Here is a 142,754-nt window from a genome sequence, read left to right on the forward strand (position 1 = left end):
TGCATTTTGGCTGCTGTCTGTAGATTCCCTCATGCACAACTCGTATTCTTTCGGATGTTTTAACAGTGGCTATTGTTTAGGGTCCTTGCCACCACGAGACAAATCGGCATTGCAAATTGAACATGTTGCTCGACTTGAATCGCCTTCTTTTGGCTGAAAGTACTGCCAAACAACACATTTTCTGCTCACGAGTTCCATTTTCACTTTCTCACAGCCTACTGCATTCAAATGTTCCACCTAGTAAACACCTTCACGTACTCAACGGCGGCGTCATTGCGTTCGACCAGCGGAGCGCAAGCCTAGGGTTCGGTTCGGTGGAAAAAAATTCTAAGGTTCGGCAGAAACCGAACCCCGTCAAAAAGCCCAGTATACGGTCGAATCCGAACCCGAATCCTGGATTCAGTGCATCCCTAATAATTATATGATCAATAAGTTATGACAAGATGTTTTTACATTGCTTTAACTCATCAAAATAAGTTATACAAGATTCAACTCATTTTATTAAGTCAGTTTGATGTAATTTAAGTTGAAATCACTTAAATGACATTAAACTTTAACATCCACTTTGATTGTACTTAATTTAAGGCAGCGAGTTTTTATTTTTATTTTTACAGTTTATGTCAAATTAAAGTGATACAGTTCCTGTATTTTTTGGTTATTTTGTTTGTTTGTTTGTTTTTTTATATTTAATTCTAAACCTTTAGATTAAGGTCCAATTCTCACTTACCAAATTATTAAAAATGACTTTTGCTTAAAAAAAATCCTAATTACTGCTTATTAATATTTAGTATGGTAGTTTTTAAGTTAAGGTATGGATTAAGGGATGTCGAATATTGTCCTGCAGAATAAGGCATTAATATGTGCTTTATAAGTACTAATAAACAGCCAATATCCTAGTAATATGCATGCTAATAAGCAACTAGTTAATAGTAAGAATTGGACCCTAAACTAAAGTGTTACCTTATATTTTATGTTTTATATTTATGTTAATGTAGATCATTTTTTATCTTGCATGTTGGTTGCACCACATGAGACAAACATTTTTCAAATATTAATAATCAATGAAACCAGTTTTGAGATAGTGATAGATTGAGATAGAAAGATACTACTTGACTACAAACTACTTCAAAAAGAATTTTTTTTAGTGAGGTCGAATAGGATGTAAGGACACTTTAATCACCCTGGTAATGTAAATTGTAAATGTATATAAATGTATTTTTATTACATGTTTAGTTTTCTAAGGGAAAATAGAACTGACACCTGTAGTGTATCAAGATAAAAGTCAAATCTTTTTTCCGTTCTGTGAAATTCTCAAGGTCCATTCTGTGAGCTGAGGTACTGCAAGTTAATACATTAGATTTCAACAAAAAAATTGTATCACTCTTTATGACATTTTGAGGTGTTGAGTGTGAAATGCATGTAATATGCATTTATGCAAATACATGAACATGGAAATTATTCCTTGAATTCATTTAAAGGCCAACATTTGCATACAGAGTCATAATTAACTATTTACAACTTTGGTCCCAATGAGCATAGTGAATGTGAATATTTCTCGCAATGCCCCCCCCTTCCTCTTTCCAATTAAGTATGCTGCATGAAATCTCTTCCACCGCAACAGAGCCTCGGACTCTCCGTGTTTGTTTGAAATGATCCAGAGAGTGCAAAGTTTGGAGGCGAGGCACGAGAATCGACTCTCAGCACCTAACCTTTCTGACAATTTCCCCTGTGTGCATGCGAGAACGGGAAAAAGTTGCCCTGATTAGTTTACAGTTTGCTCAAAAATCAGCATAATAAAGCATTTGAATAGGATGAAGAGATCTAACATCCTCGGCTTGTTTACGATTGCTCGGCGGAGATGCCACGTCGACTCCTCTCTGACCCTGAGGCACGGAGTCACTTAATGCTCTGCCTTTCCATTCTGCGCTCCCGTTTCGGAGGCAACCAGCAGCGAGGGAGTTCCCGATGGAGGCCGGATAGAGCGCAGCCCCTCCAGGCAGTCCTGGGGTGCAGTTACCCCCGGCATGTGTCTCTGCATTGTAATGAAGACGAGATGCACCACCATGAAGTAGACGGAGGAGCAAGGCTACTCACCAAGGACTGACCCGTGGTTCAGAGGACAGGAGACTGGCGCAGTGGGAGAGCCCCTTCGCCACAATGATCAGAGGAACTGCGACGCTGAAGGCAGTGCTGAAAAAAAACCCAACTGATTAGATGTTGCTGTCGCCCATGCAGCTCGCTGGAAAGCCTTTTTCTTATTCTGGGGCTTGTTTGTTTCTTGCCCCCTCTAAGCCTTTTGTCATCCTCAGACAGCGACGGATGCAAGTTCTCTGTGGTGTGGGGCTTTGCTCGTAATTAGCTGAAAGTTCTCAGAGACTTGACAGGAAGAAAGTGTGGCAGAAGCTCAGAATGTTCGCTTGTTTATTGTTTCTCTCTTTTTTTTTTCGCCCCAAAATCTTTGAATACATCAAAAACTCTTTCGCTCCCAGACTTTAAGACTGATTTTGAACTCTTTATTTCATCAGGAGCGCAGAGTTTTATGGTAAGTTACAGTATCAAAAGTCTGTAAACTGAACAAGTCCTTTTTCGATCCAGAAAACACAAACTTTCCTCACAAGAAGTTATGGTGCACAACTCCACATGTATTTCCTGCACTTTGCTGGATCGCATTTCACATGGTTTACACTCGTTTGATAGTATCGCATAGGGGCTATCGTTTAGGGCGCGTGTCCATCAAAGTATTTTTTTTTTCACATGGCTAGCGTATTTTTCCAATTGATTTCAATGGGAGCACCACGTTTTTATATGCCAGGAGCGTAAGGAGGCGCTGAGTGCTCTGTGTTTTTTCCAGTCGCAGAGAGTTGAAGACCTTCAACCTTGTTCAACCTTGGATAAAACCAAGCGGCAACCTCCCGCAGTCTCTCTTGAAGCCAATATGGAAGTGTCTGAAACTGCAATTCATCGACTGGCCGCTAGAGACAGGCTCCAAAAGGGAGCAGAATCTTATTGAGCCCCATGTTAAAATGCCCAACTTTACAGCAAAAAAAAAACTTTTTTACAGCCTGGTACAAAAACTGTTTTTGGTCTATACAGCTAATTTTGCCCTTCATGACAATTTTTGAAATGAATGAGGTGATTTTTTTTTTTATAACTCATGTTTAAATTATATTAAGCCTTAAAGTTCTGCATAATTAAGGGCATGGCCACTTGAGTGACAGGTGGATTGCCACTATGGTCGAGCTAGGCGGGCATGGTTTCAGCAACCAGGCACCTCAGCTCCACCCATGCATTTTTATATAGAAACAATACAGAAACAAACTATCTGTGAAATGAGATACTAACACTTCCGCATATATTCCTTATCATTGCAAGCAAAGCGTCTCAACTGAATATATACGCTGCACTGCCAAAACACTATCAAATTTTCAGCCGGCTAAAAATGCTTTGTTGGACACACCGCCTCATATATTCTGAAGTGCCTACATCTCTTTTTATCTGCAGCTTCGGTTATACAAAGGTCCTGAGCTGTCAGATGTGTTCATCTTATATCAAGCTTGTTCTGAATTCACGGGTAAAATGAACTGACCTTCTTTCTTTCTGTCTTTTTTTTTTGCCTTTCTCTTTGGATGCTTACTGATGCAATATGCTGGTCTTCATGAGTTTATGCTAAATCCCCAGTGAGGGATAAACTTATCTTCCTTGAATCCAGATTTTCAACACTAAAAAAATGGTTCTTAAAAGGTTCTTTACACATAGTGACAGTTCTATTTAGAACTATAGTGGTCTTGAAGAACCCTTTATATGCTGAAATGGTTCTTTGTGTTAGAGTATAGGGGTCTTTTTTCCCGCCCTTTTCTTTTTCAAATCTGTAACTGTCAAAGCCACCTCATTACTGATTTTCTGGAGCTCAGCTATACAACTACACAGACTGTCAACACTCTCAACAGGTAAATTATTTCTTTCTTAAAATATCTATGCATTTTAACTTTCAAATTGTGACTGGTTTCTCTTTTTAGTTTAACAGAACATGAGCAGCTCTGCTCAATTAAGGATCTTATATCCACTAAGTAACAGAGATATTGAAATTATGCTCCATATTGTGAGATTCTTTTTTTTATTACTTTATGCATAAACATACTCAGTCATAAAAAACATTAAAGCTATCCCATGACTTTATCACTTTATCCTTTTTAACATTGTAAAGTGCTTACATACTGTCAATTTTTGCTAATTTTGGCCATCGTAAACATAAATGTTTTTACATGAACAAATGAAAGAGGCAGACTGTAACTCTAAACTCAATTGTGTATTTCAGATGCCGTCTCATCTCATAAACTCATCACCTGAAGAGAGAAACTGCCACTCAAAATACACACATGATGGACGTAAACACATCATAGAGGATTGTGAAGATATTTTACTGGAACTTGGTGTTTATTACGTATATCATGTTCAATGTCAATTGTTATTTGTGTAGGCCTATTCAGCTAACAACTGTGGTTAGAGCACTGTCATTTTTTCTATAATTTGCCATGTCAATAAAAAATAGAAGTACCTAATTGACACACGTAATGTAAAACCCAGAGGCCACAAGATATTATAAGACTTGGCAGATAGGGGGCAGGGGGAGTAAAGGTTATTTATAACACCATTAAGGTCCTATATAGCACATTCAAAACCTTATAAAAGGGTTCTATTTAGCACCAAAAGGGTTCTGCTATTGTTACATGCCAAGGAACCCTAATTTGGTAATGTTTATAACCATTTTTCTTTAGAGTGAAGGGTAAGTTTTAACTCTTTTAAGGCGACCCTAAGCAGCTTTGTCAAAATGACAACATTCATCCATTCAGCCAAATAATGCAAGGGAATGTCAACATGCGCTACTTGTACAAGAATTCTGACACTTTCAAAACTGAGGGCTCTTATGCTTCTTAAATAGGCACTGGTGTTAAACTTTTGGTGTTACAGAATGGACTACCCAGGGTCTAGAAGGTGCTCCAGGCATGTACATCAAGAGAAGAAGGGGCATGCCTCACTGTGAATGTGTGATATTATGGCCAGGCTCGGCCACCGATAGAGGCCAGTCCGTACCCCGACAGTGCAACCTCCCGGCACAAAGGATGGTCCTGCCGAAGCTTTCCGGCCCCATTAGCACCCGAGCGTCAAGGCAAAGCTCCAGAACCTCATTCATTATTCATCGCCGCGCAGGCAGAGGCCCTGATAAATTCTCACTTTAAGTGACAATGAGTGACAGAGCCTGGGGTTTTTTATGGCCATCCCCTCCCTGCCGCCAGTGGCGTGCTGGCCAAAGGTCCAGCCTGATCCTCCGCTAATGACCGGCATGATGTATGTGCAGCGAAGCAGAGGCTGACACCGGTGCTCTACCGTCCCGCTCCCCCAGTCCCACACCGGGGGTAAGCTCCATCCCATCCCGGGAGCTCAGCAGGCCACGGAAACTCCTCATTAGCTGGGACACACAGAGTTAACCTGGAGGGAAGGTGGTAAAGGTAAGAGAATGGAGGGTGAAAGGGAGGGGGGCGGGGGGTTTGGTCATGGTGGTGGGACAGTCATCTTATTTATACACCTTCTTGGCCTGGAATTGCAATGCAACACCTTCACATGGACCACCTACCCTTACTTTTTGCTGAACATTAAGCCCCACAAAATGTTTAAAATACCATTTATTGTTTAGAAATGAGTGACTTTGTACAAGCAGACAGTAATTAACACCTCAATGTGAATATTTAGGTAGAACGGTCATTGTTTTTCTGTGGATTTCTGTAGACATTTTCTGGGTATCTGTAACAATACGGTGAGTATTGACTTGCTCAGGGTTTGGTATTGAAACTTCAAAGGCATTTCAACATTTTATTCTATTTTAACTTTCACAGGTGAAGGGAGGGGTCCTTAGCCTCTGTTTGTATCTGTTCGTCTCCAGTGATATCGATTGAATTGGATTTTAACCCCTCTTCTTTGCGCTGCACTGAAGACAAATGCTTTCAGTGGAACAAAGGCTGCATACTGTGTGTGGCTAGCTTTTGAGAGCCAAGTCTCTAGGGTGCAGCCAATGTATCTTTCCAAAAAAAGATATTTCTCGGGGGAATGCTTTGCCATTCCAAGTTTCTGATGTAGTCCTTGCTCCTTATTATTGTCTTTATTGTAATGATGTTGTTAAATAGGTGTTTTAATATGTGAACGTATTTCCTAGGGTATCTAATTGGGATATAATAATTGGGAAATACACAAGGCCAATAAAAACTACATACGGTGATTTTTCTACTTCCTATCTTGAGATTTTCAAGTCAATGTAATGCATTTGACCTTTTCTCAGTAAAACATAAGAATTCAGAAGGTTTCACATGCTAATCAAGTTGATACCATAAGCGGAACGTTTATTAGCTTATGCCATGACAAAGAACAAACATTAGTTTACACTAGTCTTTAGCAGTACCTCATTAGATCGGTGTCCCTGTTTCATCTATGATTGGTCATCCACCAGGAGCTTTTTATTACCAATTCCTTTGTGCAGCCAGGGAATGGTCTCCCAGTGCCTCACTTATTTTGTTGGCACTGATGTCTTATTCTACTGATTAGTAAGCTAAAAACATTTTTATAACAAGCATCTACTATTAACTTGGAAAAGCTTGGGTTGGAAAGATGTTGCTGCCAAGTGTTTTTGAAGTATCTTCATCTATAGCCCTATTTACACCTGGTATTAAGATGCGTTTTGTTAGATCGGTTTACAAGTTGACGAGGGAGACGCATTCCCGTTTCCACCTGGTGTTAGTGTTGTGAAAAGTTCCAAGTCGGTACTGAAATTTGATGATACCAGCATTTCCCTCTAGCATTTTGAACGCTGTGGAACGGATTCTTAAAGACCTCTGATTGGCCATCGTGTTGACAAGCTCAACATATACGTCTCTATCATTGTAGCCAATCAGACATATATAGCCGTGTTTCCACCGCAGGAACTTTCCCCAGGAACTAGGGACTTTGGGGTGGTACTCGGTGTGTTTCGACCGCAGGAACCAGGGTCTAAATGAAGTTCCGGGTAAATATTTCCCCCTCCAAACGGCCCTGCTCGCAAGGTAGTACTTTTTCAAAGTTCAGGGTGGGACTTGGGCGCTGAACATGCTGATTGGTTGAGCTTGCGCAGCATTTTATTTCAACCGGCATTTTTAAAAGTCTTGTGTGGTTCGTTCTGCGTTCAGTAAATATCAGTCTTGCTTTTTCTGTCCGATGGTGTATATTGTCTCCGCAATCGCACTGTCAATGTCCGTAATAGCTAATAATAGCATACGTTGTCTTCTTTTAAATCTAGCTTTACGAGCTTTCAGAATACACAGAATACACTTTTCAGAATACACAGTATCAGTGCTCATCTCTTTTCCGCCGTTTTGTTAATTACCTCTTTTGTAAACCAATACATAACTAGCAAAAGCAGTGCTGCTTGAATCTCCTCCATACTTGTTATTGTTGCAGACAGTGTCGCACAAAAATGATTAGGCTACTGTCTGTCGCTGACTGGGAGGAACAGTTGCGCGCAGTCCTACGTCACCGGACTAATTTGCCTAATCTTCACGGTACTTTAGACCGCAGTGGAAACACGGACAGTAGCACGTCTGGTGGGAAAAAATCCTGTAAAAAAAGTTCTTGGTACAAATTGTTCCGGGTCATTTCGGTGGAAACGGGGCTTATGTTGAGCACGTGAACACAATGGCCAATCAGAGACATATGTTGAGCGCATGAACACAATGGCCAATCACAGACATATATGTTGAGCGTGTGAATGCAATGGCCCATCAGAGACGTATATGTTGAGAACGTGAACACAATGGCCAATCACAGACTTATATGTTGAGCGTGTGAACGCAATGGCCAATCAAGAGACATATATGTTGAGCGTGTGAACACAATGGCCAATCACAGACTTATATGTTGAGCGTGTGAACGCAATGGCCAATCAGAGACATATATGTTGAGCGTATGAACGCAATGGCCAATCGAGAGACATATATGTTGAGCGTGTGAACACAATGGCCAATCGAGAGACATATATGTTGAGCGTGTGAACGCAATGGCCAATCGAGAGACATATATGTTGAGCGTGTGAACACAATGGCCAATCACAGACTTATATGTTGAGCGTGTGAACGCAATGGCCAATCAGAGACATATATGTTGAGCGTATGAACGCAATGGCCAATCGAGAGACATATATGTTGAGCGTGTGAACACAATGGCCAATCACAGACTTATATGTTGAGCGTGTGAACGCAATGGCCAATCAGAGACATATATGTTGAGCGTATGAACGCAATGGCCAATCGAGAGACATATATGTTGAGAACGTGAACACAATGGCCAATCAGAGACATATATATGTTGAGAACGTGAACACAATGGCCAATCAGAGACATATATATGTTGAGAACGTGAACACAATGGCCAATCAGAGACATAGATATGTTGAGAACGTGAACACAATGGCCAATCACAGACTTATATGTTGAGCGCGTGAACGCAATGGCCAATCAAAGACATAGATATGTTGAGAACGTGAACACAATGGCCAATCACAGACTTATATGTTGAGCGCGTGAACGCAATGGCCAATCAGAAACATATATGTTGAGAACGTGAACACAATGGCCAAGCAGAGTCTTATATGTTGAGCGTGGGAACTCAATGGCCAACAGCACTCAAAATGCTAGAGGGAAATGCTGGTATCACATTTAAAAAATGTCAGTACCAAAGTCGGTACTTTTTTGACAGCACTACCTGGCGTCTCTTTTGTCCACTTTCAACCACTTCTGTCCTGATTTCTTCGAGGGGAGGGTCTGTGGGTGAGGAAATGTATGGACTTTTTCAGATCTTTCAATCTAATGGATGAAATAAGCTTGCACAGTTAACATATGAACATGAAAGGAGACGATGGAAAACATACGGAGAGCAGGATCTTTCATTTCTGCTCTTATAGCCACAAGACAGAACGCTGAGTTTAAATCCCATCTGGCTAGTGTGCTTCCCATAATGTTTAGAGATTAGGTCAGTAAGGTGGTCTTTTGTGTGGCTGTTCGAATGCATTGATTTGACCATATGAGCGTTTGCACTACGAAAGCAATCCAGTTAAAAATGCGTTTTTGACTACCTCTGGAAGTGGTCGAAAGTGGACAAGCTAACAGAGCCTGTAGTATTGCAGTTATTTTGTCTAAAAGTAAATGCATTAAATACACATTATTAGCAGGAATACGCTATGATTGAATTCTTGATTCTGAATTGTTGATTAATGGTTCATGACAAATTTTTCTTAATTTTACCCATATCAATATTCGCATCCATATCTGACACATGGAGTTTCGAAGCAACCGAATGCTTGCTTTTGACAGACAGATTCCACCTTTACTAGAGAGAGAATGGGGAAGAACTGAATGAGTAGAGCTGCCTTTTCAGAAGATATAGAAGATGAATACCTCTGGAGAGTCCGCTAGCCTACCTGCTGTTTGGTCAGGAAAATTATAGTGCGGCCCAGGAGAGCGCAATAGTATGTATATATTTAAAAATAGATGTATACATCAAAGTGCATTCAAGATGTTTGGAATCCCTTGTGGTGTATTCTTTGCCTCTCATTCTTTCTTTCACATTCAATTGCTCTTTTTCCATTTCTTTGGTCCTAGAAGATCTAGATGTTTGAATGCTTTGTTGGATTGCGCATCTTGATTAGCGCCACACATGAATAAGGTTTGTCGTTGTGCAGGGAACGATGGAGTTGACATGAATGTATCCTTTGATCTGGAATTTTAATGACTGAGTTTTTGTTGAATGGTTTTCAGAGGTATGCCGACAATGAGGTACTCTTGGTTTCCTTGTCTGACTGGTCAGCTATGTTCGTCCTGTTTATCTGTGGTGCCTGTTGCTCGTCTCAATTCACTACAGCTGTGTTAATGCTGTACCAAGGAACTCTCCAGCTGATTGGACATTTCTTGGCCCTCGAAACTGTGCCTTGGCTACCTCCTTTGAAAATTCAACTCATTTTAGAGATACACAAGCCACGACCGTCTGTGCTGATGAGATTCCAATTGCCTTGGGAACCAATATGTACACAACATGAGTGTGTTAAGCGCATTACTGTAATTTTTATTTTAATGTGTGGTAACTGGCATATGTGACAAATGCTGTTGATAAAGCTTAGGTTATTGTAACATTTCTTTAAAGGTCCCGTTTTTCGTGTTTTTTTGAAGCTTTGATTGTGTTTACAGTGTGCAATATAACATGTGTTCATGTTTCATGTGTAAAAAAACACAGTATTTTTCACACAATTTACTTATCTGTATACCGCTGTTTTCACTGTCCTCAAAACGGCCTGAGAATTTCCTCGTTCTATGAAGTCCCTCCTTCAGAAATACGTAGCGAGTTCTGATTGTGCCAGCGGTTCCCGTGCATACCTGTCAAGTATCCCGTTTTGGCCGGGAAAGTCACGTATTTTACCCTTCTTTCCCGCCGTCCTCCCGTATTAGTATTTTCCTGTAAATCTCCCGTATTTTAACCTGCGTTATTAAAAAACAATAATACCGGAGTAAAAAAACAAAAACCAATCTGTGCTCTGTAACTAGCCTCGCGATAACTGGCATCTGCAGTAGCCTACAGTATAGGTGTCAGTTGTCGCGAGGCTAGTGTGTGAGGTCAGATGACGAGTGACAACGCGGGAAAAAAACAAAACAGAGACGGATGATGATGGACGTAACGATAGAGACGGATTAAGGCACTCCTGCCAAAACAAAACAAAAAAAAACCTCGTGTAAATACCGTGATCAATGGGACAGCGAATTTAATTATAAAATGTAAGTGACTTAATGTTAATTAATTGTTTATGGAACTGGCGTATGAAATCAGTGTCATTTCCAGTCGTGATGGTATTCTGGAAAACAACACTCTTGTTAGTGTAATGTTGCTTAACTGTATCATATGTTATAAATATAATAACTACACCATTTTAACCGTGTATGTTAACTGAGTTTCTGTGTGTGAGCGGCGCTCATTTGTTTTCGATTTTCTCTTCGAGAGGCTGCGCGAGCCTCAACCACTCAACATTGTTGTCAGTTCGTTTGATATTATTATCCACTATCGATCGCCACTTACACTAACTGAATGCAGAATCATTATTGCACTTTGGTGATTCCCTAGTTATTTTTTTGTTTTGACATTTTACTCAGGATACTTGTCTGTTGGTCAAGTAAAATTATTTTTCACTTGCCCCTTCAAAAAATGGACAAGGACAAGCCTACAAGCGTTCATGTCGAGCCCTGCCCATAGCAATGCAAGTTCAGAAAGAGTATTTATGGTACGAAAGATTGTTACAGAGAATAGGATGACATTAGACAACAGAACTGTTTGTGCTCTACTCTCATGTAAAATGAACCACTCTGGCCCAGCCCACAAATACACTCCTTCCAAAACAGTCTTAAAGAATGCAAAGTCTGCAACAAATGTGTACAATAACTCACTAAAAGAGTAAAGAAAAGTTGTGTGAAATGAAAATAAAAGAAAAACTGTAAAAGAAAAGCAATATGAAATGAAAAGAATGTGTGGAATGAAAATAAAATCTAAAGACAAGCAATTTTAAATGAACAGAAAATATGCAAATAAGCCTTTAAATAAATGCTCATTATATATACCCTTTTGTGTTTTCATTTGGGCTATAACACCTGTCTTAAAATGTAAGGGATACTGGAGCTTGGTTGGGGTGGTGGGACTGCTTGCGGTGGGCGCCGAAAAATTTCCCTTATTTTCAAATCCAAAACTTGACAGGTATGTTCCCGTGTTGTGATTCGACAGCAGCTTACACACGTTGCCTGAGAAGGTCACGCCTCTTACCATAACGGGGAGATGAACACGCTCAAACTACAGCCCCTGAAGGCCAAACAAAGGTGATTTGACTCCGGGATGAAAATAACAGCGTCTGATGGCGACAAATCGAACCGAACCGAACGCAACACTTCCTCTTCTCCACGAGGGAGCAACAAGACCACGCCCCCTTTTTCGTGTATTCTTGTGGGCGGAGGTTAGTCGACAAACTGTTCTACTGACGTCATTAAAGCAGGATGTACCAGGATGTAGTCCAAACTGGCCGTTCGCTGTAGGCTTTGAAAGGGAACTTCTGTTAAATAAAATATCTCGCTTGGCATTGAACTTTGAGCTTTATAATTTTACAGGTATTATTTATGCTCTAACAGCAACATTACACACCAACTAAAGTTTGAAAAATGGGATCACGAAGAACAGGACCTTTAACATTCTGTAACATTTTCCCACCAGTGGGACACCTAGGTTTACTTCACTATTACAATTAAATTCTAATATAATCATGACAAGCTATATATCTTTGGAAAGGTCTGAGACTCCTACATATATATTTTACCACTGTTTTTGTTACAAATGTAGGAACAGGAATAGATTAATTTCTGACAAGAGTGCACCTAAAAAAATCTATCATAACAGGAGTTCCGACGTATAATAAGTGCACACACTTAATCATTGAACTTTGGTTTTCACGCTAAAGGTAAAATGAAATAAAACGCATATTCTAGTATTTGTCCATAAACATTTATAAAATGTTATCCTCTAAAACTTATAATATATATATATATATATATATATATATATATATATATATATATATTATATATATATATATATATATATATATATATATATATATATATATATATATATATATATATATATATATTATATATATATCCTTTTTATATAGCATATATTTTAGTAATTATCATAAATTAGATATCATTCGAAAGCTTACAAACTCAAAATTCATCCTGTGAAAACCGTTTTGAAATTGGATGTTGTATTACCTTAGAAACGGTATTCAAATTTCTTTTAGCAGACTCCTCCTCTATTGGGCGTCATCATGTTTCATAATTTATAATCAAAACCAAAATCTAATCTTGATAAAACACATATCGTCTAAAAGGTCTAAGTGCAAATGTTTGTGATAGAAGTGATATTTGGCAGAAATTCCTGTAATTTGTTACAGGAATGCATCAAAAAAAAAAATTCAGTGGAATGATGGGATATTTTTGGTAGTACGCCTAAGCAAAATCTCATGGGAATTTAAATTTTTGTGATATCAACTTCAAATTTGGAACACAACTTGGTTAGACATATGGCTTTGATTTTAAAGTAATTTTAGGGGGGAAATATGTTGTAAAATATACATTTTATATAAAATAACAAATATTTAGTACAGTACATTTGATTTACAGTACATTTTAACTTCTTTAAAACAAGACCAAACTTACGTCTTAGGTCCAAAGCATTCTTGAATTGCAACCATTTAGGTTTGGATTGGCTGTTAAGGGGTTAAGGTTTTTTTTTTTTTTTCTTATATGAGACTTATTTTCTCTATTTGATCATTAAATATAACTTTTGATGCATATTATGTAGAATAGCATCTATGCAATACACAATATTTCCCCATCTTGTCATCAGTCAACATTTTCCTTCTGTTGGTATTTAACACCTGCTTATTTGTGTATACGAAGTGTAATTTACCCATGTTAAAATGTGCAAGCAGGTCTAAATACATTATGACACTTTGACAGGTCTGTACACCCCCCCCACCCCCCCCCCCCCCCCCCTTGTCTGTTTCATAGCATGTAGCCGTTCAGAGGACAGAGGAAGGTGTTTTAATGGCTCTTTATCATCATATCCACCCTGGTGAGAAACAGTGAAAGTTCGTATATGTAATGTTACATTTATACCTCTCTTACGGTGTGTGCAGGTGGAACATGATAAAGACAAACACATCACACACAGCCCTCTGCCCTCTGGTGCATCATGGGAGAGGAGAGGGGCTTCAGGGCATAACTCCGTCGCTTTAGGCTGTCCTTGTTAGGAAGCTGTCAATCAAAAAGAAGACCTAGCGAACTTGCCTCACCATGTTGTAACCTTTGGGAAGAGAGAGAGAGAGAGAGATTGAGGAACGAATATAATACCTATTTCCTGAGGAAGCCGATTAAGCCCAGTCCTACTTAATAAGCACAGGCCTCAAGAAGAGAAAACGTGACTGATGACCCTTTAAAGGGCGAATGGCGGGGTTCATGCCGGCATGTACTGTAAAAACCACAAGCCACCTTTTTCTTCTCAGTGGCAAACAGGCAAAATTAGTCAAGGTAAGTGAATAGACACAGTCGTGGATGCACACTGCCATCCAGTGGTGGAGGATAGAACTTCACCCCATCATTTAGGCCTTTTTAGATCTGGTATCAAGATTTCAAGTGAAGGGTGTAATATTTTGTTTTATTGTAGTTTATAAAAGGCAAATAGTACTGAAGACGTTTTGTAAATGTATGAACTTTTTCAATTTTCTGTTGGACTATCCATGAAATCAAAATGGAAGTTTTTTGGCTTTTAGTATTAATATGTTATGCTTACTGTTATCTATGAGCTAGTGTGCTGCTAACCAATGACAAAACTCGGATGTAGAAGATGTAAGCATTCAAAACATGTCTCTCACTTCTGCCGATATGGATCAATGATTTTGATGACATCATTCTGCCGTTCAAGGGTTAGTTCACCCAAAAATGAAAATTAGCCCATGATTTACTCACCCTCAACTCATCCTCTGTGTATATGACATTCTTCTTTCAGATGAATAAAATCAGAGTTATATTAAAAATGTCCTGGCTCTTCCAAGCATTATAATGGCAGTGAATGGTTAAGTCCATAAAAGTGCATCTATCCATCATATAACTGCTCCACACGGCTCCGGGGGGTTAATAAAGGCCTTGTGATGCGTTTGTGTAAGAAAAATAGAAACTAATATAAAAATAGACTAATATAACTAACTTCCCACGGTCAGCGCTAAAAGAGAAACCCCAGACGCTACGTTTTGTTTTGTTCTATCCTCTGCACTTCTACGTTTGTCAGTACGCATGCGTCAAGGGTCAAGTAGTTATTTTAGTCTATAAAATTTTAAATATGGATATTTTTCTTGCGCCACTTCGCTTCAGAAGGCCTTTATTAACCCCCCGGAGCCGTGTGGAGCAGTTATATGATGGATGCACTTTTAAGGACTTCAAAAATGACATATCCATTCACTGCCATTATAAAGCTTTGAAGAGCCAGGACATTTTTTTATTTAACTCCGATCGTATTCGTCTGAAAGTAGAAAGTCATATACAACTAGGATGACTTGAGGGTGAGTAAATCATGGGCTAATTTTCATTTTTGGGTGAACTACCCCTTTCAGCTTCTCATCAGATTTTCTGTCCAATCAAATGCTCTCTAGAATCGAAAGCGTCCCGCCCCCTACATTTATAAATAGGCTAAAATTGGGCACTCTACATGGTTACTGGCAGGGGCGGAGCGGGGGGGTGGCTAATTGGGCTTAAGCCCCGAATGTTTTGTCAAAAGCCCCGAATCTTTTAGTTTAAAAAAAATAATAATAATACTTAAACGTTGTTTCATTTCCTCCCAGTCTTTCAGACTGGAGCGGCAAAAAATGAAACAAAAGCTCTATTACCGTGTGTGGTGGCGGTCGGCAATGCATCGCACAGCACTCAGCTTTTTTGCCAATCAATGCCAAATGCCAATAAAAACCAACGAAGATGAATATACATCTTCTTCTTCGTCGTTGTCCTCAGGGATTGGCGGGCTTTTGTATTTCACCGGCGTCGTAGTTAACCGGCTAACATGGACATAACGAAATTTTTTAAAAGGAACACTAAACCTCACCGGCCAGAGAGAGATTTAGCGTCAGACGAAACGCGGACAAGTGTTACAGGTTTGTGAATCCGCTGTTGTAACACTTGAATTACATGACTGTATTGCTGGCCAGCTAGCGAGTTAACATTAGGTGTTGCTTATTAAGGCGAGACACGACAGGTGAAAACAGTCAATTTTGAGAATTGGGCCAGTTTGCTCCCTAAACATTTAAGCTTTCATGTCAAAATAAAAGAAATGTCAACATTACACATTAAGGTGGTTATTTCATTATATTTTGTCACCGTGCGCCTTTAGATTTCTACCTGAAATCATCCAAAGTTATTCTAACGCGAGCTCTCGTGCCGTCTCCATTCACAGAAACATGTCATACCTGGTATCATTATAAAGCTCTCAGTCTCAGTAGTAATCAAGTAGCAAGAGCTAATAAAAATAAAAGTAAACAACAACAGATTAGACGACGAAACAGAATTAGATTCAAATAGTTATAGATGGACATATACAAGTTACAACAGTTCGTTGTTCGGGCAGTTCGTCTGCAGTGTGTGTGACTGGTGTTATGTGTGTTTGTTAAGGTAGTTCTCTTAAGGTAGTTCTCTAATAGCTATTGCTATTAATAATTTATTCATTTATCAATTTCCACGTGTTTTAAATATTATACACTACTGATATTAATTAACTGAATATATATATTTTGTTTGTAGGTTGGGGGTTTTATAGAAATGCAGTTATACAGTATAAAACTTTAAAGGCCGTTTTCTCAAAATTAGTTTTTTCCTCACACTCAAGAGTCAGATATATCCACTTCAGTAGCACCTACAAGCACCATCTTTTGCAGACTTTTACTGAACTATCTATCTATCTATCTATCTATCTATCTATCTATCTATCTATCTATCTATCTATCTATCTATCTATCTATCTATCTATCTATCTATCTATCTATCTATCTATCTATCTATCTATCTATCTATCTATCTACTGAACTATCTATCTCAAACAGCCTGAAAAATAGTGCATTTAGCTGATGTAAATGGGAAAAAAATCTCCCCGGGTGAATGTGCCCCCGGACCCCCCTAGGTTTGGGCTAAGCCCCGAATGTTTACATCGTCTGGCTCCGCCCCTGGTTACTGGCACATAGTTGGTAAGTGGTCTCTTGTTTTTTTACAGAGCTGTATGCTTTCCAGTGGGGCGAATGAATTGTGGTTTAATGTTAGTGTCATGCGAACCACCGCAGCGCACACACAGTCTGCTCCTGTCCAGAGACACAAGAGCACAGGGTGGGTCATATGCGCGAGTCGGCGCAGGCCAGAAAACGTATCAGACCCATTTGAATTCTCTAGTCCTTTAAAGCAATATGGAGGAGAAATTGTTAGAGATTAGGAAGAAACTGGCTTTACCGAGCTCAACAACTCTGGCCAAGCTTTGATATAAACTAAACGTTATTGGCTATTTTTAAAAATGGGAGGAGCTGTTTGATAAGTCCCTCCCCTGTTTTCCTGTTTCAGTGGAAATTAAGTCAACACATTGAATAATGCTGTGCTTTTCAAGACACTTCAGTGGGCCTTTAAAGATGCAAGCAAGTCAATGGTTGGTTGATTGACAAGTGAGTAGGCCGTCATTTGATGTTGTATGGGACTGATCAGGACAAATTAAGGTCTACATTAATCCGATGTAGTCACCTTCATTTTTGAAAGCATCATAGGCCTATATATTGTTAATATTTCATAAAATTAGAGCCTATATATATTTCACCAATGGCTGATTATTTTGAGGGCACCGAAATGGATATTTTCTATATTCTTTGATATATGGGATAGTTGATGTTTTTGTGTATTTTTAACCCTTTTTTCTTCTATCAAAAGTAAATGATAACCGCAAGGTACTGTCATCTGCTAATTAGCGCTGTCACATGCAATTGCCCGGATTAAATGGACAGCTGCATTATGGGATTTACCTACATGCCGGGATTGAAAAAAATATATTTTTTAAAAATCTGAAAATTGGTATTTTTAGAAACAGATGTCCACATGCAGGAACTTTTGTTCCTATCAAACATTTTATTGCATGAGGAAGTGAAACAACTCCTGTCCTCACGTCGCCGTCTGTGTTCTTGTAAATGAACGAAACCTAAAAAAAAAAACTCTGAATGCAAATTGGCGTCCAGACATTTTTAACAAAGATAATGTGGTAGGCCTACAAAACTAATGAAAGTTAACACATACTATATCTCACACTATCACATCCATTTCCTCATTTCTTTCTACTTACGTTCTTCTTGACAAGGCCAACTTATTCGTTTCACTTAAAATGTTAAATAACACATAATCTACCACATCAAGAGAAACATTTACATTTAGTCATTTAGCAGAAGCTTTTATCCAAAGCGACTTACAAATGAGGGCAATAGAAGCAGCTAGAGCAGTCCAAGGGCATCAATATCAACAATATGCAAGTGCTGTAACAAGTCTCAGTTAATCTAGCACAGAACAGAATTTTTTTTTTTTTTTTTTTTTTTATAAATAAATTAGACAGACAGACAATGAATAGAATGATAAGTGCTATTCTCGATCGGTCAGGTGTTGCTGGAAAAGATGTGTCTTTAGACGTTTTTTGAAAATGGCTACAGACTCGGCCGCACGAATTGAGATAGGCAGGTCATTCCACCAGGTGGGAACGGTCCAGGAAAAGGTCCGTGACTGCGATTTCATGCCTCTCTGGTATGGCACCACAAGGCGTCGTTCACTGGCAGAACGCAAGTTCCTGGAGGGTGTGTAAGTCTGAACGAGCGAGTTTAGGTATATTGGTGCAGAGCAAGTGGATGTTTTGAAGGCGAGCACCAGTGCCTTGAATTTAATGCGAGCGGCTATTGGTAGCCAGTGCAGACTGATGAGGAGAGGCGTGACGTGTGCTCTCTTCGGCTCACTAAAGACCAACCTCGCCGCTGCATTCTGGATCATTTGCAAGGGTTTGATAGTGCATGCCGGAAGGCCCGCTAGAAGAGCATTGCAGTAGTCCAGTCTGGAGAGAACAAGAGCTTGTACCAGTAGTTGTGTGGCATGATCTGATAGGAAGGGTCTAATCTTCCTAATGTTGAATAGTGCAAATCTGGAGTATGGAGAAACTAATTATTTTCACACTTAGCAGTTTATTATATTTTTACAGTAAATTTATGCTTAGGATTAATCTGTATTGTGTTTTGAATATGGATATATTTTGTTGCCATTACACAATGGTCCATATATATATAGCTTTTAACCGTGTTTGCTAACACTTTGCATCACTACTGTTGCTCATATTTAGGGAAAGGGGTCTTCTGTTGTTTTTATTATTGTTTGTAAAATTACTATACGCATAAAAACAAAACTGCAACATTAAATTCTCCTCAACGGCTCAACCAATGCTAATTTAGGAAGCTAAAACTCAGCTACTTGCTAAATGTTTCATTGATCAGCGCAAGTTACGTAATCAGATTACTTTTTTCAAGTAACTAAAGTAATGCATTACTTTTTCAAACAAGTAACGCAAGTTACTTGGATTTCATATTTGGTGTGAAAGGGCCTTTACATTTGCCAAAAATATAACTTTTTTTTATTAAAATGTTACCTGTTATTAAAAAAACTAAAAAGCTAGCCCAGCCCAGGTGAGAAAAAGTAGTGCAAAAGTAACGTAACTCATTACTCTCCAAGAAAAGTAACTAACACAGTTACTTTTTTAGGGAGTAACGCTTTTAGTAACTTTCCCCAACACTCACTGACTTTCTCCTACATTGAAATGTGTTATTAAAAGCAAGTCAATGTGAAATACATGACTACATTTATGAATATTTTATGGCTTTTCAATAATATAATGAAGTATATTAATACAGTACATGAATACATGCATGTCTTTTTCTCTATTTGTTTTAATATGATACAGGACTTTATATTTGATTAATAAAAATGCTTTATAGTCCATGAGATTGCCATATTACTTCTTTTCACAGAAGTCATCTGCATTGTTATTTGCTGTTATGACTTTATGGCGCTCAGGTTTTGTGGGTGTCCCAGCTTGCGTTTCACCCCTCGTCATGACCTCCATTCTCCACCTGACCTCATAATGATGATGCCAGCTGCATTGTCAGGAACCTCCAGATGTCTTTTGTAGGTGAGAAATGAAGTATAAAAGTAAAGCCCTCCCCCCAAAAATCTGATAACATAAAGATGTAATTGTGGGATCAAATAGCTGTTTTAGACAACTAAACATTTTCACTTTCTACAGTGGAAATCCAGAGATTTCACCATGGAGAAGCAGAGCAAAGAGGAAGAGCGCATGGTTTGCGTAATTTTGTGGTGTGGTGTTTCTCAGGCCTGCCCCTCCTGCTCATACTGCAGCTGCAGCACATCAGGTCACGCCCCTTCATTTTCTCATACTTAAATGCTTCGTAGTTTAAAAATAGCTAATTTCCTCAGCTGTCAACACATCAGTGATCACTGATCAGGAATCTCTGTGGTTCTTTAAATAACAATAACTGAGCTGGTGTAGTTCATCAGCCGACCATACAATGGGGAAGTAGCTATATATTAAAATGGTGTTAATATTACTGATGATTAATTTCATATATCTACATCACACATTAAGAACTGGTTTCACAGACAATTCATTTAGGGCATTTTAGTAGCTTTTAAAAATGTACCTAAGGAAAAAACATTGCATCTTGAGACAAAACAATGGCATTGACATATTTTAAGATGTATCAGTGCAAGTTGCTTTCAGTTAAAACAGCTCAAACATTCATTTTAGCCTGGGACTAGACTTAAGGCTTGTCTGTGAAACCAGGGGTAAAAGTGTTTACTTTGCCATTTAAGGGAAGTTACAGTGTGTTCTTTGAGTGAATAGTAAAATATACTAGTATATGTATATATTATACACTGTAATCCCGAATAAGTTGGCAAAACAAAACAAAAAATTAAAGCAATCAAATTTTTAAAGAAATCTTAAGTTTAAGTAAGGAGAACTTGTACTCATACATTTTAAGTGCTCTTAACTTCAAATATTTGAGTAAGCTAATTCATAAATTTAACTTAAAATTATCAACTTAAATATTTTTAGTAGTGGAAACTTGTCTAGTTTTAACTTGCGAATTCAATAAATGCGTCCTTGCTAATTGGTGAAACAATACTTTGATAGCATTAGCATAGCATAACCCTTGCTGAATCACCATGATGGTAGCCCCTCAAAAACTTCTAAACTAGCATAGCAAAACAATAAACCCTACTAAATATCATATTAACATTAATCTTGCACAGAAAAACATGATAAAACACTTAATATTAGCATTTACTCTTCCTTTTTTTAGTTTCAGGGCAAAGCATGCTGGGAAATGGAAATCCCAGTCCAGTTTCAGTTAAATTTTAAGTTTGTCTAAATTAAAAGAAACAAGTTCATAAAACTCAAAACAATGAAACTATTCAGATAACTTAAAATGTGTCAGTTTTGTGAACTCAAAAGAAAAAGAAAGTCTATTTTTTAGTCTAAAATGTGTTTTGAGTGTTTGGGTTTACAGTGTATTCAGCAGCATTTCAATAGAATAATGTGTAATTCTGAAATCGCGTATAAAGATGTACTTAAATCCCGAGTCACACTCATTAATATAACTTTTAACTAAAATACATTTTCATTTAATTGCAATTAACATGCATTTAAATGGCTGAAAAATTACATTCAGTTCGCACTTAACTATGTATATTCTTTCAAAGTCTATTATTTTAACTTTAATACTTTTAAAATATTATGATGTATGTTAAAGTGTACTTATTTTAGCACACTATTTTCTGCATGCTAGGATTTGCGTCGTATTAACCTTAATCTTGCATGCCATATAGCAGAGCATTGGGATGCTTAGCACACAACGCCATGCCCCTGAGATGTTTATGCGAGCAGGCGGTACACCATTGTGTGGACCAGTGCCAGACAGCAATGAAACATGATAAATATGGTTGCAAGTGCAACAAAGATTTCTTTCAGGTCAGAGGGCTGGTTTTGTCCTGAAGCAGTCCCTCGAAAGGTTGCAAGGTTGAAAAAACAGGGAATGGTAACCAGCAGAATTAATTGGTACATGTGTAGTTATTTTCTGTCCACACACAGGTTAGGCCGAAAATTTTGATCAAATGACACTTAGCTTAGCATAATTTAAGTGTGTTAAAAGTAGCCTAGAATTTCAGTGTCCTTCCCATGCATTTAAAAGCTGAATATTAAGATTTCTGTCAGCAAGGCACTCACACTAAAGACTAAACGATCTAAAGAATAAAATATAGTTTATGTTGTAGCCTACAAAAAAAATGGTTATACTAAAATGTGTATTAGCAGTGTTTGCTAATGCTAGCATTACTATTTCTGTTGCAACTTGAGGTTATAAAGACTTGAGTTAAACTAACATCCTACTTTGTTTGAGCAACAGACATAATAATAACAATAATTTTTATTTAGTGTGTTTCCAACACCCAAGGTCGCTTTACAAAGATAGGTTTAAGGAACAGAACCAAATAAACATCAATAGCAAAGCACAATACAATGATATTTGTATTGCGGAAAGGCCACAAAAAAGTGAATATAATCGATGATGTATATCTGTTTTAGCATCCTGCTGACTAAGAGAGGATCGAATACAATAGATATTACATAGGTGGAAAAAAGCTGTCTTTACCACTTTACCGATGTGATCATTAAATGAAAGGGTGGAATCAAGAAGGCGAGCAGTCATAGAGGGCATTATCAAGTCACTGTCCAAATCTATCAATTGGCCAGATAGTTTAGACACAACAGATTTTGAACCAATCCGCATTATCTCCGTTTGACCAGAGTTATATTTAAGGTGGTTTGCCTCCAGCCAACGCTTGAGATCCTTGATGCAATTTGTTAATGTAGGCGGAAGGAAACACTGAGTAGGGAGGTGTGCTAAAATAAATCTGTGTGTCATCAGCATAACAGTAGAAGTTAAACCGATAGCGTATGATTATTTGTCCGATTGGTAACATATAAAGAGTGAAAAGAAGAGGGCCCAAGACAGAACCTTGAGGTACTCCAGAACTGATGGATTTGGAGGATGATTTGTGGTTCTGATAAACAACAAATTGTTGCCTCCTTGTCAAATAGGAGAAAAACCAGTCAAAGGCTGTACCAGTTATTCCAATTGCTGAAAGCCGAGACAGGGGTATCTCATGAATAACAGTGTCACAAGCTGAGCTGAGGTCTAACAGAAGGAGAGTGCTAAAAGTGCCAGAATCAGAAGCTGGGAGGAGATCATTAAGAACCTTGACCAGGGCTGTTTCAGTACTGTGTAATGGATGAAAGCCAGACTGGAAAGGCTCATATAGGTTATGTGCTGTTAAATAGGCTTGTAAATGGGAGGCAACAACTTTTTCTAATATCTTAGAGAGAAAAGAGAGGTTTGAAATAGGCCTGCAGCTACAGTACTTAGAGATGAAGAATCAAGACCATGCTTTTTAAGAACAGGGCTGACAATATGAATGATACCTCAAATCACAAGGCTTGTAGAGTAGAAATGCTAATACTTATCTTAGCAAATAATAAAATGGCCGAAAAATACCATAGACTTGTACTTTATTCATTATCTGATTTAAAATCCCTCAAAAATGTCTTACAGTACACTGCAAACCCTAATGCTCAAAATAATTAATTGGTTTGAGTAGAGTCAACTCAAATTAGTTCAATCAAATTAACTTTGATTAGTATTTATAACTTTATTTTTCTTTCGAGTTCTCAAAACTGACACATTTTAAGTAATCTGAATTGTTTCATTATTTTGAGTTTTATGAACTTGTTTCTTTTAATTTAGACAAACTTAAATTTGACTGAAACTGGGCTGGGATTTCCATTTTCCAGCATGCTTTGCCATGATACTCAAAAGGGAAAGTAAATGTTCAAATTAAGTGTTACATTATGTTGTTGTTGTTTTTTGTGCAAGATTAATGTTACTGTGGAGATTTAGTAGTGTTTAATGTTCTGTTATGCTAGAAGAGTTTCTGATATATTGGGTTTTTTTGTAGGGTTGCCATCATGGGGATGACTGAGAATGCTATGCTATGCTAATGCTATCAAAGCATTGTGTAACCATTAGCAAGGTAGCATTTATTTAATTAGCTAATTAAAGCTAGTCAAGTTTTCAGTACTAAAAAATACTTTCCATTTCTTAACTTGGAAATTTTGATGTAACCGATTGCCTCAATTTTTTTAGTTTTGCCAACTTTCTCGGGTTGTACCTTGTTGTACTAGCTTAGCATACTGCTAGTTGATTAGCCTGCTAGTTTAACCTTTACCCCACCCAAATAACCTATTTTGAATTTATAAATTAATTCTTGTAATGATGTTGAGTATTGTATTTATTCATATTAACTCTTAACTCCTCGCTAACTCCAGGATGCTAGCGAAATTTGCTACTCCACCATTACTTCAAAAATGTAAAAATATACTTTCGTTTTATCGGTAAACACACAATCACAACCACAGTCACAAAGTGTTGGCATTCCAGGTTGTAGAATATGTTACTGTAATGTGCCACTCTTACATTGTTTTTAGCAAGTACACTAGTTGGTCGATAGGTAAAGTTTTCTTGCTTCACCACAGTACTAGAATTAATCATTGGCTATAGGAGTATAAATGTTGGTGGAGTTTCTGATTGTGTAGCCTATTTGCTTGTGCAAAATTGCAAATGAGCTTTAACTTCAGGAAGTGGTTGATCACCATTCGAGGCAGCCAACTACCCACCACCTACTGTTGATTGTGTTTGAGGTTATATTCCTTGTTTTACGCTTTCATAACATTTTACATTTTCTTCAGTTTCATGAAACTGTTTTAAAAACTGTCCCTCATCACAGCAGATATATTTAGCCTATGAACATTCACACTATACTTGGAATCAGTGACACAACTTTTAGCAGGAAGTTGTTTTTATAGTCTCTGGCACGCATCTTCTGAGCATTAAGTGATGTGAGGGACAAAAAAAGTGGAAGAAATGATTCATTTTGTCTACAGTTTCTCTTAAAGTACTAAAGAGAAGTAAATAAAAGAGGAATTTACACACCACTGTAATTTTCACAGTACTTTTGTTGCGTTGAATTAGATTTAGTCTTGAATTCTCATCTTGAATAATCAATGTCTTTGAATTCTCTTTATTGGCAATCGATTCCACAGATATTTGAAGTTCATTACTATCTTACTCTGGTATCTGTTCATTCAGTAGGTTGTCACTTTAAGGTTTCATCTTTGCACGCCTCTTTGTCTCTGTGCTACTTCCTCAAAAGGCGGGAAACCAAAAAAAGAGAGGAGAGAAAAAAAGAACAGGCAAGGAAGTGGTATCTTGCAGCGCTGCCTACATGCAGAGGGCTTGGAAAGTGAGAAATAGTCAAGAAGCAACTCTGCTCAAGTTTTGTAAGCTGCATGAGAGAAGAAAATGTTTAAGTTTGATGCTACCATTGAGCCATTTATGGATATTTAGGAAAAAATATCAATATCACAATTTTTTAGTGAAACTTTTGAGGCATTTTTCTTTTCACAAAACATTCAGTTTGGTATTTTAAGCATGCAAAAAGATCTTAAAATGCAATATATGGATTGCATTTATGCTATCATACTTCAGTTAAAGGCTACAAACAGCTAAAAGAGCCACAGCCATGACTGTATTCACAAAATGTCTTCCAGTACCGTATCGTTTTTTTATAGTTGCAGTTTAATAAAACCATTAAAGACACAAAGTGACAGCAAAATGTTATTTAAAAAAACAATGGTAAAATCTACAATACTTGGTACTACAAAGGAGCAGGTGAAGTCACATCACTGGGTTTGGAGTTTATTAATAGTCACCTTTTCGGACCATGAGACAAATTCTCAGTATATATCAGTATAATCCGCAGGCATCATAAAGGTCGCAGACACAGAGGTGCGACTTAATTTAAAAGAGTGGTTGCCAACACCCGCCTCGCTCACAGATCATTAGTTTGTAACTCCATCTAATTTCGATCGACCCGTTCAGGGTTGCGTTTCTCAAAAGCATCGTAAGCCTAAGTTGATCGTAGAACAATTGCCAACAATTTCCCAAAAGGCTTGCGATGCTATTTGTGGACCTGTTAGATCATATGTGAATTTTTGCTTGTATTTCATCTCCCTCACATTCACACTTTAGGATCTCATTATAGATTCAATAAGAAAATTTGTTAAACACTTTCGTCTCATATTTTGTAATATTTCTTGGTGTAATTTGTCTTCTGGGTTGATAATATTCTCATCCAAAAGACATGTTGACATGGCACCGCCCCCAGGGAAAACCCAGAGAACATTTTTGGGTTCAGTATTTCCAGACGTCGCTAGGCCAACCGGCATAACACTGGTTTCCTCAAGAAAAACCCCATAGGATTTTTCCATTGGCGTTTGGATAATTGCAAAAACAAGCAAAAAGTTTATGATACACATTTTGTCCATCAACATACTTATGAATTTTGAAGCCTAAATGCAGTTGCTAGAAGTCAAAAGCTAAAGGTAGGCTATAAATGAACTACCCCATGGTCCCACAAATTCAACATCACCATCACAAATTTTCCGACAACTAATTTATCTAAACAACAGTTTTTATCTAAAAACATTTTACCAGAAAGTTTGTGTTAGACAAGTTTATAAGAGCATAATTATAAACATAATGAGGCTGTAAAAGCAGACTGAGTTTACCTGTTCATCCTGATGACGTTAATGTCCCCAACAGTCTCTGTAGTCCATTAGCCACTTGTTAGCAACCGCCTTTTTCAAGACATCTTACAGATTCAAAAAATCACGAGTGGGGTAATACTGATGTATTTTATGTCATAGAATAAAACATGAAAGTGTCTTGAGCTTGTGTTCACCACAGACCTTATTTCAGCCATTTAACCAAAATGCCATTAAAACAAAAACTTCGATTTCAGGACAATGGATCCAGAGCGCTAAAATGCTAACTCATTTCTGTGTTTTGGTCTACAAAGTGATGTCATACCTGCACCACTCTATATACAGTGGCATGAAAAAAGTGTGTGAACCGCTTGCAGAATCTGTGAAAATGGGAATAATTTTAACTAAATAAGAGGGATCATACAAAATGCATGTTATTTTTTATTTAGTACTGTCCTGAATAAGATATTTTACATAAAATGTTTACATATAGTCCACAAGACAAAAAAAAAGCTGAATTTATTAAAATAACCCTGATAAAAAGTTTTGCTGTGTGAAAACCTATTGAATTTGAAAATCAAGGTAAATTGTACTTAATTTGTCTTCCTGGAAACATGCAAGTATCTTCTGTTGCTTCTGAAGGGCAGTACTAAATTAAAAATATATATATTTAAACAAAATAAGAATAATTTGGACATCTTCATCCTGTTTAAAAGTTTTCACCCCCCGGCTCTTAATGCATTGTGTTTCCTTCTGGAGCATCAGTGAATGTTTGAACCTTTTTTAGTAGTTTGAGTCACTCAATTGTCCTCAGTGTGAAAAGATGGATCTTAAAATCATATAGTCATTGCTGGAGAGGGTTCAAATATGAAAAAGAGGCTGGAAAACTGAAGAATGTGCAGGACCTGGAGGATTTTTCTGAAGAACATTGGGAAGTTTAACTGCTCAGGACAAACAAGGGACTCGTGAACAACCATCACAAAACAAAAAAACAGCCGCAGATCCTTCAGGGAACGACACAGCACTGAGAATCAATGGTTCATAAACTTTTTATCAGGGTTTTTTTAATAAATTCAGCTATTTTTTTGTCTTCTGGACTATATGTAAACATTTTTTATGTAAAATATTTTATTCAGGACAGTACTAAATAAAAAATAACATGCAGTTTGTATGATCCCTCTTATTTAGTTAAAATTATTCCCATTTTCACAGATTCTGCAAGCGGTTCACATACTTTTTTCATGCCACTGTATATAGAGTGGTGCAGGTATGACATCACTTTGTAGACCAAAACACAGAAATGAGTTAGCATTTTAGCGCTTAAAATTTAAAATTACTCCCATTCTGCAATCGGTTCACATACTTTTTCATGCCACTGTACCTAAGGGACTTTTACATAACAGTGATGTACTAAAAATGTTTTTCCTTTGTGTTTTTAAAAAGTTTTGCGTACAGAAAACAATGTTGAAAATGATCCCCGTTCACACGGATCCGTTAAAACGATTGAAAACGCTTTATTACACTGCCAGGCCAGTAGATGGCGATGTCACTTGGTAAAAAAAAAAAAAACACTACGCCTATAGACTGAACATGTAATACGCATGTGCATCACCTCACCATTTTCACATATTTGTGTTTTTCGAGTTTACATGGAGACGATAATGGTATCGTTTTCAAAAACTTGCACTTTGAAACCCGTTTTCAAAAGTTTACTTTTTCAGGCCCCCAAAAGACTGTTGTCGTGTAAAAGAATGGCCAAAGGCATAAAAAATAATACCACCAAATATATATTGTTGTGTATTGTATATTTTGGTGTGTAATTCTTGTGCATATATATATACACACTGATCAGGCATAGCATTATGACCTCTGACAGGTGAAGTGAATAACACTGATTATCTCTTCATCACGGCACCTGTTAGTGGGTTGGATATATTAGGCAGCAAGTGAACATTTTGTCCTCAATGATTATGTGTTAGAAGCAGGAAAAATGGGCAAGCGTAAGGATTTGAGCGCGTATGACAAGGGCCAAATTGTGATGGTTTGACGACTGGGTCAGAGCATCTCCAAAACTGCTGCTCTTGTGGGGTGTTCCCGGTCTGCAGTGGTCAGTATCTATCAAAAGTGGTCCAAAGAAGGAACAGTGGTGAACCAGCGACAGGGTCATGGGCGGCCAAGGCTCACGTGGGGAGCAAAGGCTGATTAAACAGACAAGCTACTGTAGCTTAAATTGCTCAAGATGTTAGTGCTGGTTCTGATAGAAAGGTGTCAGAATACACAGTGGATCACAGTTTGTTGCGTATGGGGCTGCATAGCCGCAGACCATATATATATATATATATATACATACATGCGAGGTCATGGGACAGAAACATTGCTGAAATGTTGCTGATTTTTCTTTACTAGTATTTATTACGCTTTAATTATTATCTTTTTTCTACAACCCCAAATCAGAAAAAGTTGGGACAGTATGGAAAACGCAAAAAAGAAGTGATTTCTAAATTTACTTTGACTTGTAACTTATGCGTTTGACTTATGCAACCTTTCCTGTCATTCAGACCTGCAACACATTTCAAAAAAAGTTGGGACAGGAGCAATTTAGGGCTAGTAATGAGGTAAAATGGTTAAATAATGATGTGATTTGAAACGGGTGATGTCAACAGGTGATTGTAATTATGATTTGGTACAAAAGCAGCATCCAAGAAAGGTCTAATCCTTTAGGAGCAAAGATGGGCCGAGGATCGCCAGTTTGCCAACAAATACGTGAGAAAATTATTGAAATGTTTAAAAACAATGTTCAATTAAATTCAATTCAAATTTATTTGTATAGCGCTTTTCACAATACACATTGTTTCAAAGCAGCTTCACAGAAAGTGCATTTCATAAATGTACATTGAAAAATGTTAGAAAGAGAATGTTAAAGAAAAATGTTAGGATAAGTTAATCAATCATGTATTATTTTAGGCCATAACAACGCTGGCGTAGAGTCGTCTCTTCACAGGCGTCGAGTCGTCTCATCACAGGTGTTGGGGCATCTGAAGTCTCCATGATCTCCATGAGAGGCTGGATACAAACTGGAGCTGACGAACTAGTTACCTTGGGACTAGTGTCCCGAGATAACAACAGAAAAGCAGATGGGAAATAATTAGCATAGCTGCTGTTCAGAATATTAATGCTGTTGGTGCGATTTAACTGTAGTATAAAACGTATTTATAATGTAAATGCTTGGCTAAAGAGATGCGTCTTTAATCTAGTTTTAAACTGGGACAGCGAGTCTGAACCTCGAACAATATCGGGAAGACTATTCCAGAGTTTAGGAGCTAAATGTGTAAATGCCCTCCCTCCTTTAGTGGACTTAGATATCCTAGGAATGACCAGAAGCCTCGAGTTTAGTGATCTTAAAGAGCGCGATGGATTGTAGAGCGATAAAAGATCCGTTAAATACACTGGAGCTAAACCATTTAGGGCTTTATAGGTCAGTAGCAATACTTTGTAATTGATACGGAACTTAATAGGTAACCAGTGTAGAGATGATAAAATTGGTGTTATATGATCATATTTTCTTGACCTAGTAAGAACTCTAGCAGCTGCGTTTTGGACTAACTGTAGCTTGTTTATTGATGATGCAGGACAACCAGCTAATAAAGCATTACAGTAATCTAGTCTCGAGGTCATGAATCCATGAACTAACTTTTCTGCATCAGAGATAGATAAAGAAATGTTCCTCAAAGAAAGATAGGAAGAGATTTGGATATTTCACATTCAACTGTGCATAACATAATTAAAAGATTCAAGGAATCTGGAGGAATGCCTAAGCTGAACAACCAGTGATCTCCGATCCCTCAGGCGGCACTGCATCAAGAATCGTCATTCATCTATAAGCGATATCACCACATGGGCTCAGGACTACTTTGGCAAACCTTTGTCAAGTACCACAATATGTAGTTACATCCACAAATGCCAGTTAAAACTGTACTGTGCCAAAAGGAAGCCCTATGTTAACAGTGTCCAGAAGCGCTGTCGACTTCCCTGGGCTTGAAGGCATCTGGGATGGACTATCACACAGTGGAAACGTGTACTGTGGTCAGATGAATCAGTATTTCAGGTATTTTTTGGGAGGAATGGACGTTGTGTGCTCCGGACCAAAGAAGAAAAGGATCATCCAGACTGTTACCAGCAACAAGTCCAAAAGCCAGGGTCTGTCATGGCATAGGGTTATGTCAGTGCCTTTGGCAAAGGTAACTTGCACCTCTGTGAAGGCACCATTAATGCTGAAAAGTACATAGAGATTTTGGAGCATAATATGCTGCCTTCAAGAAGACATCTTTTCCAGGGACGTCCATGCATATTTCAACAAGACAATGCAAAACCACATTCTGCACACATTACAAAGTCCTGGCTGCGGAGGAAGAGGGTACGGGTACTTGACTGGCCTGCCTGCAGTCCCGACCTGTCTCCAATAGAGAATGTGTGGCGCATTTTGAAGCGCAAAATTTTGCTTCATTTTGAAGCGCAAAATGCGACAACGAAGACCCCGTACTGTTGCCCACCTTAAGACTTGTTTGCAGGAAGAATGGGACAAAATTACACCTGAAACACTTCATCATGTGGTGTCTTCAGTCCCTAAACGTCTTTTAAGTGTTGTGAAAAGGAATGGCAACATTACAAAGTGGTAAATGCTTTACTGTCCCAACTTTTTTTGAAATGTGTTGCAGGTCTGAATGACAGGAAAGGATGCATATTTACAAATGACATTGACCAGATAAAACATGAAATATTTGTGTTCATATTGTCTGCAATGAAATACAAGTCAAAGTAAATTTAGAAATCACTTCTTTTTTTTTTCTTTTTTTTTTTCTTTTTTTTTTGCGTTTTCCATACTGTCCCAACTTTTTCTGATTTGGGGTTGTACATGTATACGTATAAATAGAGTAAAATAAAGTATTTATTAAAAAATATATATTTTAACTGCTAATTACAGTCCTTGAATTTGACTAGACTTCTGAAATTACTGATATTTATTGCACTAATATTGTGTGGCTAATTTAAATACTTAGTATCTTCACTGAACGAAAACATGTTTATCTTTCAAGACTGTGTTAAAGAAGAATATTTAGGTTTTGGTGATGCTTTGATCAGTGAAGTTATGTAACATTTCTCGCTTCATTTATGACATTTGACGCGAAAGTGATTTTAATTCAAAATCCACATCTTCTGCTCTCACTATTGATGCAGGTCGTAAAAAAAAAGAAAAAGAAAAAATGTGATCATTCTCTTTCATTTCCCATTTGAAGGACATGACACAGTGCAAGGCGAGAGATGTGTGGCGTAGATGAAAATGCAACTTCCTGTTAAGAAAGGGCCTTAACGCAAAGTTGAAGGGGAGAGTGTCTCTGGCACTGCTCCGCTGTCTCTAGACACAAAAAACAGCTTAAGCGATTTTTTTCGAAGGTGAACACTCACCGGCAACAGGACCGACTGATTAGACGCATAAGAACACGTAAGATTATATGAAAACGGATAAAGAGAGACCAGAAAGCCATTACACATTCTGATGGTTAACCCAGATCTGTGTCTGTTTCAAATAGGACATATGGTGTCTTAGACGAGGCTTTTGAACCCTTGGATATGGCGAGATTTTTTGAGCTAGGGCCCTTGGTTTTGGCCCTATGCTTGGTCCTATGTAAGTATTTGGTTGTTTTTATTTATTTATTTATTACTGGTGAATTTGTGGCTATATGATGTGTGTGTGTGTGTGTGTGTGTGTGTGTGTGTGTATATATATATAATTTTTAGTGATATATATTTTAATTATTTTTACAACTGTATTCAGATTATGCGGCATTTTGTGACTAATTTTGTGAATTAATGCTGTAGATTCATTCATAGTTTGGTCCATTTTCTGTGTTGTGTAATATTACATCTCTCTGAATAGTAAATATAGTTTATTGAAACTCATTTACCATCACTAGTCATTAGTTTAAGTATTGAATTTAAAATTAATTGGTGAACTAGTGTCCTCGAATCTTGACATTAAATCTTAGTGTGTACATGCAGGACAAACAATTTTGCTACCGGAGCCCTCAATGTATTTGAAGTATTTTTATGTGTAATTATTAGCAGTATTATTATTTTGCTGAGAATTGGTGTCATCATTGACCAAGAAGAAGGGGAATTCTCTTTAGACTGCAAAAATGAGAAGTTGTTGCTTTGAAGTGAAGGTGAAATATTGCAAAAGAGTTCTTTGCAAAACGTTTAGCGAGAGTTTTCAAAAGGTTCTGTGGCGGGACACTTGCGAAGTGTGTTGGGTTCGAGTTTGTGTTACCTGGTAAAGGAGCTGTCAAAGATCAGGTTTCTTTGGGTGTGTCCCCCTCAAGCTAGCTTGAGACCGGTGCAGAGGCCGAGCTGTCAGTCAATCATCCCTGTTTTCATCTGACACATTTTGATCGATGTTGTTGATTTGTTTTTTTATAGAGTTCTGTTCTGCTGTCTTCTGTTAAAAGTAAAGGCTCTTGGGTTGTTCTTGTGAAGAACCATTTTTGACGTTCTTGAGTTGAGATCATTGGAATTTTTTTGTAGGAAAATTGCATCAGCCTGTAAAACCCTTTTTGGTTGCAACTGAAACTTGTATTTTGCACATTTAGTAATATAATGTAATAATATAATATAATGCAATACAATATATGTACATTTTATCATTTTAAATAATACATTTTAATAATATATTTTCATTCATGTAGTGTACTACGCAAATTCATATTCCTATAACTATCCTTAATATAATAACATACAAAATGATACGTTTTTTTCGTATATATATATATATATATATATATATATATATATATATATATATATATATATATATATATATATATATATATATATATATATATATATATATATATATATATATATATATATATATATATATATATATATTTAATAATAAAGTACATTATAATATAAGGTTTTCTTTGTAAATTTTTAGTTCTTAGTAGTACATTTTGGCATTCTGTATAATATATTTATTTATAATATTTTCATAAATAATTAAATTCACCAAGCAAATTCATATTCTTATGCGGTTCCTAGCCTTATAATATAATATAATATAAATCTAGATTATAATGAAATAAATAAATGTATAAATTAAATTTTATAAAAAATATTATACTATTATATTTTTCATCAGACTTTCTTTTGGGTGTCGCATTGTGTGATGCTCTTGAACACGATGCCTTGCTGCACAGGCCCCTGACCACTTCCTTGTTCCATTTTGAGCCGGTTTCTATGCCTCGTAAATCTGCCGGCTAAAATGGTGCTCGCGAGAGTTACTGAAGACGTGCCGTGGTCTGTGAGCTGTGCTGTATCTAAATATCTTTTGACTAAATATAAAAGTGCTGTGGGTTGAGACCGGATGAGAATCCTTGTGACTGCACTGTACATGCAAATCATATAGAAAAGGAAGCCAGAGTTTGAAAGATGGGCCTATGTGTGAGACTAAGAGTCAATGCTCAGGGGAATATTCATGTATATGATGTTGCTTTTCAGGCTTGTACTTTTATTTAAAGGGTTAGCTCGTCTGAAAATGAAAATTCTGTCATTATTTACTCACCTTCATGTCGTTCCAAACATGTATGACTTTCTTTTTTCTGTGGAACATAAAAGAAGATATTCAGCGGTATGTTCATGCTGCACCTTTCCATATAGTGAAAGTGAATGGTGACCAAAGGCTGTTAAGCTTCAAAATGGCTAAATGCATCATAAAAGTAGTTCATATTGCTATATTCCAAGTAGTCATGCAAAGTAGAGGAAAAGTTTCTTAAAATAATGAAATCTGCATACAAATCTGTCATGACTTGAAATATACTATGTGTGTCACTGACTATGTTAACTCTTTCCCCGCCATTGATGGAAATTTCCGTAATTTGAGAGAAAACATTTCCCCGCCATTGATGGAATTTTCCGGCTTTCCTATTTTCACCGTTATAAGCTATGACACATTTTCTGAGAGAGTACAGAATCTCCTGATCAAAACACATGCGAAGAAGAAGCAGAAACATGCGATAGCATATGTAATCATATGCATGTGTAAAATGTGATCATCAAGAATAAACAGCATAAATATCAAAACGGCCTAATGTTACTGAATGAAATGTCGACCCAGGAAGAGCTATGTTTTTGATCATCGTTTTGAATCAGCTTTTTGCTCAAAATGTTGCTTTTTTATGTAACTTATCCACATTCAAGTGTTCATAAAAAAGAAAGAAAGCATTAGGCCATAATAAAACGAATATCAGTATGAATATCAGATATTCATACAACAAAATATTCTGGGGGCCATGACATTTTTGTGAAAATGATCAAAAACGCTGGCAGTGGCTGGCAAATTAAAAAAAAAAAAAAAAAAAAAACTCGGGGCGGGGAAAGAGTTAAATGGACTATTGTCCATAATACTGTATTGTGCTTTTTTGTCATTTTTGGAGCTTGACAGTTCATGGTGACCAGTATCATAAACATCCAACATATAATTTTGAGGTCTGCAAACAAACAAAATAACAATACTGATTTAGAATGAAATGCAGGTGAGTAAATTATGACAGAATTAACTTTTTTTTTGTGAAATGTCATTAATCAGTAGTAATATGAATGACATTGAAGGATGATATGATATGAATATGAAAATGCAAAACTGATGTATGGAAATTTGTGATGTTTTAATGTTGGACGTTACTGTATACCGTCCATTTTTTTGATGTGGTAACATCAAATTGAATTGGTCTAATTTATTCAGAAATAACATTTAATATGACCAAATCAAACTGACTCCATTCACTGTAAAAAAGTAAAAAAAATATTTTAGGCAATTTTCAACTTTTATACAAAACTCAACTTATACAAGTTATACAAGATTCAATCATTTTTTTTCAGTCACTTTAACACAATTTAAGTTGAAATGACTTAAACATCCAAGTTGATTGTACTTAAAAATGTAAGGCAGCAACTTTTTTTTACAGTTTACAGGGTCAAATCAGGTAAAATTATCTCCTTGAGGTATCAACTGCACATTGTGTGTGAAACCACGGAGGTAACAATTAAATAATTGTTTTAGCATTGATCCTTCTCAGCGTCTTGCATCAGAATTACTCGTATAGCTTGTTAACATGTCCAATTTCTACAGCTTTCATGCCTGTTTACATTTTATCGTCAACCTGATTTTCTAACATTTGTAAAAAAATTTGTAACAAACTGATCAGAGTTTTGTTGTTCATTCACACATTGAATATTATAATCAAGAGGTGTCATTGGATGAGTGTTAACTTCATATCTGCATCTCATAAATGAGCCCGTTAAAGGCTTCCGTTTAAAGCCATATAGACTGTGTATTGAACTCTGCGGTATAGGCATTTGTCACATTGCATCGACCAAATGCACCACCTGCATTTTTTTTGGTTGTGGGCGACTGGTTGGCTTTATTTGTCAGAAGATTAAAAAGAATAGCAGTTGTTTTTTTTTGTTGTTTTTTTTGTTAAACAATTATTCAGAAAACATTCAGTTGAATTTAAGTTTAAATGAATTATCATAGGTGAAAACATGTCTATATACAAAATACATGACGCAACTTTGGTGTTAAACCTAAAACAGTGATTTTAACTAGCATAAAACTTAAGTTTGATATGTCTGGAGAAAACTAGTAAGGACTTTCATGGTATGTCATGCAGCTTAATGGCCTTTAAATAGTTTTCACCAATTCTACCGAAAAAATCAACACAAAACATGAAAAACTTAACTATAATAAATAATAATACACTTAACATTTTAGCTGCGTTAGTGTTAAATACACACTTGAAATTACATTATTTACTGTAACAAGCCAAAACGATGATACATATCACTGAAAAACATATTTTACAAAGTTGCTGAAAGGAATTATTTGAATGTTTATAGTCTAAATGTGAGGATTATTGAGCCTTTAATAATTGTTTATGTGATATTCGCCATCATTACTGAATTTACTTTATATACATTGTTTTAAAAGTCAATTTTTGTGGATATTTAGGTAATTTAGGTTTATGCAAACTTCACTACGATCACTGTGATCTGTTTTTACAAGGCAGTCGAATTAAAATAGAATGTTTATAAAAGGATTCCTCTGAAAACTAGATAATAGCGCATTTAAAGTCATTGTTCTCATGCTGTCATGTTCCATGTAATGGGTGGACCTTCTAAAACAGGCATACTCAAAATGCTCGCACCTCGCAAGTTGTGAACCAAGTCGAGCAAAACCACATCCGGCAAAGAAATTAAATGAAAAAGTACTGCTGCTCTGCCGCTTAGTGGAGTTAAAATGCCAGTTTTAACAAGTTAAAAGTTAAGGAAAGTATTAGGAAGTCTTTCAGAATGCTAAAAATGATATATCTTGGTTATCATAGGTTTGCAAATAACCAAGTATACCTTGATATTATATTAGGTGGATGCATTTATAATTGATTAATTTGCACTAACTATTCAGTAGACTTGCATTATGATGTAATCAAAGCTCTTGTGTAAAAGATATCGAGTTGCATGGACATACTTCGTATAGATATCTTATTGATATCTTATAGATATCTTATCATCTACCCTCCTCCCCCACCCACACAAGTACATTTGACCCCTCCTCCTTCCTCACACGTACTGTATGTGAGTGACACGACGTGCATTGGTGAAAAGAATGAAAAAGAAAGCAACTTACCCGAGCCTTGAGAATGGGGGAAGGGTTTTGTCAAGCTACAGGAAGCTGTGGTTGAGAAACTGAAATAGTTTGTTTGTGCCCTACGTCTCTATGGCAGCCAGGTCACGCCACATACAGACCACTGCTAGTAACTCCCTTCCTTTTTCTGACCAATGCTGATGATTTTACAAGGAGCCCATCTTTCACTCAGGTTTCAAAGAATTGAACTGCTGAATATATACTGTGTGAGTGTTTCGGTGTGCGATGGTTGACTTGTTTCTAAATTAAACAGCCTTTCAGTTGTCAAAACCTTTTTTTTATTTCTTTGTTTGGTTTCACTTCTTTTCAATGGTCCCCTTTAACATTCTGTTGACTATAAGTAACGTTCCACCTACATGTCAACTCACTCTCATTAGAGTATTAGTTGAGTAGTAGTAGACTTTTAGGGGTAAGGTTCGGGTTAGTAGAATATGTTGACATTTACTTGCACACATGGGCGTGGTAGTGGGGGGAAAAGTGGACCTGACTACCCAGGGCCCCGTCTAGGGAGAGGGCCCTTTGAAAAGTCTGGAATATATTTTAACATGGAACATGGGGGCCCATCAGGACTGCCTATGCATAGGGCCCAGGATTTTGTGCTACACCCCTGCTTGCATACAGTCAGTACAACGTCTGTTGGGAGCATCAAAATAAGAAGTTTTGCAAAAGTATTTGTACTAAGCTGTCAAATACAGTCTGCATTGGTAGATATAAACTCTAACGCTCAAAATAATGAATTAAACAAATTGGTTGAGTATTTAGAACTTTCGTTTTCTTTAGAGTTCTCAAAACTGACACATTTTAAGTCATCTGAATTGTTTCATTGTTTTGAGTTTTATGAACTTGTTTCTTTTCATTTAAACAAACTTAAATTGAATTGAAACCGGGCTTGGATTTCTATTTCCCAGTATGCTTTGCCATGACGCTCAAAAGGGACAGTAAATGCCAAAATTAAGTGTTATATTATATTTGTTTGGCTTTTTTTTTTTTTGCAAGATAATGTTAAGTGAGAGATTTAGTAGTGTTTACTGTTTTGTTATGCTAAGTTTCAGTAAGTTGTTTTTTGGTTACCATCAAGGTCACGAGCATGAGCTTAGCATGAGCATTTGCTGTCCTCAATCGGCAAGTGCTATGCTAATGCTATCAAAGCATTAGCTGTGTCCCAAATGACGCACTATACACTATGCACTTATACACTATGTACTTATGCACTATGTACTCAACCGTGTAGTGTATGAACTTTACATGGTTATTTTTGTCATTCAACATTAACATTTTTGGAATTTTCAGTGTGAACACACTACTTACACTAAAAAACCTTATAGAATAGTGCATAAGTATGCAAATTGGGACACACCTATAGTGTTAACAATAAGCAAGGTAGCCGTTATTGAATTAGCTAGTTAAATCTAGTCAAGTTTCCATTACAAAAAAATTGTCATTACTCAATAATTTTAAGTTAAATGTATGAATTAACTTACTAAATTATTTTAAGTTCAGAGAAATTCAAATGTATAATTACAAAATAAAAATCTGCAAGGTCTGCTTACTTAAACTTAAAATTCCTTAAGTTGCCTACATTTTTTTGTGTTTTGCCAACTATTCGGTTTATAGTGTAGTTATACCGTCTAGTTTTAGGGGACACATATCTACAGATTCCCTATCATCCAGGAATTATTATTAAAAAGTTTTAAAAGTGTATGTTTCAAATATAGTCAGTGTTGGGGAAAGTTACTTTTAAAAGTAATGCATTACAATATTGCGTTACTCCCTTAAAAAAGTAACTAATTGAGTTACTTTTTATGGAAAGTAATGTTATACGTTACTTTTGCGTTACCTTTTCTCACCTGGGCTGGGCTTGCTTTGTTGTTGTTTTAATAACAACAAAAAAGTTATATTTTTGGCTAATGTAAAGGCCATTTTACAACCAAAGTGAAATGAATAAGTCTCAGGCTGAAGGAAATGCAAATTCACACCTGTACAGTTGAGGACGCAGTTTAAAAAAAAGGTTCAGCTGTTCTGTCATTCTGAATTGAAGAAGAATAGGACGCAGGAGAAGAAATGTAATGTTTATTTAAAGTCATTTTTGCTTATTAGTATGGTTGAATTGAATCATCGAAGGTCAGCAGGAAAACATTAATTAATAAAGTGAGATTAAATCCATAAAGTAACAATTTAATGTATTTAATTATTGCAGGTTTGCCTAATATTCTGAGTTTGCATTTCACTGTTTTTATTAATTGTGAGTAATACTGAATCTGTTGGGGTTTTTTTGCAAGTGAGATGAGTAAAGGTCTGCTCAGATTTACTCTAGAACTACAATAACCATTATGTTCACACAACGCCTCTGTACTTGCTCCTGATTTCACTCAACATGGGGACAGGAGAGCTGTCAGTCAAGAAATGGGAAAACAAAGTAACTTCTGTTACTTATTTGAAAAAGTTACTCTTTGTTGTAAATTCAAAAGTAATGTGTTACTTTATTAGTTACTTGAAAAAAGTAATCTGATTGCATAACTCGCGTTACTTGTAATGTGTTACCCCCAACACTGAATATAGTGCTGTATATACTGTACTTCTACCTTTTAAGATATTCATCAATAGAGGACTAATTTCAAAGTGTACAGCTTGCTAGAGAAAGTTCTACTTTGGTCTTTTGTATTCTTTTTGTATTTTATTTATATCATGCAGTGGACTACATCTAAAATGAACTTGCTTTTTCCTTTAGCTTCCACTCCCTTAATCGCAGACAGTACTGTTGATGGTAATGATTATCCTCTTTTGACATTATGTGATGTCCCATGTCTTTTATGTTGACTTTGAGGGTTGTGCACCAAATTAAACTTTATGAGATTGTGGTGCAAATTATTAAAAATGGCTAATGCTAAAGCGATTACAAAAGTTAATCCATTTAAATTTTTCAATTTAATATTGGCTTCTATACTTATACCTTTTATCATGCAAGATATTTATCAATAGACGGCTTATTAGAAGCTTCTTTGACCTTTTGTGTAAGTTTGTAGTTTTAGAGTGTTGTAGTTCTTTCCTGTAGTGGACTATCTAAAATTACCTTGCTTTTCCCTTTAGCTAAAAGCCCCTTACCCACACTCACAGCAACTCAAGGAACCCCCAAACCATCTGGAAAGGGTAATGATTACTACTTTTGACATGCTCTCTTGCAGCAGTAGATGACAAGTAAGGATGTCCGAGATGATGAAAAAGAGAAATCCTTTTTTAAATCTACTTTAAACCTTGTGGCAAGTTCTTAGATTTAGACATTTGTAAGATATTTATCAATAGATATTTAATTTGAATGTGTACCGCTTGCTAGAAGCTTCTTTGACCTTTTGTGTAAGTTTGTAGTTTTAGAGTGTTTGTAGTTCTTTCCTGTAGTGGACTATCTAAAATTGCCATGCTTTTCCCTTTAGCTAAAAGCCCCTTACCCACACTCACAGCAACTCAAGGAACCCCTAAATCAACTGGAGACGGTAATGCTTACTACTTTTGACATGCTCTCTTGCAGCAGTAGATGACAAGTAAGGATGTCCGAGATGATGAAAAAGAGAAATCCTTTTTTAAATCTACTTTAAACCTTGTGGCAAGTTCTTAGATTTAGACATTTGTAAGATATTTATCAATAGAGATTTAATTTGAAAGTGTACGGCTTGCTACAAGTTTCTTTGACCTTTTGTGTAAGTTTGTAGTTTTAGAGTGTTGTAGTTCTTTCCTGTAGTGGACTATCTAAAATTACCTTGCTTTTCCCTTTAGCTAAAAGCCCCTTACCCACACTCACAGCAACTCAAGGAACCCCCAAACCATCTGGAAAGGGTAATGATTACTACTTTTGACATGCTCTCTTGCAGCAGTAGGTGACAAGTAAGGTTGTCCGAGATGATGAAAAAGAGAAATCCTTTTTTTAAATCTACTTTAAAGCATGTGGCAAGTTCTTAGATTTAGACATTTGTAAGATATTTATCAATAGAGATTTAATTTGAAAGTGTACGGCTTGCTACAAGTTTCTTTGACCTTTTGTGTAAGTTTGTAGTTTTAGAGTGTTTGTAGTTCTTTCCTGTAGTGGACTATCTAAAATTACCTTGCTTTTCCCTTTAGCTACAAGCCCCTTACCCACACTCACAGCAACTCAAGGAACCCCAAAACCATCTGGAAAGGGTAATGATTACTACTTTTGACATGCTCTCTTGCAGCAGTAGATGACAAGTAAGGTTGTCCGAGATAATGAAAAAGAGAAATCCTTTTTTAAATCTACTTTAAACCTTGTGGCAAGTTCTTAGATTTAGACATTTGTAAGATATTTATCAATAGAGATTTAATTTGAAAGTGTACGGCTTGCTACAAGTTTCTTTGACCTTTTGTGTAAGTTTGTAGTTTTAGAGTGTTTGTAGTTCTTTCCTGTAGTGAACTATCTAAAATTACCTTGCTTTTCCCTTTAGCTAAAAGCCCCTTACCCACACTCACAGCAACTCAAGGAACCCCAAAACCATCTGGAAAGGGTAATGATTACTTCTGTTGACACTTAAAAATTTATTTTATATATTTAATAAATAATATATTTTTATTATGATATATACTATATTTTAAACATTTTGAAGATTAATTTGTTTTAAATAGCCATATGTAAATATATATATTTTTTTAATGAATACCAAACCATTTTTCCACTTTTGCTTTCCATGTCTTTTATTCTTGACATTGAAGGCCAATCAAACATTGCGTTTTGGTGCAGATTAATCTTCAGCTAAATCTATTAATAATAGATTATTTAAAGACCCCCTGTGGTGAAAATTAAGTGTTTAATGTTGTTTATATGTCTACGTGGTGCTTTTAAAAAGCTTTAAGACAAACCATGTGCAAACTCATGTCAACACCATTGCTGAGTATTTTCTCCTTCAAACTACAGTGAAGCAAACAGTCTCAAAAACGCGGTTTGAAATTCCCGTGGTTTCTTATATCACAAACTGCCTTATAACCAGTCACGTCAATGTGCGGGCGGGCTTTAGCATATTATTAACTGTGACCGCTCTGAGAAGCCAGGTAATCCCAATATATTTGTCTGTTGATATGAAAAATCAGGTACATTCATCAATATAGCCTAGCGGGTGAATTATGTATATGTTGATATTACGATGTTATGATGAACTATATGCCTTTCTCCACTGACGTCTAAGTTGTTTAAAGCTTCTCTAAGGATACTGATTTTTAGAAGGCAGACTGAGATGGTGAACGGGAACATGTTTGTGTAACATTAGCAACACATTATTAGCTGTTTGATAACGTCAAGCAAAAGGCTAATCATATTAATCACCGCTATGTGTCAGACGTTGTAAAGAGCGATACCATTGTGCAGCATTTACTACAGGAAAGTTAAGTAAAGTTTAGCGAGTTTAGCTGGTGTGAGTGAATGGCAGCGGGCCTAGTTTGCAAATTCATGGGTGTAGAGTTACATTAAAACTATTTTTATAAAATTAAATTAAATATGAGTTTTAAGGGATACAATTGACTAGAGAAACTAATTTATATGTCAGCAAAAGTCCACCGGATGATGCAAAACAATCACTTTTTACAACTTTTTACGCCACTGACTACAACACGCTGGATCCTTCACTGGAAACTGGAAAATAACTCCCACTAAACCGTCACATTTTTAATTGATGCACCCGAGGAACAATACAAGTCGACACCATTGTGACTAAAAGTTTGCTAAGGAGTATTTCCTACTAAAGCTAGGTGATATTTGACTCTGATTAAGCATATCTACAGTATAATCGACTGGTGGGAATGGCTTTGGACGGCAACTTGCCCATTGCAAAAGGGAAGACAACAGCCTTTTTGATGTAATTTTTTTTCACCTTTTGTGCATTGGCAGCCAAGTTTTATTGACAGTACATTTTGTCAGCGGTGAAGTACCTGTTTAATAAATATACACAATCATTCAACAGTTTGGGACCTGAATGTGGTTTATAAATCTTGTGGAAAAGGTGTCATCTTTATGCATAAGGACTGTTTTTGGATCTAGCTTAAACTATATGATTATGTCAAATAGGTTCGACTGACCCCGACACCACCAACACCACCGATGCAAAGCAAATAACTCCTTCCTCACCTAACCCTGCAGGTAACCACCCAACACCCATCACCACAGCAGACACACACTCCAGCATTACTCTATTTGCACTCATGACCTCTGACCTCCATCCTTCTATCATGCTGCATTGCAATCTCACCACCACTATACCTGTCCTTCAAACTCGCGTCACCATTGTGGTTTAAAGTAGCTGCAGTCATGGATTAGTGTAATGTTACATAAGTATCTATTTTTTTAATCTAAAGAAATTGGATTTTTGAATTTGAATTATACGTATATAGTACTGGTAACAGATGTTTCGTGTTTGGTGAGGTAAGTAGCTGCACATCATGCAGTTGTTTAAGGGCAATCACCCTTTGATTCCTAGAATTTTTTTTATTAAATAATTAAAAGTTCAGTTGCATAATGCGATTCTTATTCAGTTAATTAATAAAGTTTCATCTCTCACTTTCCACAGGTTCAGCAAACGGTATGTGTCACTTTTTACCCATGCTATTTCTGTAATGCTGTTGATGCTTCCAGTGGATTAAAGCTATTGGTTATATGTGTGTTATAATATGTGTCTTTTAAATAAGCTGTACTTTTGGGTCAGAAAATACATATGTGGGAACTTGATATGCTGAGATATATTTTCATGGTGTCGATCCATCATTACAGTAACAGTCACTCCCACCCAATCAACAAACTCTCCTACATCTGCCTCTAAAGGTAAAGCTGACATCACCTCATCAATCTCACACTCTTGCATTATTATTTTTCTCTCACGCACAATCTCTCACACTCCGACCTCCATCTTTCCATCATGCTGTGCTATGAGAAAGAGGTGTTATTTATTTATTATCATAAAAACGGTTAGTGCCAATCCTTGATTCTGATTGGTCAATAGCTGTGTTTTACACACAATAACATGCAGGTGAATGTATGTGGTCTGGCCTTCCAATAATCGTAGATCCCATACTGGATGACCTAAAATGACTTGCTATTCCCTTTAGCCGCAGGCCGCACACCCTCACCCTCATCCTCATCCTCATCCTCATCCTCACCCTCATCCTCACCCTCACCCTCACCCTCACTCACGACTGATAAAGGTAATGATTATCCTCTTTTTGAATTACTCTCTTGCAGCTAGTGTTTTATAGTCAATCGCAAGAATTTTCAAGGTGATAAAAGCAAAATCTAGATTTAAAATCCTATTTTGATGCTTAAAATATTTGTATACATATTAACATATTTAAAAATACATCACAGATACTCTAATAATCAATTAATGGTAAAATTCCATCAAATTGAATTGAATAATCCTTGCACATTTTAATTGAATAATTGAACAATCCTTAATAAATTATTCAATTCAATTTGATGGAATTTTGCTATTAATTGAAATGTGTAAATCATCAAAAAAGGCTTTTTTTATTGTTTATTATAGTGCATTTTATTGTTGACATGCAACCATGTATTTTGTGCTAATTCATATAATGTAATATGGGCTAAGCCTTGTATTACATTGTACATTATACTGTTATATCAATTAAATAAAATGTTGTTCTTATTAATATTTAAATATTTAATTCATATTTATATAAAATTATTTCATATTATATTTAATCTTTTTTGTATTTGTACATAATTGTAACATTGTATTTGATTGAATGATCATTAACATGAAGGAACGAGTTCTACACTGAAACCGACTCTCACAATCTCACCCTCACACACCTCGCCTGACCAGAGTTTGGTTTTTCCAGCTCGCAAGTCTATGGAGAGTTGCTAGACGACCCTGCCTGCAAATGAGATTTGCTGCCGCTAGGGTGCGTCTAGATTTCTAGGCTACAGGAAGGCATAAAAGAGAGCTCAACTTCGCGCGAGAGCTTTAAACTTTGCATGTTCCAGCGATTGAATATTGTCATTGGAAAGGCTGAAATGTTTGTGATGTTGCAGCAATGACCCGTCAACTGTACAGAGGGTCGTTCACGTTTTTTCATATTGCATTGTTAGAATGCAAAAAAATTGTTACTGACATAGTTCCATATGCTCGTAAACGCCAATTTTTACTTTTGCTATTTGGCGAGTGTTAATTTTAGGCCTTGTATATATGTACACCAAAACATTTTTACTAACATTTTATTTGATTAAATGATCATTATCATGTAGGGACCAGTACTTTCACACCAAGCTCACCCCCACGCACCTCCTCGCAACAACACACCACAGGTAATATTGCATTTAACACTGTATTTCATGTTTTATTCATATCTGTATTGCGTTATTAACTGATTTGTTTGTTTTTAATCTGTAGTTGGCTTGATTAATTTATTGCCTGAATGAAGTAATAAAACAATGCGCTCTTACTTTGGCCAATTTTTAAGAACAGTTTAGAGAACCTAAAAGTCTGAATGCATCAGGTTGCATTACATTTGTTTTCTCAATTCCTTTTTTTTTTTTTTTTCATTGTGATAATATTAATTAAAAAAAAAAGTAGGACATTTTTTACAAAAAAACACCTGGTATGCTATGTTGGGTCACCCGGTGATGTCCAGCATTCTTGTATCTCATACAGGACTGTGTAAAAGTATTTACAGGATAAACATTTGATCTAATAACCATTGTTATTTAGGGGTTACTAAAGCTAAACCCCAGAGCAGCACATCAAACTCACTCCCACTCACCACCTCGCAACAACAAAACACCACACCCACTGCAGGTAACAGTGTATTTCACTCTATGAGCCTCTTTTTGAATTACTCTCTTGCAGCTAGTGTTTTATAGTCAATCGCTAGAATTTTCAAGGTGATAAAAACAAAATCTAGTTTTAAAATCTTATTTTGTTGCTTAAAATATTTTTATACTTATTAACATATTTAGAAATACATCACAGATACACTAATAACCAATTAATGAAAAAATTCCATCAAATTGAATTGAATAATCCTTACACATTTTAATTGAATAATTGAACAATCCTTAATCAATTATTCAATTCAATTTGATGGAATTTTACTATTAATTGAAATGTGTAAATCATAAAAAAAACGCTTTTTTTGTTTATTTATAGTACCTTTTATTGTTGACATACAACCGTGTCAACCATGTATTTTGTGCAAATTCATATAATGTAATATGGGCTAAGCCTTGTACAATATTACATTGTACATTATATTGTTATTTCAATTAAATAAAATTTAGCTCTTATTAATATTTAATTCAAATTTATATAAAATTATTTCAAATTATATTTAATCTTTTTTTGTATTTGTACATAATTGTAACGTTGTATTTGATTGAATGATCATTATCATGAAGGAACGAGTTCTACACTGAAAACGACTCTCACAATCTCACCCTCACGCACCCCCTCGCAACAACACAACACATCAGGTAACAGTTTTTTTGTTTTGTTTTTGTCTTCAACCTATGGCATGAACATTCACATTTTGTTGAGCTTATGCGATTTATGCGCTTATTTCCAGTTAACAGGACCTTTTTATGAGTCACAAATTAGAAATGTGAATTGATTGAAACGTTTATGGCACGCCCAACTCAGAAACTCGGTTGACAGAATGATCTCTGAGTTTCCCATATGCCTTGAGAGGGCATTCATATCCAATTTCCTACTAGGAAACAAGTATTTACAATAATTCCGATAGAACGTGAAGGCAGCATAAGTCCCAGTCCCCTAAATTCAAAATTCACAATCATCTATTCCAATGTCGATACCACAGTTAAAACTACTAGCTTAAATTAAAATAAATTTAATAGCCTACATTTTTAAAGACAAGTAAACAGTTAGTAACAAAAGCAATAGCACAATTAATACAATACAACAAATAATCAAATGAAATAAACAGTGCTCTTCAGGCAGGTCTAATATTTTTCAGGTAAATAATTCAAATAAACAACACTGCATAGTCTTCATTTTCTTTTTACAGTTCAAGAGCAGTGAGTGATTTTTTTTTGTTGATGTTTGATTAACATTAAAAACGCAGACAGGAGCTTTATTAGGATGCTGTCACTTTAAGACCGAATGCACGCTAGGATCATGAGCTTTGTGTTTTCGTTCACTTCATGATGATCGACCATGTTTACTAGAATATTCGTTGAGACGGGCGTTTTTCATTTGGAGTGAATTTGTCCATTCAAGCGCAGGAAGGCTAGCCTGACAATCAAGATGTCGGGTCTGGGAACTCACCATTGGCAGAGCTCAATAAACGGGATAAACGGTTGTCTCTCAAATTCCCTCTGCACACAATAGGATAGCGCTACAACCAACCAGAGCAATGAAGAAGGTGAAGTGGAGCTAGTTGATGGATTAAACTTTTGCTGTATCCGGTCGGCAAAGCTCCGAACACATCTTTCTTTCTTAAGAATGACTTCAGTACCGTTCTTTGTTCTTTTCTCAAAGAAAAGCTTAACTCCAAGTCTTCTAGAGTCGCGGCCAAAGCCGATTCAAAAGACCGCCGTTCACCAGGTGTTTACGAGTAGCACGCGGGACTGTGTCAACTCTGCCGTCATAATGTTAAGCCCGCCCACCGACTCTATACACGATGTGATTGGCCTGACCAGAGTTTGTTTTTTCCAGCTCGCTAGCCAACGGAGAGTGGCTAGACGACCCTGCCTGCAAATGAGATTTGCTGCCACTAGGGTGCGTCTAGATTTCTAGGCTACGGGAAGGCATAAAAGAGAGCTCAACTTCGCGTTAAAGTTTTAAACTTCGCGTGTTCTGGCGATTAAATATTTTCATTGGAAAGGCTGAAATATTTGTGATGTTGCAGCAATGACCCGTCAACTGTACAGAGGGTCGTTCACGTTTGTTCATATTGCATTGTTAGAATGCAAAAAAAATGTTACTGACATAGTTCCATATGCTCGTAAACGCCAATTTTTACTTTTGCTATTTGGCGAGTGTTAATTTTAGGCCTTGTATATATGTACACCAAAAAAAATCTTACTAACATTGTATTTGATTAAATGGTCATTGTCATGTAGGGACCAGTACTTTCACACCAAGCTCACCCCCACGCACCTCCTCGCAACAACACACCACAGGTAATATTGCATTTAACACTGTATTTCATGTTTTATTCATATCTGTATTGCGTTATTAAATGAATTTTTTGTTTTTAATCTGTAGTTGGCTTGATGAATTTATTGCCTGAATGAAGTAATAAAACAATGCACTCTTACTTTGGCCAATTTTTAAGAACATAGTTTAGAGAACCTAAAAGTCTGAATGCTTCAGATTTCATTACATTTTTTTTCTCAATTCCTTTTTTTTTTTTTTATTGTGATAATATTAATTTAAAAAAAATGTAGGACATTTTTTACAAAAAAACACCTGGTATGCTATGTTGGGTCACCCGGTGATGTCCAGCATTCTTGAATCTCATACAGGACTGTGTAAAAGTATTTACAGGATAAACATTTGATCTAATAACCATTGTTATTTAGGGGTTACTAAAGCTAAACCCCAGAGCAGCACATCAAACTCACTCCCACTCACCACCTCGCAACAACAAAACACCACACCCACTGCAGGTAACAGTGTATTTCACTCTATGAGCCTCTTTTTGAATTACTCTCTTGCAGCTAGTGTTTTATAGTCAATCGCAAGAATTTTCAAGGTGATAAAAGCAAAATCTAGTTTTAAAATCTTATTTTGTTGCTTAAAATATTTGTATACTTATTAACATATTTAGAAATACATCACAGATACACTAATAATCAATTAATGGTAAAATTCCATTAAATTGAATTGAATAATCCTTACACATTTTAATTAAATAATTGAACAATCGTTAATCAATTATTCAATTCAATTTGATGGAATTTTACTATTAATTGAAATGTGTAAATCACAAAAAAAATGCTTTTTTTGTTTATTTATAGTACCTTTTATTGTTGACATACAACCGTGTCAACCATGTATTTTGTGCAAATTCATATTATGTAATATGGGCTAAGCCTTGTACAATATTACATTGTACATTATTTTGTTATATCAATTAAATAAAATTTAGCTCTTATTAATATTTAATTCAAATTTATATAAAATTATTTCAAATTATATTTAATCTTTTTTTGTATTTGTACATAATTGTAACATTGTATTTGATTGAATGATCATTATCATGAAGGAACGAGTTCTACACTGAAAACGACTCTCACAATCTCACCCTCACGCACCCCCTCGCAACAACACAACACATCAGGTAACTGTGTTGTTTTTTTTGTTTTTTTTTGTCTTCAACCTATGGCATGAACATTCGCATTTTGTTGAGCTTATGCGATTTATGCGCTTATTTCCAGTTAACAGGACCTTTTTATGAGTCACAAATAAGAAATGTGAATTGCTTGAAACGTTTATGGCACGCCCAACTCGGAAACTCGGTTGACAGAATGATCTCTGAGTTTCCCATATGCCTTGAGAGGGCATTCATATCCAATTTCCTACTAGGAAACAAGTATTTACAATAATTCCGATAGAACGTGAAGGCAGCATAAGTCCCAGTCCCCTAAATTCAAAATTCACAATCATCTATTCCAATGTCGATACCACAGTTAAAACTACTAGCTTAAATTAAAATAAATTTAATAGCCTACATTTTTAAAGACAAGTAAACAGTTAGTAACAAAAGCAATAGCACAATTAATACAATACAACAAATAATCAAATGAAATAAACAGTGCTCTTCAGGCAGGTCTAATATTTTTCAGGTAAATAAATCAAATAAACAACACTGCATAGTCTTCATTTTCTTTTTACAGTTCAAGAGCAGTGAGTGATTTTTTTTCGTTGATGTTTGATTAACATTAAAAACGCAGACAGGAGCTTTATTAGGATGCTGTCACTTTAAGACCGAATGCACGCTAGGATCATGAGCTTTGTGTGTTCGTTCACTTCATGATCATCGACCATGTTTACTAGAATATTCGTTGAGACGGGCATTTTTAATTTGGAGTGAATTTGTCCATTCAAGCGCAGGAAGGCTAGCCTGACAAGCCAGACCCACATCAAGATGTCGGGTCTGGGAACTCACCATTGGCAGAGCTCAATCCGAGGGGCGGGATAAACGGTTGTCTCTCAAATTCCCTCTGCACGCAATAGGATAGCGCTACAACCAACCAGAGCAATGAAGAAGGTGAAGTGGAGCTAGTTGATGGATTAAACTTTTGCCGTATCCGGTCGGCAAAACTCTGAACACATCTTTCTTTCTTAAGAATGACTTCAGTACCGTTCTTTGTTCTTTTCTCAAAGAAAAGCTTAACTCCAAGTCTTCTAGAGTCGCGGCCAAAGCCGATTCGAAAGACTGCCGTTCACCAGGTGTTTACGAGTAGCACGCGGGACTGTGTCAACTCTGCCGTCATTATGTTAAGCCCGCCCACCGACTCTATACACGATGTGATTGGCCTAGACGACCCTGCCTGCAAATGAGATTTGCTGCCACTAGGGTGCGTCTAGATTTCTAGGCTACAGGAAGGCATAAAAGAGAGCTCAACTTCGTGTGAAAGTTTTAAACTTCGTGTGTTCTGGCGATTAAATATTGTCATTGGAAAGGCTGAAATGTTTGTGATGTTGCAGCAATGACCCGTCAACTGTACAGAGGGTCGTTCACGTTTGTTCATATTGCATTGTTAGAATGCAAAAAAAATGTTACTGACATAGTTCCATATGCTCGTAAACGCCAATTTTTACTTTTGCTATTTGGCGAGTGTTAATTTTAGGCCTTGTATATATGTACACCAAAAAAAATCTTACTAACATTGTATTTGATTAAATGATCATTATCATGTAGGGACCAGTACTTTCACACCAAGCTCACCCCCACGCACCTCCTCGCAACAACACACCACAGGTAATATTGCATTTAACACTGTATTTCATGTTTTATTCATATCTGTATTGCGTTATTAACTGAATTGTTTGTTTTTAATCTGTAGTTGGCTTGATGAATTTATTGCCTGAATGAAGTAATAAAACAATGCGCTCTTACTTTGGCCAATTTTTAAGAACATAGTTTAGAGAACCTAAAAGTCTGAATGCATCAGGTTGCATTACATTTGTTTTCTCAATTCCTTTTTTTTTTTTTCATTGTGATTAATATTAATAAAAAAAAATGTAGGACATTTTTTACAAAAAAACATCTGGTATGCTATGTTGGTTCACCCGGTGATGTCCAGCATTCTTGTATCATACAGGACTGTGTAATAGTATTTACAGGATAAACATTTGATCTAATAACCATTGTTATTTAGGGGTTACTAAAGCTAAACCCCAGAGCAGCACATCAAACTCACTCCCACTCACCACCTCGCAACAACAAAACACCACACCCACTGCAGGTAACAGTGTATTTCACTCTATGAGCCTCTTTTTGAATTACTCTCTTGCAGCTAGTGTTTTATAGTCAATCGCTAGAATTTTCAAGGTGATAAAAAGAAAATCTAGTTTTAAAATCTTATTTTGATGCTTAAAATACTTTTTATACATATTAACATATTTAGAAATACATCACAGATACACTAATAACCAATTAATGGAAAAATTCCATCAAATTGAATTGAATAATTCTTACACATTTTAATAAAATAATTGAACAATCGTTAATCAATTATTCAATTCAATTTGATGGAATTTTACTATTAATTGAAATGTGTAAATCATAAAAAAGGCTTTTTTTATTTATAGTACCTTTTATTGTTGACATACAACCATGTATTTTGTGCAAATTCATATAATGTAAAATGGGCTAAGCCTTGTACAATATTATATTGTTATATCAATTAAATAAAATTTAGCTCTTATTAATATTTAAATATTTAATTCATATTTATATTACATTTTCATATTATATTTAATCTTTTTTTGTATTTGTACATAATTGTAACATTGTATTTGATTGAACGATCATTATCATGAAGGAACGAGTTCTACACTGAAAACGACTCTCACAATCTCACCCTCACGCACCCCCTCGCAACAACACAACACATCAGGTAACAGTGTTTTTTTTTTTTTTTTTTTGTCTTCAACCTATGGCATGAACATTCGCATTTTGTTAAGCTTATGCGATTTATGCGCTTATTTCCAGTTAACAGGACCTTTTTATGAGTCACAAATAAGAAATGTGAATTGCTTGAAACGTTTATGGCACGCCCAACTCGGAAACTCGGTTGACAGAATGATCTCTGAGTTTCCCATATGCCTTGAGAGGGCATTCATATCCAATTTCCTACTAGGAAACAAGGATTTACGACACCTCCGATAGAACGTGAAGGCAGCATAAGTCCCATATATCTTTGCTTTAAATTCAAAATTCACAATTATCTATTCCAATGTCGATACCACAGTTAAATCTACTATCTTAAATTAAAATAAATGTAATAGCCTACATTTTAAAAGACAAGTAAACAGTTAGTAACAAAAGCAATAGCACAATAAATACAATACAACAAATAAACAAATGAAATAAACAGTGCTCTTCAGGCAGGTCTAATATTTTTCAGGTAAATAAATCAAATAAACAACACTGCATAGTCTTCATTTTCTTTTTACAGTTCAAGAGCAGTGAGTGATTTTTTTTCGTTGATGTTTGATTAACATTAAAAACGCAGACAGGAGCTTTATTAGGATGCTGTCACTTTAAGGCCGAATGCACGCTAGGATCATGAGCTTTGTGTTTTCGTTCACTTCATGATGATCGACCATGTTTACTAGAATATTCGTTGAGACGGGCGTTTTTAATTTGGAGTGAATTTGTCCATTCAAGTGCAGGAAGGCTAGCCTGACAAGCCAGACCCACATCAAGATGTCGGGTCTGGGAACTCACCATTGGCAGAGCTCAATCTGAGGGGCGGGATAAACGGTTGTCTCTCAAATTCCCTCTGCACACAATAGGATAGCGCTACAACCAACCAGAGCAATGAAGAAGGTGAAGTGGAGCTAGTTGATGGATTAAACTTTCGCTGGATCCGGTCGGCAAAACTCCGAACACATCTTCCTTTCTTAAGAATGACTTCAGTACCGTTCTTTGTTCTTTTCTCAAAGAAAAGTTCAACTCCAAGTCTTCCAGAGTCGTGGCCAAAGCCGAATCGAAAGACCGCCGTTCGCCAGCTTCTTTGTTTACGAGTAGCAGGTGGAACCAACGCAACTCTGCCATCATTATCTTAAGCCCGCCCACCAACTCTATACACGATGTGATTGGCCTAGACAACCCTGCCTGCAAATGAGATTTGCTGCCACTAGGGTGCGTCTAGATTTCTAGGCTACAGGAAGGCATAAAAGGGAGCTCAACTTTGCGTGAAAGTTTTAAACTTGGCGTGTTCTGGCTTTTGAATATTTTCATTGGAAAGGCTGACATTTTTGCGATGTTGCAGCAATGACCCGTCAACTGTACAGAGGGTCGTTCACGTTTGTTCATGTTGCATTGTTAGTATTTTAAAGGTCCTGTTCTTCGTGATCCCATTTTTCAAACTTTAGTTGGTGTGTAATGTTGCTGTTAGAGCATAAATAATACCTGTAAAATTATAAAGCTCAAAGTTCAATGCCAAGCGAGATATTTTATTTAACAGAAGTTCCCTTTCAAAGCCTACAGCAAACGGCCGGTTTGGACTACATCCCTGTACATCCTGCTTTAATGACGTCAGTAGAACAGTTTGTTGACTAACCTCCGCCCACAAGAATACACGAAAAAGGGGGCGTGGTCTTGTTGCTCTCCCTCGTGGAGAAGAGGAAGTGTTGCGTTCGGTTGCGTTTGTCGCCATGTCGTCCAGACGCTGTTATTTTCATCCCGGAGTCAAATCACCTTTGTTTGGCCTTCAGGGGCTGTAGTTTGAGCGCATGCATCTCCCCGTTATGGTAAGAGGCGTGACCTTTCCGGGCAACGTGCGCTAAGCTGCTGTCGAATCACAACACGGGAATCGCTGGCACAATCAGAACTCGTTACGTATTTCTGAAGGAGGGACTTCATAGAACAGGGAAATCTTTCAAGCCGTTTTGAGGACAGTGAAAACAGCGGTATACAGATAAGTAAATTGTGTGAAAAATACTGTGTTTTTTTACACGTGAAACATGAACACATGTTATATTGCACACTGTAAACACAATCAAAGCTTCAAAAAAACAGGAAAAACGGGACCTTTAAAAAATTGTTACTGACACAGTTCCATATGCTCGTCAACGCTGATTTTTACTTTTGCTATTTGGCGAGTGTTAATTTTAGGCCTTGTATATATGTACACCAAAAAAATCTTACTAACATTGTATTTGATTAAATGATCATTATCATGTAGGGACCAGTACTTTCACACCAAGCTCACCCCCACGCACCTCCTCGCAACAACACACCACAGGTAATATTGCATTAAACACTGTATTTCATGTTTTATTCATATCTGTATTGCGTTATTAACTGAATTTTTTTTTTATTTTAATCTGTAGTTGGCTTGATGAATTTATTTCCTGAATGAAGTAATAAAACAATGTGGTCTTACTTTGCCCAATTTTTAAGCGCAGTTTAGAGAACCTAAAAGTCTGAATGCATCAGGTTGCATTACATTTGTTTTCTCAATTCCTTTTTTTTTCTTCATTGTGATAATATTAATTAAAAAAAAATTTAGGACATTTTTTACAAAAAACACCTGGTATGCTATGTTGGTTCACCCGGTGATGTCCAGCATTCTTGTATCTCATACAGGACTGTGTAAAAGTATTTACAGGATAAACATTTGATCTAATAACATTGTTATTTAGGGTTTACTAAAGCTAAACCCCAGAGCAGCACATCAAACTCACTCCCACTCACCACCTCGCAACAACAAAACACCACACCCACTGCAGGTAACAGTGTATTTCACTCTATGAGCCTCTTTTTGAATTACTCTCTTGCAGCTAGTGTTTTATAGTCAATCGCTAGAATTTTCAAGGTGATAAAAGCAAAATCTAGTTTTAAAATCTTATTTTGTTGCTTAAAATATTTTTATACTTATTAACATGTTTAGAAATACATCACAGATACACTAATAATCAATTAATGGAAAAATTCCATCAAATTGAATTGAATAATCCTTACACATTTTAATAAAATAATTGAACAATCGTTAATCAATTATTCAATTCAATTTGATGGAATTTTACTATTAATTGAAATGTGTAAATCATAAAAAAAGGCTTTTTTTGTTTATTTATAGTGCCTTTGATTGTTGACATGCAACCATGTATTTTGTGCAAATTCATATAATTTAATATGGGCTAAGCCTTGTACAATATTACATTGTACATTATATTGTTATATCAATTAAATAAAATGTAGCTCTTATTAATATTTAAATATTTAATTCATATTTATATTAAATTATTTCATATTATATTTAATCTTTTTTTGTATTTGTACTTAATTGTAACATTGTATTTGATTGAATGATCATTATCATGAAGGAACGAGTTCTACACTGAAACCGACTCTCACAATCTCACCCTCACGCACCCCCTCGCAACAACACAACACATCAGGTAACTGTTTTTTTTGTTTGTTTTTGTCTTCAACCTATGGCATGAACATTCGCATTTTGTTGAGCTTATGCGATTTATGCGCTTATTTCCAGTTAACAGGACCTTTTTATGAGTCACAAATAAGAAATGTGAATTGCTTGAAACGTTTATGGCACGCCCAACTCGGAAACTCGGTTGACAGAATGATCTCTGAGCTTCCCATATGCCTTGAGAGGGCATTCATATCCAATTTCCTACTAAGAAACAAGTATTTACGTTCACTTCATGATGATCGACCATGTTTACTAGAATATTCGTTGAGACGGGTGTTTTTCATTTGGAGTGAATTTGTCCATTCAAGCGCAGGAAGGCTAGCCTGACAATCAAGATGTTGGGTCTGGGAACTCACCATTGGCAGGGCTCAATCCGAGGGGCGGGATAAACGGTTTCCTCTGCACACAATACACTGCATGAAAACACTGAAATCCGGCACTATCCGGGCATGGTATACTCCTGTGTAATTTGATGTTTACCGGATGTATGTGGGAAAAAGCGGATCAGAGTAACACGGAACAGTATATTTCCAGAAAAACCCGGAAACCTCACGTATGCGGACGTATACAGGAATCCGTGAAATTTCACGGACATATACAGCTGAAACACTGCTGGGTGTGCTAGGACTGAAGACTGTTAGGTGTGAAGAAGACCTTTCATATGTTAATGACTGACACTAGGAGCTGGCTGTTCTCAGAGGGAGGGGGGGCAGGGGAGGAATTCAGGATTGAGAATTATCTCTAGTGTAGGCTACAGCAAACAAGCTTTTTGCACAGAAAAAATAATTCTTAAGGCCCTGAAACACTAAACTGAACTAGCAATGACTAAAGCCGACTGTGGGGTTGGTTCACGTTGCCTGGGTCTGGGCCAAACCATCAGAATGGTGTGTCTGGGCCTTAAAACCACTGCATGAAAAGAGTCTCTTAATCAAATATTTTTTATAAAAACAGTACAAAATAAAAACCCTGTCTGAACATATACGTTCACAAAAAAATCTGAATATGTAATGAAATAAACAAAGAAATGTAATGGAATTAACAAAGGATAATTAACCAAACATTTTAGACTATCCCCAAACAATTTTTGCAAAGTTTTACAAATTGTATGCAATAATAGAATTAAATAAAAAGGAGATGAAATGTGGAAAATGAAAAAGTTTGTTTTAAAAACACCAAAAACTGATATGCTCAAAATAAAAATATGGAATAAAAAAGAGCAGGGATTCACTTGCTCAAGAAACACAGAAACACAAGCAGATCTTTCAGCTCTGCAACTGTTAACAAAAAGTGTCACTCCAAGATTCTTAACTTTAACACGCTGCAAAAGAGGGGCGTTTTAAGGTTTGAAATCCACCACTCACAATAGATGTAGGTGCAACCAATAAGGTTACCAATAAAAATAAGGCAACCAATAAAAATAATCCTAATTTTACAGAAAAAAACTTTTACTTTTAAAAAGTTTTTTACAGTATTTTCTTGTAATTTTGAATTATGTTTAAAACGATGTAAAATTACAAACAATATCTAAATAAACAACTTGACTGTTATTTTAAGGATTATATCATTAATGACAAACTACAGTCATTCTCATTTTTTTATACAGGAACATCACTGTATTATTTTTCTGTTTTCATAAATAACAAATTCATGCAAAATTACAAACAATATCTGTAAATTAACAACTGTAATACAATATTTAGCTCATTATATTAAAGGTTTATGTTTATGTCCATACTAACAATTTAACATTATTCTTTGTCATTTTAAAGTAAATCTTATTAGTTTTATTTTTACACTGTAAAAATAAAAACCTAAAAAAAACAACAGCTACAGCTGCAAAACAAAAACCGTAAAATTAAAGTCAAATATCTTAAGTCAAATAAAGTTAAAAAACTTCACAGAAATTTACATTAAACGTTTTAGAGAAAACACTATTAGTTTACAGATTTTTCCTTATTTAAATTAAGATATTTTACTTTAATTTTCTGTTTTACAGTGAAGGTGTATTTTTACATTCAAACTGGTTTTACATTCAATTCTGGATACAAATATAACAAAATATATAGCAAACTAAATATCAAACAATAATTGTTTTTAAAGAGTACAAATCTGCACTGCAAATCTGCACAGGTTGAAACTTCCAGGCCTCTGCCCACACCACAAAACACCATTTGACCAATTAATTAAATATAACAGCAAATAAAAAGAAATATACACATTTTCTAACTGTTGTTTAAAACAAGTTTTTTTCTATATTTGCAAGGCTATTTGCTGTCTTTCCGTGTTCTTTTGAGCGTGATTGGTCAATCTGAACGTCATCCAGAAATCTGACCAATGACAGTGCGCGCCTTCAGTTTGAATTATACACCCGTTGTCGTTGCAGTTGCTCGTGGCTCGCGGGGACGCGACGCGATCGCGGCTTCTAATCTTCACGTCGGTCTATTAATGGCATTGCATGGACCATTTAAACCTGTTAAAATCTTATTTTGGACGAATTTTGATTGTGGGATGTCGACTGAGAACGAAAAAACATGAATACGAACAGACTAAGTTTCCAATGGCGGACAGCAGACGGCAGAAGGTAACGTAAATCCCTTTATATTGTTTCTGCTGCTTATCAAGATATAACGTTAGTGCATTAAAGTCATATGCTAATCGTGATTAACTTACATATTCTGTTTCTGTGTTTTGTTGTGTTGTAATATTGTTAAGATAGGGCTGGGTGTTATGGCGATCTGATGATACTGACTATTGTTAGCGATTTTGCTGTAAACGTTAACATTACCTTTTTATATCGCGGAATGTGAATATAGCGTATATAACGCAGCACTGATTGTACTAAAACTTTTTGACATTTTGACACGGAAACATGCATGAATGTAGAATAATGAACGGGACATGCATGTGTTAAAATAAGCCTCTCCCAGACAGCATGCGATCCCGAAATCAATTATCTTTCTGTAAAATGCACACAATTATCTCAGAAACCTTGTCATGTGAGGTATTCACTTGATTTAAACAGTCAGTTATGTCTGAAGTAAAGTCAAACAGTTCAAGTTAACGTGTGGAAACCCGGATGCGTGTCATTCTGTGCATCAGTTCTTAAAGGGGCTGCAGCTTTGTCATCATTTTAATAAAACAAAAGAATAGAGAAGACCTTCTGCTTCTTTTAGAATCAAGTGATATTAATTAATTGAATATCATACAGTGAAGACTTTTAAAGCAGTATTATTCTGTAGCATTTTAATAAAATATCCATCAAAATAAATATATTGTGATATCGTTATTGTAAAATGTCTCATGTATGTATAATTATATGGTCATAATGCCCATCCCTACTGTCAGCTAGTTTTAAGATCAAGCTTGTCATAAAATGTAACAGAGTTTTGGAATGAATAATCTGAGAACACTGTCATGTACACTTGTTCAACAGAGAGGACAGGAAACCACCATCCTTGGACTCTGAAGAATTATAGGCAAACCAGGAATTTTGGATCTACTGTGAAGTTTTTGTATGGGCCTGGTGAGTATGTTTTGCAAGTCCATGTCCGTAAGTTGATAATTAATTTTAATGTTTTATCAAACAAATTAATATTCATTTGTGTGTGTGCATGTTTCTTCCCCCCTCATGATCCAGAAGTTTTGGATCCATGATCCTGAAGAACTTTTACAGATGTTGACCCTGAATGTGTAAAAGGTAATCTTAAAAATGTTGTCATTATTTTAATGTTCTCTGTTTTTTTCTGTAATGTAGACGCATGCATTTTCTGTGAAGTTGCTTTGAAACAATATCAGGGTTTTTCCTACATTGAAAATTTTTTGCCGGCCGCCAAAACAAATTTTTGTCCCGCCAAAGCCTTATTTGATCAGTTATTGTGATTTATGAGTGATGTAGTAGATAACTGCTGCACTTGAGTTAACTGAGTGACAGAGAGAACGATCAGTGAGCTCCTCCCCCGCTCGCACGCTCTCTGTCTTCAAAATAAGCATTCTTAACTTTCTAATGTTTCACATATTACGTTAATCAAAATCAAAAGGTCGGAAGACCGAATCCATGTTGCATGTGGCGCTATCAGACGTTTTCCTTTAATTACCGCTGGGTGTGAAATGCGCTCAAAAAACATTGACTGATTCTCTGACCAGCTGACATAAACCATACTTTAAATAAACAGGAAACAAATCCTATCCGGTTATGAAGTGTTTTCTGTGTGTTGACAAATCTTTCGCGATGTTCTAAAGACGGGATTCACACACAACGCGTCTTCTAATGTCCGATTCGCGACCTAATGACTCCTTTGAACCGAATCATTTTAACGACTGGTTAGAACTGATCTGTCCAACACTGAACTAACGAATCAGTTTAATCATTTACTCTGAACAACACCTGAAATGAGAACACAAGACGTGCTTACCCAATTTAGCAAGAGTGCTGTTGATTTTTAATTATCAACAGTCTTTCAGCTTATTTATGTGGACAATGTGTAGTAAAATAAATAGCCTAAAATCATTTAGTTTAGACTGGAGTGAGGTGAACCCAGAACAAAGTTGTTGTTAGCTAGCTGATTGTATATGGCAGAAAATTAGGCTATTTGTTCATTTTTTTTAATACTATTTTTTAATATTGATATGATTACCAAAACAAACAATTATCAGTAAATAGTGTAAAAATGAGGAACAAAAACAAACATCAAGGTATCAAAATAAGATAAGCAAAAGTTACAAACTTTCTTTGAATTTATTTCAAATTTATTGTCAGTATTGCGCTTGCAGATCAAGTGGGTAGGGTATTTTTTTTTTACCGTGTGTGTGTGTGTGTGTGTGTGTGTGTGGATGACCATGTCTGTCAGCCACCACCGAAGACCATTTTTGACCCAGGAAAAACCCTGAATATGTATTGTGAAAAGCGCTATACAAATACATTTTAATTGAATTGTTTTACTTACTTTTATTGGCATTAACTATATATTATTAATGTATTATTTGGCAGGTCGCAAGATATATTTTATTTTGTGAGACTTTGCTGAGGAAGTATTCTTTGGCTCAGTCTGAAAAGGCCCAGAAAAGAAACACTATGCAGAACCGTCAGAGAAAGAGACGGGTAAGTTAAGAAACCGGTTAAGCTTTTTCCCTCCAGAATGTTACTATACTCCTCTCTGAGTTTTAGTGGTTAATTTACTGTCATGTTTTGCAGTTGCTGGAAACCAGGTCCAGGGTTGCACAAACCAACACAGAACCTGTGGAAGACCGCAACTATAGACCTGATGAAGATGATGCTGTTGTTGATGGAAGGCTTGGTTAGGCTAGCTACTACAAACCAGACTAGACTGACCCACACTACACATCACATCACCAGCCCATCACGGCAGTTTGAAAAAATGTTCAAAACTCAAACAACATTGTGTTAGAGTTGGTCACAATTATTTTATAATTATAATTTTAATATTCAATTGTTCCATTTTATATTTTCTTTATTCCTATGTTTATATACTTTTATTGGTTCCCATATATAGAACATTTACATATATTTTATATACACTTTTTAATTTATAGATTTCTTTGTCTCGTTTTATATTGTATACTTTGTATGTTTGTTCCTTTTTAGATGTCCATGTTGCTTTTGATCTCCACGTTTTGTATTGTTGTACCTCTTACGTCGCCTTCCTTTAGAAACATTTTGTGTCACTTATCTTTTCCCCCATTCATTTGAATGTATGTTTATAATGCTCTTTGTTCTTTTTATTTGGTTATATTGTTTACTTGGAATATTTATGTGTATTTTATATACACTTTTTTTTGTCTTATAAATGTATTGTTCTCATTTTATATTGTTTAATTTGTATATTTATTCTTTTCCTTTTTATGTTCACTGTGCATTTTATTCCTTTACATCTGTCTTTTAAATGCATTTTGTTCATTTTTTTTCCCATTTTGTTTCTTTACCAATTCAATTTATCGTATATTTATGTTCTTTGGACTGTTTATATTTTTACATTTGTTCCTTTACATTTTCATCCCTTTTAAATACATTTAGTTCACTTGTTTTTGTTTCACCATTGTTTTAATGTTCGTTTATAATGCTGTTAAGAATGTTTTTTTTTTTATTTTTTATATACCTTTTTAATAAATATTTCAGACTTTCTCAAATTGTTTTGTGTGTATTTTTCTTTTGGGAGGGAGAGGGGATTATTTTTTATATATATATATATATTATATATTAATTAGCAAAATCTGCATAGCTGGCCTATAACCAATCAAGTCCCTATGCTACAAAACCTAGCCCACCCTTAGCCTTAGAAGTAACCAATAAAGTCACTTGACTGGGTTTTCAATGCGTCCTGTCCTCCAATAGCAGTCTGGGTTTTGGGAGTGGTTTAAAAAAAAACAACCAATCCAGTTTGAGATGAAGGACCAATAGGGGATGGAAGGCAAAGCTATTTAGAGGTGTGAAAATTTCTCCTGGAAAAAACTTGATGGGATTATTTGCCATGGCAACAAATGGCTGTAGCATGGGAGTATACGGCCACAACATACATCCGATTTGGTACCATTTCGGATGAATACGGACATATACGGATCCATGGAATTTGACCTATCCGGCCAGTATACTCCTGGATTCTTCCGAATTTCAGCAGTGTATACAGGAGTATCCTGGTCCGGATACACCTTTTTTCATGCAGTGATAGAGATCGCTAAGACATGTGACCAACTGGGTGGTAACGTCATCAGAATGCAAAGAATTATGGGTATGTTTGGCCCGTTTACATGGCCTGGCATAGCAGGCTAGTGTTCTGGCATGAAAATAATTAAAAATTAGAGAGAAAAACAGAATATAATCCTACAAAATGCAGCGGGCTAAAGAAAACATTGTCGGACCATATCGCCTAAAACTAAATCCTAATGCAAAGACGAGATCTGATGAGAAAATAAAGGGAATCAAAGGACTGGATCCTTACGAGCTGAGCGACTGGTCAAGGGACGTCAAACTTTTGCCCAACTTCCAGCACTCATATATATACAACTACATATTAAGTGTTGTGCGTTCACACACACACACACACAAAGTTTTCAGAATTCAAGTCGCTGCAGTCTTTTTTACAGATGGATGGGTCCAGGACCTGGAGATTGTAAAAGTGGGGCAGAAAACTGTCGTCCGTTCAAAGTTATGCTAATGTTTTAAGCACCACACTCCTCGTTCTCTCTCATCTATCTGCATGCAGTCCGAATTCAACAAACCTGCGTGCGTGTGTGTGAGTGAGGCCGGCTACACACTGCAAGCGTGGCGTGTCCGTTTTTATTTCGGCTCCCATGTTATCAGGTTAGAGCGTGCACACTGCCTGCGGCTCGAGCCGCGCGGAAAACGCGTGCATGCTACAAATAGAACCGACGCCTATCTTTCACGCGACATGTTGGAAGCGTTTAACATGAAGTATAGGCCTTCCACTATGTCACATAGCACCAGCATCGCTGCGTCAGACACGCTTCTGGTGTGCAAAGACACAAAAACCGCCACGATTGCAGTGTAGCCGGCCTGAGAGAGGGGGCGCGGAACAGTGGACACATAAAAATATACTCCGTCATTTTGTTCATACAGGACATCATTCAAACTGCAAAGTGTTTACTTACATTTGTATATCCCGTTCTTAAAGCTACACTGTGAGATATTTTCCCCCATCTAGTGGTGAAAAGGTATATGACCATCCAGTGAATTTTAGTGTCTGTTCCTCTTAATTCCGATTTCGTTTCAACTCCTACTGTGGCCGATTTAGTCCAAGATTAACATGGCTTCCAGTTCGACCTCGTCCACATTCGACACGGTGCCTGTGGGTTATTCTGTGCGCAGTGGGATGGTTGGAGCTCAACTGGCCTAATTATTCGGCTAGAAAGAACTGCAGCTAATCCAGAGTGAACTTTGATGATAGTAATGTTTATTCAGTCATCCAATTGCAAGGCATAAACAGGTTTGAGTGGATATGTACATAAATGTGGTTTCTGTGAGAGAACAAATAAGGATGGTAAATATACATGATAATGACATGACAGAAGATACACAGTTAAGAACTGTATAACTATACTTATAAGTTACATTTGTATAATGTAACCTTAAACCAGAGCTTATTGTACCATATATAGGTGCTAAATGCAGCTGCATTAAAATGAGCGGAGCTGCCGCTGCTGCTGCTAACAAGTGGTGTTGTGTTACAAAAGTGTGTGCGCCGCTTTAACGTTAGCACTGCAGTGCTCTCTGTATAACATTGTTAATATGCCGATCAGACCTGATACATATTTCCATCAACATACATTACAAGCAAATATTTTCTATAAACGAATAAACATTGTTGATAACAAAATAACTGAATGATTATTCAAATAGGTGAGCATTACGCTTTTGTATGTTGACACAAAAATACTTCTGAGGTGACATCAACTGAATTACGCGATGACACACTCTGAAACACATCTACAATGACAATAACTATTATTACTTACGGAGTTATTAACGCACAGAAATACCACACAAGGAAAAACAGACTTTTGAGGAATAAACAAGCCAGGAAAACTCTGTATAACTCTGTTACTGGACGCTGCTGAGATGAAAACTCTCTGCGCATGCACCAGACAAGTCTGAACAAGTTGACGCGCACATGCGCAAGGCAGGGAATTTTGTACAGTGCCATCAAGTGTTAAAACCGGTTAAAACGCGAAAGGCGAAGCTTGAATTTACGGGTATGTCCCTCTTTGGCTAATGTACTTTCAAGATGGAGGGGCAACATGGCGACCACCGTTAGATCCCATTACCTTATGTATTTTCAATGGCATATTATAAACTTACGAGAATACTTTATTACTTGAAAGAAGTAAATATACATTAATGAGCACATATATTTTTGAAAGAACTAAGTGTTTTTAGCTGAGAATAGACTAAAAAAAGTTACACAGTGTAGCTTTAAGCTTTATGCCACGTCTATCGTGAGAACGACTATTGCAGTTTATAACACAGTAGGTAGACGGCATCTTGAACACTGCGTTCTTCCCTCCATGCAAAGAAGACTGGCGCCCGTTTGTGCCGCGGATTCCCAAAATGCTTTGCGTTTACCACTGGGAATACGTCATGATGACGACACATTAGCAATCTCTATAGGATAGCGCTACAACCAACCAGAGCAATGAAGAAGGTGAAGTGAAGCTAGTTGATGGATTAAACTTTTGCCGTATCCGGTCGGCAAAACTCCGAACACATCTTCCTTTCTTAAGAATGACTTCAGTACCGTTCTTTGTTCTTTTCTCAAAGAAAAGTTTAACTCCAAGTCTTCTAGAGTCGCGGCCAAAGCCGATTCGAAAGACCGCCGTTCACCAGGTGTTTACGAGTAGCACGCGGGACTGTGTCAACTCTGCCGTCATTATGTTAAGCCCGCCCACCGACTCTATACACGATGTGATTGGCCTGACCAGAGTTTGTTTTTTCCAGCTCGCAAGCCAACGGAGAGTGGCTAGACGACCCTGCCTGCAAATGAGATTTGCTGCCACTAGGGTGCGTCTAGATTTCTAGGCTACAGGAAGGCATAAAAGAGAGCTCAACTTCGCGTGAAAGCTTTAAACTTCATGTGTTCTGGCGATTGAATATTGTCATTGGAAAGGCTGAAATGTTTGTGATGTTGCAGCAATGACCCGTCAACTGTACAGAGGGTCGTTCACGTTTGTTCATATTGCATTGTTAGAATGCAAAAAAAATGTTACTGGCATAGTTCCATATGCTCGTAAACGCCAATTTTTACTTTTGCTATTTGGCGAGTGTTAATTTTAGGCCTTGTATATATGTACACCAAAAAAAATCTTACTAACATTGTATTTGATTAAATGATCATTATCATGTAGGGACCAGTACTTTCACACCAACCTCACCCCCACGCACCTCCTCGCAACAACACACCACAGGTAATATTGCATTTAACACTGTATTTCATGCTTTATTCATATCTGTATTGCGTTATTAACTGAATTTTTTTTTTTTATCTGTAGTTGGCTTGATGAATTTATTGCCTGAATGAAGTAATAAAACAATGCGCTCTTACTTTGGCCACTTTTTAAGAACATAGTTTAGAGAACCTAAAAGTCTGAATGCATCAGGTTGCATTACATTTGTTTTCTCAATTCCTTTTTTTTTTTTTTCATTGTGATAATATTAATTTAAAAAAAATGTAGGACATTTTTTACAAAAAAAACATCTGGTATGCTATGTTGGGTCACCCGGTGATGTCCAGCATTCTTGTATCTCATACAGGACTGTGTAAAAGTATTTACAGGATAAACATTTGATCTAATAACCATTGTTATTTAGGGGTTACTAAAGCTAAACCCCAGAGCAGCACATCAAACTCACTCCCACTCACCACCTCGCAACAACAAAACACCACACCCACTGCAGGTAACAGTGTATTTCACTCTATGAGCCTCTTTTTGAATTACTCTCTTGCAGCTAGTGTTTTATAGTCAATCGCTAGAATTTTCGAGGTGATAAAAGCAAAATCTAGTTTTAAAATCTTATTTTGTTGCTTAAAATATTTTTATACTTATTAACATATTTAAAAATACATCACAGATACACTAATAATCAATTAATGGTAAAATTCCATGAAATTGAATTGAATAATCCTTACACATTTTAATAAAATAATTGAACAATCGTTAATCAATTATTCAATTCAATTTGATGGAATTTTACTATTAATTGAAATGTGTAAATCATAAAAAGGCTTTTTTATTGCTTATTTATAGTACCTTTTATTGTTGACATGTCAACCATGTATTTTGTGCAAATTCATATAATGTAATATGGGCTAAGCCTTGTACAATATTACATTGTACATTATATTGTTATATCAATTAAATAAAATGTAGCTCTTATTAATATTTAAATATTTAATTCATATTTATATTAAATTATTTCATATTATATTTAATCTTTTTTTGTATTTGTACATAATTGTAACATTGTATTTGATTGAACGATCATTATCATGAAGGAACGAGTTCTACACTGAAACCGACTCTCACAATCTCACCCTCACGCACCCCCTCGCAACAACACAACACATCAGGTAACAGTGTTTTTTTAATTTTTAAATTTTGTCTTCAACCTATGGCATGAACATTCGCATTTTGTTGAGCTTATGCGATTTATGCGCTTATTTCCAGTTAACAGGACCTTTTTATGAGTCACAAATAAGAAATGTGAATTGCTTGAAACGTTTATGGCACGCCCAACTCGGAAACTCGGTTGACAGAATGATCTCTGAGCTTCCCATATGCCTTGAGAGGGCATTCATATCCAATTTCCTACTAGGAAACAAGGATTTACGACAACTCCGATAGAACGTGAAGGCAGCATAAGTCCCAGTCCCCTAAATTCAAAATTCACAATCATCTATTCCAATGTCGATACCACAGTTAAAACTACTTGCTTAACTAAAATAAATTTAATAGCCTACATTTTTAAAGACAAGTAAACAGTTAGTAACAAAAGCAATAGCACAATAAATACAATACAACAAATAAATGAAATAAACAGTGCTCTTCAGGCAGGTCTAATATTTTTCAGGTAAATAAATCAAATTAACAACACTGCATAGTCTTCATTTTCTTTTTACAGTTCAAGAGCAGTGAGTGATTTTTTTTCTTTGATATTTGATTAACATTAAAAACGCAGACAGGAGCTTTATTAGGATGCTGTCACTTTAAGACCGAATGCACGCTAGGATCATGAGCTTTGTGTTTTCGTTCACTTCATGATGATTGACCATGTTTACTAGAATATTCGTTGAGACGGGCGTTTTTAATTTGGAGTGAATTTGTCCATTCAAGCGCAGGAAGGCTAGCCTGACAAGCCAGACCCACATCAAGATGTCGGGTCTGGGAACTCACCATTGGCAGAGCTCAATCTGAGGGGCGGGATAAACGGTTGTCTCTCAAATTCCCTCGGCACACAATAGGATAGCGCTACAACCAACCAGAGCAATGAAGAAGGTGAAGTGGAGCTAGTTGATAGATTAAACTTTCGCGCTATCCGGTCGTCAAAACTCCGAACACATCTTCCTTGCTTAAGAATGACTTCAGTGCCGTTTAGAGTCTTCTAGAGTCGCGGCCAAAGCCGATTCGAAAGACTGCCGTTCGCCAGCTTCTTTGTTTACGAGTAGCAGGTGGAACCAACGCAACTCTGCCGTCATTATGTTAAGCCCGCCCACCAACTCTATACACGATTTGATTGGCCTGACCAGAGTTTGTTTTTTCCAGCTCGCAAGCCAACGGAGAGTGGCTAGACGACCCTGCCTGCAAATGAGATTTGCTGCCGCTAGGGTGTGTCTAGATTTCTAGGCTACAGGAAGGCATAAAAGAGAGCTCAACTTCGCGTGAAATCTTTAAACTTCATGTGTTCTGGCGATTGAATATTGTCATTGGAAAGGCTGAAATGTGTGTGATGTTGCAGCAATGACCCGTCAACTGTACAGAGGGTCGTTCACGTTTGTTCATATTGCATTGTTAGAATGCAAAACAATTGTTACTGACATAGTTCTAAATGCTCGTAAACGCCGATTTTTACTTTTGCTATTTGGTGAGTGTTGATTTTAGACCTTGTATATATGTACACCAAAGAACATCTTACTAACATTGTATTTGATTAAATGATCATTATCATGTAGGGACCAGTACTTTCACACCAAGCTCACCCCCACGCACCTCCTCGCAACAACACACCACAGGTAATATTGCATTTAACACTGTATTTCATGTTTTATTCATATCTGTATTGCGTTATTAACTGAATTTTTTGTTTTTAATCTGTAGTTGGCTTGATGAATTTATTGCCTGAATGAAGTGATAAAACAATGCACTCTTACTTTGGCCAATTTTTAAGAACATAGTTTAGAGAACCTAAAAGTCTGAATGCATCAGGTTGAATTACATTTGTTTTCTCAATTCCTTTTTTTTTTTTTTAATTGTGATAATATTAATTAAAAAAAATTGTAGGACATTTATTAAAAAAAAACATCTGGTATGCTATGTTGGGTCACCGAGTGATGTCCAGCATTCTTGTATCTCATACAGGACTGTGTAAAAGTATTTACAGGATAAACATTTGATCTAATAACATTGTTATTTAGGGGTTACTAAAGCTAAACCCCAGAGCAGCACATCAAACTCACTCCCACTCACCACCTCGCAACAACAAAACACCACACCCACTGCAGGTAACAGTGTATTTCACTCTATGAGCCTCTTTTTGAATTACTCTCTTGCAGCTAGTGTTTTATAGTCAGTCGCTAGAATTTTCAAGGTGATAAAAGCAAAATCTAGTTTAAAAATCTTATTTTGTTGCTTAAAATATTTTTATACTTATTAACATATTTAAAAATACATCACAGATACACTAATAATCAATTAATGGAAAAATTCCATCAAATTGAATTGAATAATCGTTACACATTTTAATAAAATAATTGAACAATCGTTAATCAATTATTCAATTCAATTTGATGGAATTTTACTATTAATTGAAATGTGTAAATCATAAAAAAGGCTTTTTTATTGCTTATTTATAGTGCCTTTTATTGTTGTCAACCATGTATTTTGTGCAAACTCATATAATGTAATATGGGCTAAGCCTTGTACAATATTACATTGTACATTATATTGTTATATCAATTAAATAAAATGTAGCTCTTATTAATATTTAAATATTTAATTCATATTTATATTAAATTATTTCATATTATATTTAATCTTTTTTTGTATTTGTACATAATTGTAACATTGTATTTGATTGAATGATCATTATCATGAAGGAACGAGTTCTACACTGAAACCGACTCTCACAATCTCACCCTCACGCACCCCCTCGCAACAACACAACACATCAGGTAACTGTGGGGTTTTTGTTTGTTTTTTTGTCTTCAACCTATGGCATGAACATTCGCATTTTGTTGAGCTTATGCGATTTATGCACTTATTTCCAGTTAACAGGACCTTTTTATGAGTCACAAATAAGAAATGTGAATTGCTTGAAACGTTTATGGCACGCCCAACTCGGAAACTCGGTTGACAGAATGATCTCTGAGTTTCCCATATGCCTTGAGAGGGCATTCATATCCAATTTCCTACTAGGAAACAAGTATTTACAATAATTCCGATAGAACGTGAAGGCAGCATAAGTCCCAGTCCCCGAAATTCAAAATTCACAATCATCTATTCCAATGTCGATACCACAGTTAAAACTACTAGCTTAAATTAAAATAAATTTAATAGCCTACATTTTTAAAGACAAGTAAACAGTTAGTAACAAAAGCAATAGCACAATAAATACAATACAACAAATAATCAAATGAAATAAACAGTGCTCTTCAGGCAGGTCTAATATTTTTCAGGTAAATAATTCAAATAAACAACACTGCATAGTCTTCATTTTCTTTTTACAGTTCAAGAGCAGTTAGTGATTTTTTTTCGTTGATATTTGATTAACATTAAAAACGCAGACAGGAGCTTTATTAGGATGCTGTCACTTTAAGACTGAATTCACGCTAGGATCATGAGTTTTGTGTTTTCGTTCACTTCATGATGATCGACCATGTTTACTAGAATATTCGTTGAGACGGGCGTTTTTCATTTGGAGTGAATTTGTCCATTCAAGCGCAGGAAGGCTAGCCTGACAATCAAGATGTCGGGTCTGGGAACTCACCATTGGCAGGGCCCAATCTAAGGGGTGGGATAAACGATTGTCTCTCAAATTCCCTCTGCACACAATCCATAGTTTCCAAGTGACTGTCGCGGAGCCTTGGAGGGCAAAACCGCCATAGAACTCCATAGAACGGCAGCACAAGCCTGTCAAATTTCCATCTTAAAACAAAAATGTGCGAACAAGATACACGTTTTGGGCACTTTTGATCCATATACAGCACCTGCTGCAGTATTTCAATCACTGAAAACAGCGGGACGTTTTTAAAAAACTTAACTTGAAAAACACTATAGGGTGAGCTGCACCAATAAGGATTAAATTAAGCATAGTTCCATATACTAGTAAGACATAGTTCCATAGACTCGCAAATGCCGATTTTTACTTTTGCTATTTGGCGAGTGTTAATTTTAGGCCCTGTATATCTTACTAACATTGTATTTGATTAAATGATCATTATCATGTAGGGACCAGTACTTTCACACCAACCTCACCCCCACGCACCTCCTCGCAACAACACACCACTGGTAATATTGCATTTAACACTGTATTTCATGTTTTATTCATATCTGTATTGCGTTATTAACTGATTTTTTTGTTTTTAATCTGTATTTTGCTTGATGAATTTATTGCCTGAATGAAGTGATAAAACAATGCGCTCTTACTTTGGACAATTTTTAAGAACATAGTTTAGAGAACCTAAAAGTCTGAATGCATCAGGTTGCATTACATTTGTTTTCTCAATTCCTTTTTTTTTTTTTCATTGTGATTAATATTAATAAAAAAAAATGTAGGACATTTTTTACAAAAAAACATCTGGTATGCTATGTTGGGTCACCCGGTGATGTCCAGCATTCTTGAATCTCATACAGGACTGTGTAAAAGTATTTACAGGATAAACATTTGATCTAATAACCATTGTTATTTAGGGTTTACTAAAGCTAAACCCCAGAGCAGCACATCAAACTCACTCCCACTCACCACCTCGCAACAACAAAACACCACACCCACTGCAGGTAACAGTGTATTTCACTCTATGAGCCTCTTTTTGAATTACTCTCTTGCAGCTAGTGTTTTATAGTCAATCGCTAGAATTTTCAAGGTGATAAAAACAAAATCTAGTTTTAAAATCTTATTTTGATGCTTAAAATATTTTTTATACATATTAACATATTTAGAAATACATCACAGACACACTAATAATAAATTAATGGTAAAATTCCATCAAATTGAATTGAATGATCCTTACACATTTTAATTGAATAATTGAACAATCCTTAATCAATTATTCAATTCAATTTGATGGAATTTTACTATTAATTGAAATGTGTAAATCATCAAAAAAGGCTTTTTCATTGTTTATTATAGTGCCTTTGATTGTTGACATACAACCATGTATTTTGTGCAGATTCATATAATTTAATATGGGCTAAGCCTTGTACAATATTACATTGTACATTATATTGTTATATCAATTAAATAAAATGTAGCTCTTATTAATATTTAAATATTTAATTCATATTTATATTAAATTATTTCGTATTTCATCTTTTTTGTATTTGTACATAATTGTAACATTGTATTTGATTGAATGATCATTATCATGAAGGAACGAGTTCTACACTGAAAACGACTCTCACAATCTCACCCTCACGCACCCCCTCGCAACAACACAACACATCAGGTAACAGTGGGGTTTTTGTTTGTTTGTTTTTCTTCAATTTTGTCAGTTTGTCTTCAACCTATGGCATGAACATTCGCATTTTGTTGAGCCATATATTCCATACTGTAGTATTTATAAGATACAAATTTTTTGATCAAATAACCATTATCGTTTAGAGAATATTACGGAATGTGAAAACCAGACCTGCACAACAACCTTACCCGCACGCAACACCTCGCAACATCAAAACACCACACCCACTGCAGGTAACAGTGCATTTCACTCTATGGGCCAGATTTACTAAACAGGGCAAATTAGCGTGAGAATGCAATTCCAAAAAAGTTCTGCATGTTATCTACTGACGACGTGCAAATTAAAAGAACTCAGACGCATCATTTCCATAATGAACAACACAATCTACCAAGAGCAGTGTAAATTAGCGTCTGGTTTAAGACGTGCTTTTTTGGGCGGTAAATGATGCCGCAAGATTCATTTAAATACTCTCCTCCCATAAATTTTGCCTCTGAAAGGGAAAATCCTACAAATGCATATGCAATAAGATCAGCCGCAAAAATAACCCTGTCCACGCCTTTTCACCGGCGCTAATTTTTCACTGCGTGTCTTTAGTAAATCCTGACAGTAGCTGTTAGTAAATCTGGCCATATATTTCATGTTTTGATTCATTTACTAAATTGTCAGTTTTTCTTTAACATAAGTCATGAAAATAAACGAGCATATTATTGAGCTTATTAGATAAACTTCATGTAACCATTATCATTCTGATGAATGTGTAAACCTGAATAAAGCCGGGTGCACACTGTGCGATTTATAAAGTCCTTTGTGATTGTTCCTTGTCAGACTGTACGAACATGATCCCCGCTGTAGGCCATGTCACACTCGTCCGACTCTCATGCTGGCGGACCCGGGTTCGAGCCTCACATTGGTGCCGTGACCCGGATGGGAGTGAGGTTTAGGGGGGTGAGTGTAACCGAGGGCCAGCTAGTAGTTGCTGTGTGAGTAAACCTCACTCCTCTGATCTCAAGAGACGCTCTAGCGACTGACGTTAGAGGTTGCAGCCTTTAGCCTCCTTGTTAGAGCGTCCGACTCTCATGCTGGTGGACCTGGGTTCGAGCCTCGCTTGGAGCGGGCAGTTCGAACAGGAGGGGTTACAGACGCACGTCAATGACGCGTTCGGTGACACAGAGCTGCATTATATGCAGGATTGAAATGGTGGCTATAAATAAATCTCTAGCGCTCATTTTGGTCATAGTTTGTCTTGAAAAATTCATTTGACGGTCCTCGTAGGAGAAGTCACACCGTGTAGGACTGTGCGCCAAATCTTCCAGTATTTCGTCTGAGCTAAAATTTGATCGCAACTTCCATTAATCGGCTGTCGTGAACATGTCAAACTAACGATCAAAGACTTCAGATTTTAGCCTAGGATCAGAGGAATCTTTTAGGATTTGCAAAATTTGTCTCAGACGGCCAAATCGTGGCCAAAATCGCACAGTGTGCACCCGGCTTAAGACAGACAACATACTCTCACCCCCATGCAATACCTCACATCAACACGACACCAACACCAGCACAGGTAACGGTGTAATATTGATGTGTTTGAGAAGAACATAAAGTAATGCACAAATTCATGAACGCACTCCATCACAAAGCCCATCAGGTAGCAATTCAGAATCAGTGCTTATTATCTAAATGAGCTAAATGAGAATGCAGTACTTCAATATCCTGGTCAGCGAGTTTTAACTCTTTTATTGTCACTTACCACCTCAACAACATTCAGGGAAAGAGACCTTACCTCCAAGCACCACCTTCTCACTTCTCACTTCCATGCAATCCAGCTCAACCCCACCCCCAGTCACAACCAGCACCATGGGTAACATCACGCTATCTGTGTTCTCTGTACAAATGATTAACTTTTTTGTGATAAAATTGCATACCATGATGATAAACTTGTAAATATGTGCTTTTCACAGGTACCACAAAATTACAATGTGAGTATTCGTTTATTACACCGGTTGTGAGAAGTCAACTCGGATTGTGTTGTTGAGGACAAGCTATTTTATTCTTATGACTTTGTGAATATTCATATGCACTGACAGGTAATTTCAGCGTTACACAGACTGAGAACGAAGCAACAGTCTATGTGAGGGACGATGACTCTGATAACAAAAAGTACACAATCAAGTTAACAAATAATAATGAGATGTTGTTGAACATTGAAACTTCTCCCTTCAAAATACCATCTGAATGGTTAAAACCATGCTTTGAATACACCGTCAGCGTTGATGGCTGTCGGTCGCCTATAAATAACAGTATTCATTTCAACGGTAAGTGGATTTCTATTTACAGAATAATGCTATTCTGCCAGATGTTAATGTGAAGTTCTTTTGAAAGAACTTTAGTTATTGATGTGTCCATGTGTCCATTTCTATAAATTAATGTAACCAGCATGAAAATTAACATTGTAAATGTTTGGCCAAACATAGTGCTCTCTTTAGCTATTTTAAAGCACCGTTTATGCCAAATAGGTTCTATAAGAAGAAATTATTGCGTAATACTTTTATGTTTAACTGGTTATTTCCATTTTTCTAGTGATGAAGTGTTTACAAGCTACTTAATTCGTACAATTAAATTAATTAAAACTAAATGAATTATTACAAATTATATAAAGTTATCTTATGATGGGTACCCCTAAAAGGTTATATAAATGAGGCACCTGACAGAACCCTTATTTAATATTAATTTTTTTTTCTTTTAAGAGTGGGCTTACTTTATATCCTGATGATGTGCTATGAAATTGTGTTTTATTTGATTGCATTGCCTCTCATTTTTGTAATATTTTTTAGACATGGAAAGTAATGTGTCTGATTCTTTGTCAATTCTTTATTTCTTTTTAGTCTCTGAAAGTACAGACTATTCTGCAAACCTTGTGGGTGAAGAGAAAGTGTGTTTTAATGATACCACATGGAATCTGTCAGAATGTTTTAATATAACAAATGAACAGTCCTGCGAAAATATTCCCATTACCTTTAATCTAAGCACATGCATCTACACAATGAACGTCACCATGCCTCCAGGTGAGAATTTGATCAATTAAACAGAAAATAAACAAACATGTGGGGCAACATTTTTATTTGGCTTTCAAGAGTATGTATTACAGTACATTTATATACAGTTAAATATATTTATTTTATTTGTGTATTCGATAATTATGATTACTTAACATTTACATTATGTATTTACATTACAATAACTCTTCCATGAGAAAAGCTTTATCTCTCGCTCTCTCTTTTTTTTTTAGTCAAGCCTGAAATAACCTTCAATCAAACTATCCCCACTAAATTTGAGTGGAGTAATAAACCAACAGGATGTGAGGGAAAAAATCTTATGGTCCATTGCATTGATGGTAAGTAATGGCAATGTTAAATGTTTTTTTGTTGCAAATGAATAATGTCATTTTTAAAATCATATTCACATTGATGCATAAACACTAGTACTGCAGAAGATTGATTTTTCTCTTTCTTCTTTATCAAGTAGAACGTTCCAAGGAAAAAACACATCACTTGAATGAGGAGGTCTTTTTGGTGCCTTCCAAAATGTACAACTGCATTGGAAAATACAAATATTACAATACGATCATTGAAAGCAATCAAAGCACAATTAACATCACTTGCAGTGAGTTTCTGACATATATGACCTCTCACACCTGCAAATATTTCACAATAATGCCATGACATGCAATGTCAAATTTATGAAGCTGTTTCTTCAACTATATGCCCTGAGGACTTACAAACACTAGTTTTCTAGATTATTTTATTTGTTCACTAACAGTTACAAACAGTGTATATATAAAGGAGAATCCTGTTATTTTATAAAGTATATTTTTCTGAAAGTCATGATCATTTCCACCACGTCAAATGATGTGTTTAATAGCATTCTGTGGTGGAAATGACATTTTAAACATTTTCGGAATAAAATGTCCAACTGTTTTGTCTTGCTAAGGCTAATTTCACAGCTAGCATTTTATGCATCCAAAATACACACAATAAAATATAATCACATTATTTAGCATAATATGGTGAAATAATAGCTTGACTGGAAATGATGCACAATAAAAATGTATTCTTTGCAAGTGATATTCATTTTTATACAGTATCACGTCTTATATTTCATCTCAAGCTCTTCTCTGACAGTGTTGTCTAGTTGGTAAACAATGTACAGGTTCAAAACAAAATCCATACTTAAAAAGCATTTGAAAATAAATGTGGGAGGGATGTTTTATTGTGATCTGCAAATAAACTAAATAAAAATACAAAATCTGTTAATTTAATAAAACATCAGGGACATAAAGTGCTCTTAGTTGAAGAAACACCCAGCTATAAATGTTACTGTCTCATGCTTTATGTATTGCTTTGATCCTGAATTCTGTTTTGTCTTTTACAGATTTTGAAAATGAAACTGCAGTACAGTCATTCACCAACAACTCTACTAGGATCAAATGGAACCTATCCGCAAGAGATAATTGCTTAGGCATTAAATTCTATTTTTCAGGCTCTTGTAAAAACAGGACTAATCATGGTAAAAGGAAGAGCTCATTTTTTCCCTATAATATCTATTCAGTATCACTGAAATTAGATTTTGAAATGATCAGCTGTTTAACAGAATAGTCACACGCACACACAAAAAAATCCTAAAATTGTTTACTGGCACTCATGTCGTTCCAAATATAAATGCTGCGATTGTGTTTGTGGAACACTATCCCTTTAAATATTCTAAGTACTGCATTTATCAGTCAGTAAATTTGACAGTGTGCATGTCTTCCATTTATCTTTTCAGTCCTTTTAAAGTCAAAGGACGATCCCACAATCTACGAAAATAATCAATTAAGTGCATATACCTTCTACACATGCAATATTACGGCCGAAGACAAAAGGATTGACCATGTTTATTTCATAACTCATCACATAACTACACTTTCTCATGGTAAGTGTAACATTTTTCAATTATTATTTTTCTGTACAAATATATGTATTGAACACAGTTTATATGCAGGTTTATGACCTACATTATGTAAACTATATTGGAAAGTGTGATGCCAACAAAAAGAAATACCAAAACGCCACACAATATGACAAATTACTGCCTGTTATGTGAGGAATCCTGTTTTCAATTATTAATATAATATTTGATTATCCAGTGTTAGTCTTCAAACAGTGGTTTCTTGTGATGCCCTGATTAAAATAAATGTTTTATATTGTTTTGTAAAATAGATCATACTATGTATTTTTGCTATTAATGCTTACATCATATTTCACTAATTAACTCTTTATTTTGTAGTTTTATGACTGCTTTGAGGTTTTATCTTGTAGTTCAACAGAGTATTGGATTTCTTGGAAGTACCAGTAACGGGCAGTTTTTAAATCCATAACTGGAGAAATGTCATAGAGATTATGATCTAAAAGGAAATAAAGACATCTTATCAAATGATCCATATCAAATTACATATGAACTGCCCCCCCCCCCCCCCCCCTGTATTTTAATAGACCCCACTTTTACCGAGGAGGAAGTAAAAGTATCCGAAACATCCCACAATTCTTTTACTGTGGACTGCAAGACCTGGATGAAAAATTGGAATGGACCTAATGGAACATATAAAGCCATAATCACACCTAAAGGAACATATGAACAAAAGGAAGATAAGAGAAGCTGTTCATTCACATTTGACAATCTTTACTACCACACAGACTATACTTTTGAGGTATTTATTTATTTTTTGCTGCAGCCTGAATGACATTCATAATATTTTAATTTGTGTTTCGCATTTATTAATTCATTTATTCATTCTATTAAATTCAGATTATAGCCAGGAATGGTAACGGTAACGAGTCCAGTGTTAAAATTGAACGATCCACTAAGTGTAAGAACAACCTTTTTCTTACTCTAACATACCTATAATATTATTTGCATTTTTAGAAATGTTATCAAATAAAATTAAAACATAAAAACGTATTGATTTTTTTTTACAATGATAAAATGTTATAAATATAGTTATAAAGCAGAATACATTCCAAAATCTGAAGTGGTGTATTCCTCTCTCAGATAACGATAAGGCTGTCATCGGATTCTTGGCTTTCCTCATCCTTATAACATCACTTGCCCTCCTTTTTGTGTTGTACAAAATTTTCCTGCTCAAAAGAAAAAGGTCAGTTGTCAAATGTATTATTTTCGATTGATATAAAATCATACTATCAATATGAGCATAAATATGAATCTGTTTCTGATGGGATTTCTCACCAAAGGGATGTTGAAGATGAAGAGATTCTTCTTACACGTATGTTATTAGCCCATATCAAAGTTATTTAAATGTATTTTGAAAGGAAATTGATTCGATGAAATCTTTGGTTTCCCATCTCCTCTCATAGAGCCCCTGCGCCCAGTTGAGCCCATCTACGCCGACAATTTAATAGAAGCTTACAAGACCAAGGTCGCTGATGAGGGCCGTCTGTTTATGGATGAGTTTCAGGTGATTCCTTACATGATAAATCTATAGTATCTGCTTCTGCTGTTTAAATATAATAAGAAATGCATTCAGAGTCTGCTTCTCCTCAGAGCATTCCCCGAATTTTCTCCAATTACACCATCAAAGAGGCGAAGAAACAGGAAAACCAGTCCAAGAACCGCTATGTTGACATTCTGCCGTGTAAATATCACTACAATATTCATAAAGACATCCATTTACCCACAATTCCTTTAAATATTTCAATCTGAGAATTTGTTTTATGCATGATTTCGCAGATGACTATAATCGCGTTTCTCTCTCAACTGGAGGCGAACGTGAATACATCAATGCCAGCTTTATTGAGGTGAGGTTATATAAACGCATATTTTAAAGAATCACTTTCACAATTTCGAACTTATAATTGATCAAATTCTTTCTTTTTCCCATACAGGGATATCAAGAGCCAAAGAAATACATTGCAGCCCAAGGTATAAGTCCTCTTATTAAATGGATTGTTTAATATTCAGGCACATTCAAAGCAGCCAATGAACGCACACTTTGACCCCACCTTCAAAATCACTGTTGCTTGGCAAACATAAAATGCAGGGAAATTGTTTACGCCAACAATTAAGATTATTAAATGTAAAAATGAACTGCCATATGAAGTTTAAATAATAGCAACATTAAAACATTTTGTTGGGCGTGTTTTCCAGGACCCAAGGATGAGACTATTGATGATTTCTGGAGAATGGTTTGGGAACAAAAGTCATCCATTATCGTCATGGTCACCCGTTGTGAGGAAGGAAACAAGGTAAATGGATGTTGTTTGGTCTAGTGTTTGTTTTTTAAGAACTATCTTTTTTCTACTATTACAGTATTTATTAATATTTAGAATTAGCTTTTTATTTTCATTTTAAGTTGTTTTTTTATATTTCTACATATTTTACTTTAGCTTTAATTTTAGTACTTAAAGTAAAAAAAAAAGTATAAAAAAGTATAAAAAAAAAAAAAAAAAATATATATATAATTTATTCAGTTACCAAAACAACATTTCCAATTGTGCTTAAGTTTTTCCATCTAATATTTATATTTTATTTTATTTCAGCTTCATTTCAGTTACCGAAAACTATTATTAGCCGTTTTGGTTTGACCTTTTTGTTAAAGGAATAGTTCACTTTTAAATAAACTTTTGCTGATAATTTACTCACCCCCATGTCATCCAAGATGTCCATGTCTTTCTTTCTGCAGTCGAAAAGAAATTAAGGTTTTGGATGAAAACATTCCAGGATTTTTCTCCATATAATGGACTTCAATGGGCTCCAAACGTTTCAAGGTCCAAATGACAGTTTCAGTACAGCTTTAAAGGGCTTTAAACGATACCAGACGATGAATAAGGGTCTTATCTAGCAAAACGATCCGTTTCTGCGAGAAACCGAGCAGTATTTATGCTATTATTTTACCTCTTATCAGACGAGCGGGATCATCTCTGAGCTCAGCCATAACTTCCGCCAAGTCAGGTCAAATACGATCGTGGTCATAGATATATCGATCGTAGATGCCTCATTCTACTGATCCGTGAAGGCGCTAATGAGGCATCTACGTATACATCTATGACCACTCTCGTATTTGACCTCACTTTGCGGAAGTTATGGCTGAGCTCAGAGCTGATCACGCTCGTCTGAAAAGAGGTAAAATAATAGCATAAATACTGCTCGGTTTCTCGCAGAAACTGATCGTTTCACTAGATAAGACCCTTATTCATCGTCTGGTATTGTTTAAAGCCCTTTGAAGCTGTACCGAAACTGTAATTTGGACATTGAACCGTTTGGGGCCCATTGAAGTCCATTATATGGAGGAAACCCCTGGAATGTTTTCATCCAAAACCTTAATTTCTTTTCGACGGCAGAAAGAAAGACATGGACATCTTGGATGACATGGGGGTGAGTAAATTATCAGCAAAAATGTATTTAAAAGTGAACTAATCCTTTAACAATAACTACAATCTTTGCTTCAGTCTATTATATATTTCCACTGACTGCTGCTTTTTTGTCCTCTCAGATCAAATGCGCTCAGTACTGGCCATCTCTGGACAGAGAGACTGAGATTTTCGAAGATTTTGTCGTGAAAATCCGATCTGAGGAACACTGCCCTGATTATATCATTCGCTATCTGGTTCTGGCTAATGTAAGTGTGCGCGGTCTGGTCATTCTTACATGCTTTATTCAGACGGTTTTACCTTAATGTGTGTGTGTGTGTGTTTGTGTACAGAAGCGAGAGAAAGCCTCAGAAAGAGAGGTCACTCATATCCAGTTCATCAGCTGGCCTGACCATGGTGTGCCTGCAGACCCCTGCCTGCTTCTGAAGCTCAGGAGAAGAGTCAACTCCTTCAAGAACTTCTTCAGCGGTCCGGTTGTGGTCCACTGCAGGTAAGAGGGGACCATAGAGATTACTACACTCTAAAAAAAAAGGTTCTATATGGCACCAAAAATGGTTCTTGGCTCGTAATCATAGGGGAACCTTTTTTAGTGCTATATAGCACCAATTTTGGTGCTTCAGTGGTTCTTCAGCGGTTCTTCAGAGGTGCTATATAGCACCTTAGTCAAAGAACCGCTGAAGAACCGCTGAAGAACCTCTGAAGAACTGCTGAAGAATCACTGAAGCACCAAAATTGGTGCTATATAGCACTAAAAAAGGTTCCCCTATGATTACGAGCCAAGAACTATTTTTGGTGCCATATAGAACCTTTTTTTTTTAGAGTGTACATATTAAAAAGGTAGTTGTCTAAAGGGTCAGTTGGAATTGATTAATATTAATGTGAATGTTGGCGTATCGTCTATAGTGCAGGTGTTGGCCGCACAGGAACCTATATTGGCATTGACGCAATGATTGAAAGTCTTGAGGCGGAGGGCAGAGTGGACATCTATGGATATGTGGCAAAGCTACGTCGCCAGCGTTGCCTCATGGTCCAAGTGGAGGTAAGTGAGACTGCAGGGGGAAAAAAGATCAATTTGGTCATATAAACCTTGAAACTAAATGATAAACCTAACTTGGGCTAAATATTTAGAGAATATGCAAAAATAATATTTTGATGCATTTAAAGGGTTAGTTGTCATCAATTACTCACCCTCATGTCATTCCAAACTCGTAAGACTTTCGTTCATTTTCAACACATGAAGAGAAATCTGAGAGCTTTCGTTCCTCCATTGACAGTCCATGCAACTACCATTTTGTTGCATGAATGCATGGGTGTCGGAAGCAAAAAAAATGTGGGTGAGTCCTCAGAAATGTTTTACTGGAGTAGATGCCAATTACATTAAGTAAAAATATACCGCTTTGCTTGCTAAACGTATAGTTCGGGAAGACAAAATTACAGAAATCGCCATATCATTGAGAGCGGTAGTAGTGTAAGTGTAAGCCGCACAGCATCTAGTTTTGACACAAATCGACCCGCGGTCCCATCACATATCAAATCGGAAAGGCATTTATTTTCAATAAAAATGAAGAAAATATTTGAAAAGTGGAAATAAAGCGTCTAACGTTTTTAATAATAAGTGTTTATCGATTAGGGGTAGGTAAACAGACATGTGCTGAATGTTAGAGATGATAAACGTGAGTGGGTCCAATATCATTGATCGTAAAAAGTAGGTGGGTCTTGTCCCACCCACATACAAGGGTTCCGACGCCCATGCATGAATGAATGAACCTCACTGGTTCTTGCTGAAGCTCAAACGTGCTGCGTAACACGAGAATGAATTAGAATCACAATTAGCTTTTGGAATGGCACTATTTTGTGTGTGCGTGTGTTTTTGTGTGTATAAGTGTGTGTGTGATGGTTGTTTTGTCTGTTTTGCACTAGAGATTCACCCCTTCACTGTTCGAGTCCTTTTTTTCTGCATCCTGGCTGATTTGTAGATTGTATGCACAAAAAAACGTTTGCCAATTTCCCATTAATTTCCTATGGGGGTCATTTTTGACCCGAAGGTCCTGAGTGTGACTATTTTTTTATGACCACTTAGACTTTTCAAATCCTGTCCCCAATTTTTTTGGGTGTTCATATACCAAGTATCAATAAAGTCACCAAGTTTTGGACCATTCTGATGAAGCTACGATTTTTAAATTTTTTTTTTTATAAAACGCAAGATCCACTATACACTCTAAAAAAAAAAAAGGTTCTATATTGCACCAAAAATGGTTCTTGGCTCGTAATCATAGGGGAACCTTTTTTAGTGCTATATAGCACCAATTTTGGTGCTTCAGTGGTTCTTCAGCGGTTCTTCAGAGGTTCTTCAGCGGTTCTTCAGAGGTTCTTCACCGGTTCTTCAGAGGTTCTTCACCGGTTCTTTGACTAAGGTGCTATATAGCACCTCTGAAGAACCGCTGAAGAACCACTGAAGCACCAAAATTGGTGCTATATAGCACTAAAAAAGGTTCCCCTATGATTACGAGCCTTTTTTTTTAGAGTGTAGTGGTAAAAATTAGCTATTGCGTGATAAAAATGCTCAATGTGTCCACCGTTTGGCACCGATCTCATTAAAAAAATTGCTTTCATGAGGCCTAGGCTTGACTCTAAAATGAAATACAGCTTTAATAAAAGTAAAATTATATATATATATATATATATATATATATATATATATATATATATATATATATATATATATATATATATATATATATATATACACATTTTTCATTATATTCAATGGGAAAAAATGGGTCATAATTATTGCATAAATATTAATTATAAATCATAAAATTATCTCAAAACTTGACTCTAAAATGAAATACAGCTTTAATAAAAGTAAAATTATATATATATATATATATATACACATTTTTCATTATATTCAATGGGAAAAAATGGGTCATAATTATTGCATAAATATTAATTATAAATCATAAAATTATCTCAAAACTTGACTCTAAAATGAAATACAGCTTTAATAAAGTAAAATTATATATATATATATATATATATATATATATATATATATATATATATATATATATATATATATATATATATATATATATATATATATATATATATATATATATATATATACATATATATATATACATATATATATATACACATTTTTCATTATATTCAATGGGAAAAAATGGGTCATAATTATTGCATAAATATTCATTATAAATCATAAAATTATCTCAAAACACCAAAAAAGAAAAGAAAAAATATTATTGAACAAAAATATTTTTCATTGATTTTACTCAAATCTTTTTTTATCTTAATCCCGCCCTCCGGGTCATTTTTGACCCGAAGGTCCTGAGTGTGACCCATTAATGAAGAACCCCAGAGGGTTAAATATTTTACACTATTAAACCATACATGTGTTGGTTAAGTCTGGCAAAATTTGATCGTTTTGTTGACAAACAAAATCTTTATTTTACATTTGGTTTATTCATATTTAAGTGTTTTTGTGTGTGTGTTGTTGCTTTTGTCAGGCCCAGTACATACTGATCCACACCGCTCTGATAGAGTACAACCAGTTTGGAGATACAGAGCTCTCATTGTCTGAATTCCACTCAGAGCTCAGCACCCTCAGGCAGAAAAATGGAAGTGACCCCAGTTTGCTTGAAATGGAGTTCCAGGTTTGTCCTCCTCTTATGATTGTCCCCTGTTATGGACACTGAAGTGTTCTGTATAATGTGTATTTGATTATTAATGCAGCATGTTTTCTTGTTGTTTTTATAAAGAGACTCCCCAAATTTAAAAACTGGAGAACATTTAACACAGGAAGCAGTGAGGACAACAAGAAGAAAAACCGCTACTCGTCTATTATCCCATGTGAGTGATCACCAACTTTATTCAACTGTTCTGCAGATTCTACAGTATTATATTTACAGTATAGATACAGCACATTATGTATTCATTGTTAATGAACAGCAAACTGAGTAACCAGCAAACGTTTCTGTTCCAGATGACTTTAACCGAGTCCTGTTCAGACTGGACATTGAGGGCAACCAGACCAGTGACCCTGAGGATGAGGATTTTTCATCAGACGAGGAAGAAGAATCTAATGAATACATCAACGCTTCATTCATTAGTGTACAAAACTTGATCCGCTTGATTTTATATTATCTAATATATCATTTTTTAATTACAGTAATTCGAATGGGAGAGAACATGTGCTTAACTGTAATGCAAATCAGGTTTTTTTTTAAAAAAATTTAAAAGCTTAGTTTTATTTCATTCTTTTATATTTGTGATTTGTATTGATATCTAAGTGTGTGATAATATGTTAATCTCAACCAAATATGTTTGTTATTGCTTTCCAACAGGGCTACTGGTGTTATAAGAGTCTGATCGCTGCACAGGGGCCTTTACCAGACACAACAGAAGAGTTCCTGCTCATGCTGTATCAGCAACAAACTAAAACACTGATCATGCTCACCGACTGCCAAGAGGACGGCAAGGTAAGACCTCCCACAATACCAGAGGGATAGATAGATAGATAGATAGATAGATAGATAGATAGATAGATAGATAGATAGATAGATAGATAGATAGATAGATAGATAGATAGATAGATAGATAGATAGATAGATAGATAGATAGATAGATAGATAGATAGATAGATAGATAGATAGATAGATAGATAGATAGATAGATAGATAGAGACAGACAGATAAACAACAGATAAACAGACAGACAGAGATAGATAGATATAGACAGACGGATGGATGGATAGACAGACAGACAGATAAATAGACAGACAGACAATAGATAGATAGATATAGACAGACGGATGGATGGATAGACAGACAGATAGATAGACAGACAGACAGACAGACAGACAGACAATAGATAGATAGATAGATAGATAGATAGATAGATAGATAGATAGATAGATAGATAGATAGATAGATAGATAGATAGATAGATAGATAGATAGATAGATAGATAGATAGATAGATAGATAGATAGATAGATAGATAGATAGATAGATAGATAGATAGATAGATAGATAGATAGATAGATAGACAGACAGACAGACAATAGATAGATAGATATAGACAGACGGATGGATGGATAGACAGACAGATAGATAGACAGACAGACAGACAGACAATAGATAGATAGATAGATAGATAGATAGATAGATAGATAGATAGATAGATAGATAGATAGATAGATAGATAGATAGATAGATAGATAGATAGATAGATAGATAGATAGATAGATAGATGATAGATAGATAGATAGATAGATAGATAGATAGATAGATAGATAGATAGATAGATAGATAGACATTTACAAGCCATATCTCTGTTTTTTCAGGATTATTGCAGTCAATACTGGGGAGATGAAAAGAAAGTATTCGGAGAGATGGAAATTGAGGTGAAAAAGACAGAAAGCTTCCCAACGTACGTCAGACGGCGCCTGGAAATACAGGCCACAAAGGTAAAGTCCCTGTCCTCAGCAGGAATATCTGTCGTCATTAACCGCAGACATGTTTTCTGATACATGTGAAGTAACTGATCCATCTTGAATCCTGTAATAGAAGAAAGAGATCTTGGAGGTGGATCAGTACCAGTTCCTGAAATGGAGAAGCAGTGAACTTCCAGAGAACGCTCAGGAGTTAGTAGAGATGATTAGGAACATCAGAGAGAGCGGCAATTATGACAACAGCAAAATGAACAGGGATGTCCCTATGGTGGTGCACTGCAAGTAAGTCCCAATACCACACACCTTTCTTTCCCAGATGGAAGGATGGATGGATGCAGTTTTAAATGTCCTTTTTGTTTTTTATTTTCCAGCAATGGATCATCGCGCACTGGAATCTTCTGTGCCTTATGGAATCTCATGGACAACGCGTTGACAGAAAAGTTGGTGGACGTCTTCCATGTGGTCAAAAACATGCGCAAAGAGAGGCAGGGAATTATAGAAACAATCGTAAGTTCTTGCTTTGTAAATAAAAACAATAGAACAATGACTTTATCTCACAATTGCACCTTAATTTCTCACAGTTGTGACTTTTTCATCAGCGGAATTTCACGGAAGTCCAATTACCTTTTTATTTTTTACTTTGAAACAGAAATGGACTTAAAAAAATCACTATAAAATTTGTTTTTCACACTAGAAATTGATATTGTAGTGTCTTTTATGACCCTGGGTTATCTTGTTCCATGTATTACACGTTCATAGAACCTGGGCTAATTGAAACTGTGTATCTTTGCTAACCTTTGCTAAATGTGAAATAATGTATTTAAAGGGATAGTTCACCAAAAAATGAAAATTCTGTCAAGTGAAAAGAATATATTTTGAAGAATGTTGGTAAGCAGACAGTTGGCGGCACTCATTGACTTCCATAGTAGGAAGTATCTTCATTTCACTTCAACAGAAGAAAGAAACTCATACATGTTTGGAACAACGTGAGTGTGAGTAAATGATGACAACGTTTACATGTTTTTGGGTGAACTATCCCTTTAAGGAGATTTCAACACAAAATGTTGTGTAGTTTACAAATGTATATCACATAAAAGTCCTTCAACGATCAAAGAACCGACTATATTAGCTTCTGCTGCATGTTCAAATGCTCAAGTATTTCTTAACTCTCCACAGGAGCAGTACCGGTTCCTCTACACGGCTCTAGAGAGCGCTTTCCCGGTGCAAAACGGCGCCGTGAAGACACCGACTGCAAACGACAGCGTGCAGGTCATCAGCGAAACGACGGCTCTCCTCACCGAGCCCAACAGCACTACCGGTGCTGACCAGAAGGTGGCGGAAGACAGCAAAGCCGAGGAGAGCAGTGAGCAGGGAGCCACGGAGAGCAGTGAGCAGGGAGCCACGGAGAGCAGTGAGCAGGGAGCCACGGAGAACAGCAGCACTGCCGCGGCATCACCAGCAGAGGGAGACGGCGAGAAAACCTCAACGGAGGGCACCACCAACGGCCCTGCTGCCACCGCTGCGGTTTAGAGGCCGTTTTTGAGTTAAAAATTTAATGTTTTCAATGCATTTGACACCAAGTGTCTCAAAACGTTTTTTTAACATGCTTTTGATTTCTTACATTTGAGTTTTACTGTACATTGGAGAATTCAGGTCGGATCAAACCGATCCACTTACGTTTCTGCCTCAGGTTTTGACTTTCTGTATAATGATGCTGTTTGTGTGGAATCTGTGCATATTGATAATGTGTATTTACATGTGTAAAGTTTTTTTGCTTTATGATTTGATTTTTAGGCTATCAAATTGCGTTTTTGAATGTATTGTAAAATAAGACCTTACAAACGATATATTTTTTGTAATGTTCTAGTTTGGAAACTGTATCAAAGCATCTTATTGCGTCTAAATTATGTTCGAGAGCAGCAAAGATGACTTTGCACTACAGAGCTGTCATCAAACTATCTGTCATTTCATTGCTTTCCCCCCCCCGATCGCTCAATACGTGTTTCATTTTAAGCAGATGTAACTTAACAAAAAAGAATAAAGGATAGCTTGAACAATACGACTGTTGTTGTTTTTTTATTCACCCGGTGGTGGTTGGGAAACACGAGCTCGCGCGTAACTCGTTTGATGCAGGTCGAACCCAATTTATGGTTTATTTTAACACTCTTTATAGTTTATTTAACTTGTTTCTGTCCTCGTCAGGTGCACGAACCTGGCCTAGAAAATGTAAGTAAGCTGTCTAATGTAAAACCAGCATAATATGCCTAAAACAAGCATTTGTAATACAAACATGAGCCACAAGATGGCGCGTGCTAACAAAGAAGCGAGTAGCCTACACAGATTTTATTTTTACATGTGTTTTTTTTAAGGATGAATAATGGCTACACGGTTTAAATAAAAATGTATTTGTGATGATAGACTGGTAAATATACGAGTTATTGTTATATATAATTTGTGAACGCATTTATCAGAAATATTTTTTTAATATTTTAATATAAATGTGAATGGGAGTAGGCCTATAAAGAAAATATTTTTACTTGATTTGACAAAATATATAGCGTAAGAGGGTGAAAATGTTTTATTGACTGAAATGATGGTTTTGTTGACTACTTGTCTCACTTCATTTCATTTTCCCCTTTAAGTCGGTAAAAGAAAAATGGGGCATCAAAAGCCCTGCAGTGATTCAGGAGAAAGAAATGATTGTCTTCTCATAACACACTGACTGGAATAAATAAATAAAAATCTATATTCTTAAAATAAAATCATATTAGTGTAGGCCCAAATTCAGCGGCCAATTGTGGATGAATCGTTGAAATTTAAAGCTCACTATCTCTGTCTGTTTTTATTGCATACCCACCGTATTTTATATTTAAAAAAATCATGGTTTTCTTTTTCTTTTTGCTTTTATAGTTATGAAGATAAAAATGATATATCAAAGTAAAATTTTTGCCTGAAATATAAACCTTCAAAATATCTAATTATACCTGCAGCAATGTTGACCTTTTAACCATAAATAAGTGCTGGAACATTATAAAGGGCAGCATGAGGTGAACGCGAGCGGGTTTTACTGTCTGTGCGGGTCAAAGAGGGAAATTCCCTTTAAATAAATCATCAGTGAATCTGCGGAGCAGCATTTGCATTCAGCTGTCACATGTAACTCCACCCAGCCATGCAATTATCATACCATCTTCTATGCAACATTTGTGACGGATGTTTCCCTCTTTGAACGTATACTAGGTTTGTGTATTTATGTAAAAGTCTTCTCTACTGTATCTCCAGTAGGTTATATAGGCCTATGTGAAAGTGGCCTTATACTCTCTGTAATTAGTGCTTCTCTGTGACGGGTTTCGCCTCTAATTGAGCATTTCAAGCTCACACTAAATATAGCAAATGAATTCAGAGATGTTCAAATGTTCTCGGCGGTTACTCGTTATGCATGTTAACATGCTAGGCTGCATGTTTGGAACTGGCAGAAAATGCATGAAGTATGAGCGCAGGGCTTTATTTTTAATGCATTTAGCAGATGCTTTACCCACAGTCACTTCTTTCTTTAGTTTTAGGCACAAACACTGCCTTTATAATGGTATTGTTGTTTTAAATGTACACAAATAGCATCTAAAAATCTGAGATCATTAATATTTTTTGTTTTATTTTTGTATTTGCTAGTAAAAATGTTTGAAGTGGGCTGTTTCATTTTTGTCTGTATATTGAAAGTCCTCACATTCACTTTAGAAACAAAAAATAATAAAAAATTATGAGCTCAAACTCATGTTGCCCACATTCGTGGCCCAAACACTGTATTGTATTACTAGATGTTTTATTCCACATTGTAATTATAGCTAATAACATAGTTTTGTATTTAAAGGGTTAGTTCACCCAAAAATGAAAATTCTGTCATTAATTACTTACCCTCATGTCGTTCGACAACCGTAAGACTTCGGAACACAAATGAAGATATTTTAGTTGAAATCTGATGGCTCAGAAAGGCCTCCATTGGCACAATGCACTTTACACTCTCAAGACCCATAAAAGGTACTAAAGACGTCGTTACGAAGTCCATCTCACTACAGTGGTTCTACAATAACTTTATGAAGCGACGAGAATAGTTTTTGTGCGCACAAAACCCCTAAATAACGACTTATATAGTGATGACCAATTTCAAAACACTGCATGAAGCTTTGAAGCGTTATGAATCAGTGAGTCGATTCAGCGGTTTGGATCGCCAAAGTCAAGTTATTTCAGCAGTTTTGCGGTTAATTGACACACGATCCGAATCATGAATCGACTCGCTGATTCATTACGCTTCGAAGCTTCATAATGCTGTGCTTTGAATCGTTATTTAGGTTTTTTTTGCGCACAAAAACTATTCTCTGCGCTTCATAAAGTTATTGTAGAACCACTGTGGTGAGATGGACTTTGTAACGATGTCTTTAGCACCTTTTATGGGTCTTGAGAGTGTACAGTGCATTGTGCCAATGGAGGCCTTTCTGAGCAATCGGATTTCAACTAAAATATCTTCATTTGTGTTCCGAAGATGAACGGAGGTCTTACGGGTGTCCAATGACATGAGGGTAAGTAATTAATGACAGAATTTTCCTTTTTAGGTGAACTAACCCTTTAATATTATATAGCCTAATAATATTATGTTTGTTATACATATAGGCTACAATACAGGCTCTTTGGGATAGTAATCTGAAATTATTATAATATTTATGTTTTATATTCTTTGCTTGTTTTGAGTGGGCCGTTTTTGTTTGTTCGTTTTGTTTGTTTAACAGACCACATTCACTTTCGATTGTGATTAAAGTTATTGATAATTATAGATTGTACATAAAATGTAATGATAAACTGTGTACTTTGTCTATGGGACTAGTGTCAACAAACCGAATTTGAAAGATGTTTGTATATGTCTATGTTTAAACATGTTACAAACAGTCCGCCATCTGTTATTGGTCGAAAAATCTGGCAGCCCACCGCCCCAAAACTCAAACTATTGGCAGAGAGCTACAACCATTGGCTATTTATTTATTTTAGTTTGTTTCTTAGAGCATGTATTTCTTTATATCTGTTAAACAGTCAGACATTTTATGTGTTTTAAGGCCCGTTCACACCAAGGACGATAACTATAAAGATAACGATAAAGATAGTTCTAAAAATCGCTTCACACCACAGCTATAACGATATAGAGAAACAATGCTGGAAAAATTTTCAGAATGATTTTATCCAGCTGATGAACGATAAAAACATTGACAGCCAATCAGAATCCATCCTGCTGTAGCATTTAACCCCTCAACTGTCAACCCCCTTTTTGAGAAAAGACATGAAAATACACTATCCAAACTTAAAGGGCTGTAATTCAAGAATGCGTTGGAATATAGACATAAGTTTGGTCTTGTTTTAAAGAAGATACACTGCAGATTATTGCTGAAGTGAACGCAATTTAAAATATAAAAGTATGAAAAAGTTATGGAAGTTTAAATTTACTGTAAATGAAAAATATGTTTTATTTGATATCAAATAAATATTTCACAAAAAACATTGACTCTAAAATTACTATAAAATCAAAGCCATATGTCTAACCAAGTTGTGTTCCAAATTTGAATTTGATATCACAAAAATTGAAGATCCCATGAGATTTCGTTTAGGTGTAATACCAAAAATAGCAACCGCGAGTCATCCACATTCCATTGATTGTTTTCTTTAATGTATTTTCCTGTAAATTTCTGTCCAAATATCACTTCCATCCCAAAACAGTCACCAAATATGGAACCTTGAGACTCAGACCTTTCAGACAATATGTGTTTTGTCAAGATTAGAAAAGATTTTGATTATAAAGTAGTTCAAATAAATGTTGTACTATGAAACATGACACCGCCCACTAGGGGAGGAGCCCGCTTGAAGAATTTAAAGTACAATTTCCATGGTAAAGCAACGTCCTATTTCAAAACGGAATTTTGAGTTCGTAAGCTTTCGAATGATACCTAATTTATGATAATTACTCAAATATATGATACGAAAAAAAGGCGATAAAAAAAGAGCGTCAGGCGTCCCGCCAGCAGGACTTAGAATAAACAGAACATCGTACGCTAGTGTGTGGACGCAGTTATCTTTATAGCTATCGTTATTGGTGTGTACGGGCCTTAATAAAGAAAACGATATAGGCTAGTCCGTTGGTGTGGATGCTAATAGTTATCTTTCTTGGTGTGAGCATGTCTTTTTCTAAAAAGAATAATTTAAACCAAACTAAAGGCAGATAACTATAATGCTAACTATGTTAGCAGCCATCTACACCAGCGAACGATATTGTTCTGTTTATTATTAACACGCGCTGCAGTTTTGTTGTCTGCCGCTTTAAATGCTTGAGCTCTTTAAATCAGGATGGATTCTGATTGGCGGTCAATATTTTTTATCGTTCATCTGCTGAAAAAAATTGTGATTCCAACGATACTCTATTCTTTTATATTTAGATTATTTAAACTATATCCTTATCGTTATCGCTATAGTTATCATCCTTGGTGTGAACAGGCCTTAAGACATACATTCTACTCTTTGGCCATATCAAAGATTCATTCATTGATGGATCTATGACTATAAATGTCTCGACACACATGTGGCTCCCACAGAGACGTCCCGCATCGGTTTCTGGCGAGACTTTGAGACAGATTCAGACGGCCGGGCCTCAGGTGACGCTCTGCTCCACAGCTGGAGACCCATAACATCAATAACAGCATCTGACTGTGGAGATGATGAGCAGGTCTGGGTTTGAGGGTGTGCACTCATACCCCATTTTACATTCAGATGGATGAAGTGACCCGAGAAGACAGCGTAACTCTGCTTCCATTGAGAGACGGCATGATGGAGCTTGCAGGGAGTGTGTTTCAAGGTTTCTGAACGAGGTGTGCACGTGACCGTCCGAGACGGCCCAGCCCCAGACTGAGCATTCTAATGCAAACAAGGTCTCTCAGCACACAAAGAGGCTACATATCTCATACAAAAGATGTGTTGAGCCCGGACACAACCCACGCAGTGTCCAATGTCCTCATACAGTCATGTTTTGTCTCTCTCTCTCTCGTTCTGTATGAGTCTTGAGTGGTACAGGCCTGGAACAATGAGGAATTCACACACAAACACACACTTTAAACACACTGGTTGGGGGTTAGTCTCTTTGGGTCAAGTCTGGTATGATGTGCAAATTCAAGATGAAGTTTTCAAAGTCTAACTGATAGTCATGTTCATTTTGAGCATTTTTTTTGGAGTACATGCAACATTTTACAATTATTTTACATAATCATGTTTTCTTGGACAAGGTTTTTGGAGATTTTTTGCCAGTAACGTGCAAATATCATCAGTTAATATGGCAAATATTCAGTTCCATGTATGAAAGTGTCATTTTCTGCATCGGTTTTTTTTTGTAAATTTGGTCTGCATTTTCTACTGCACAAGAGGCGTGATCAACGAGCATAAATTAAATGACTCTGTACGCAATTGGATAGTCCTTCAACCAATCAGACCACAAGAGGCGTGATCAACAGGCAACGACCCATCGCTTCTCTATCCGTCTTCGTGTTAAACCCGCAATAGCGCGCCAGGTGGATAAGTTAGTCTGTGATTGGCTCCCACAAAAGTGTATCAGAAGCAGTAGAAATGAATGTACAGGTTTCCAGACTGAGTTGCAGGGCGAAATCAAATCGCCGGCAGACCCAGTCTAGTATCAGATGGTAATACCCTGGTAATTTTATATAAACCACAGTACTGAAATGAATGTATGCAAAATCATATTTTTATGGACATGCTGTGAAGTACTGTGGAGTGCCATGTAAACACCATTTACTATGAATGACAGCAACTTTATTTGCTTTGTTTTGTTGGACACGGTAACATGCAAATACTATTATTAGGGGGTGGGGGCTTGTTTGTTTTGTGGTTCTGTGGAGTGCCATGTAAAAATTAAATTACCATAAATAATTGTAGTTTAGTTTTGTTTGTTGGACACGGTAACATGCAAATACTATTATTTTTTGGAGATGTTTGTTTTGTGGTACTGTGGAGTTCCATGTAAACACAAATTACCATAAATGACAGCCATTTTGTTTTGTTTGGTTGTTTTGTTTTGTTGGACACTGTAACATGCAAATACAAATATTTTGGACATGTTTGTTTTGTGGCATTGTGGAGTACCATGTAAACACCAATTACCATAAATGACAGCCATTTTGTTTTGTTTTGTTGGACACATAACATGCAAATACTATTATTATGTTGGAGATGTTTGTTTTATTTTTTTACCAAAAATGACTGCCATTTAGTTTTTTTTGGACACTTTAGCATGCAAATGATATTTTGGACATGTTTGTTTTGTTTGCGGTACTGTGTACAACCATGTAAACGCCAATTACCAAAAATGACAGCCATTTTGTTTTGTTTTACATGGTAACATGCAAATACTATTATTATTTTGGAGATGTTTGTTTTGAGGTACTGTAGAGTTCCATGTAAACACAAGTTACCATAAATGACAGCCATTTTGTTTTGTTTTGTTGGACACATAACATGCAAATACTATTATTATGTTGGAGATGTTTGTTTCATTTTTACCAAAAATGACTGCCATTTTGTTTTGTTGGACACTGTAACATGCAAATACTATTATTATTTTGGAGATGTTTGTTTTGTTTTTACCATAAATGACAGCCATTTTGTTTTGTTGGACACTGTAAAATGCAAATACAATAATATTTTGGACATGTTTGTTTTGTTTGCGGTACTGTGGACTACCATGTAAACACCAATAACCAAAAATGACAGCCATTTTGTTTTGTTTTACATGGTAACATGCAAATACTATTATTATTTTGAAGATGTTTGTTTTTACCATAAATGACAGCCATTTTGTTTTGCTTGGTTGTTTTGTTTTGTTTTGTTGGACACTGTAACATGCAAATACTATTATTCTTTGGACATGTTTGTTTTGTGGTACTGTGGAGGACCATGTAAACACAAATTACCATAAATGACACCCATTTTGTTTAGTTTTTTGGTTGTTTTGTTTTGTTGGACACTGTAACATGCAAATACAATTATATTTTGGACATGTTTGTTTTGTGGTACTGTGGAGTACCATGTTAACACCAATTACCATAAATTACAGCCATTTTGTTTTGTTGGACACCGTAACATGCAAATACTATTATTATTTTGGAGATGTTTGTTTTGTTTTTCCATAAATGACAGCCATTTTGTTTTGTTGGACACTGTAAGATGCAAATACAATAATATTTTGGACATGTGTGTTTTGTTTGCGGGATTGTGGACTACCATGTAAACACCAATTACCAAAAATTACAGCCATTTTGTTTTGTTTTACATGGTAACATGCAAATATTATTTTGGAGATGTTTGTTTTGTTTTTACCATAAATGACTGCCATTTTGATTTGTATTGTTTTATTGGATACGGTAACATGCAAATACTATTATTTTTTGGAGATGTTTGTTTTGTGGTACTGTGGAGTTCCATGTAAACACAAATTACCATAAATGACAGCCATTTTGTTTTGTTTGGTTGTTTTGTTTTGTTGGACACTGTAACATGCAAATACTATATATTTTGGACATGTTTGTTTTGTGGCACTGTGGAGTACCATGTAAACACCAATTACCATAAATGACAGCCATTTTGTTTTGTTTTGTTGGACACATAACATGCAAATACTATTATTATGTTGGAAAGGTTTGTTTTGTTTTTACCAAAAATGACAGCCATTTTGTTTTGTTGGACACTGTAAAATGAAAATACAATAATAATTTGGACGTTTGTTTTGTTTGCGGACTACCATGTAAACACCAATTACCAAAAATGACAGCCATTTTGTTTTGTTTTACATGGTAAAATGCAAATACTATATGGGTTTTTTTTTTTTTTTTTTGGACGTTTGCTTTGTTTGTCGTACTGTGGACTACCATGTAAACACAAATTACCATAAATGGCAGCCATTTTGTTTTGTTGGACACTGTATCATGCAAATATTATTATTTTTGGGAAATGTTTGTTTTGTGGTACTGTGGAGTACCATGTAAATGGCAAATGCCATAAATGATGTTTTGTTTGACATGGTAACATGCCAATATTATTTTTGGGTGTTTTTTTTGATACTGTGGAGTGACATGTAAACATCAATTACCATAAGCATTTCAAGGTTTTTATTTGGTTTTTGGACATGGTAACATGCCAATACCATTATTTTATGGACATATCTGTACTTTTTTCATAAATGATTTTCTTGCATGTTTGGATTTATCTTTTTTTTTATATTCATATTTTTTATATTGAAATATTTCAGGACATGTTTTGTGGTCATATGTGATAAATCAGTTATAATTCAAAAGGTTATTCATTATAAATATATATAATTAATTATTATATTGCATAAGATGGCCAAGCATGATGTAAAGATATGTGTTATGCCATTGTGAAATCATTTGTTATGTTCTGACCCTTACAGCCTGTATTCAAGACCTTTTCAATTGAGTGTGGCTCACAGGGCACCAAGGCAGTAAGTGATACATGTGCTGGACTAATTCATGATTGTATGTGTAGTGAATGGGTGTGCCTGGCAGGGCCACTGTCCCAAATAACTGTGACGCTCTATTGCATGGCTCATTGTTGCGCGATAACACAGCGCCGGGATGACAGATGCCCCCGCCCCCTGGAACACCAATCAGATTCCACGTTTCTAGCATATAATTCCCCATGTAGGGGCCATTTATGAGGCATTATGGGAGCACTTTAAAATCTCATTAGACGGGACAGCTGCACTTCGATACTGCATGCTGCTTTAGCCATTTCTATTATTGCTGCTGGGGATAGTGCTACCCCCTCTGTTTTGAGATGAGCCCCATTTTGGAAGCTTAAACGGAGCTAATTGTAAGCTAAGTCAAGAGTGTGCGTCTTTGTAGGCGGCATGATACATAGTAAAAACTGTAATGCTGCAGGCAGAAACAAGGCAGTAAAAAATGATTTATCTGAAGAGTTTGTGTATGTACAGTGAGCAAGGGGTCTTGTAATGTAACATGCAAAGAGATGGAAAATATATTAAATTCATCAGCAGCATTTGAATAAACATGTTTTCTTTGAATAATTAGCCCAAATATTATGAATCAAGTCAATTCACTGGTGGTTTCATAATCTAATATTAACACATTTGCCAAGGGCAATCCTAAACTAAGAAAGAAACTTGGTAAAACAACAAATAGGCATATAATAAACATTTTGTATTTCTCTTGAGCCTGAAATGTTCTTTTTTATCTATAAGATCTAGCTAATAATCTAAATTGCATTGTAAAAATATGCAAATGTGAAGGCCTAATTGTTACTTAAGTAGTAACAAGTATTTTTTTTTCCTGCGTCAGTACAATACAAAAATATATTAAATAATTGAATATATAAAAAATAATATTTCATTTGATGCTAGTGTATTTTCTAATAAATATTTGTAGAGTATAAGCATTCTGACTTGTTTCTTTAGCCAGTCATAGAAATTCGACCTAAAAACAGAATTACTAGGCTACATGATCAAATGTGTATTAGTTTTCTTATTAACACTAGATCCGATTTGTAATTTTTTAATAATTTAACTGTCGGACATTTTTAATGTTCTACCTCACACCACATAGCCTATTTACTTTATAATAGTGCAGTGTCAGGAATAAGATCAATAGGAAGTTACGTCGTCTTAAGAGGAGCAATGTTTAAAAACTGGTAAGTTCTGATTTAATGTTAATATGTTGTTTTTTCATGCTTGACAATTTTTACAATTGCCACATAAATTGGCCTAAACTCTGTTAGGGTTAGTAGTACTATTTAGTACTTTTGTACTATTTACTTAAAAGTCATATTGCTGCTAATTAGCATTAATGCTAAGGGGCTAGGAATGGTCTGGATAGTAAAACAAAAATGTTATTTTGTAATGGCAGCTGTTGTTTTTTATTCAAACAATACTGAATGTATGTCTATAAGTTACAACTCCAGTGATGTTTCTTAGTTTTGACAGGGCTTCCACTGCCAGATTCACGCAATTGACATTTTCACACTCACGCTACACGTCCATTTTCTCAGACACAAACAATGCACTGACAGTCAAGACAGAGCAGGTTACTTTTGTGAAACAAAGTCTCAGCTTTCAATTTCTGTAAGTTAACTACGAAATTCAAACAATAAATACCGTTTTGGCGCTCTTGAATGTGGAGTGACTGATTGCTGTAGTGCCTCAGTTTTAAGCGAAGCGGGAGCGCACGTGGACTGATCATCTCTTCCTCATTACTATAGTTACAGAACAAAATAACCATGAATGAACATCAGAAGGTATGTTGAAAGAACCAGTACAAGCTACTTAAATGATTTATGTCTCATGTAATTGCTCAATCAGTGTTTCGACAGCATAAAGACGACAAAGCTTGTAAACAAATGTCACATGACATCATACCTTTACCCCAGATAAGCCAATGTCAACTCTTAAGTTAGCAAGAAAATGTACTCCAGAGTATTTCACAATACATGCACTGTTACATTCCATATTCATTATATTTGTGCTCATTAAGAATGTATTATTATAACGTCATTATTATAAAACACATAATATATTAAAGTGTCTTTGGTGTTTCCATGGCTTCTAAAAATATAAAACGGTAGCCGATGTTGACATAGGTATAATGTCATATTGATAGGCGATGCACAGACACGGTCCGTGTCCTGGTTAAAATTGCTTATTTCTCTGGATTTAAACATTCTTGGAAAAAATTGGGATTAATGTAAGTAAGTTAAGAAAATATATAACGTTGTTCTAGTGGTATTTTTGTTGTGATATCTGAATCCAAAAATCTTACATCTTGTGCCTCTAACCTTTAATAATAATAAACCAGGTGACATAATTCCGTGTATAGTTTTAGCTTAGTACAGTATTTGCCTTGAGAAAAATCCTAATGAACCCTTATCCAAATTAATCGAGACTGAAAAGCTTGTGAATTGATTTATGAAATGTATCACTCCAAGCTGAACTCAAAAGTCCTGGTTTATGATGAGATGGAAGTATGGTGGATATATATATATATATATATATATATATATATATATATATATATATATATATATATATATATATATATATATATATATATATATATATATATATATATATATATATGTGTCAAAATAGCAATATGCTTTTGGGAATATATGCTAATATGGGAATTACTTTAAAATCTCTATATTTAGTGTTTACTCAATACTTAAATGAAAATATATTGCTTTTACACAGGGATGAAGGAATGTATTGTCTGTATTGTATAAAGCATGCACTGGTTTTCTGAAGAACAAACCCTGTGAGAGTGCTGTCGCTGCGTAAGCAAAGACATGCGCTGCAGACGGAGGTGAGCACACTGGTGTTCTCTGTTCACACCTGATATTTTTGGAGCTCTCTTGTTCCAAATCATGAGGGGAAAAAGAAGGAGAGAAAAAAAATTGTCAATGTTTATGTGGAAAGCTCAGCGCTCCGATTCGCCTGCCATCTGAAGCCAGTGAGAGAGAAGAATTTGGCGGAGAGTATTTTTAAACCCCAGAGAAACCTCAAAGGCTGTACTTAGAGAGGGTCAGCCGAGGCAAGATGGAGGCACGCCATACAAAAACCTCCCAGGCAGATGGGCCTTTCAGAGCCCTTCTGCTACTGATGTCACACTCAGGCCTATACCTGTGAACCCACACTTCTGGGTCATTATTTCTGGATAAACATGCCCAGGTCAAGCTTTTTTTGTTTGTTTTTTGGAAGGACCATTTTGTGTAGATGTACTTGTCATAGTGGCAGATTTACTCAAGGTCGTGTGCTGAACAAAACCGGTTTGATTTAAGCTCAAAGGGCGACATGTATGTAATAAGGATTATCTGAGTGAGGAGATATACTGTGATCGCTGCTGCGGCGAGAGACACGTTTAGGATATTGGAGCAGACGTTCTCATAACGTCACATCAGATCATTCCCTCTCACGCTCAGACTTGAGGAAGAGAGAGAGAGAGAGAGAGAGAGAGAGAGAGAGAGAGAGAGAGAGAGAGGAGTGAGACGACGACGTGCTGTTTGAGAGAAGCTTTTTTTCCTAACAGCTATTTCTATGCTTTCAATCAAAATCCACCCTATTTACTTTCATAATAGACGTTCCTGGTCTCATTGATGATGATTAACATTTAGTTAGTTTCATGATTCACATCCAAATTTATTGTAAATATAGGGCTGGATATTGATACACATTTCCTGATACAATTCTGATTTGATTTTAATTCATTAAAGTTACAACGTTCATTTATTTACATATGAAAGATATTATCCTCCTCTCATAAAAGGAAAATCCTATAACAAATTTGAGAAGCTTACAATTTTGCCACAATATTGCCAAACAAAGCCAAAGAAGAAAAAATATGTTTCTGCACAGGAGTGTATTTCCAGAATGAATCAGTGTTAATTGTCTCCCCCTGGTATCTTGATTCAATAACAACTCTGGCAAATGGAGTGAGTTTGTTCAATGAGGGATTTGTCAAACGTATTCAAATAGTAACTACTGAGTTTGTGAGTCTTTTTGAATTATTAATTTGAAGGACCGGCTCGACCAGGGGGGTATTCCAGAAAGAAAGGTTAACTTACCGTCACATATACCTTGAACTCTCGGTTGATTAACCTAAACCTTGCTTACTCGAGGTATGCTGGTTCCAAAAAACGCGTCCGTGAGCAAGTCATTCTCAACAGAACGTTGAATCGATGATTCACCGTGGAAACAGAAGCTAAGAAAAAAAGCGCATAATTTAACTATATTAATTACACTCACCTAAAGGATTATTAGGAACACCATACTAATACTGTGTTTGACCCCCTTTCGCCTTCAGAACTGCCTTAATTCTACGTGGCATTGATTCAATAAGGTGCTGAAAGCATTCTTTAGAAATGTTGGCCCATATTGATAGGATAGCATCTTGCAGTTGATGGAGATTTGTGGGATGCACATCCAGGGCACGAAGCTCCCGTTCCACCACATCCCAAAGATGCTCTATTGGGTTGAGATCTGGTGACTGTGGGGGCCATTTTAGTACAGTGAACTCATTGTCATGTTCAAGAAACCAAATTGAAATGATTCGAGCTTTGTGACATGGTGCATTATCCTGCTGGAAGTAGCCATCAGAGGATGGGTACATGGTGGTCATAAAGGGATGGACATTGTCAGAAACAATGCTCAGGTAGGCCGTGGCATTTAAACGATGCCCAATTGGCACTAAGGGGCCTAAAGTGTGCCAAGAAAACATCCCACACACCATTACACCACCACCACCAGCCTGCACAGTGGTAACAAGGCACGATGGATCCATGTTCTCATTCTGTTTACGCCAAATTCTGACTCTACCATCTGAATGTCTCAACAGAAATCGAGACTCATCAGACCAGGCAGCATTTTTCCAGTCTTCAACTGTCCAATTTTGGTGAGCTTGTGCAAATTGTAGCCTCTTTTTCCTATTTGTAGTGGAGATGAGTGGTACCCGGTGGGGTCTTCTGCTGTTGTAGCCAATCCGCCTCAAGGTTGTGCGTGTTGTGGCTTCACAAATGCTTTGCTGCATACCTCGGTTGTAACGAGTGGTTATTTCAGTCAAAGTTGCTCTTCTATTAGCTTGAATCAGTCGGCCCATTCTCCTCTGACCTCTAGCATCAACAAGGCATTTTTGACCACAGGACTGCCGCATACTGGATGTTTTTCCCTTTTCACACCATTCTTTGTAAACCCTAGAAATGGTTGTGCGTGAAAATCCCAGTAACTGAGCAGATTGTGAAATACTCAGACCGGCCCGTCTGGCACCAACAACTATGCCACGCTCAAAATGACTTAAATCACCTTTCTTTCCCATTCTGACATTCAGTTTGGAGTTCAGGAGATTGCCTTGACCAGGACCACACCCCTAAATGCATTGAAGCAACTGCCATGTGATTGATTGGTTGATTAGATAATTGCATTAATGAGAAATTGAACTGGTGTTCCTAATAATCCTTTAGGTGAGTGTATATTACACACATCTGAATACCTCTTAAAGGTCCCGTTTTTCGTGTTTTTTTGAAGCTTTGATTGTGCAATATAACATGTGTTCATGTTTCACGTGTAAAAAAACACAGTATTTTTCACACAATTTACTTATCTGTATACCGCTGTTTTCACTGTCCTCAAAACAGCCTGAGAATTTCCTCGTTCTATGAAGTCCCTCCTTCAGAAATACGTAACGAGTTCTGATTGTGCCAGCGGTACCCGTGTTGTGATTCGACAGCAGCTTAGCGCACGTTGCCCGGAAAGGTCACGCCTCTTACCATAACGGAGATGCATGCGCTCAATGCTCAATGATACCCCCCAGATGGTTGAGTGGTATGTTTTTAAGAAACCTGTTTCTGAATCAGTTGTTTATGAACTGAACTACCCTTGTTGCATGCAATTTTTTTAAATCACTATAAAGAACATGTTCATAGTAATTTATTGCTCAATAGTACAGACCCAGGTATACTTTATTTTCTGTGTTTTGTTCCATCTCGCACACAGTTGAGTATGCTAGCCTTTCAAAGTATACTCTTTTAGCCGTGAGAGCGGAAAGACACATTCGGCTAGTGGACATTGTGTGTGATATCATGGTGTGGTATTTTTTCCCCTCAAAGTGATGGATAGGTTTAGGGATCAGTGTTTGGTGTAGGCAATCAGTACTGCAATTGACCTGACCAATAAAATCTTAAGAATCAGCTGCAGGGCGGAACTGGTTTGGGGGGGGTCACGCGTTTTCAAGTGCTCAAGTCACTCACACATGCTGTTGTGTGCACAGTCACAAAAATTGGGCTGTGTGCGGACTTCCACAGACCATCCTGATGAAATTACGCGGTGTGCGGACGGCCGAAGTATACTTTAGGCTTAAGACATGTTTCCTGACTTTATTTCACGGCACACTGCCTTTTGTTTTATCACCAGTGTTGGTTACAAGTAACTCAAGTTATGTAATCAGATTACTTTTCAAGTAACTAAGTAACGCATTACTTTTAAATGTACAACAAAATATCTAAGTTACTTTTTCAAGTATTTTCAAACAAGTTGCTTTGTTTTTTCAATTTATTGACTGAGAGCTCCCCATGTTTAGTGAAATTAGGATTAAGAGTGTGAGTGAACATGCTGAATACTGATTCAGTATTCCATTTAATCCCACTTTATTGAACAATGTACTTGCTGCTGACCTTCGATGATTCAGTTAAACCATAATCAAAAATTACTTTAGATTTTTTTTGTTTTTATTGGTGAAGTGTTAAAGCTACACTATGTAAATTTTCCGTCCACTAGAGGTCGCCTGTTCAAAACAAAGGCGTAGTTTGATGATGCCACGTTTGAGCACAGAATCTTGGGACATGTGGTCTTCACCTCACAGCCGGTGGAAAAGAGTCAGGATAGGACTCGGGCAGAAATCATGTTCATAGATGCGATTATTAACATTACTGTAGGATGAAGCAGAGCAGGACCAAGTGTTGTGGAGCTGAGCAAGGCCGCAGGAGCGATTGAAGAGCGGGGCTGTTATTATGGCATAGTCGCCGGCAGGACTTTTATTATGACACGGTCGCCGGCGCCACTTCCACTTTTCCAGTCATGAGTATGAGGTAACGCAACTCTGTTTATCGTATTAGATATATCTGAGTGTGTTGATGATGTTATGACGTTACTCTGCCGTTCTCTCGGCGGATGCTATGACACTTGTTCACACTGCAGTGAGAGTACAGCGTTTCTGCTAAATAAAACCGGTAACCGAGGGTAACGCAGATATGACGCAATCGACAGGCAACTCCCTCAAACGCATAGCTCACACGTCCCGGCTCCTTGGTTAAAATAGCAATTTCTCACGATTTACAAATAGTTGAAAACATTTGGGATATTCAGAGTACTCAACTGAACAAAATATATAACACTGGCCTAGTGGTTTTTGGATATTTTACTGCAAAAATCTTACATAGTTCACCTTTAAAGGTGGGGTAAGTGGTATTTCAAAACTGCTTTCGAAAAGTGTCACGGGCCGAGTACCAAAACAAACTTAGCAGTAAGGGGCGTGTCTACGAATGACGGGGAGAAGAGAGTGCTCAGTGCACGTCATTATTCAAAAGACACGACACAGGATGGACATTAGCCGAGCGACGACAGAAAGAGTGAGATGGCAATTAAAAAACAAATGTGGAAAATATCGGATCAGTTTTCCAGCACTGGAGAGAACTCAAGGAGTGAAGGCCGAGGTTGCTTTATTTCTTCTCGATAGGCGAGTAACATTGATTTTGTTTGGTTTCACAGAACTAATATATGCTGGCTTTTGCTTGAATATGCTCATGTGTTATATTTGCTTGCTTGTCCATTTGCGATCGTATTGTCGTTCACTTCAGCGAGGATAATTACCCATTCATTTCCACACCATATAAGCCTGGGTCTAAACCTCGTCAATGTCTGTTTCAAGCGTCAGCTCCCAAAGTGTGTCCGAAAAGTAAGATAATATACTCGTAATATATGTTTGTTTCCTTTGGTTCCTCTTTTTGTGATCGATATAACCCTCTAATCTTGTCATAATTGTAATATGTTCGTTAGTTGGGCTGTCGTGCTCTTGCTATCGAGAACTGTGTTTGTGTTTTTGGGATTTTGGGATGACTTTTTCACTGAACATTCAACCTGGATTACCATAGTAGCACACATTGCTTTCACTTATTGATGACATCATACCCTCGGCCGGCTGGCACAGCAGATTCCACCATAGTCGTTGCTTGGGTTACGTATGTAATGGGAGGAGCTATCAAAATAGGGGCGTGTTTGTTTTGTTGATTTGAAATCAACATCGGTTACCAGAAAGCACTTACCCCACCTTTAAACTTTATTCTTCTGCATTTTATTCTTCTGCAATCCAGAATAGTAGCACAACTGACAGGTTTGTTTGAGCTGCGCCCTCTACTGTATACGCGTGAATTTGCATTTCCTTCAGCCATATTATTTCAATTTTGGTGTGAAAGGGCCTTTACATTTTACCAAAAATATAACTTTTATTATTAAAAAAACAAAACAAGCACAGAAAAAGTAACGCAAAAGTAATGTAACACATTACTTTTCTTAAAAAGTAACTACGTCATGCAATTAGTTACGTTTTAATGGAGTGACGCAATATTTTTATGCAGTAAATTCCCCCAATACTGTTTATCACATTCAATTTAGACTGCAAACTTAGGTAAAATATGATTTAATTTGCAGTGGAGAACACATTTTTCTGAAATGTGACTATCCTTCACACTAAGAGTCTTTAGAAATTGTTAACTGACAATATATAGCCAAAATACAAGTTATTTGAGTGAACATTTAAATGTTTTTTTTTTATTTTTTACATGCTTTTAATCATAATAGTTATGTATAGACTACTATATTTGTTGCAATTGCCTTCTAGTCAGAATACACGAATTGGAACCAAAACAGAACCAAAGCATGCCGTTTCAGTAATTTATTAGATCTTCTAGCTATAAGTGACCCAGATTGCACAGAAATGCCTCCATATGTGCCGCATGCCTATGCAAGAACACGTTATCTGCATGCTCAGCAAGCAGTGACCTGTGACAAGAGCATGTGAACTGTATCGTCCAGCTGACATTCTTCGCCATATGTTTCCTCTAGGCAGGCTAGATGAATTTGTAGCTAACAAAACACCAATTCGTAACATCGACTTCACGAGGGACATTAAAATCCATTAGCGTTTCATTGACTCACATATACCACGAGTAGATTAAATTAGGACATGAGGTGGCTGTGTAAATATTGCATAAACATTTTCATACTACAGTATGAATGAAAATGAACTAATGGCTGGGATTTATGCTACCCGCTGATGGCTCACAGTAAGAGTTTTGTTCCATTTACCTGCTTGCGTTGGAGTATTTTGAATAAAAAGCCAATAATGTGTGTGCTGGGAAACATCCAAGACATTACATGAAATGACTCTTGCGCTCAGCGCATGCAATTCAGCCAAATGAAGTACATTTTTAACATAATGAAAAAGGCCGTTGCATTAAGTCAGTAGAGCGTTTTATAGTCCGGGGAACCGATGCTGATTTCGTAATCATGTTGGCGGTATGCAGATCGTCACTGATTCAACATTCTCTAAAGTTGTGACCCCTCGACTAAATTGAGGATATGATGGCTACACCTTTATTTGTTTAAAGGGTTAGTTCACCCAAAAATGAAAATTAGCCCATGATTTACTCACCCTTAAGTCAGGTGTATATGAACGCTGGAACGCCAGTCTCTCATGAACGCACGTAGGCCTACAACGGTTAGCGGAAGTTAGAGATTACCGTTTGTAAAGTTTTAAATATGGATATTTTTCTGACACAAACGCATCGCTTCGCTTCAAAAGGCCTTTATTAACCCCCCGGAGCTGTGTGGAGCAGTTATATCATGGATAGATGCACTTATGGACTTTCATTGAACAGTCATTCATTGCCATTAGCTTGTTAGAGCCTGGACATTGTTTTAAATATAATTCCGATTGTATTCGTCTGAAATAAGAATGTCATACACCTAGACTTGAGGGTGAGTAAATCATGGGCTAATTTTCATATTCGGGTAAACTATCCCTTTGATTAAATGATTTTCAGGGCTTCTAAATGTGTTTAAACAAGCCGTACGTGAATGCAAATGGCCTGCTGCAATTATTTATTCATGAAAATGGGCGCAGGTTCAGTCGAGTGGAGTCGAGCGGCAGTGGATAGCATTTCAACAGATACATTCAATAGACTTCCAAAAGCAAATGAATTACAATCCAAAGAAAAACAGGTCCGGGGTTTGATTAATGGACTCAAGTGACGCATAAAATACGGGGCGCACATGATTAGCGACTGGTCAATAGCGTTGGCGAGTGTCTGCCGTGCTACCTAATACTCCCAGCACTGGTCAACGTAAACACAGCTGTTTAACACCCTGCGCGCGCGCACCCGTGATACGTTTCAGCTTGTGTGAGGTGAGTGAGGTCACGGGGCTACCTTTCCCTCAGTTTCCTCTCGTTCATAAATTCCTTTAAAACGCTAAATTAGTGGTCCGAAGACGAACGTAGCCTAATGACACGTAATTATAGCTATATTACAGTAAAACTAATTAGCCAATTATACGCGAATACAAACACGACGACGCGAATGTTACACAGCAGTCAGATTAACGTCAAAGTCGCTGTCAGGCTTGTCAGAGCCTTCAGCTTCGTTTACCACATCTGGCAGTCAAAGCCACATTTAAGTTCGTCTTTTGGACAAATAATTATTCACAGGCATTGACGAATCTAAAGCAACGTTTGAACAAGTGTCTGTCCTGATATCCATGAAGTGCCTCTGCTATCAGATATCTGGCTCATTCTCATGGAGTGTACGAGTTTCAAGTAGCCTAGCTCTCAAAAACTTATCCAGCTATATCAGCTATTTCTGTGTTTAAATAGTTGATGGAGCTTCTAAAAATGAAGAGAATGAAAATGAGTTGCTTTTAATGTATTCTGGCTGTGCTTGATCTGTGAATGAGAAAATGCCAACCTAATAGTGATGCCTTTTACATACTAAGTGGAAAAAGCACTATTTTTCGAGTCATGCCCCTTTCAAAATCTTAAATTATCGTTAATTAATACTTTGTATGTTATTCCAAACCTGGATTTGATTTAGTCTATGGAACACGAAAAGAGTAACTGTGCAAAATGTCTTTGCTGCTTTTTCCATACAATGAATGTGGACTGATGAGCGGCAAAAATCACACACAAAAAAAATTCTCACACAAACTACACTCTAAAAAAGACGGTTCTTTACGCGTATATCAGTTCTATTGATATGTATGGTCTCGAAGAACCCTTTATTTGCTGAAATGTTTGGTGTTAGATTTTAGGGTTCTGTATTCTCGCCTTTTTGTTTTTAAAATCTGTAACTGTCAAAGCCCCGCCTCATTCAGCTATAAAACTACACAGACTCTCAACAGGTAAATTATTTCTTTCTTAAAATGTCTATACATTTTTACTTTCTCATTGTAACCAATTTCCTACCAAACATGTCTTTTTCTCTTTTTAGTTTAGCAGAACATCTAAGTGTGAGCAGCTCTGTTCAGGTATGGATACTCATCGTCTCTTCTCCACTAAGTAAGTAATAGAGATATTACATTTATGATCCATATTGTTAGTTTCTTTAACTAGTACTTTATGCATAAATATACCCAGTCACAAAAAAACCATTAATACTATCCTCACTTTTTCCTTTTACCATTGTAAAGGGCTCACATACTGTCCATTTTTGCTCATTTTGGCCTTCATAAACAATTGTTTTTACATAAAAAAACTGGAAATTACTATTATAATACTATTATTTATATTAAAGGGATAGTTCACCCTGAAATGAAAATAAAGCCATCTTTTTCTCACCCTGCTGTTGTTCCAATGCCCTATGTCCTTCTATCTTTTTCGGACCTCAAAAGGACATCCTGCACACGCTCCTCCATAAAATGGCAGTGAATGGTGACCAGGCTAAAACTTTACAAAAAGGATACAAAAGTATCACGCAATGATACAGGGAGACGCGCGCCATATATGGAAAGTGTTCAGGAGGGATGCTATAAGGTTTTGCGAGAAAAAAGGTTCTGCTATTGTTACAAGCTGAAGAACACTAATTTGGTATCATATGACTTCAGAGGACTTATATAGCACAAATATTTTTTTTATGCTTTTATTGTCCTTTTTGTCATATTTGGAGCCTGACAGCTCCAGTCCCCATTCACTTCCATTGTATAGAAAAAAGTGAAAAGGAAATTAACTCTTTTGGGTTTCAAAGAAGAAAGTACGTCACAAGGGTTTGTGAAAACATGAGCGCAAGCAATTTAAATTTTTGGGTGTACTATCCCTTTAAGACCACAGTGACTACCCGTTCATAATTCTGCTGGGATGAGTATTAGCAAGTTTACACTCGTTTATAAAGGGAAATTTATTTTCAACCCTCTCTCTGGAGTAAACACAAGACACAGCAGGCCCTGATGCCGAAAAAGAATATCAAACTAATTCAAATAAACAGCATGTCGTCCAGCAGAGGTCAAGCAGGTTTAGGTCAACTCTGTTGCTAATTCTCCTGACGCAACGTGTGTGTCTGAGGTTCTGTAATTGAATTAATACGTTCTGATGTGTATATACTTGCATTTCTAATCAGATTTTGTGGAAATTGTGCCTACAGATGACAGCCAAAGTAAAACCGCATATACTTTTACAGTATCACACCAGGAAAACAAATATTTTTGTTTTATTTTAGTTGGTTGTTTTTAGGTTATTCGCAATGTTGACAGCGTGCATTAATGTTAGGTTGTGATTCTATCAAAAGGCTGATGGTTTTGAAGAAAAAACAAAACATTTGAGCAAAAAATACTGTGGTGGTACCATAGTACAGTGATAGATGTTTATTATATATATCCATATAAGGCATGGTGCTTAGTTACATGACATGCCAAAGCACTTTAAAGAATTCCATGTGGCAAATGTTAAATGATACAACTCAAATATACGCATTTGGGACACAGTAAAATGCTTTTGTCAGCTGTATCAGACCGTATACAATGCTATGATCTAGAAGACTTAGGATGTAGTGCAGAATGTGGACTGGTTTAGGGTGCCTTTCTAGTGGTTATAGTATCTAGACATCTGTAATTCTATGGAATAGAGCTCAAAGAGTGGAAAAGAATTATATGAAAAATACAGCATATTAAAATGATTTCTGAAGGATCATGTGACACTTACTGAAGTAATGATGCTGAAAAGTCAGCTTTTATAGAAATAAATTACATTTTACAATAAATTCTCATAGAAAACTAGGCCTATTGTAAATTGTATTAATATTTCTTAATATTTGTGGTTTTACTGTATTTTTGATCAAATAAATTCAGCCTTCTTCTTTCAAAAACATTTTAAAAAGTCGTAATTATTTCTAACTTTTGATTACCAGTGTGTAAAATAATGCATGTGAACTAACTAGCAAATTATATATTTATTTTCATATATGACACTTTCCATAGGCTACTTGAATATGAAAGTTGCCAGTTTTAGCATGATGTATGTGTAGGCTAAGCCTACGTTTCAGAAATATATTTTGAGTATTATGAATAATTTGAAAATGATTGTGAAATTTCTGAAGAAAGCCTAGAAACAGAAAGACAAACATTCCCTCTGATATGCTGAAAACTGCGATACCTACGCTAATGTTTCTTTGTGCATTCTGTGATTAATTACAATCTGATTAATTCTAAAAGGTCAGCAGTAGTTTACATCCCTGGAAATTTATGTCCGTCGTTTAACATTTTTAAAATCGTTAACAGTCGGGATTGTTGTAGCCCATTGACTCATATTCAGCTCTTACCTCGGCTCGCATTCAAATGCCCCCCGCGCTGCTCAGCTGCTGTGCACAGTAAATCCCGCCTCCTTCAATTTGATTGGATATCGCAAACATTTTGACATTGACGAGCGCTTTTACACCACTGAGACACTTGGACTGAGCAGGCTATAGATTAGAGTTTTGCCTCAAGTGGGCTGCGCGGGCTATTCGTCTGGGCTGACGGAAGGATATAGGCTACGTACTTTTACTATAATTTATTCTTCATATATATTTACGTAGCAACGGGCCAGCCTAAATTGTTCAGCGGCCCACCGGGAAAACGCCCGGTACGCCGGATGGCCAGTCCGCCCCTGCTGGTATCGGAACCTGAAATTTGGTACCGGTACCTTTTTTCGGTACTTTAGGGATGTTTACATCAATAAATGTAAAGAAACATTTATAAGTTTTGTAACATTTGTAAGTCATTTATAGAAGTGTTATTGACATTTGGCCAGAGCTGCCCTGGTCGCTGTCTGCCATTGTCTGTGATGTTTGTATAGCCTACTGTAATATTTACTACTAAATAGTTGGCTATAGGTACTTAATTTAATTCATAAAAACAACCATATTATTATTTTTTCTTTTTTAATTTCATTTCTATGAAAAGATTTCCCACAAATGATGTGTTATATATTTTCTGGTAATCAAATGAAGACATAAGACATTAATTTAATTTATCTTTTAATTTAATTAAACTTTTTTGTCAAAGTGCTGCACAACTGAGCTTTATACTGTTCAAATTAAAACATGAAGAAATTGTGTAATTTATTACTTAAAAAGTAAAGTTTTGATAATGTATTATTATTACATTAGTGTTAGTATTATTATTACATTGAGACGTATCTAAATTCTGCTGTACAACAGTAATGTATTTTTCAAGTTAGGCCGAACTTTTATTTTTACGGGTTGCCGTGAAGACCTTTGAGTTTTCTGTGTGTTTGTGACATGATGGTAGTTTTTCTCAAATTAAACAGTAAAATGCTCATAAAGTGACTCTCAGTGGCTCTGGAGATGACGTTCATGCGTTCCTGTCCTCATATGAGACGGCAGAGATGGAAACATGCGACCGTCACGCGCGATTCTGAGTAAGTGTGTGTGAGGTAAACCCAGACAGTAAACCGCGCGTCTACGGCATTCATTCGCACAGAGACACGAAGGATCCGTATTTAAATAGTCATTTGCGGTTTAATATTCACAGACACTAGTCTATATCACCAGATGCGTTCTCAGGAACCGAAATTTGGTACCGGTTGATTTAATGTGAATCGGTACTCAGTAGTACAGACGTAATTCGGTCGGTGCCCTTAAAAGTACAGAGTTCGGTACCTAGGGTGGTCAGAGCTCCTCCACAGACATTTAAAATTTAAAGTATACTTGGAATGTCATTCCGGACCTTGTACAGGGTCTGCAGAGTTTAAGAGGTTATATGTATAACAAAAAATGACATGTCTAGGGCCCTATGAAATAAGTTTTTTTTTCCCAATTCCACTTTATTTTGACCAAATACTGTCTTGTGAACGATTCCACAGGTAGGCTTATAGCTTCATTCAATTTCAATTCATACAGCTAATACATTTTACAACGAAACAAATAAAGAGCAGATTTACTACCACAGCTTCAAAAAATCTCCCATTTTATAAAGCTTGGAAGAGCCAGGGTATTTTTTTTATATATAACTCTCTTATTGTGTTTGGCTGAAAGAAGAAAGTCATAAACACCTATGGCTTGAGGGTGAATAAATCATGGGATAATTTTCATTTTTGGGTGAACTAACCCTTTAACTGTTTCATAATTGATGAACTTTGCAACATTGACGCATTGAACTGAATTGAATCAACACTGAGCTAAATTGAGCTGAATAATGACACCGTTATGTTCTAGTGCTGCTTTACCTCTGAAATGTGTTGCGTAATTGGTGAATTTCACAACATACCACTGTTGACCCCAGGCAACAAGCCGTCATGGTGTTAAGTTTTGCACCATTAACATTTTCTCTCTTTTTGTAAAAATATAGTTTGTTAGTGATATGAAGTTCATGCTGTCCAAGTGAAATAGCCCAGTAGCTTGTTTAATTCTAAATTCTTCAAGTAATGCTTTCTAGAAGCTGTGGTACATTTTTTCCCCAGAATGGCAGGCTAGGTAAATATTTTGCTGCCAAGTTCCCTCACCTCTAACAGCAGTGTTTATCTCCCTCTCTTTCCTTCAGCAAATTTATAACACTTGTCAGTAATGAGACTATTCCTTAGTGTCTCCTGTACCATCAGGAACCCCCGAGGATCGTTGATTAACCTCAACTCGCAGTGATCAGCAACTCAATAATTGTATTACTTTAAATTGTGCCTTGTCAGGAACGGACACAGTGGCTTTTAAGATTATTTTTTCAGAGTCGACAGCTTTGATTTGAAATATGTGTTTAATAGCCAGCGTCTACTGTAAATACGTTTCGCTGACCCTCCGAGGGTGATTGAGCTTTCTAACATTGCTAGTCTTGTTGCATCAGTCATATTTTGGTAATATTAACTGCTTTCCAGTCTATTAAAACAAAGAAAGGATTACAAATTGACACCAGATATAAAACTATGTGACCCCGTGTACAGCATACGCGTCTCTGATGTGCCGTAGCTACAGGGCTCTCGGGAGACTTGTTCCAAGTTATTTATGATTCAGGAATTAATCTCACTTAGCGAAAGCTCCCGAAGAAGTGATCGTCTTGAAAAGCGAAGAGGGGGAGGGCTGCGGCAGGGGTAGGGTAGAGGCTGAAATGCGATTCAAGACTTATTTAAATCCCCCTCGTAGATTAGAAACCAGTTTGACAACCCTTTCACCACTTGTGATATCTGAGGGGTTTTTTATGCCACGGCAAAAGGAGGTAATCCATTCGGAATTTACAAATGATTTGAAGCAGAGCAGGAGACAAACCGCGCCGGCTGTTTCCGGAGAAATATTTCCATATTAGCGATAATTTGTCAACAGAAATGCAAATAAGGGCTGCATTTGAGCCATTGTACAGCTGAATGCTATATTTTCCCATTGTTGGGGCTGAATCGCCCAAGGCTTTTCTTCCCGGGGCTCATCAACATTTCAAATATGGATTATTATTTATGGCTGGGGATATATCATTGGCATATCGTAGAAGTAAATAAGGAAATATGGTGTTGTGAAATAATTTAGGGAAATGTATGGCTCACTAAAATGAGCAGTAATGGATGTGTTCTACTGGTGGAGGCTCAGCTGGGCAGGATTTCTGCTTAAAATTGTGTCTGCACAGACCTTATATAAAAAGATACATATTTATTTTATTAAAAAATGGTCCTAGTTATTCTGTTCGTCTGTGCAAGAAATAAAAAGACTCCACGAGAGCCCTAATTAAATACAAGGTATCAAATCTAATTAATTTCACCATTTCTGATCACGAACTGATTTTGCGTCTTTGATTGCTCATTATGAACACAGCAAATCATGACCTTATTAGTTAAATTATCATCAATCTTGCTACGGTACATTTGAGCCATAAGCACAATCCAGTTAGATCATTATGTTTGTTTGTTGGTTGATTGTCCATTGCAGTTTGACTATTGGACAGATTACGCAAATATATGACATTTATACATATTTTCATGTTTTTTATTTTATTTTTTAGAATGTTCTCCATAAGCTTTGTTGATGTCTAATGAGAAAATGTTGAGCAATATATTGTGCATTTGGTTGTCTCTCAAGGGCTGCTTTGTATGCGTTTTGGACGTTCTTTTACATGACAACTGTGTTTTGGGGGCATGAAAACGGGAACTTTTGAAAACGGGTTCAAAAGTGCACGTTTTTGAAGCACGTTTCATGTCGTCCATTATCGGCTCCGTATAATGTACAAAAATGTGAATTTGTGAAAATGGTGACGTTGTGTATGCGTATTATGTGTTCAGTCTATTGGCGTGTAGTGTTTTTTACAAAGTGACATCGCCATCTACTGGCCTGGCATGAAGGAATCCATGTGAGTAAGAATTTTGTGCGATTTCCTCTCATTGATTTTGATGGAAACGCATTGATTCAAGTTGGTTGCTCTAAAGCAGCACAAAATAAGCTGTGTGAGCTTTGCTTCATACATCGCTATTGACAGACCTTTTTGCCTGCAAAATGTTGCCGAAATTTTCCAAAAAACGCCCATCAGTGAAAGATGTCATATGTTTTTTGTCCATTTTCCCAACAGAGACAACTTATAATCTGCTAAAAAACTATTTTGTCAAAGAAAGTCAAGGTACAGTAAAAAATATATATTGTTATGTTGTGTGCCATTTCCAGTCAAGCTGTAAATTATGCAAAACGTGTTAAAATATAATTTAATTGTCTATTTAGATACATAAAATGCTAGCTAAAATTCGCATTGGCAAGACAAAGGAGCTGGGCATTTTATTTCACACTGTAAATGCTCAAAAAAACTAATTGGTTTGCGTAGAGGCTACTCAAATTAAACAAATTAGTTCAAACTAATTAACTTTAATGAGTATTTAGAACTTTCTTTTTCTTTTGAGTTCTCAAAACTGACGCATTTTAAGAAATCTGAATTGTTTCACTGATGTTGTGTGCCATTTTCAGTCAAGCTGTAAATTATTCAAAATGTGTTAAAATATTATTTAATTGTCTATGTAAGGATACATAAAATGCTAGCTATAAAATTACTATTGGCAAGACGAAGGAGCTGGACATGCCATTTTCATCCCAGATTCCCAGATACATCCATAAATGTCTAGAACAAACATGGATATCCTTCTAAACATTAGCAGAATATAATAAGCGAATGCTTTGCCGTATTAAATGCTGAATTTGCACGAGTTGTAAATAAATCCATTACATGTGCTCCACATGTATGCCTTTTCTGATGTAGTAAACTTGCTCGATAGCTCACCTGGTACAACATTGCACATGTGATGCAAAGTGCTCGGGTGGGGGTCCCATGAAACAGAAGTCCTGATAAAAGAGCTCAGAGACTTGCTTCAGCAAATGTGTTTTTATCTCACATTTGCTTTCGAAAACACTATCAGTTAGGTTAAGTGTAGGTTCTACGTTATTTTTAAATGCATTAACTAAAGATTAGAATTAACCTCTTAGCGCAACTCACTGGACATTTCATTTCTGAATGTCGCAATAGATACAACAACCAACGCATGGGCGTCGGAACCATTGTATGTGGGTGGGACAAGACCCACCCAATTTTTACAATCAATGAAATTGGACCCACTCACTTTTATCGTCTCTAATCCAGCACATGTCTGTTTACCTACCCCTAACCAATAAACACTTATTATTAAACACGTTAGACACTTTTTTCCACTTTTCTAATATTTTCTTCATTTTTATTGAAAATAAATGCCTTTCCGATCTGATTTGTGATTGGAAAAGGGAGTAGAGTTAGTTCGGCCTAAGGCGGATTCGAACCGCGGGTCGATTTGCGTCAAAACTTGATGCCATGCGTCTTACCCCTACACTATAGCCGCTGTCAAAGATATAGTGATTTCCGTAAACTTGTCTTGTCCAACCAGATGTTTATCGAACAAGGCGATATATTTGTACTTAATGTAAATGGAATCTATTCCAGTAAAAATTTTCTGAGAGAGGACCCACCCACATTTTTTTTGCTTTCGACGCCCATGAACCAAGGCAATAAAACGTTCATCTGTTTCAGATAAAAACCAAAGTGCTTTTACCGGCACTCAATGGACATTCTACTTTTAAAAGTGTCACAAAATTGGGTTGCAGTCTAGTGGTGTATACAGTGATTTGGTAAATCCAAACTTTGAGCTTATTCATCTCAAATTGATTGTGTGTTGCATTTTGTATAGATGTGATTTTTAATTAAAGGGTTAGTTCACCCAAAAATGAAAATTCGGTCATTAATTACTTACCCTCATGTCGTCCGACACCCGTAAGACCTCCGTTCATCTTCGGAACACAAATGAAGATATTTTAGTTGAAATCTGATGGCTCTGAAAGGCCTCCATTGGCACAATGCACTGTACACTCTCAAGACCCATAAAAGGTACTAAAGACGTTGTTACAAAGTCCATCTCACTACAGTGGTTCTACAATAACTTTATGGAGCGACGAGAATAGTTTTTGTGCGCAAAAAATACCTAAATAACGACTTATATAGTGATGACCGATTTCAAAACAGTGCATCATGAAGCTTCGAAGCGTTATGAGTCAGTGAGTCGATTCAGCAGTTTGGCGGTTTGACACGTGATCCGAATCATGATTCGACTCACTGATTCATTACGCTTCGAAGCTTCATGATGCCGTGTTTTGAAATAGTCATCACTATACAAGTCGTTATTTAGGGTTTTTTTGCACACAAAAACTATTCTCGTCACTCCATAAAGTTATTGTAGAACAACTGTAGTGAGATGGACTTTGTAACGACGTCTTTAGTACCTTTTATGGGTCTTGAGAGTGTAAAGTGCATTGTGCCAATGGAGGCCTTTCTGAGCCATCGGATTTCAACTAAAATATCTTCATTTGTGTTCCGAAGATGTCTTACGGGTGTCGAACGATATAAGGGTAAGTAATTAATGACAGAATTTTCATTTTTGGGTGAACTAACCCTTTAAGCTCTGTGTTTACAGGCAGTGATTTGGACATGAGGAATTACAGCATTATTTACAGTAGCCAATGTGTAAATGAACGTTTACACCAACCGTGATGCAAAATCCTACTGGTGTGTTTTCACTGAAGAACACACTCGCTAAAGAAAAAAACAAGTGTGAAGTCCAATAGGAATCCGTTGATCCAAAATATATTAGGATCCCAGCTAACAGGGAATGTTCTCAGAACATCATGTTGGCCCAGATCCGGGCCACATCTGGTACATGTAGACTCAACGTGTACCAGATGTGGTCCAGACCTGGGCCGACACTATGTTGCTCTCTGGGTTGGCTAACATTCTGGCAAGGTTCTCTCAAAGTTATGAACAAACCTTAAAAAGTTATGTGGTTTTTAAAAAATAATATTATCAAAATGTTAGCATTAAAATTATTTAATATTTTGGTTGTAAGACCCTATTCTAGATAAGACCCTATTCCTCATCTGGGATCACGCAGAGCCTCTGGAGTCCATCGAAGCGCTTTTAAACTCATTGATTTGGAATTGAAAACCATTATATGATGAAAAATCCTGGAATGTTTTCTTCAAAAAACTTCATTTCTTTTCGACTGAAGAAAGAAAGACATGAACATCTTGGATGAGGTGGGGTGAGTAAATTATCTGGAAATTTTCATTTTGGGGTGAACTAATCCTTTAATGTTTTTTTTTTTGGTCCGGACCAAACGAACCAAGTGAAACCGAACTACGAGAACACCCTACACCATTGAAAAAGCTGAACGTTTTCAATACTCAATTGGAACGTTCTTGGAACATATTTTTGTCAGCTGGGATGTACCAGTGAAAGACTCTTCAGTTATTTGGAGCATAAACGCACTGCGTTCATTTGCGTGCATGTGTGTGTGCGTTTCACTCTGACTGAGCAAATGTGCTCTTCACAGTCTTCTGTCGGTCACCCTCATCAGCTTGTCTATCACTCGCGTTCCCTCTTTTCTTCCTCTCTTTCCCCCCTGGGTGTATGTTGTCTTTCTCATGTTGGTTAGATGCCAGCTTCCTCAAACACACATTACATGCCAGCGAGCTTCAGGGACGGCTGCGCCACGCCACAGTGGCCTTAAAAGTGTGCGTTACGTAATTGCCAACTGTCTCGAATCATTAGGGGCAGCCTTTAAAAAATACATGTTTCTGCCGACAGCTGCGTACTCTCGACTTTGCCTGCCTTTCAGATCGGATTTGCTTTAGAGGTTCCACTCAGTTATATTTAACCCAGGGCACAATGAGAGCTCTGGCGGCAAGGACCTCTGCTATCTGTTTCTTTCTCCTTCATGAACAAAACAAAGGGATTGTGGGTATTAGGATGTAATTATTCTCTAAAGTTGACCAGGCATGGTGGCGTACTAGTTCGGGGTCAGTTTTGCGAAGCAGAACTAGCATTAGCATCTGAGTAACTTGTATGAAAGCTGTTGTTTATGCCTGAGCAAATCTGAAGAGATTTCAAAGAGACACTCGGCTGTCATATTTTTAGTTATTGTCCTCATGCTTTTTTATATAGGGAGTATTCATCGTTTTATGTAATAATTAAAGCCGGCTGTGTGTTTGTGCGTCTAAGCATGTTCTGTGTAGCATATGAGTGATGAGCACACACTCCGACAGCGATGTCACATCCTGTAAGAATGGGGGCAGTTCAGACGCAGCTGCCCCGCAGACTCCCACAAACAACACGCGCAAACTCGCACACACATCTGTGAGACAAAGCGGCAAGCAAAAATATCTGTTCCACTTTAGTGCTTTATTGTTTTTTGACAGAATAATATAATCAATATTTGGTGGCTCTTACAAGTAATTATAAATAGTATATTTTTGTGGCACAAAATATTTAGTTAATTATTTAATTAAATTGTTTTTATTTAGGGCATTTTTAATCATTAATTAGTGGTTTTATATGAAGCATTAAAATATTTGTAGAATTTCTAAACCAAATTAATACAAATTGTGTGTGTGTGTGTGTGTGTGTGTGTGTGTGTGTGTGTGTGTGTGTGTGTGTGTGTGTGTGTGTGTGTGTGTGTGTGTGTGTGTGTGTGTGTGTGTGTGTGTGTGTGTGTGTGTGTGTGTGTGTGTGTGTGTGTGTGTGTGTGTGTGTGTGTGTGTGTGTGTGTGTGTGTGTGTGTGTGTGTGTGTAAATATAAGTTGTGATGCTTAATGTGCAATCATCTCAAAACCCCCTAAAATTACTTTTATACAAATGACAAAGCATAAATTGTTAATATATAATAAAGTTGTATATATTTAATATATTAATGATACAAATATAATTATATAAATATATGTTATTTGATTAAATTAAAACATTTTGTCAAATCTATCTCAAAACTGCCTAAAATAGTTTTTATATATGCATTTACATAAAATGTAATAGCATACATTTCTATAAATTATATAATTATTATTATTTTAGGTAATTATTAATTATTGTTATTTAAACATTTGTAAAATGTACAATTTATCCATAAATTGTATATAATAAAACAAAATATAAATACATATGAATTAAATGATTATCATTTTAGTTACCGTAATCATTAATCATTGTTTAATAAAGCATTTAAACATTTGTAAACATTTACAATGTATCTATAAATTATCTATCTATCTATCTATCTATCTATCTATCTATCTATCTATCTATCTATCTATCTATCTATCTATCTATCTATCTATCTATCTATCTATCTATCTATCTATCTATCTATCTATCTATCTATCTATCTATCTATCTATCTATCTATCTATCTGTACATTTAAATTAAATTTATGGTAACTGCAAACTAAAATAAATTCTTTCAGAACACACAGATTGTGTTTACTGTTCCTTTATAGAGATTGTTTTTTTTTTTGGCTGAGTGGCTCAGACATGTGTCTTACCTGTTTGAAGGCTTCATACACTGATGCACACTTTGCTCCAGATATTGTGACTTGAAAGCACCTACCACAGGAAGAGGTGCTCAGTCAAATCCGAAGGTCACACAAAAGGGGCCCCGCGTTCCCAGGGTCAGATGATGTCACCAGGCTGAGACAAAGGGAGGTGTTGGGCAGGTGGCGGCCTCGGAGATCTCTGTGTCATTTTCATTCACCACAGGGGCGAATGGTGGCCGTGAGAAAGCAAAGGAAGATCAATACCGCTCAGCCCGAGGGGGCCGCAGACAGCCCCCAAAAATTATTTACACATGTGCGAGGAGCTGGTCCGACCATACGGGGGAAACGCTTGATGAATATCGCAGAGAAACGGCTCAGTGTCTTGCACTGTTTTGAGTTCAAGATTATTGTGTTCTCACACAATTAAGATGCTCTTAAATTTCTTATACGATAGATATTTGTACAGCACCTACACATGAAACGTCTGCTGCTTGTGGGGGAGTGTGAAAAACATCTGAATTGTTAACGTCACTTATTTTTTGAGCGAGCAGTGGAAAGATAATTTTTTGAGACACCTGTTTCTAAATGAAGATCTTTTCTCAGCCTACACACATACACAGACATAAACAAGAAAACAAACTTACTTAGAAACATAACATGATGTTACTCAACAGTCAAAACATTCCACCACATCCAAATTCCTCACATTCCATCCACAAACATAGTGTCGTTTTATTTTTGTTTTCATTTAATAGCCAACATATCTAGGCGGGTTTATCTTTCGCTCAACAGCTGAAAAAAAGAAGAACCATAATTGACCATTAATCTGTTTGTGATTCATCTTTCTGCCACTGCACCTTCCATGTTTTGACAATGGCTGAGCAATTGTCATGCTAAAGAGGTCTCTCTATATGAAAATAGCATCTAATTATGGGTGAGGGGCCTCGGATGCATCATAATGACAGAACGCCTCCCTGTAGCAAAGGGCTTGTTGCTCTGGAGTTTTATAGCGACCGGGTCGTAGCACTATTAGCCCTTGTATGCGACAATGAAGCAGCTAACAATAGAAGGTCCATTATTGCACTTGTATGTTTGAGTTGGCTGTCGAACCCTCTCTCTCTGTCTCTCTCTCTCTCTCTCTCTCTCCGCTCTCTAAGTAAGGGGAGGCGAGGCGTACTGCTCACAAAGGCACAGGGCCTGGTGGGAATAAGGGGGTTGGCTGGTTAATCACTGGCCTTAAACTACAGGAAGTTGTCTATTCAAAGAGCCCCTCGGGCAGCAGCACAAACCTTTAATCAATGCTGGGATGAGCCCAGCCTGGTGCCGAAGGCTGGGACGGGAAGCTGGCGTGGTGCTTGGTTACTCCCAGAAGAGAAATTGAAACCCCCTTTTTAAAGATCTATATTTGAACGACATGAAGTATTAGCGATTTAACGTGTCAAGTGTTGTTCATACTGCACGTAGGGTTACAGATTCGGACACACCGCAAGTGTTAGGGGCGTAACTCGTCTTTATGCTATAGACATGAGTCGTCGCTGAAATTATGCAACTGTGTGTTATTATTTTCCCAAGCACTTTTTTTTAGCCTAGCGGATTTAATAACTTTAATTTTGAGGAGGGAACAGATCAGAATTAACACAGTGACTGAAATTTGGGCTTTAAGGTGCGGTTTTGATGTTGGTCTGATTTTTTTTGTGTTTGGCCAAATTCATCTTTTCATTTGGAATCCATGCGATTTTTGTATGCGGGCGAAAGATTTTCCCGAGGTTTCGCAATGTTGGTCACGTTGATTGGTCATGTTGACCAACAGAAAGATGCTTGGTTTGAAAGAGATTGCTACACTATTCAAAATAGACATGGGTCTTTTATATTTACAAATTTTTGCCATAAAATGTGACTGCACCTTAAATTTGTTCAACATTTACTCACCCAGGTCCATTCCAAATCTGAATGACTAGCCCTTTGGAGCTGTTTGATAATTTTTTACTGAAAAATTGTACGTTTTACAATTTTTTACTTCATCGGAATGGTAAAAATTCAGTGCAAAAAAAAATTTTTCTTAGTATTTTTGTCTTGTTTCAATGCCTCTGTTTGAATTAAGATTATTTTTCTTACCCCATTGGCAGATAATTTAGCTTGTTTTAAGCAGAAAACAAGACATAATATCTTATATGTCATTTTACTCATCTAGTTAATGCATCTTTATTTAAGAATTTTTTTTATATTTGGACTGGAAACAAGACAAAAATACTAAGTAAGAAAAACGTTTTTTTTTGTTTGTTTTTGTTTTGTTTTTGCAGTGACTTGGTAAAGGTTTTGGCACTATCAATCATGGAAATTATTTAAAAAGGTTAAATGGTCCTGAAAAAAAGATTCACACTTGTCAAAAATGACATTGGCATTGGAAATGAATGGCAGACAAATTTTATCTAGTGTAAACGTTTGGTACTGCACCCAAACAAAATCTTACTGAAAGCAAAATTTTTTGATATATCAACCTCAAATTTGGAACAAAACTTGTTTAGATTTGTTAGTGTTGTATTTAAAAATAGACCAAACTTAAGTCTGTGCTCGAAAGCATTAAAGATTTATGGCCCTTTAAGTTTGAAATTTCATTTTCAGGTCCATGCTCAAAAAGTGAATAAATGGATTATAACTACTGCATAAATATATTTTAGTACCATAAAATTCCCTAAAAATACAAAATATTAAAGGGATAGTTCACCCAAAAATGAAAATTATCCCATAATTTACTCACTCTCAAGCCATATATATGACATTCTTCTTTCAGACAAATACAATCAGAGTTATATAAAAAAAAATGTCCTGGCTCTTCCAAGCTTTATAATGGCAGCCCAAAATTTGAAGCCCAAAAAAGTGCATCCATCCATCATAAAAGTAATCTACACGGCTCCAGAGGGTTAATAAAGGCCTTCTGAAGCGAATCGATGGGTTTGGGTAAGAAAAATATCCATATTTAAAGCTTTATTAAGTAAAATACCTAGCTTCCGGCGGACCACCTTCCATATGCAGCTTAGTATTAACTAAAATATAATACAATCATTTCATTGTAAAAATAAATTTTTTATCATTTTTGGCCGACATGCGAACGGTACCAGAGGGCTAAGCAGCTACTTCATTAATCTAGATACTTTTGAGCAATGTTTTTGTTCCAAAACACTCTACATCCACACTAGCATTTTCAAGCATTTTCCAAAAGTTTCCTCATCCACACTGAAACATCGAAAAACACTAAAATCATCTTACTGCGCATGCGTAAAATGACAACGATTTACTAAAAACAGACGACAACAATGTCAAAATGATCCCCGTTCACACAGATGTAGTAGTTGACGATGTAACTCTTGTCAAGAAACACCCCGCAAACACGTATTACGCATGTGTGAACATGTAAAACACATGCGCATGACGTCATCATTTTCACAAATTTCCATTTTTGTTGTTTACATGGAGACGGTAAAGGCATAGTTTCCAAAACCTTGCACTTTGAAACCCGTTTTCCAAAGCTTTTCTTTTCAGGCCCCCAACAACGGAGTTGTTGTTTAAATGATGGCCAAAATGCATACGTTTTCAGTTTACTAAAGTTCTGACGCTATTCTTCTGGCACTATCATTTATTAGCAAAATATCTCATCGCTTACTGGTGGGTCAAGGTTCGCACTCGATCAAGTCCAGACCGAACTTCTCGACCTCAAATGTTGTGGGCGGGGCTAAGTTCGTCTGGCATCCAGGACTGCAATTGCGAATACATTTTCTGTTATCTTTGCAAGAAGATTGTACAAAGTAACATTTATCTTTAGCAACACTGTAAAAGTGAATAGCCCATAGCTGGCACATACCAGTGTAAACATAGATATCAATTGGTACAATATATGCGTCACATGACTAAACATGCATCAATTTTTTCAAATACTGTATTTGGACTGAAGGCCAAAACGTACAGAAAAGATGTTTTTAAATATATCCGTACTAGTGTAGGCATAGCCTTACTTTCCTATGTGGAACTTTTTTTTCAACTGTTCCTGTAATGAAAGTCAATGGGGTCCAATGTAGTTTTCACTTTAGCTGTATGGACAAACAACATGAGGACAGAAGAACTATCCTATTAGGTTTGCACACAGCTCTTCGTCAAAGGCTTGTCCTAAATATGACTGTCTGTGACCCTCTCTTCAGACCACATAAAGAAACCGAAGAAGTCTTAAAAGCAAAACAACAAAATGAAACCGACTCTGCCACTCTTGTTCTTTGGGACAAGAGAAAAGATGTTTCTGACGTTACTGTTCCCCCAAACACCCATTTGGAAACCCTTTTAGTGTCGGTAAAGATCATTTGAGCAAGCATTTTTTGGAAGTCCTGCTGGGTGAAACGGTTTTATTCTCACATTAAAAAATTACGAGCATGTGGGGGGACTGGGCTTGAATCCAAAAGCTTTTCCATAAAGGCTATAAATACATTCCATACATTTTCTGCGGTAAACATGTAAAATGCACATGTATAATTTGACCTGGTATATATAGAAAATTATACAGTATGTGAGTCAGGAAAGACCACCAACTGAAGACTTATAGGAGACCCTTGTTTACTGCACACCTAATCCAAGAATTCATGTATTAATAAATATAAATACTGTGCATTGACTTACTGTGGATTATATAATCTGCATAACAATGTGAAAGAAATTTTAACATGCATAGTGACCTACTATAGAAATATTGTATATATTTGTACGGTTCTAAAAATTTTAATATGTGCTCTCAGAATCCCAGCTAAATAAAAGTGTTCTAAATACGTTTTGCTAATGTTGCCATTAAGTTCTCTGAACATCCAGTTTATTCCAACGTTTTTTACAGAAAGCTTTATGGGAATGTCCCATTTTATCATTTTGCAAATATTAAAGGAATGTTACTTTTGAATGTTCTCTGAACGTTCTGAAAAAAGCAATGTACAAACGCTTTTGTGCTGAAGTTTTGAGGACATTTTCAAAATAATAATAGATAACTTTGAAAGAACGTTCTTTTGGTGTTCTGAGAATTTTTTTTAATACATTAAGCTTATACATCCCATCCTATACCAGGTTCTTGCCTTAATTTGTTCATTTAAAAAAATCTAAATGCATATCTCCTCCTGACTAACCCCTGTCACAATGGGTGGTATGAGACGAGACCGCCCAGAGGCCTGAGAGCCAACAGAACAGGAAGTGAGTTTCAGGACGACTGGGTCCGTTGGCCCCGGAGCCTCTGAGCGAGCACATGAAAGCAGGCAACCATGAGAGGCATCGACCCAGAGCGAGATCTGTGCAGTAGCCTACATCTGAGGGATGTTGGGAACAGCAAGAGGTGTTCAGCTTTTCACTATACACCATATAAAGGTCATCATAACCTGAATCTGAAGGGATTTTAGTTGGGTTGTTTTTACAATCAATATTTTATGTCATTTTTAACAATAATTTCCATTATAACTACTGGTATGTCAATCAATTACAGAATTTAAAGTGATAGTTCACTGTAAAATGAAAATTTAAGTCATCATTTACTCACCCTTGTGTTGTACTAATGCAGTATGTTCTTTATTTTGAGGACCACAAAAGGTCTTCCATATAAAGGCAGTGGATAGCGACCAGCATCAAGCTTTTTAAAAGTAGACACAAAAGTATCACAGAATGCTCCCATTCTACACGTGTCGTATATTCCAAGTGTTCTTGGGGTATACAATAGGGTTTGGAGAAAAACAAACCACAATGTAATGTATTATTTAACAGAAATCCTTCTGTATATGTTGCACATTCATGAGACTCTATAGATCTATTGTCCCAAAGTCAATGTTTTTTTTAAGTGGCTGAAATAAGGTCTGCGGTTAACACAAGCTCAAGACAATTTCATGTTTTATTCTATGACATTAAAATACATCAGTATTGTCCCACTCGTGGTTTTTTTAAGCTGTCATGTGTCTTGCTAACAAGTGGCTAAATGGGGCTGTTTGGGACATTAAATGTCATCCCGCTCGAGGGAACCAGTGTGATGCTAACTGCCGGTTGGCCTACAAATTTACGCCATCCCTGCACCACTCTGTTAAATGTGCCCTGCCACACAAAACCGTTTTTACTTGTATTTTTTGAATATGTTAGGTATATTGTATGTATTTGTGTTATGTTGTGAATGTGAAAATGAACTGCTACCTCCTGTGATCAGCTCTAGCCGCTGAAAAGAAATAAGCGGAGAAATCAGGTCAATTACAAAAGCTGGTCAGTCTGATGTGGTGTTGCCTGAGCTCATTACTATTCATGAGCTCGCCCAGTTGAGACCACGCCCACAGAATTCGCCTAGCTCAGTGACAGTTTTCGGGACTTATTTTACGATAATTACCGGCGGACAATACACCATCCCGTTTATTATACAGCTACTTGCTAAAACGTGAAAAGAAACTTAACACAATGGGTCTTTAAAAAGGATTTTGCTACCATTTCGTGGCTTCCGCTGGCAAAATAAATAGTTTGCCACACAGATAGAACTTGACAGTTTCAGGTGTTGCGTGGCAACGTCTTACTAGCTGACTTTCACTTTCAATGAAATTCCATTGCAATAAGCGAACGGACTTCTTGAGGAATGATATGAAAGACGTGAATCAAAAGCACAAAACCCATTGCCATCGACAGCGGTCATTATATACTTTGCAGCGGTAATTATATAGATTTAACAGACCGAATGTTGGGAAGGCCCAATCATGTGAATGGAACTTTCTGGAGCACTCTGAAGAGCCGTGTAATAAGCTATAAGAACATGCTGTAGTTATCATTTCAAATGGCAAAACTACCAGGCTCAAACCATCTTTGCTTCTGTAATGCCAAAATTACAAGTAGGCTATTTGTCTTTGAATGTCTAAGGCAGTCGCCATGCCTCCAAATGCAGGCATAGCCCTTTTTACATTTGGCCACTAGCCAATAGTGTAATGTATTAAAAGAGAAAAAGTCAGAAGACAATTGCAACGAATCCATCCATGGCTAAACGAGCTGGTTGCGGTTCTTTTGGTGATTCTGTCTCCTCTTCAGATTCAGGGTCATATATATATATATATATATATATATATGTGTGTGTGTGTGTGTGTGTGTGTGTGTGTGTGTGTGTGTGTGTGTGTGTGTGTGTGTGTGTGTGTGTGTGTGTGTGTGTGTGTGTGTGTGTGTGTGTGTGTGTGTGTGTGTGTGTGTGTGTGTGTGTGTCAATATACCTGAAGCAGCCATTTCTGCAGTGATTCCAGACGATAGTAAACAAAGTGCCTCTACTTGTTGCGCTGCACAACACTATACAATGCCTAGAAATTCCAAAAATAGAGTCATGAGTGTTATGAACGCGCAAACGTGTACAGAAGACCAATGGCCAAGGTCAGGATTATGTTAAATAATGCATTTAATTTTGTTTTTTCACCAAACTATCATATACCCCAGGACACTTGGTATATATGACACGTCACCTTGTAGTAATTCTGTGATTCTTTCGCATCCTTTTTTAAAGCTTAATGCTGGTCGCCTTTCACTGCCATTTAAATGGATGAGCATGTGAGGACATTTAAAAAAAAATTCTACTTTTGTGGTTTGAAAAAGAAAGATGGGCATGTGTAACAAAGACCAATAAGGCTGTGTGTGTAAACCTCACTCCCACACTTGTTATTGACTCTAGAGGCTGCGGCCTTTTAGCGCACATGCCTCCCACTCCGGAGACCACGTTCCAATCCTGCTTGGAGCAGGTCGAGTAAGACCGGTTGCATTTGGTGCCGTGACCCATATGGGAGTGAGGTTTAGGGTGGTGAGTGTAACATAGGCCAGTAAGGCTGTGCGTGTAAACCTTAAGAGTAGCACATGCTGCATTAGAATGACACTAGGGTAAGTAAATGATGACGTAAATTTCATTTTAGGGTGAACTAACCCTTTAATTGTTCGTAAATATCGAATCAGCCAATCCCATGGCAGCAACTCAATGTATTTAGGTATGTAGACATGGTCAAGACCATCTCTAGGGTTTACAGAGAATGGTCCGAAAAAGAGAAAATATCCAGTGAGCGGCAGATCTGTGGGTTAAAATGACTTGTTGATGCCAGAGGTCAGAGGAGAATGGCCAGACTGGTTCCAGCTGATAGAAAGGCAACAGCAACTTAAATAACCACTTGTTACAACCGAAGTCTGCAGAAGAGCATCTCTGAATGCACAACACGTCAAACCTTGAATCCAATGGGCTTCAGCAGCAGAAGAGACCACTGCCACTCGTGTCAGCTGAGAACAAGAAACTGAGGCGATAATTCCCATGGGCTCACCAAACTTGGACAATAGAAGGTTGGAAAAACGTTGCCTGGTCTGACGAGTCTTGATTTCTGCAACATTCAGATGGTAGGGTCAGACAACATGAAGTAAGCAACATGAATTCTTGGATCCTGCCTTGTTTGAGGGATCTTGACACACTTTGAGCCTCTTAGTACCAACTGAGCATTGTTTAAACGCCACAGCCTACCCGAGTATTGTTGCTGTCCATATCCATCCCTTTACCACAGTGTACCATCTTCTGATGGCTACTTCCAGCAGGATAACACACCATGTCACAAATCTCAAATCATCTCAAACTGGATTCTGGAACATGAGTTCACTAAACTCAAATGTGCTCCAGTGTCCCAAGAATTCAATCCAGTAGAGAAGCTTTGGGATGTGGAGGAATGGGAGATTCACATCATGGATGAACAGCCGACAAATCTACTGCTACTGCATGATGCTATCATGTGAAATAGGGACCATAACCTCTGAAGAATGTTTCCAGCACCTTGTTGAATCTATGCCATGAAGAATTAAGGCATTTCTGAAGGCAAAAGAGGATCCAGCTCAGTACTAGCAAGGTGTACCTGATAAAGTGGCCTGTATAGGTATAAGGATTTTTTTCCTGCAGAGTAGGATTTTTTTTTTCTCCATCTCCATTTCTCTCAACGTTTATGAAGATATGCAATAAAAACAGGCACATTTAGAAAATCCTAAACACTCTTAGCACTGTCTTGAGGCAACAATGTACTTTGCTGGTGAAGCCAAATATTGAGCTTCAGCACAGAGAGAATTCTGTTCTCATTCTGGCAGCTGGCAGAGTATAACCACAGTTGGATCATCCGATTACTCTGATGATAAGTCTGCCATTGACTGTCTATAGGCCCTTTTACACTGCCTTGAACTGTTGGTGTAAAGTGGGAGATGGCACAGATATATCCTCCTCGGCCTGCTGGAGTGACTTTTGTACTGAGCTATGATGGCATGTAAAAGAAATATTTTGTTGCAACCTTATTACTTTAGTAAAATCAAAAGTTTTTTTTCATGCTTGTAAATGAATGAAATGATTACATCCAATCCACTAATAAGCCTTTTAATTAGGGAACGACTCCGTTGCAGGCATGGATTCACAATTATTTCACTGCACTACTACAGTCTTTTTAATTGAATGTAGAAATAAAATGAAATGATTATTGCAATCCATCAGAATAATTGGCAGCACTGAAAAACTATGATTCATAAACTGGTTAGTTAGCTGAAATTAATGTCTAAATATCATTAAAGACTTTTTCTGTGATTTTAATCAGTCCACCTTGTTATTGTACAAAAATGCTGCTGTTCTTTGTGAGTTTATTCAAGTGTCTTTTTTTTCCACTTAAAGTATAGGATTCACAGAAAACGGGGGTAATAGTGTGAGATACAAAACTAAATATACTAAAATAATGAAACTAACAACACTTTGACAATAAATATTTATCAGTTTAAGCAAAATAAAAAAAGAAGCTTAATATAGGAAGTTTTAAAGGCCCACTGAAGTCCCTTGAAACACGCAGCATTATTCAATGTGTTGATATTGCGTAAATATTTTTACGTAAAACTATTCGCAGTCTGATCAAATAAGTCAAAAATGAGATCTAATATTAAAAGTTACTTCCAGTCATTTGAAATGGAAGAAAATGCAAGGCATTGTGGGATACAGTAGCCAACTCTGCATGCTATGTTCTTGGTAGTATTTTGGCTCATCCAAGTATTGTACAGTATGCATAGAGGAAATGTGCATCATATGCACAGTACACATACCCTACATAATTAGTAATAGTTATGCTAGTCTGAATATATTCGCCCTTGTTACTGATTGGGAACCTTGAACACACACTTAATTTGGTTACACCACATTTGAAGGAAACTACACATGATAGTCAGTGGATGTATGCTTAGCTTACTGAGCTTGTGGCTAAAGCGGGTGGTTTTCCAGTGTACATGAGTCAGGTACGAAATGAAGCTCTGCCGCAGGCTAAGCTGTCACTCAGACCTGAGGTTAAAATAGAAAGATCTCCTACCCAAGGCAAGGACAACAGCGAGAGGATTCGATGTGTTATGTCATGCCTCCCAGACGGAGAATTACGGCAATGTTATTTAAAGAGTAAATATGATTCATTTTTGAGACCTGCAACCATTGTTGTACATGCTGTACAAGAGGCTGTGCTGACTATTTAACTATTTGATACAAACCAGTGCGCTCCAAAACACTATAATAATTAATGTTATTAGCTAGTATCACTAATAAATTAATACAATATCGCCTTTAACAGGGTTATTATAGTTAACTAAGACAGTTTTGTTACTTAAAATAAATAAATGTTAACTATAATAAAATAACTATAATTTTATTTCAGTTAGTTGCCAATAAAGCCATCTTCATTTAGTGATAGACTAAAACTGAAATAAAAATTTGGTCTCACTATTTAGTAGGTTAAATTTAGGTATGGAATAAGGGATAGGGATGTAGAATATGGTCGTGCAGAATAAGGCATTAATATGTGCTTTATAAGTACTATTGCCAATATCCTATAATATACATGCTAATAAGCAACAAGTTAATGGTGAGAATTGGACCTAAAACTAAAGTCTTACCAAAAATGTGAAAAGTAGTATATCACTGATATTACAATAACAACACTGCTTTACACAGTATAAGAGTCCTATTTAATTTTTTTTAATAAAAAGGTATTATAATTGACATATAATGTATACCAGTATTTTATTTTATTACATTCTTTTTTATTTAATTTATTTATTTTTTAGTATAACTTTATTTATTTTTAATAATTGTATTATTTTTATTATTATGTGATTTAATAGAATATAGTTTTCCATTAAAATATTTTGTATATTTGATATATATACACACACCAATCAGGCATAACATTATGACCTTCGTAATATTGCCAAAACAGCATGGACAAGGCATGGACTCCACAGATGCTCGATTGGTTTGAGATCTGGGGAATTTGGAGGCCAAGTCAACACCTCAGACTCGTTGTTGTGCTCCTCAAACCATTCCTGAACCATTTTTGCTTTGTGGCAGGGCGCATTATTCTGCTGAAAGAGGACACAGCCACCAGGGAATACTGTTTCCAAGAAAGGGTGTACATGGTATGCAACAATGCTTAGGCAGATTGTACTTGTCAAAGTAACATCCACCCAAGGTTTCCCAGCAGAACATTGCCCTAAGCATCACACTGCCTCCGCTGGCTTGCCTTCTTCCCATAGCGCATCCTGGTGCCATGTGTTCCCCAGGTAAGCGACGCAAACGCACCCGGCCATCCACGATATAAAAGAATGACACTAGGGTAAGTAAATGATGACGTAATTTCATTTTAGGGTGAACTAAACCCAAATATCTAATCAGATATAAAAGAAAATGTGATTCATCAGACCAGACCACATTCTTCCATTGGTCCAAGGTCCAGTTCTGATGCTCACATGCCCACTGTTGGTGTTTTCGGTGGTGAACAGGGGTCAGCACTGGTCTGCGGCAATGCAGCCCCATACGCAACAAACTGCGATGCACTGTGTATTCTGACACCTTTCTATCAGAACCAGCATTAACTTCTTGAACAATTTGAGCTACAGTAGCTTGTCTGTTTGATCGGACCACACGGACCAGTCTTCGCTCCCCACATCAATGAGCCTTGGTCGCCCATGACCCTGTCGCCGGTCCACCACTGTTCCTTCCTTGGACCACTTTTGATAGATACTGACCACTGCAGACCGGGAACACCCCACGAGAGCTGCAGTTTTGGAGATGCTCTGACCCAGTCGTCTAGCCATCACAATTTGGCCCTTGTCAAACTCGCTCAAATCCTTACGCTTGCCCATTTTTCCTGCTTCTAACACATCAACTTTGAGGACAAAATGTTCACTTGCTGCCTAATATATCCCACCCACTAACAGGTCCCTTGATGAAGAGATAGTGTTATTCACTTCACCTGTCAGAGGTCATAATGCTATGCCTGATCGGTGTATATAGCTGTGGTTACTTTTTTTGCTGTTAGGCTCTCAAAAGCCAAATATGTATATCCCAGTTTATATATCCTCTGTAAAAACCCATTATGACAAAAGCAAGAGTGCAACTTTATAGAAACAGTTTTCTTTTAGGAACACTTTAATACTTCAGACAATTCTGTGAGAAACTGCTCTGATCTGTGTCGCATCACAAAAAGCAAGAAAATCATAGGTTATGCACAAAGCAAGGGAAATATATACACAAGAGGATGGACGGTTGCAGAGAGGCAAGGTTGGAGCCACACTGCAGTGTGCTTGAATGAGCATGTAGGCCATGCACGGCTGCTGATGCGTCGCTCACCCCCAGGAGCGAGAGGGGGGAGCTCGTACACACGAGTCAAACAAGCCTCCCTGCATTCATGTGACATCCTCTGCCCCAGAGAAAGATAATGCTGGTTCCACAGTAAATAAAGTCATATTCAAGAAGACAGGTTCGGTTTTGTAGGATTAATGGTTCATTATTTCTGAAATAATTTTAGTCTGGGTAGTTTTGTCATGCATGAAATGAAACAAGTTATATAATGCGCCGATTTGCGCGTTTTCGACCAATGGCAAATGAGCGGGACTTTAAGGTAACAGAAATGACACATTTAACCTTTGACTGCTACAGAAGGTCGAAGAAAAACGGATACAAATGTGATATGTGTGAAAGAAAATGTTAAGGAGGCGAAATCTTATCCATCAATCAGGCGTCGCAACGTTAAGGTCTGTGTTTCTTCAACGCTGGATTAACATACATCAGAAAGGCCAATTACCCTCAATATCTTAAGCTTAAGACGAGAGGCCTGAGGTGGTTTCGAATACGGAGGGACGTGGGTCTAATTATACAGTATGATCCCTCTCACTTGTCGGTGATGAATGGTTTCCTGCAAAATCAAAACCTGTGAGGGAGTCGTGGATCAATCTGAGCTTTGGATTAAGAGTTCACTGATAGCCCCCTGTCGAGATCAGGTTTAGAGAAGTAGGCTCTTACGGTTCTCGTTTTAATCGTCTCCTTTACGCAATCATCCTACTTTTATTTGTGAGCCTGTGATGGTCTTCAAATGAGCTTATCCAACGCCTCAGACAAGCTAGCACCTTCCCTCTGTTGATATGATTAACCCTGGAGCCACAAGGAAGGTGGAGGTGTGAAATTGACAAAAATGATCTTTAAATAAAAGTGCAAGTGCTTGCGCCTACTGTACTTTTTGCTTTATGTTAATCGCTGCTGTAATATACTATATGAATCGATTTATTGTTTCTTTGCTCCCATTTTTTTTGGCATGTTCCACAAATGTGGTACGCTTTGGTGTCTGATAACTTTTTTAAGTATTCGAAGTTTTAGATTTTAAACTATTGTCTAATAAAATTAGTCAGTTTTAATCAAATCAAAAGCCTGCCCCTAAGTGAATTTTGGCCTGCCCCTCCTCAGATGTCTTGACCGTCTTGACTTTAACTATTAAAATCATAAGTCATAATTGGAACATTTTCAACCCTGTTACCCAAATTATTGCAATAAAAAATATAAAACAATTTTTTTTTTTTACTACTACAAGCTATAACATTGCATCCCAAACTCCAACACAATGTCTTAAATTGTGGTAACAGGGTTGCAAAAACTCATATAAAATGAATAGAAAATAAATATAAAACAACACATAGAATATGGATTATTTTTAGATTTAAACGCATCAAATAATCTTCCTCTTAAAGCCAGAATTTTTTCCTGTCCCACCTTAGAGGTATTACAGTTTTTAAAAAGTATATCATACAACATTATAATTTTGACATCTTCAACCCTGTTACCCATTTTTTTTGTAATAAAAATGATATCTTATTCCCTTCTTACATCTTATTCCTACACCCCATGATGCTTTGCGTGAATTATGGGTGTAACTTCCGTTAAGCTCTAAACAATCAGTGAAAGGCTCGCTCTATGAACACAATAATACCTTTTTTTATACTGGTACAATGGGATGACATTATTCTACAAATTTATTCTATAAATGTAAATTTGATGTTTATTTAATGTTTGTCAAAATCACACAAATCGGTTAAAACTGTTTTAAACTGTATTTAAAGGCTCAAATTGTGATAATAAGGTCGAAAAACTCATATAAAATGAATAGAAATTAAAAATAAAACAACACATATAATATTATTACATTTGGCTTAATTAGAAATATAAACACATCAAATGCCTGTATCCCCTTCTTAAAACCATACATTTGGCCTGTCCCACCTTTACCTTATGGTATTTATTTAATGCAGCATCATAATTTTGACATCTACAAACCTGTTACCCTTTTTTTCTAATAAACATTGTCAAACAAACATTTTTCTAAACTTTTAATTCCTATAATTAATCACTATAAACCAACAATGACTCCAAAACTCGCTTACTTCAGGCTAAATTTTCAACCCTGTTACTCGCTACCCCAATACTGTTCTGGTTTTTATTAAATAAATAAATGTTTATTTAATGTTTGTCAAAGTCACATAAGTCAGAGTTTTAAACTGATTTAACTGTAAGCCTTAACTGTGGTAACAGAGTTGCAAAAACTCATTAAATGAATAGAAAATAAAGAAACATATGATATATACTTTGACTTAATGAGAGTAAGCTCCTCTTTTCAATGACCCCTTGTTAAAAAAAATCGATATATACAAATTCTAAGAACAGGATACAACATTAAAATATTTTATTATATCCTATATGTTCACTTTTTATCCTGTTGATAGAAAGTATGAATTTAATTTGTTAGAGAATCAAGAGTGACTGTGTTTTTGCGAGTGTGATGTGTCATTCCAGGCAGTAATATGTAAAGCAAGACACATATGTCAACTTGGTACTTGGCACGTTTTCGGAACTAACGTCCTGTCTTTCTCACCAGCGTCTGGCTAAAAGAATGGCCTGTACCTCACCGTTTCATCTCTGTTTTGATATGAACGAAATAGTGACTTTTACACCCAGTTAACGACTGTTTCCCAGCAGTGGCCGCATGACACTACCTCCTCAACCACGGCCTCAACGGTTTTAACCACTTCCACATCCTCTCTGCATGCTCTACCTCCCCCCCCCCACCCTTCGTGTTTTGGATGGCGCCTGCTAGCACAATGCAGCTGCCAGGACTGATAGCATCGTGCTGGGTAAAAATCGCTGCCAGCGTTTATGCTAGGTGGCTTACGCTTCACCTGCTAGAGCGTGTTTGGGGTTTGCCGAGTTTTAATAATAGTAGGCAGGCGGCAAACCATGATGAGGACTTCCTTGTGGACTTGCAAATAATCTGGTTGTCTTCTTAAACATCTAGCACTAGTGGAAGTGAGCGCTAACGTTAAAGAGAATTGTTTACGTTACGCTTGACGTACTAATACAACAAAGAAGCCCAGAAGCCCTCACAGAAACAGCTAAAAACACCCAAACAACTGTTTTCATGAAACATGGGAACGTAAAATGAGCTAACAAATCAACACCACCTCCATTTATCCATGAACACCCTGCAGTTTTCTCAGTGATTTATTGCTGCTAGTCTATACTTTCATTGTCATGTGAATCATGCATTTCTGAGTAAGCATGTTTGGAAAGATGACTAAGTTCCACTTTACTGTAATTACTGATTCACTATCTTGTTTATTCTGAGAGTGTACACAAAGCGAGAACGAAACACGGATATTTTTTTCACAAGAATCTAAAATCCCTTGAAATACTTGGGACATTAATTTAAGCATTATATGGATTATTGAAACAAAAAGATTAGGGTCCAATTATCACTATTAACTATGACTTTTGCCTCAATAAACTCCTAATTACTGCTTATTAATAGTTAGTAAGGTTGTGGTTAAATTTAGGTATTAGGTAGGATTAGGAATGTAGAATAATGGCCATGCAGAATAAGGCATTAAAATGTGCTTTATAAGTTAACAGCCAATATCCTAGTCATATGCATGCTAATATACTACACTCTAAAAAATGCTGGGTTAAAAATAACCCAAGTTGGGTTGAAAATGGACTAACCCAGCACTTGGGTTGTTTTAACCCAGCACTTGGGTTGTTTTAACCCAGCATTTGGGTTGTTTTAACCCAGCGATTGGGTTAATTGTTTGCTTAAAACAACCCAATTGCTGGGTTAAAACAATCCAATCGCTGGGTTAAAACAACCCAATTGCTGGGTTAGTCCATTTTCAACCCAACTTAGGTTATTTTTAACACAGCATTTTTTAGAGTCTAGTTAATGCTGAGAATTGGATCCTAAACTAAAGTGTTACCAAAAATATATATTATATGTCAATACAAGTTCAGCTCAACCGAGGTTTAAATGACATAGAGGTCATGATGACGCATTTACAATAGAAGTCAATTAGGCAAATTTTTGGAAGATTTAAATTCAGAAATATGAAGTTTATAATTTTATAAAAGCACTTTATAAAAGCACTAATTCTTCTGTTAAAACTTGTGTATTATTTAAGCTGGAAAGTTGTTTTCTACAATTTTACAATCGTTTTTAGGTGTAATGTTGAAACAAAATTAAATATACCGGTACGTAACTCTACAAAGAAAAGTATAGTTAGCTAGCCTGACAAGCCAGACCCACATCAAGATGTTGGGTCTGGGAACACACCATTGGCAGGGCTCAATCCGAGGGGCGCAATAGGATAGCGCTACAACCAACCAGAGCAACGAAGAAGGTGAAGCGGAGCTAGTTGATAGATTAAACTTTTGCCGTATCCGGTCGGCAAAACTCACACACAGAACACATCTGCCTTTCTTAAGAATGACTTCAGTGCCGTTCTTTGTTCTTTTCTCAAAGAAAAGCTTAACAACAAGTCTTCCAGAGTCGCAGCCAAAGCCGATTCGAAAGACTGCTGTTCACCAGCTTCTTTGTTTACATGTAGCACGCGGAACCGCAGCAACTCTGCCGTCATTATGTTAAGCCCGCCCACCGACTCTATACACGATGTGATTGGCCTGACCAGAGTTTGTTTTTTCCAGCTCGCAAGCCAACGGAGAGTTGCTAGACGACCCTGCCTGTAAATTAGATTTGCTGCCGCTAGGGTGCGTCTAGATTTCTAGGCTAATAGTTACCAGTTTTTTCACAATAATATCATAGCACACACATATTGTTTACATCTTGTGGCTGTACCATTGAAACGGTATTTTAATGTTTATAGTTTGGTCCCTTTTATTTAAATTGTAAGTGCAATCGCGGTTCACACGGATCCGCAAAAACGACTAAAAATGCTGTATTATTCATGCAAGGCCAGTAGATGGCGATGTCACTTTGTAAAGAAACACTATGCGCCTATAGACTGAACACTTAATACGCATGCACATAGCGTTACCGTTTTCACAAATTTGCAAGTTTACACAGAGACAAAAACTGTATCGTTTTCAAAAATGTGCGCTTTGATACGCGTTTTCAGGCCCCCAAAACACTGTTGTTGTGTAAATGAATGGCCAAGACACACAAAAAGTTGTTAGTTAAATTATGTTGTGTAAACGACCCCTTGGGTTAATAGCACAGGTATTTAGCATGTTAGCTGTTAGCATGATAGCTGTTACCATGTTGCGTTTTTAGCTTGACACGGTCATGGGCGGCCAAGGCTCATTGATGCACATGGGGAGCGAAGACTGACCTGTTCCGATAAAACAGACGAGCTACTGTAGCTCAAATTGCAAGAAGTTAATGCTGGTTCTGATAGAAATGTTTCAGAATACACAGTGCATCGCAGTTTGTTGCGTATGCGGCTGCATTGCCGCAGACCAGTCAGGGTGTCCATGCTGACCCCTGTCCACCGCCGAAAGCACCAACATTGGGCACATGAGCTTTCAGTTCGTTGATAGATGTTGCTAACAGTTACTGTATGTGTTTTATATGATTTTTAATGTATTATCATAATCATAAAACCCCCTCTTTTGCAGTGCAAATAGTTTTACTGTTTGCTGCACTTTGTTATTCTTCTAGTTATTTATAGTGGCTAATGAAGTCTCGCACATTCACAGGAAATCACTTACTTCCGCATTGAAAAACAAGGTGGATATAAATGCTAAACCAAACAGCATTTAGTACACATTTTATAATTAAAAATATTGTCAAATTTGCTTGTAAAAATTTAAAGATTATTGTAATGCATCATGCTTGACAATGAGTATATTTTCTGCACCACATGTGATTTTAATTTCTTCGGGAGGCGCAGCAGACCGAAATATTACATTACTCTGAATTTCTCAACTTCCCTTTATTTCCTCCTCTCTCTTTCTTTACTTTTTTTTTCTGTGGTGTTTCCTAAAGACCACAGATTCTATTTTTGCCCTCCTATTTACTTTCATATATTTTAAATGTAGGCGCCCAGAGCCCCTCCCTGTTAAAGACCCAGCCCTGGTTAGCAAACCAGAGGCCGTGACACAGTGCTTCCATTCTTCAGGGGGACTGTGTGTGTGTGTATGTGTGTGTGTGTGCGTGCCTCGACCCCTCCCTAACCCAAACCCCAAAACCAGCACTGACTGTATCCAGGGTACGCTGTCATTTCCTGTCACTGGAGCTTGTCGTTCAGTTGGTTTGGGTTGGGATAAGGGATCTTTCTTCAATATTGATGTGGATCTGAAGCAAATGGGTTCCATCATTAAATTACTTGTACTGTGTGATTAATTATACAGTATGAGGGAGCTGGGGTCTTTTTGTTTTCATTTTTGATCAGCCACTTAATTTATTCACCTAATGGCGGAGACGCACTGAAAATTCATGAAAAGGAGTCTTTGATGGTCAGGTCATTAAAAGTGCATGAACTTGTATTCTATCCAAATCGACATCTTTATTCAGTTTTATGAATTGGTTAAACACTATCAGCTCAAATAATGTTTCGCCGAACCACTTTAGCTGCAGGTGCTATTTGTTAAATATTGTGATTATTCCATTGCAAAAAAAAAACGTCCTCTCTGCATCATCACTGTCGCTTACGCTAGAAAACACAACATTTAGTCTCACATGTTTTGCCATTATTTATATATAATATAACATTATACATTATTACATATGTATATATATATGTGTGTGTGTGTGTGGGGGGGGGGGTGCGCATTTGTGTATGTGTATATAAACATTTTACATTTTAAAATTGTAACTATATTTTTTATATTTATATATTATTGATTGTTATATGTTATATAATAATATGCAATGGAGTATAAATATATATATATATATATATATATATATATATATATATATATATATATATAGTATATATAAAATTTTATATATAGCAGACTGACTAAAGGTAATCATAGATATGATATCAAGGCAGTCACGACTATCACTGTTTCCTCATATTTCTTAGACTGTCACCATTTCACACCAGAAGTTTTTTGTTTGCACAGAGGGGGGCAAGAGAAATGGTGAAATGAAATGACAACATGGACTTGAGTCACATAGCGCCTCATATATGGAAAGTAATTGCAAAACAATTGTTGAGAAGAAGACTATCTGTATGAACACTATTTTGAACAGCTCTCAGCTTGTGGTGAAATCAATTAAAACTCATGCTGTTTATTACCAATTGACTGAAATTAAGTGTTCTTGCAGTCGGAATACAAGTCGATTCAATTTTTGGGGAATGAATATGGGAAATGAGGCATTACTTTTACAACCATCTGATGCGAAAGAGGCATCTGGCTCCTTCAGGAAAGAGATTTAACCAGAGTAATGCTCTGCCATTTATCTACTCCTCCACTTTTACCATCAACATTATGCTAATAGGACTCAGTAGCTCGTTACACACTCCTCGTGAAAATCCGTGCTGCGAAATCCATAGGATTCGTCGAGTTTCTATTCTCCGGATTGCCTGCTCACTCTCGGACATATAGATCTGCTTTGAGGTTCTTATCTGACTCTCCCAGCTCCCAGCGTAATGCGTTCACTTACCAACTGCACACACTCATTCTTAGGGGGAAAGACAGAAAAGAAGGACTGACACTACAGTCTTAACTTCACAGTCAGCTCAAAGGAACGCACACAGCTCTAAGCCGCCCCTGTTGCTGCCTGCAAGGTGGAGATATTACAACTCTGTGTAGGACAGATGCAAAGATCTGAGAAGCACTAGCTAACCTGGGTCTGTCATGCTTGTTTTTCGCACTTCCAAAATATTGGGAACATCCTAGGCTTGATTTAAAACCAAAGAGAGACATAGTTTGCAAATGCTGATATTGTGACATACGGATTTAATTTCATTCAATGTCTTGACAAAAAAAGTTTGTAAAATTGACCCGAGAAGACAAACCTTCGGAGTGCTTTTAGTCTAAATCTAAATGAGATCTTTGTGGCTATAGCACATCTATGTTAGCTTTGAAGCTGTCTAGGAGTATTAAGACATCTTTGTGGTGGTGGTGATAGGAACAAGTATTCTCCTTCATATAGAAATATATGGTTATCCTTTAAATTAATCTTTATTTTATTAGTTTATCAACTAGCCTAATTATGTTAACTTAACTAATTTCATGTATAAGAGCTGGACATACTAATTAAATAATGTCAACTAAGTAAATGTATTGATTAGGGATGCCCACGATTAAAGAGTTTTCTAGTGAACTAGTCATTCATTTAAGCAATTAGTAATCACACTTTTATATTAGGCTAATTTTATTAGGCTACTTAAATATATAGGCTCCTGGGTGCATGGAAGCGGCGCGCACTCATAAAGTTTGTGCAAAGAACCGGCAAAATGATTAGAAATGTGTCGAAAATATAACAAGGAGACATTTTATTTGTTTATTATTAAACTAGTATTTTCCGAGTTAGTGTCGGCTGCAAAGATGAAGTTGACGATGCTGCCTCCACAGCATAGTGGACGCGCCTTTAGAGAGAAATGTATTTTTCATACGGATTACATAACCAGAGAATATTTGTTTTTGTTTAAAAGACATTTCAAGCTTTCTACAGACTAGATGTATTTATCATATGCGAGGCAAGTAGCCTGATACGCTTAGTATCAGGTTCATTTATGAGATGCGTTGCAGACTATAGGACAAAAGAAAGTGCACGTCCTGTTTGTTTTCTTTATTTTACAAAAGCACAACTATTTATTGTTATTGTGAGTTTACACAAATACAAATAAATGATGTTTTACTCTTATCTGTATGACCATAAATGATGTTGTTAAGTTGTTTTGGATGTCAGGAAAAAATGCCAGTGATCGCGCCGGCGCCTTCATGTCATGTAAATGCACTATACTTTAGCTTCAAAACTCGACACAAACTCTTGGATATGTGCCTAATAATAACGCATATTTATCTAGGTTAACATTAGAGCGAACGGCCAAGTCAGGCGGATACGTTCTCTTCATACTTAACAACAGTTTGAAGAAGGCGGTCGAAGCGAGGTGACGAAAGCATTACCAGCATAACAAGAGAGGGGGGCCCCACTAAGGGGGATGCAGAGATATCGCTGCATATTTATATTAACATTTCTGATTGTTTGAATGATGAGCCCTCGGGGCAAGTGCCTGTCTTGCATACAACCGTACTACTTTTCCTTTTTTATATACTATATATACAGTGCATCCGGAAAGTATTCACAGCGCTTCACTTTTTACACAATTTGTTGTGTTACAGTCTTATTATTCCAAAATGTATTAAACTAATTATTTTCCTCAAAATTCTACAAACAATACCCCATAATGACAATGTGAAAGAAGTTTGTTTGAAATATATTCACAGCCTTTGCCTTGACACTCAAAATTGAGCTCAGGTGCATCCTGTTTCCACTGATCATCCTTGAGATTTTTCTACAACTTGACTGGAGTCCATCTGTAGTAAATTTAGTTGATTAGACATGTTTTGGAAAGGCACACACATGTCTTTATAAGGTCCTACAGTTAACAGTGCATGTCAGAGCACAAACCAAGCCATGAAGTCCAAGGAATTGTCTGTAGACCTCCGAGACAGGATTGTATCGAGGCACAGATCTGGGGAAGGATACAAGAAAATGTCTGCAGCATTGAAGGTCCCAATGAGCACAGTGGCCTCCATCATCCGTAAATGGAAAAAGTTTGGAACCACCAGGACTCTTCCTAGAGCTAGCCGCCCGGCCAAACTGAGTGATCAGGGGAGAAGGGCCTTAGTCAGGGAGGTGACCAAGAACCCGATGGTCACTGAGACAGAGCTCCAGCATTTCTCTGTAGAGAGAGGAGAACCTTCCAGGAGAACAACCATCTCTGCAGCTCTCCACCAATCAGGCCTGTATGGTAGAGTCGCCAGACGGAAGCCACTCCTCAGT

The 142,754-nt window shown here is 36.6% G+C and overlaps 1 protein-coding gene across 9 annotated transcripts; it reads left to right on the top strand.

Moving 5' to 3' along the window:
- Positions 1-31,753: 31,753 nt before the first annotated feature.
- Positions 31,754-88,207, top strand: ptprc (protein tyrosine phosphatase receptor type C). 9 transcript variants are annotated; one of them, XM_079807577.1, is made up of 62 exons: positions 31,754-31,939; positions 32,028-32,122; positions 39,924-39,959; positions 40,283-40,342; positions 40,624-40,683; positions 40,964-41,023; positions 41,306-41,365; positions 41,647-41,706; positions 43,257-43,328; positions 43,756-43,767; positions 43,956-44,006; positions 44,291-44,386; positions 45,450-45,509; positions 45,913-45,999; positions 46,599-46,673; positions 48,282-48,341; positions 48,744-48,830; positions 49,430-49,504; positions 51,089-51,148; positions 51,549-51,635; positions 52,215-52,289; positions 54,585-54,644; positions 55,045-55,131; positions 55,729-55,803; positions 65,709-65,768; positions 66,172-66,258; positions 66,857-66,931; positions 68,531-68,590; positions 68,993-69,079; positions 69,674-69,748; positions 71,025-71,084; positions 71,487-71,573; positions 72,167-72,241; positions 72,397-72,486; positions 74,016-74,108; positions 74,209-74,226; positions 74,335-74,562; positions 75,133-75,312; positions 75,537-75,641; positions 75,770-75,910; positions 76,679-76,813; positions 77,072-77,218; positions 77,779-77,993; positions 78,092-78,152; positions 78,335-78,437; positions 78,535-78,566; positions 78,658-78,758; positions 78,845-78,935; positions 79,031-79,098; positions 79,186-79,222; positions 79,448-79,545; positions 80,793-80,918; positions 81,003-81,160; positions 81,574-81,709; positions 84,204-84,350; positions 84,456-84,546; positions 84,680-84,807; positions 85,041-85,175; positions 86,041-86,163; positions 86,264-86,430; positions 86,520-86,655; positions 87,325-88,207. In XM_079807577.1, exons 2-62 carry the CDS (start codon positions 32,068-32,070, stop codon positions 87,676-87,678), a joined length of 5,820 nt encoding a protein of 1,939 aa, XP_079663703.1. In that variant the 5' UTR covers positions 31,754-31,939; positions 32,028-32,067; the 3' UTR covers positions 87,679-88,207. The 9 variants fall into 9 exon arrangements, with proteins under 9 accessions (XP_079663703.1, XP_079663704.1, XP_079663706.1 ...); XM_079807578.1 differs by having other exon boundaries at positions 75,773-75,910; XM_079807580.1 differs by lacking the exon at positions 41,306-41,365.
- The last annotated feature ends 54,547 nt before the right edge of the window (positions 88,208-142,754 follow it).

This window comes from Gobio gobio (genome assembly GCF_949357685.1).
Source record: "Gobio gobio genome assembly, chromosome: 24".
Lineage (NCBI taxonomy): Eukaryota > Metazoa > Chordata > Actinopteri > Cypriniformes > Gobionidae > Gobio > Gobio gobio.

Excerpts from the sequence above, each read along its gene's own strand:
- ptprc (XM_079807577.1), top strand. The coding sequence starts at position 32,068 with ATGGCGAGATTTTTTGAGCTAGGGCCCTTGGTTTTGGCCCTATGCTTG. Across the intron at positions 45,510-45,912 it reads CTCGCAACAACACACCACAG|GGGTTACTAAAGCTAAACCC; the intron begins GTAATATTGCAT and ends ATTGTTATTTAG. Across the intron at positions 80,919-81,002 it reads GCTATCTGGTTCTGGCTAAT|AAGCGAGAGAAAGCCTCAGA; the intron begins GTAAGTGTGCGC and ends GTTTGTGTACAG.